Source organism: Pogoniulus pusillus, chromosome 9 (assembly GCF_015220805.1).
Source record: "Pogoniulus pusillus isolate bPogPus1 chromosome 9, bPogPus1.pri, whole genome shotgun sequence".
Taxonomy (NCBI): domain Eukaryota; kingdom Metazoa; phylum Chordata; class Aves; order Piciformes; family Lybiidae; genus Pogoniulus; species Pogoniulus pusillus.
The window spans coordinates 36,728,383-36,842,883 of NC_087272.1; the positions used below are offsets into that span (position 1 = coordinate 36,728,383).

At 47.2% G+C, this 114,501-nt stretch overlaps 1 protein-coding gene across 1 annotated transcript; it reads right to left on the reverse strand.

The window, feature by feature from the left end:
- Nucleotides 1-34,573: 34,573 nt before the first annotated feature.
- On the reverse strand, nucleotides 34,574-114,141 carry GABRG1 (gamma-aminobutyric acid type A receptor subunit gamma1). Its single transcript, XM_064149210.1, has 9 exons — nucleotides 113,831-114,141; nucleotides 91,823-91,971; nucleotides 75,973-76,040; nucleotides 61,681-61,901; nucleotides 58,565-58,647; nucleotides 52,555-52,692; nucleotides 52,262-52,414; nucleotides 48,008-48,219; nucleotides 34,574-38,486 (listed from the first exon to the last, which is right to left on the reverse strand). The coding sequence occupies exons 1-9, from the start codon at nucleotides 113,920-113,922 to the stop codon at nucleotides 38,208-38,210; spliced, it is 1,395 nt and encodes a 464-aa protein (XP_064005280.1). The 5' UTR covers nucleotides 113,923-114,141; the 3' UTR covers nucleotides 34,574-38,207.
- Nucleotides 114,142-114,501: the final 360 nt, after the last annotated feature.

A 114,501-nucleotide genomic window follows, 5' to 3' on the forward strand; every position in this document is an offset into this window, starting at 1 on the left:
TCAGGGCAGAGCTCATTGCTGTCTACAACTACCTGAAGGGAGGCTGTAGCCAGGTGGGGTTGGGCTCTTCTGCCAGGCAACCAGAAACAGAACAAGGGGACACAGTCTCAAGTTGTGCCAGGGCAGGTCTAGGCTGGATGTTAGGAGGAAGTTGTTGGCAGAGAGAGTGATTGGCATTGGAATGGGCTGCCCAGGGAGGTGCTGTAGTCACCGTCCCTGGAGATGTTATGAGCAGGGCTGTGCTCCAGGCCCCTCACCAGCTTTGTCGCCCTTCTCTGGACACCTTCCAGCACGTCAACATCTCTCTTGAATTGAGGAGCCCAGAACTGGACACAGCACTCAAGGTGTGGCCTGAGCAGTGCTGAGTACAGGGGCAGAATAACCTCCCTCATCCTGCTGGCCACACTGCTCCTGATCCAGGCCACGATGCCATTGGCTCTCTTGGCCACCTGGGCACACTGCTGCCTCATCTTCAGCCTACTATCCACCAGCACCCCCAGGCCCCTTTCTTCCTGGCTGCTCTCAGCCACTCTGTCCCCAGCAGAAGTTAAGCATCCCCTCAGACACAGAAAGAATGTCCCCAGCAGATGGGAACAGGTGCATGTTATCATAATGTTAAGAGCAATAAATCCAGAGTTAAGAATAAATACTAGGTTGATTTTTTTTCCCCAAGACATCTGATACTTGATTTTCTCCATTTTGACAGGTGACAGTGAGAATGTTTTTCCAGGCATCAGCAAAAGGAAGCTTAAACATACTGACATAAAAAATAAAACCACCAAACATTACTGTGCCTAGTTCTGGGCCCCTCAATTCAAGACAGATGCTGAGGTGCTGGAAGGTGTCCAGAGAAGGGCAGCAAGGCTGGGGAGGGGCCTGGAGCACAGCCCTGTGAGGAGAGGCTGAGGCAGCTGGGGGTGTGCAGCCTGCAGCAGAGGAGGCTCAGGGCAGAGCTCATTGCTGTCTGCAGCTACCTGAAGGGAGGCTGTAGCCAGGTGGGGTTGGGCTCTGCTGCCAGACAACCAGCAACAGAATAAAGGACACAGTCTCAAGTCATGCTGGGGAAAGTGTAGGCTGGATGTTAGGAGGAAGTTGTTGTCATAGAGAGTGATTGGCATTGGAATGGGCTGCCCAGGGAGGTGGTGGAGTTGCCATCTCTGGAGCTGCTCAAGAAAATCCTGGCTGAGGCACTTAGTGCCATGGTCTGGTTGATTGGCCAGGGCTGGGTGTTATGTTGGCCTGGATGAGGTTGGAGATCTTTCCAACCTGCTTGATTCTGTGATTCTATGATTCTACCACCTCTGGAACTCAGTATGAAGCAGTGGCTTCTGTGCAATAAACATTCAATAAGCATCATGAAGGAGTTGATAAACAAAATACAAATGGAAGCACACCCTTACCTTAAATAGGCAGAAGGTGTTTTTACAGGCCTCTCAATGGAAGACATAGCCTATTACTTTCTCCTTCTATGTGAGAATTGGTTTTATTGAGTGTGATATTAGTTGTCACTGTGATGTGCTTGGATTTCCTCATTGCATTCATTTTGAGTTAAATGATTTGCATTGGAATGGGCTGCCCAGGGAGGTGGTGGAGTCACTGTCCCTGGAGGTGTTCAAGCAAAGACTGGCTGAGGCACTTAGTGCCATGGATTAGATGACTGGACAGGGCTGGGTGCTAGGTTGGACTGGATGACCTTGCAGGTCTTTTCCAACCCATTTGATTCTATGATTCTATGACTATGGAATAAAAAACACTGTATGTTAATCTCCTTCTCCAGAACTCAGCTTTACTAAGGTTTTTAATTACTGTTAGATCCCACTGGCCAGGCTGATTTGTTTCATATAATGAACACTAATGAAGAAACTGTATGAACTTATTTGAAATGTTCTGGAACTGTCCCAGGATGAGTGTTGGGGTTTTTTACTTTCCTCCTATTGAGTTTTAGCAGTCAAAGCATACCACTGGGAGAGATTAAACTTAGAAGCAATAACTCTTCCTTGTTTTTATGTATCATAGAATCCTAGAATCAACCAGGTTGGAAGAGACCTCCAAGATCATCCAGTCCAACCTAGCACCCAACCCTAGCCAAACCAGCAGTGAAAAGCAGCACTGTTGGGTTTTTTTAACTCCACCTATGGTGCTCCTGAGTTGAGGATTCCTGCTTTACCCCACTGACAGTAGTGAATCATAGAATCATAGAATCAACCAGGTTGGAAGAGACCTCCAAGATCATCCAGTCCAACCTATCTACCTATCCCCCAGCCCTATCCAGTCAACCAGACCATGGCACTAAGTGTCTCATCCAGGTTTTGCTTCAACACCTCCAGGGATGCCGACTCCACCACCAACCTGAGCAGCCCATTCCAATGCCAATCACTCTCTCTGCCAGCAATTTCTTCTTAACATCCAACCCTTGCACAACTTGAGACTGTGTCCCCTTGTTCTGTTGCTGGTTGCCTGGCAGCAGAGCCCAACCCCACCTGGCTACAGCCTCCCTTCGGGTAGTTGTAGACAGCAATGAGGTCCCCCTCGAGCCTCCTCTTCTCCATGTAAAGTGCAACACTCCACCAAGACTCCACATAAACATTTATGAAGCTCAAGCTCTTTTTTGCTGTTTCCAGAGAATATATCACTAACTTCCAAGTTAGCAAGGAGGAAAAAAAAACCCTCCAAAGCCACTATCAATTTTGTAGATAAAACACCATGCATCTGTGGACTTGAAAAGAGAGACTGTAACTCATTAACATATCTCATCCTGAGCCTGCTTGCCAAGGCAGCATATGTGGGGGGAAAAAGATGAAGCTTCAAACAGTTTTCAGTTAAAAATGTGAGTTGATATACAACTGTTTTCATACTCTGAGCCTGGAATGTGCAGCCTTGGTTTGGGTTGCTTTGTTTAACTGCCACCTGATCTGTCTGGCTACAGAGGAAGCTCTTGGAGGCACCACAGGAAATGGGACTGGCACCAATTCAGGTATGGTGAGCCCAAAGGTTTGTATTTCATTGAAAAAGATCTAGCTCCTTCCAAAGGAAAATAAAGAAACAAAGAGAGAAGAACTAGAACTTCTGTGGTCATAATCCCACATCACAAAAAAATCCATTTTGGCAGGTGCCCAAGGCCCTAACAACTCACATTGCTTTCTGTAGAGCAAAGAAGAAAATTTGAGACAGATTGGGGGTTCTACAGGAGTAGGAGAAATGAGTCAAAATCAGCCACAGAAATGTGTTTCATTTGCAGAGCTGTAGTTGTTGGTATTATGGGGTGAGAGAGGGTTTTTCAAAATTAGTATCATAGAATCATAAAATAGAATCATAGAATCAAGCAGGTTGGAAGAGACCTCCAAGCTCAGCCAGTCCAACCTAGCACCCAGCCCTAGCCAGTCAACCAGACCATGGCACTAAGTGCCCCAGCCAGGCTTGGCTTCAACACCTTCAGGCACGGCACAGTAACTCCACCACCTCCCTGGGCAGCCCATTCCAATGCCAATCACTCTCTCTGCCAACAACTTCCTCCTAATATCCAGCCTAGACCTGCCCTGGCACAACTTGAGGCTGTGTCCCCTTCTTCTGTTGCTGCTTGCTGGCAGAAGAGACCAACCCCACCTGGCTACAGCCCAGGTGGGCAGCAGAGCCAATGGTATCCTGGGCTGGATCAGAAACAGTGTGGCCAGCAGGACAAGGGAGGTTATTCTGCCCCTGTGCTCAGCACTGCTCAGGCCACACCTTGAGTGCTGTGTCCAGTTCTGGGCTCCTCAATTCAAGAGAGATGTTGAGGTGCTGGAAGGTGTCCAGAGAAGGGCAGCAAGGCTGGTGAGGGGCCTGGAGCACAGCCCTGTGAGGAGAGGCTGAGGGAGCTGGGGGTGTGCAGCCTGCAGAGGAGGAGGCTCAGGGCAGAGCTCATTGCTGTCTCCAGCTCTCTGAAGGGAGACTGTAGCCAGGTGGGGTTGGTCTCTTCTGCCACGCAACCAGCAAGAGAACAAGGGGACACAGTCTCAAATTGTGCCAGAGGAGGTCTAAGCTGGATGTTAGGAGGAAGTTCCTGGCAGAGAGAGTGATTGGCATTGGAATGGGCTGCCCAGGTAGGTGGTGGAGTTGCTGTCCCTGGAGGTGTTAAGGAAAAGCCTGGCTGAGGCACTTAGTGCCATGGTTTAGTTGACTGGCTAGGGCTGGGTGCTAGGTTGGACTGGCTGATCTTGGAGGTCTCTTCCAACCCAGATGATTCTATGATTTTAAAGAAACTTAGGACTGCACTTTGGAAGCAAATCTTGTGCTTGCTACCACCTCCTTCACTTTGCTTGGTGTTGTGGACTTGCCTGCAAGTGCCTTCACCACGCTCCTTTTGCAAGAGAGAGCTCAGGAGCATTATCACTCTAGAGCTATTTCAGATCCCCTCTAAGGTGATTATAATATGTCTGACAGGTCCTCAGGGGCAACTCCTTTTCTGCACAGACCAATTCTATAAAACTACACTAGTTTTTAGTGGAGACTTACCCTTAGAGAACCTGTTCCTCCCCCCCATAAGTTATTTTATCCCAGGGAGAGATCTCTTACACTCATAACTCCCTCGAATTGTACTGTCACCTCTTCTGCCTGATATTAAGAGCTACAGATGCTCGTGAAGCACTTGTCAGGGCCAAGTAAAAGTGTTTCTGATATACTATGATAGCTTGTAAAAAAATCCACAGACAGAAATCTCACTGGCATGGGTACTTGGCTAGCAAACCTTGGCAACTCTTGGTGTGTTCTATTAATGAGGATAAAAGTAGGCAAAAACGTGCTTGCAAAATGGGTGTAAGCTGAATTCCAGTTTGTAAGTGAACTCATTGGCTTTTGGGGGGGCAAAATTGTTCTGTCCTGCTGTGGTGTTTCACCTCAAAAAGTATATTTTTTTTATTTCCCCCCCAACTTAATATGAAAATGATAAGTCAGGAATATGTAACTTCAGCAAGGGATATAGAATCATAGAATCAACCAGGATGGAAGAGACCTCCAAGCTCATCCAGTCCAACCTAGCACCCAGCCCTAGCCACTCAACCAGACCATGGCACTAAGTGCCTCATCCAGACTTCTTTTGAACACCTCCAGGCACAGTGACTCCACCACCTCCCTGGGCAGCCCATTCCAATGCCAATCACTCTCTCTGACAACAACTTCCTAACAACATCCAGCCTAGACCTCCCCTGCCACAGCTTGAGACTGTGTCCCCTTGTTCTGTTGCTGCTTGCCTGGCAGAAGAGCCCAACCCCACCTGGCTACAGCCTCCCTTCAGGTAGTTGTAGACAGCAATGAGCTCTGCCCTGAGCCTCCTCTTCTGCAGGCTGCACACCCCCAGCTCCCTCAGCCCCTCCTCACAGGGCTGTGCTTCAGGCCCCTCACCAGCTTTGTTGCCCTTCTGTGGACACCTTCCAGCACCTCAACATCTCTCTTGAATTGAGGAGCCCAGAACTGGACACAGCACTCAAGGTGTGGCCTGAGCAGTGCTGAGCACAGGGGCAGAAGATCCTCCCTTGTCCTACTGCCCACACTGCTCCTGAGCCAGCCCAGGATGCCATTGGCTCTCTTGGCCACCTGGGCACACTGCTGCCTCATCTTCAGCTCCTCTCTCCCAGCACCCCCAGGTCCCTCTCTGCCTGGCTTCTGTCAGCCACTCTGTCCCCAGCCTGTAGCGCTGCTTGGGGTTGTTGTGGCCAAAGTGCAGAACCCTGCACTTGGCCTTGTTCAACCTCATCCCATTGGCCTCTGCCCACCCATCCAGCCTGGCAAGGTCCCTCCCTCTGCAGGGCTCTCCTACCCTCCAACAGATCAACACCTGCTCCTAACTTGGTGTCATCTGCAAACTTAGTGATGCTGGACTCAATTCCCTGCTCCAGATCATCAAAAAAGATACTGAACAGGACTGGGCCCAGCACTGATCCTTGGAGCAAATATGTTTTCACTCAGCAAAAACTGAACAAATCCTAGAGGAAAAACTACCAATGCATTTCCTTGGATGAACACTGAGTTTAGCATTTTCTTTCCTGTAAGATTTCTTAACACAAATAGGGTTTTATTTAAATAAATAAATAAATAAATAAATGGTCCCTTGAGGTCTTCAAGCAAAGCCTGGATGAGGCACTTAGTGCCATGGTCTGGTTGAGTGGATAGGGCTGGGTGCCAGGTTGGACTGGATGAGCTTGGAGGTCTCTTCCAACCTGGTTGATTCTATGATTCTATGATTTTATCCCATTCTCTGCCCATTTAATTCTTAGAGTGTTCTGGACCATACATGATGCATATCTAATCAAATTCAAACACTGGATCTTTCATGATGAAATTAGAATCATAGGATCAGACAGGATTGGAAGGGGCCACAAGGCTCATCTAGTTCCAATCCCCCTGCCACGGGCAGGGACGCCCTACCCTAGAGCAGGATTAATGATTGCAGTCAGCATGGCTGCTTTTTACCTTCCAAGGGACAGCTATTTCTGTGGCAAAGCAATGTTATCTGCCTTTGGTTTTTTTTCCCTTCATAGCAAAGAGAACAAGACAGTACAAGCTTTTACCTAGAGGAACTCCTGTGGTGCTTGTTTGTGGGGAAAAAATACTGACTGTTTGAAAGGGATCCATATTTCTAGAGCAGAGTAAGTGGAAACTATTAAGTGACTGCTATAATTTATCTCCTTTTTTGCCAAGGAAAAGTGTACAGCTCCTACCTCAGAAGCAAAAAGTAAAGTATCACAGTATCATCAAGGTTGGAAGAGACCTCACAGATCATCAGGTCCAAGCCTTTACCACAGAGCTCAAGGCTAGACCATGGCACCAAGTGCCACGTCCAATCCTGCCTGGAACAGCTCCAGGGGCAGAATAACCTCCCTTGTCCTGCTGCCCACACTGCTCCTGATCCAGGCCAGGATGCCATTGGCTCTCAATGAATCTCTGGCTCCAGATTTAATTTTCAGATGCCTAACTATTTCACCTGTCTTCATATTTGTTCTTTGCTCCTTCATGTTGTAAAAGATCATCCAACAGTTTAATTTGCAGATCATGAAGACAGGTCTGCTTTTCCACCACGGTGGAGTGGAAAGGGTATAAAAAACCCCAACACTTCCCACTCCTATCAGCTTCTCAATGGCAAGAAACACAGAAAAGCTTTAGAACACCTTCTCCATACCTACAGCTTCCCAGAAATGACTGCAATCTGCTCACTGCCAAATATCCTACTTATCTTAATGAGATGCCACCTCGTTCCTGCCAAAGGCCATGAAAAAGGATGTTGTAATGTCATCCCTCATCAGCTTCAGGCAGTGAAACTGGAATGGAGCACGAGTTTTAGGGAAGCCACTTTTGCTGACTGCTGTTAGATCTATCTCCATTTCAATGACTGGTGTGTTGGAAAATTATTATTACTACACTAAAGGTGTCATGTTCTTTCCACAAACCACATAATATAGTTCAGTGTAATGAAGGAGTTTAAATGTACCTGGTTTAATTGTCCCTGCTTGTATTACATAACTGTTGCTGGGTAATCAATGGGATGTGCTCACTTAACAAAGGCAAATCATTTCACTCCGAGCTTTTCTTGCCTTACCAAACCAAAGTACAGCTCCAGACAGTGCTGTGAACTGTAATTGAAAGTGGAATACTGAAGCCTAAAACAAGAAGCACTTTCTGTCCTTAGTAAAATACAGACAGTAATACTTTGTCTCAACTTACCACTCACAGAAAATGTTCAAACTCAAAGGACTTTGTTGGCTTGGATGCATTGAGTGCTGATGCTGCTTTCTCAAGCATATTTCATGAGGTCATTATTGCCTTATGAGCACATAGATTGGACTACTGAGATCAACTGCCTTAAGTTCCCAGGTGACTTCAACATTGGATGTGGACAAGTAGGCTGGTCAGATCAACTAGCTTATGTTCTCAGATGAGTTCAATATTGGATGTAGCCAAGCACCCAAAAACACCTCCCTCAGCCTCAGATTGGACTGGCAAGATCAACTACTTTATGTTCTCAGATGACTTCAATATTGGATGTAGCCAAGTGGACTGGTGAGATTGACTACCTTAAGTTCTCAGATGACTTCAATACTGAATGTAGCCAAGCCCCCAAAAGCATTTCCATCAGCCTCAGATTGGACTGGTGAGATCAACTACTTTCCATTCTCAGATGACATAAATATTGGGTGCAGCCAAGCACCCAAAAGCACCTCCACCAGCCTCAGTTTGGATTGGTAAGATTAACTATTTTTTGCATTCTCAGATGAGTTCAATATTGGATGTAGCCAAGCACCCAAAAGTACCTCCATCACCCTAAGATCGGAAGAGACCTCCAAGATCATCCAGCCCAACCTAGCACCCAGCCCTAGCCAATCAACCAGACCATGGCACTAAGTGCCTCAGCCAGGCTTGGCTTGAACACCACCAGGCATGGTGACTCCACCACCTCCCTGGGCAGCCCATTCCAGTGCCAATCACTCTCTCTGACAACAACTTCCTCCTAACATCCAGCCTAGACCTCCCCTGCCACAACTCGAGACTGTGTCCCCTTCTTCTGTTGCTGGTTGCCTGGCAGAAGAACCCAACCCCACCTGGCTACAGCCTCCCTTCAGGGAGTTGTAGACAGCAATGAGCTCTGCCCTGAGCCTCCCCTTCTGCAGGCTGCACACCCCCAGCTCCCTCAGCCTCTCCTCACAGGGCTGTGCTCCAGGCCCCTCACCAGCTTCATCACCCTTGACTGGACACCTTCCAGAACCTCAACATCTCTCTTGAATTGAGGAGCCCAGAACTGGACACAGCACTCAAAGTACTGACCAGTGCTGAGTACGGGGGCAGAATAACTAGGTCTTGGCATGGTTCTGACTAGGTAACTGCCAGCAAGCTGACTGCAATCAGACTAATATTTATAGAGGAAACGTTAATTAGGCATTTCATGCAATGGGCAGCATGTAATTGGCATGAATATACCTTCTGTGGAGCAGGCTGATTAATCATACATAATCACTGCAGTGCTGCTGAAGGCAACAGAAGGATGCTGTGTTACACTGGTACCAAAGGCTTATAGACTTGAATGGATGGTGATGATAACATTGCTTTAATGAATTGGTGCTGCCAAGGCAAAGTAGAGGACAGCTTGTGGCACAAAGCTGTCACCTCACTGCCTTATAGAATGAGCACAAGATCATGGAATCATAGAACCAAGCAGCTTGGAAGAGACCTCCAAGCTCATCCAGTCCAACCTAGCACCCAGCCCTATTCAGTCAACCAGACCATGGCACTAAGTGCCTCATCCAGGCTTTGCTTCAACACCTCCAGGGACGGCGACTCCACCACCTCCCTGGGCAGCCCATTCCAATGCCAATCACTCTCTCTGCCAACAACTTCCTCCTAACATCCAGCCTAGACCTCCCCTGGCACAGCCTGAGACTGTGTCCCCTTGTTCTGTATTTCTGTGAACTTCAAGTAAATTTATGCAGCAGAATAAGAGCTTATTTAATTTCACAGCATAAGTACCTCATTGTAATATCTGCCATGTGCCAAAAGCATTTTTGCTCATTCTTTTCTGCTTTAAATCTTTCTTTTCCTCAGAAGAAAGTTATAAACACATTGAGAAGCTCTTCTCTTTTTTTGTAACTCCATTTCTTTGTGTCAAGTTGTTAAATCAGGTGATTCCAACTGTGATGAATTATTGGAGCTTATTACTAAGTCTACCAATTGCTCTTTGCAAATGTCATGGGGACAAAAAATATTAAAGTTCTGAGCTTAGAAATATTTTCAGGCAAAGAATTTGACTTACTAAAAAGCAAAAGATCTGGGTTGGGGTTTTTTTTGGTTGTTTTGAAGTAAATTTAGCAGAGACTTTTTCTTTTCCTTTTCCTTTTCCTTTTCCTTTTCCTTTTCCTTTTCCTTTTCCTTTTCCTTTTCCTTTTCCTTTTCCTTTTCCTTTTCCTTTTCCTTTTCCTTTTCCTTTTCCTTTCCTTTCCTTTCCTTTCCTTTCCTTTCCTTTCCTTTCCTTTCCTTTCCTTTCCTTTCTTTAATTTCCTTTTTCCTTTCCTTTCCTTTCCTTTCCTTTCCTTTCCTTTCCTTTCCTTTCCTTTCCTTTCCTTTCCTTTCCTTTCCTTTCTCTTTTTCTTTCCTTTCCCATTCTTTCCTTTCCTTTACTTTCATTCCTTTCTTTCCTTTCTGTTTTCTTTCTTTCTTTTCTTTCCTTTCTTTCCTTCCTCTCTTTTCTCTTTCACTTTCTTTCTTTCTTTCTTTCTTTCTTTCTTTCTTTCTTTCTTTCTTTCTTTCTTTCTTTCTTTCTTTCTTTCTCTTTCTTTCTTTCTTTCTTTCTTTCTTTCTTTCTTTCTTTCTTTCTTTCTTTCTTTCTTTCTTTCTTCCTTCCTTCCTTCCTTCCTTCCTTCCTTCCTTCCTTCCTTCCTTCCTTCCTCCTTTCCTTCCTTCCTTCCTCCTTTCCTTTCCTTTCCTTTCCTTTCCTTTCCTTTCCTTTCCTTTCCTTTCCTTTCCTTTCCTTTCCTTTCCTTTCCTTTCCTTTCCTTTCCTTTCCTTTCCTTTCCTTTCCTTCATTTAGAAGCATAGAACCAAACAGGTTGGAAGAGAGCTCCAAGATCATCCAGTCCAACCTAGCACCCAGCCCTGGCCAATCAACCAGACCATGGCACTAAGTGCTTCATACACAAAGAAATCCAAGCCACAGTGCAGAGCTCCATGTCTCTGGTGAAGACAGAATCACAGAATGTCAGGGGCTGGAAGGGACCTCAAAAGCTCTTCCAGTCCAAGCCCCCTGCCAGAGCAGCATCACCTAGAGCAGATCACACAGGAACATGACCAGGTGGGTCTTGAGTATCTCCAGAGAGGGAGACTCCACAGAGGGAGACCCTGCAACCCCCCTGGGCAGCCTGTTCCAGGGTTCTGGCACTCTCACAGTGAAAAAAAATCCTCCTTATGTTTAAGTGAACCTTCCTATGCCTCAGCTGCCACCCAGTGCCCCTTGTGCTGTCCCTGGGCATCACCCAGCAGAGCCTGGCCCCAGCCTCCTGCCACTCACCCTGCACATAGTGATAGTCATTGCTGAGGTCACCTCTCTGTCTCCATCCATTGCACCTTGTCCTATCCCAGGGATCAAGTGAGCAGAGCCTGCCCCCCTCCTCCTGACCCCCAGCCCTCAAATATTTATGAACATGTATTAAGCCCCCTCTCAGCCTTCTCTTCTCCAGACTAAACAGCCCCAGGTCCCTCAGCCTCTCCTCATAATTTGCACAGGGAATGAATTTCTTGGCAGGAAACAATCCACTGGAAAAAAATAAATCACATTAATTCATTTTCTTTGTTCTGAACTTCACTACAGGACATGCATCCTTGCTGCCTTCTCCACTATTTTAATGAATAGGGTGTTGAGAAAGCTTTCTTTAACACTTTGCCATTGCTAACTCCCAGAATGAACTGCTGGCAACAATATGCCAGGTGATTGGAAATCAAGGTCCAGGTTTTGGCTGCAGTTATGACAATGAATCATTTTCTTCTGCCATTTGTCAACCAAACATCATTTTTCCTCCTTCCTCAGGTTTTAGTTTGAGCCAACAGGGTCTTTTTCTTTTCACTTGCATCAAATATTCTCCTCCATTTTTTTTCTCCCTGGTAATTGGCACAGGAGGAATTTTACTGCCATGAGATCCCTGGGAGCGTTATTTATCATTACCACTGTCATTCCAGCAGTTATCATCTTCTAATCATTATTTTTCCAGTCATTGAAAACAAGCAGCCACACAGAAAGATGCATTTAAATATCATCTGTTCTCTTTCTCTGCCACTTGTCTTTATCTGTATGCTGGTGCATAGGCACTCATAAATGAGGCTGCGTGGAGGCAATTGGTCTTTGACTGATGCTCAGGTGCAGCAAAGATGCTCCTGCATAATCAGAGAGGGAGAGAGAGAGAGAATAGTTTTGCCCTCCTCAACTCATGACAGGCAAAGGGAATTCACAGCTGAGGGAAGCTAAACACTGCTCTTATCTCAGCCAGAAGCAGTCTCTTCTAAACTGCCTGACTGAGCTTCCCCATAGCAGTAGAGTCTCAGGTAATTCTATCCAAAAACAAAAGCTCAGCTACTGCAGCTGCAGTTTGAAGGCAAGCACTGCAGTCCCAGCTCAGCAATGGAGTGGGCATCATAAGAGAGGGGCAGAGGTAGCTGAAGAGCAAAAGAAAAATCTAGGACAAACAGACCAGGTTTAAGCCCTTGACCTGGGCCAAGGCATTTCAAAGGACCTGAAGATAGCACTTCCTTTCAGTGCTTCCCAGAGTCCTTCCTCTATTCTTGCCCTCTTTCATCCATGGCATGCTCACCAGCATTAATTAAACCTGGACAAGGGATGTAATTCTAGGAGCCAGCAATATCATCAGTTCCCCCTTGAGACTCCTCTCTCTACTAGGAGGGACCAGTACTATCTGATGGCATTTCATACACAGGTTACTGCAGTACCATCAATTCCCCTTTGAGACTCCTCTCTCTACTAGGAGGGACCAGTATTAGCTGATGGCATTTCATACACAGGTTACTGCAGTAACATCAATTCCCCCTTGAGACTCCTCTCTCTACTAGGAGGGACCAGTATTAGCTGATGGCATTTCATACACAGGTTACTGCAGTAACATCAATTCCCCCTTGAGACTCCTCTCTCAACTCAAGCAAAGCCTGGATGAGGCACTTAGTGCCATGGTCTGGTTGATTGGACAGGGCTGGGTGCTAGGTTGGACTGGATGATCCTGGAGGTCTCTTCCAACCTGGTTGATTCTATGATTCTATGATTCTAACTAGGAGGGACCAGTATTATCATAGAATCAACCAGGTTGGAAGAGACCTCCAAGCTCATCCAGTCCAACCTACCACCTAGCCCTATCCAGTCAACATAGAATCATAGAATCAAGCAGGTTGGAAGAGACCTCCAAGTTCCGATGGCATTTCATAAACAGGTTACTGCAGCACCATCAATTCCCCCTTGAGACTCCTCTCTCAACTAGGAGGGACTAAGTTATCTGATGGCATTTCATACACAGATTAGAGCAACAGAACCAGAGGTGAAAACCATACAAGGCACATTCCTGCTTTCTCTGCTGTAATGCTGCAGTCCTTTGGCAGTCTGGTAGCTGAAAATACACCTGGGAACAAGATTTGTGGAGCTATACACATACATCATCAGTCTAAGAATTGATTTTGTACTGACAGAAATTAAGGCTTGGTGATTTTAGACAGCTTCAAGTTTAAGGAGATACAATTTGAGACCACAGTTCTGGATTTCAACAGTGAAATTCTGCATGAATCCTGCTTCAGGTATCTCAATACTTTACAGTGTCTGGTCTCTGATCCTGTTAGCCTTGCCAAGACCTGGTAAATCCATGCCAGTGCAAGGATATTTGAACCAGATCTTTTTGCCAAGTTCCTAATAAGAAGAGTAAAGCATTTTTGCTAAAGAGAATTTGTCTCAGTCTAGTAGCCAAATAGTCAGCAAAATGCAAATGGAGAGAGAGAGAAAATAAATGTGGCTGGGGAAGGAAAAAGAGACACATGAGAGGAGAAAAGAAAGACTCCATGTTATGATTCTACACATTCAAATCTAGTGTAGTTAAGTTCAGCTATTGGAATCATAGAACCATAGAATCAACCAGCTTGGAAGAGACCTCCAAGATCATCCAGGCCAACCTAGCACCCAGTCCTATCCAGTCCAGGACCATGGCACTAGAATAATAGAATCAACCATGTTGGAAAAGACCTCCAAGATCATCCAGTCCAACCTAGCACCCAGCCCTAGCCAGTCAACCAGACCATGGCACTAAGTGCCTCATCCAGTCTTTGCTTCAACACCTCCAGGGATGGTGACTCCACCACCTCCCTGGGCAGCCCATTCTAATGCCAATCACTCTCTCTGCTAACAACTTCCTCCTAACATCCAGCCTAGACCTGCCCTGGCACAACTTGAGACTGTGTCCCCTTCTTCTGTTGCTGGTTGCTTGGGAAGAAGAGATCAAACCTACCTGGCTACAGCCTCCCTTCAGCAATGAGCTCTGCCCTGAGCCTCCTCTTCTGCAGGCTGCACACCCCCAATTCCCTCAGCCTCTCCTTCTCATCCAAGGCTCAGTGCCATGTTCTATTTGATTAGATAGGGCTGGGTGCTAGGTTGGACTGGATGAGCTTTGAGGTCTCTTCCAAGCTGCTTGATTCTATGATTCTATTCTATTGTGGAGGCTAATGGAAATCAGAATATGGAAGTCTGGTTGGAGGTCAATTGGGAGCAGCTGAGAAAAAGCCACAGTGAACTACAAAACATAAAAGATGCTGGTTCATTTGAGACCTTTCATCACAACTGCAGTTACAGGGAGTTTTAGGGGAAAACCATTTTGCATGCATGCAAAAAGCTCTCAGGCAGATTTAATCCACTTAAGCACCTCAAGAAGTAGCCATGGGCCCTGATGACACTGCTGAGACCACTTCTCTTTCTGAAGTGCTGGATTTCAGTCTTTACAGACCAAATTGCATCCAACCTTCCTGGCAGCAGCTGCACTAAAATCTCAAAGCCTTTTCTCAGCCATGTATCTCATTGGGAGCTCCTGTTTGATATTGTCTAATCTCCCTGCATAGCTCAGTACTCCTCCAAATCCTAACACTGCTTAATGCAATGCAATGCAGTGCAATGCAAATGTCAGCTCGAATCACTGCTAAACAACAAAGAACACTTTTGGGGGTGTTCAGCCTAGAATTAGCAATGGTAAACAAATGTTCTGCTGTCAGCATATCTCTGCATCAGGCTGATCAACAGCCTGGCCTCTCCCTGCCACTGTGCTCCCCTAAGCAGCAATTTTGCTTTCCCTGATTTAAAAGTGCTACCAAATATTGTCAAGGGGTCTAGAGTTTGGAAATGGTAAATAGTTGCATGAAGTTAGCCTTGGATAAAACAGGAAGACTATCATGTACCTATAGGGAGAAATCAAAACAGTGTTTTGTTTGAGAGAGGTCAAGAGAGGTTCTCCTGCCCCTCTGCTCTGCCCTGGTGAGGCCACATCTGAAGTAGTGTATCCAGTTCTGGGCTCTCCAGTTCAAGAGGGACATAGAACTGCTTGAGAGTCCAGCATAGAGCCACAAAGATGATTAAGAGAATGGAACATCTCTGTTATGAGGAGAGCCTGTGGAAGCTGGAGCTATGCTGCTTGGGGAAGAGGAGACAGAGAGGTGACCTCAGCAGTGGTTATCAATGTGTGCAGGGAGAGTGGCAGGAGGCTGGAGCCAGGCTCTGCTGGGTGATGCCCAAGGACAGGACAAGGGGCACAGGAAGCTACATGTAAACATGAGGAGGAGTTTTTACCCTGTGAGAGTGCCAGAACCCTGGGACAGGCTGTCCAGGGGGGCTGTGGAGTCTCCCTCTCTGGAGATATTCCAAACCCACCTGGATGTGTTCCTGTGTGATCTGCTCTAGGTGATGCTGCTCTGGCAGGGGGGTTGCACTGGATGAGCTTTGGAGGTCCCTTCCAGTGCCTGACATTCTGTGGTTCTATGATTCTATAAATGCTCAGGAGGCTGAGGGGAGGTGTTCAAGGCCAGGTTGGATGAGGCTTTGAGCAAACCTGTTCTAGTGGGAGGTGTCCCTGCCTATGGCAGGGGGTTGGAACTGGATGATCTTTGAGGTCCCTTCTAGCCTAAACCATGCAGTGACAAGAGCTGGCACTTCCCAAAGCAATATCCTCATGGCTTGACTCACTTGTGTAAATGTCACCCTGCCTAAACTTCTGTGCTTTGCTTTCTTTTCTTGCTTCAGCCTTATAAAACCTCCTAACAGAGAGAGGAGAGAGATTTGCTGATGTCAGATGTCTCCATAATAAGGATGCAGCCCATTCTTTAAAGTTCCAGTTTCCAGATATGCAGAACCTTCTTTCTACCTGAGGAAGAGCTTGCTACAGCAGCAGAGCCCAAAGAACAAGGTGACACACATACCAAATCCCCTCTGGATGGTACTCCTGCTTAGAGACATCCTTTACTGATCAGGAGGTAAACCATAGAATCACAGAATCAGTCAGGGTTGGAAGGGACCACAAGGAGCAGCCAGTTCCAACCCCCTGCCATGCCCAGGGACACCCTACCCTAGAGCAGGCTGCACACAGCCTCAGTCTAACCTTAAACACCTCCAGGCATGGGGCCTCAAACACCTCCCTGGGCAACTCCAGCTTTTTTGTAGGCCATCTTCAGATACAGAAAGGCCACAAGAAGGTCACCTGGGAGCCTCCTCTTCTCCAGACTCCACAGCCCCAACTCTTTCACAGCAGAGCTGCTGCAGCCCTCTCAGCATCCTCCTGGCCCTTCTCTGGACACACTCCAGCATCTCCACAGTCCTCTTCTCATAGTGGCTCCAGAACTGGACCCCCTCCCTCCAGGTGGGGTCTCAGCAGAGCACAGCAGAGGGGGAGAATCACCTCCCTCCACCAACTGACTACACTTCTCCTGCTGCAGCCCAGGCTCTGCTTGGCTTTCTGGGCTGCAAGTGCACACTGCTGGCTCCTGTGGAGCTTCTCCTCCAGCAGCACCCCCAAGTCCCTTTCTTCATGGCTGCTCTCCAGCCACTCACTGCCCAGCCTGTAGCTGTGTTTGGGATTGCCTCAACCCAGCTGCAGGACCTTGCACTGCATTTGGTTGTGGTGCTCAGGGATATAGTTGAAGGTGAATCTTGTAGAGCAAGGTTGTAGGTTGGACTTGTTGATTCTGAGGGGCTTTGCCAACCTGGATGTTCCTGTGACTCTGTAATCTGCAATAAGCTGCACTTTTAAAGTTGTCATTTTAAAGATGATTCAACCAAATGACTTCTACCTTATCTCTGCTGTAACTTCCACAAGATAATCCACACTTAAGAAATCACCCAGATGAGACTCAGCTGGCTGAGACAGACCTCTCCCACATTTTACCTTAATTTAGTGATGATTCAAACAAGAATCAAAATGGTTTATGGTTGATGTATTGTTAACAGTCTTGGACATTCTGCAAGGATACCAATTGGAGTCAAATTAGTTTCTTTCTTCCATGAGGTTGACCACAGGTACAGATATAGTAGTAGCCCATGCAAGGTAAAACACACACCACAGTGTTTGCACTTCATTTTAGAAGAGGAAAATGAAGAGTTCCATTTCAAAACCACAATAGAACAAGCCAAGAAAGCAGAATTGAACTCTGCTTTGTCTGTGGATGTTGTAGTAGCTCTCACATATTTGTCATTTACATTTTTTTTCTCTACTTCAGTGTTTTTAAGCAATTCTTAACTTCTTGCATCTGATTTTTTTCCCCCATTCATCATTAATCACTCCTCTTTCTGCATGATGCTAAGCAATTACTTGATTAGTTCCAGAGGTCTCTATTAACACATAATGAAGTGGTGGAGAAAAATAGACAGAAACAATCATCTTTGCACAGTGCTGCTGAAAATGATCTGCTTCATTTTCAGTCTGTTCTGTTCCATACAATCATAGAATTATAGAATGGTTTAGGTTGGAAGGGATCTGGAAGCTCATCCAGTTCCAACCTCCTGCCATAGACAGGGACACCTCCCACCAGAACAGCAACCAGCAACAGAACAAGGGGACACAGTCTCAAGTTGAGCCAGGGGAGGTCTAGGCTGGATGTTAGGAGGAAGTTGTTGGCAGAGAGAGTGATTGGCATTGGAATGGGCTGCCCAGGGAGGTGGTGGAGTCACCATCCCTGGAGGTGTTGAAGCAAAGCCTGGATGAGGCACTTAGTGCCATGGTCTGGTTGTTTGGACAGGGCTGGGTGCTAGGTTGGACTGGATGAGCTTGGAGGTCTCTTTCAACCTGCTTGATTCTGTGATTCTATGATTCTCATCCAACCTGGCCTTGAACACCTCTAGGGAGGGAGCATCCACAACCTCCCTGGGCAAGCTGTGCCAGTGTCTCATCACCCTCACTGAAAAGAACTTCTTCCTAACATCCAATTTCAATCTCCAGTTTAAACCTCAAAGAGAAGACTTCAAGGAGACCTTGGAGTGGCCTTCCAGTATCTGAAGGGGACCTGTAGGAAGGCTGGGACTATTGACAAGGTCTTGTAATACAGGACAAGGGGTAATGGGTTTAAACTGGCAGAGGGGAGAATCAAACTAGATGTTATGAAATGGTTCTTTGCAGTGAGGGTGGTGAGACACTGGCACAGGTTGCCCAGGGAGGTTGTGGCTGCTCCCTCCCTGGAGGTGTTCAAGGCCAGGTTGGATGAGGCCTTAAACAACCTGTTCTAGTGGGAGGTGTCCCTGCCTATAGCAGGGGGTTGGAACTGGATGAGCTGGATGAGCTTTGAGGTCACTTCCAACTTAAACCATTCTATGATTCCATAGCCCACAGCTTGCAGCTGAACTTACAAGAACAGCTAAAGGAAGCACAGGACCTTATTGCTGTCTACAACTACCTGAGGGGTGGTTGTGGCCAGGAGGAGGTTGCTCTCTTCTCTCAGGTGGCCAGCACCAGAACGAGAGGACACAGCCTCAGGCTGTGCCAGGGGAAATTTAGGCTGGAGGTGAGGAGAAAGTTCTTCCCTGAGAGAGTCATTGGACACTGGAATGGGCTGCCCGGGGAGGTGGTGGAGTCGCCGTCCCTGGAGCTGTTCAAGGCAGGACTGGACGTGGCACTTGGTGCCATGGTCTGGCCTTGAGCTCTGTGGTGACAGGTTGGACTTGATGATCTGTGAGGTCTCTTCCAACCCTGATGATGATACTGTAATACATCTTTGATTCAGGAAGGCATCTTGCAGCATGTGCAATTGGCAGATATTTTGGTACCATAAACCTTAGACCACCTCTTTGACAACATCTCCAGATGAGGGACTCCTTCCTTCCCCACCTCTAAGCTCTGCTAAGAGCTCCACTCAGATTTCAGCTGAACATGAAAGTGCAAAGGGAGCAGGAGTTTTACAAGTGTTGGGAGGCAATTCCCAGGTCCCACGTGAACACACCAAGGTTAATTAAAACCCTGGAGCTAGAGGCTTTCTCTCCACTAGCCCACTGATTAGGCTGATTGATTGAATACTCTGCTCATCCTCAGCACTGAAGAGCTCTCAGAGAGCACAAAGAGTTCCAAACATAATTCAAAGCCCAAACAAAGATGCCTCTGAAAAAAATAGAGAGCTTTTCCAGCTTATCATAGAGAGGATTACACTGTGTGCTGGGGTGCAAGCCAAGTTCCCTTCCAGGTAAAAGATACTGACTACTCACAGGGTAATTAGATACTTAGAAACTAACATTATGACTGCACTAACTAGTACTTGAAACCAACATTACAGCTGCACTAACTAGGACTTGAAACCACAGCATTCACAGAGAAAACAAGCAAAAATCACTGAATCACTGAACTTTAAAGGTTGGGACCTCCAAAGATCACTTAGACCAACCCCCTGCCCAAGGCAGGGTCAGCCAGGGTAGTCTGCACAGGAATGCATTCAGGCAGGTTTGGAAAGTCTCCAGAGAAGGAGACTCCACAACTTTTCTGGGCAGCCTGCTCCAGGGCTCTGGCACCCTCAATGGAAAGAAGAAATTGTGAGGAAAATGGAGCTTTCCTTGAATCACAGAATAGAATCAAGCAGGTTGGAAGAGACCTCGAGCTCATCCAGTCCAACCTAGCACCCAGCCCTGGCCAATCAACCAGACCATTGCACTAAGTGCCTCATCCAGGCTTTGCTTCAACACCTCCAGGGACGGTGACTCCACCACCTCCCTGGGCAGCCCATTCCAATGCCAATCACTCTCTCTGTGAAGAACTCCCTCCTAACATCCAGCCTAGACCTCCCCTGGCACAGCTTGAGACTGTGTCCCCTTCTTCTGTCTCTGCTTGCCTGGCAGAAGAGACCAACCCCACCTGGCTACAACCTCCCTTCAGGTAATTATAGACAGCAATGAGCTCTGTCCCTTGCATCATTCAGACCATGGCACCAAGTGCCTCATCCAGGCTTTGCTTGAACACCTCCAGGGACAGTGACTCCACCACATTTTGCTCCCTAACCCCCTGGCCAAACCTCTATTCTTCCTTGGGACTGGGGTAAGGTAGAGAGGGGTAGGGGAAGGTGAAGGGGCAGTTGAGAGTCCCTCCTGGGGACTCAGGTTTCTGGGAGGGCTGTTGTGTTTCTGTATTACCTTTTACCTTGTCTATAACTGTATACACTGTAAACATCTGCTTGTATATTGAGCTAAGCTGTAAATCATAGAATCATAGAATCATAGAATCAACCAGGTTGGAAGAGACCTCCAAGATCATCCAGTCCAACCTAGCACCCAGCCCTAACCAATCAACCAGACCATGGCACTAAGTGCCTCATCCAGGCTGAGTCTAGTCTGGGTGATTTCCAAAGTGGGGGGGTGGGAGGGGCAGGGAACACCCAAACCAGCACAATAATTTAGACTGAAAGTATAACCACTAGGTCACAATTCACAGTCCAGAAGAGAAATTGTAGTCTTCTGCGTGGAAAACCAAAGTTATAGTCTTTTATTTGCTCCTTTTAAAGGTGGCAATGCCTTAAAAGCAATCTAGTTCTTCTCACCAAAACCTTCTAGCTAGCTTCAAACTAGCACAATTATCAGCTAATTATTCTTTCTCAGGCAAGCAATAATCCCTTTCAGGAAGGAAAGCCTTCAAAGGGAGTATTTTCAATCGAGAAAACAAAGAGCTTGGAAATGGAAAGCAGAGAGAGGTTAATCCCAGCTTGCTGCAAGCTTTCTCCCTCCTCTAAACAGTCCAGAGCCTCAAGTAGTTGGAAAGGCCTCGAATCCAGAGATTTCCATTCACCCCTCTTTGCTAATCCATCTGAAATGCACACTTGTGACACTGCCTGATTGGTATTAGCAGGGCAGCTGCCTACAAGCGAAGTAGTTCTCCAGGTCCTTCCCCAGCTTCGTTGCCCTTCTCTGCACTCACTCCAACACCTCAGCATCCCTCTTGTAATGAGGTGCCCAACGGTGAACACAACACTCGAGGCATGGCCCCACTAGAGCTGAGTATAAGGGCACAGTCACCTCCTGACTCCTGCTGGCCACAGCATTTCTAATACAAACCAGGATGCCATTGGCTTTCTTGGCCATCTGGGCACACTGCTTGTTAATTACAACCCCCAGTTCCCTTCCAACTAGTCAGCTCTCCAGCCACACTTCCCCAAGCCTGTAGTGTTGCTTGGGACTGTTGTGATCCAAGTGCAAGACCTGGCATTTGGCCTTGTTGAAGCTCATGCCATTAACATTGGCTCATTGATCCAACCTATCCAAGTCCCTCTGTAGAGACTCCCTCCCTTCATGATGATCAACAGTTCCACCTAACTTGGTGTCATCTGCAAACTTACTGCTGACACACTCTAGGTCTTACTCAAAGTCATCAATAGAGATGTTAAACAGAAGTGGTCCAAACACTGAGCCCTGGAGGACAGTGACTGACTTGTGGCTGGCTGCCAACTGGATTTAACTCCATTGCCCACCACCCTTTGTGCCCTTTCATCAGGGTCAGACTGACAGGTCTATGGTGGGCAGACTGATCTAGGGTAGGGTGTCCCTGCCCATGGCAGGGGGGTTGGAATTAGATGATCCTTGTGGTCCCTTCCAACCCTGACTGATTCTATGATTCTATGATTCTTTGGTGGCAGGCAAGATAAAGCAGGAGGACAGAGAAAGAGCAACAGAGGTAGGATCATAAGGAAAAAGCAGAACTTGCTCAGGAGAGTAGTCCAACACAGGACTCTGCATTGGTTGAGGGCAGTGGCCAGGAGGCATTCTGCAGGATTAATTCTGCCAAAGAAGCTCCCCTGGTATTTTTCACCCAGTGGAAAGGATGCAGATATTCTCTCAGAGGTTCATTTCTGCTTTCATTCTGAAGTATTGCATCCATCAGCCCTGGAAAAAGTGCTGTGGGTTGGGTGCTGGAAGAGAAAGGTTAAAGTGTCCTCCTTCCCTGTGAGCCATTAGGCACTGCTGCCTTTCCCCCAGCAGGCAGGAGACTGGAGTGGTGAAAGCCTGCCCATTGGCTTTGAAAGCCTCCTCTTTCCCCACTCTGTGAAGCAGAGGCACTGGCAAGACTCATGCCCTGTAGAGCAGCTGATCACTCTCTGCAACAGAATCACAGAATCACAGAATCAACCAGGTTGGAAGAGACCTTCAAGCTCATCCAGTCCAACCTAGCACCCAGCCCTGGCCAATAAATTAGACCATGGCACTAAGTGCCCCAGCCAGGCTTTTCTTGAACACCTCCAGGCACAGCAACTCCACCACCTCCCTGGGCAGCCCAGTCCAGGCTCTCACCACTCTCCTGCTCAACAGCTTCCTCCTCACCTCCAGCCTGACTCTCCCCACCTCCAGCTTTGCTCCATTCCCCCCAGTCCTGTCACTCCCTGACAGCCTAAAAAGTCCCTCCCCAGCTTTTTTGTAGCCCACTTCAGACACTGGAAGACCACACCTGGGAGCCTCCTCTTCTCCAGCCTGCACAGCCCCAACTCTTTCAGTCTGTGCTCACAGCAGAGCTGCTGCACACCATTGTGAGTACTGAGTGGCTCTCAGCTCGTAATTCTCACCGATTCAATCACTTACTAGGTGGTCCAAATGAAAAGGAAAGAAACAACCAGAACAAAACCTACCCACACCAAAAGCAAACAGCTCAAACATGTCTTCCTATATCCCTTCACAACATCCAAGTTCTCACAAGCCTTTGCCTGCTGCCTGCTGCCTGCTTCACAAGGCACTCTCCCTGATAGCAAGTGCTGCCTGCACGCTTCTGCCTGCCCACTTATTGACCACAAATCCCCAGCAGTCTGGAGGACAAGGCAGGTTTGATGTATGACTCCCCTTTTTTTGGACCACTGTGACGATCTCACACACCCATTTATCTTCATTGTGGCTGCTGGGAAATGGGAAGGTTGTCTCTAACAAGATTTCCCCATTTCACTTAAACAATTACCTTAGGTTTTTAAAGCACTCTGCTATCCAATCTCTGACCCAACGTGGCATTTAAACAAAATGAGAGTTCAAAGCCCACTGCTGGAGAATTCCAAACAGAGGGAATCAAGCCCTGCTGGCTATTAAGTCACAAACAACAGGTAGTCAGTGCAGCTGAGTGCATGGATTGAGCAGCAGCTGGTGATGAGAGACGGTGCTGGGAGTTCATCGACAGGCTGAACAACACTGGTGTGCTCTCACTGTGCCTTTACTGTGTGCTGAGAGAGGCTGCAGTTCCAAACTCTAGCTATTTAGCTACCTGTTTATTTATTGGCTTTATTTATGTATGTATTTGTTTGTTTGTTTATGCATATATATTATTACATGAAAGGAGGTTGTAGCCACACGGGGATCAACCTCCCCTCCCAGGCGACCAGCAGCAGAACAAGGGGACACAGTCTCAGGTTGTACCAGGGGAGGTCTGGCCTGGAGGAGAGGCTGAGGGAGCTGGGGGTGTGCAGCCTGCAGAAGAGGAGGCTCAGGGCAGAGCTCATTGCTGTCTACAGCTACCTGAAGGGAGGCTGTAGCCAGGTGGGGTTGGGCTCTGCTGCCAGGCAACCAGCAACAGAAGAAGGGGACACAGTCTCGAGTTGTGGCAGGGGAGGTCTAGGCTGGATGTGAGGAGGAAGTTGTTGGCAGAGAGAGTGATTGGCATTGGAATGGGCTGCCCAGGGAGGTGGTGGAGTCACCATGCCTGGAGGTGTTGAAGCAAAGCCTGGACGAGGCACTTAGTGCCATGGTCTGGTTGATTGGCTAGGGCTGGGTGCTAGGTTGGACTAGATGAGCTTGAGGTCTCTTCCAACCTGCTTGATTCTATGAAAATGGAGAAATAATTGAGCCACAGATTGAGCACAGGGACAGGAGAGCCTTCAATGACCAAGCCTCAAGGCTTACCCTTGGATTCACACTCTGAGCTTAGGCACCAGCACTGATTTTAAGCTAGGTCTTCTCATAGTGGTCTCCATGGTTAGGAGCTGGGAAATAAGGTCAGTGTTGAGGTAGCAGTGTTCCTATTTGTTTATCAACTGGCAGCAGGAAGCTCAGTCAATGACCTGAACTTCTGCCAGGTTATCCATCATAACCAGGGCATAGGAAAAGTGCATTCAGGAGCCCAACCAGCCGTGCAGTCACTGCTGTGGGGAGCTCACTGACTTCTACAGCAGGGCCATGATATGAACATCTGCCTGCCCCCCTCCCCACCCCCCAAAAAAATCACTCTCAAGGGTGTTTTGTCCTTTATAACATCCTTAGAAGAGTGCTAGGAAAGATCTGCTGCTTATTTACCATTTCTTGCCAGAGGACTTCACACCAGCCAGAGGTCTCTGAGGGGTTCTTCAGACAGCAGGAGGCTGGCACACTGCATCACTGGACTGCTGGTGGTGTGCAGGGAGGAAATATCTCCTTCCTTAAGTCAGCATCACTTTCACAGCGGCCATCTCTCACCTTCCACAGCTCTCAGCTATGAATGTGTGAATTAACCCAGGACTAGACAGAAAATGAGAAAACAAAAGCATGGAAGCAGGTAGAAGGATGGAGAGAGCAGTGGCAGTTTAGGCAAAGAGATTTCGAAGGCAAGGAATAAAAACAGGTATTAGAGTTGCTGAGAACATGTCTGGGAAGATGGTAGCCAATGGCTCTCCTGGACAAGGAGAAGGAGTGAGGAAATCTGAGGTGGTGTTTGGCACAGGGAGAGAACAGAAGAGCAGCAGCTAACCTCACACAATCCATTAGGGTCTGCTAACTGCTTGTGAAAGATGTGACTTACCAGTAAACCCCCAAACTTTAGCCTCTGGGGTCTGAGTGCCATTACCATCTGCTGGCTGCTCACTGCCCTGCCAGAAATGACCTAGTTATGACCTTTCTATATCTTCAGGGGGCCTCAAGAAAGCTGGGGAGGGACTTTTTAGGATGTTAGGTAGTGATTGGATTGGGGGGAATGGAACAAAGCTAGAAATGGATAGCTTCAGCCTGGATGTTAGGAAGAAGTTCTTCATCATGACCACGAATTTGGATGGAATCAGTGGGAATCACAAAGTGCTCAGTGTATGATTGCCTCTAAGATTATGGAGCAAAGCTGGAGGTGGGGAGATCCAGGCTGGAGGTGAGGAGGAAGTTGTTGAGCAGGAGAGTGGTGAGAGGCTGGAATGGGTTGCCCAGGGAGGTGGTTGAGCCCCATGGCTGGAGGTGTTTAAGGCCAGGCTTGATGAAGCTGTGTACAGCCTGCTCTAGGGTAGGGTGTCCCTGGGCATGGCAGGGGGGTTGGAACTGGCTGCTCCTTGTGGTCCCTTCCAACCCTGACTGATTCTCTGACTCATTTGGTAGAAAATAATTCCCTTTTTGGCATGTCAAAGAGAAATGAATTCACTTTAGCTCCTTGCAGGCATCTATTGCTGAAATTTCACCCTATTGGCAGTAACAATAAAAAATGTTTGCCTTAAAAATATAGATGACAGATTTTACTCTGAAGTCTGTACATAAAGGCTTTGCCTAATTCCTTCATTTATCAGCTCTTTCAGTGCTGTGGAAGCTGCAGTTGTGATTATTTTTTGTGAGCTAAAAAGCCATTCAAAACATTATGCTTGAGAGGTTTGGTGCTATGAAACAGCACAGTTCATTGCACCCTTCCTACAACAGAGAGGACATCAACAATCTCCAAGAAAAACACAAATACAGCCTATTATACCTTAAACAACCTTAATCATTTAAGTAACATAATATCAGAGGGAGCTAGCAGGGGAAAAAAAGACCAAATGATACTAAAGGCAATGTAGGTACTGCTGGCATCTCTGATGTTAGTCTGAAAAGGAGAAATCTAGAGCATTTTCCAGAACACTTTGATCTATAAGGATGGAGCCAGGCTCTAGTCACAGAATCACAAAGTGAAACAGGTTGGAGAAGACCTTTAAGATCATCGAGTCTCTGTGGCAAAGGGTTGGACTTGATGATCTGTGAGGTCTCTTCCAATCCTAATAATACTGTGATACTGTGAGTCCAATCTGTCACCTAACCCTTCTAATTAACTAACCCATGGCACTAAGTGCCTCATCCAGCCTCCTTCTAAACACCTTCAGGGATGGTGACTCCACCACCTCCCTGGACAGCCCATTCCAATGCCAATCACTCTCTCTGACAACAACTTCCTCCTAACATCCAACCTGTACCTCCCCTGGCACAACTTGAGACTGTGTCTCCTTGTTCTGTTGCTGGTTGCCTGGCAGAAGAGCCCAACCCCACCTGGCTACAATCTCCCTTCAGGTAGTTGTAGACAGCAATGAGGTCTGCCCTGAGCCTCCTCTTCTCCAAGAACTTGGAGCCTCTTCTTCTTCTCTGCCTTGAGCCTCCTCTTCTCCAGGAACTTGCCTGGATGCATTCCTGTATGACTTGCTCTAAGTGTTCCTGCTGTGGCAGGGGTGTTGGACTGGATGATGTCTGGAGGTCCCTTCCAACACCTAACAATCTATCATTCTGTGGTTCTGTGACTCCTTTCCCTAAGTTCTTATTCTGACTGCACCTCCCTTTCATTACCTTTCCACACTTTGTCTAGAATCAATATTTTCTGGGACTGACCACACAAGGAGCCTGCTACTCCCAGGCAGATCCTCTGGTGAGCCAGCAGTGCAAAAGAACAAAACATATTTGAGGAAAATAATGAGGTCTGATTTTTGCCCTGGATATTTGCTTTCAGCATGAGCCCTGCTCTTTGCACTACACATCTAATGGAAAGTTACAACCTTTCCTTAGCTGACAAACAAGATGAAGAGGCAGGCATACATCATGGCTTTGAGGGATCCTGGAAGAGGAAGGAAAGCAGGATTAGCCAAGCAGCAGCAGTGGTAGAGGTGAAGGGGTTGGAGGGGAGAGCAGGACCACTCCTCTTGGCAGTATAAGCAAAACACTTTTCATTAGCTGCAGAACTGGTCACAGCCAAATTGGCAAAAGAAGTGGAATTTCAACTCCAGAGCTTTAGATCTGTGGGATGACTGATGTTCTACTGATGGAGTCATTTTGGGGAGGGGAGGGGAGGGGAGGGGAGGGGAGGGGAGGGGAGGGGAGGGGAGGGGAGGGGAGGAGAGGAGAGGAGAGGAGAGGAGAGGAGAGGAGAGGAGAGGAGAGGAGAGGAGAGGAGAGGAGAGGAGAGGAGAGGAGAGGAGAGGAGAGGAGAGGAGAGGAGAGGAGAGGAGAGGAGAGGAGAGGAGAGGAGAGGAGAGGAGAGGAGAGGAGAGGAGAGGAGAGGAGAGGAGAGGAGAGGAGAGGAGAGGAGAGGAGAGGAGAGGAGAGGAGAGGAGAGGAGAGGAGAGGAGAGGAGAGGAGAGGAGAGGAGAGGAGAGGAGAGGAGAGGAGAGGAGAGGAGAGGAGAGGAGAGGAGAGGAGAGGAGAGGAGAGGAGAGGAGAGGAGAGGAGAGGAGAGGAGAGGAGAGGAGAGGAGAGGAGAGGAGAGGAGAGGAGAGGAGAGGAGAGGAGAGGAGAGGAGAGGAGAGGAGAGGAGAGGAGAGGAGAGGAGAGGAGAGGAGAGGAGAGGAGAGGAGAGGAGAGGAGAGGAGAGGAGAGGAGAGGAGAGGAGAGGAGAGGAGAGGAGAGGAGAGGAGAGGAGAGGAGAGGAGAGGAGAGGAGAGGAGAGGAGAGGAGAGGAGAGGAGAGGAGAGGAGAGGAGAGGAGAGGAGAGGAGAGGAGAGGAGAGGAGAGGAGAAGGGAAGGGAGAGGAGAAGGGAAGGGAGAGGAGAAGGGAGAGGAAGGGAAGGGGATGAGGGGAAGAGATAAAAGGAGAGAGAGAGGAGAAGAGGGAGAGAGGAGAGAGAGAGAGAAGGGAGAGAGAGAGGTGTGCTAGTTTGAAGCCAGCTAGAATGCTTTGGTAAGAAGGACCAGATCACAGGCTGTGAGAGGGAAACACTGGTGATGTCAACTTCACTCCTAGGCTTGCTGAGGTGTATAACAAGAGTATAAACACAGATAAGGCATTTCAGCATTCGGGCACTGTCTGGGCTTTTGAGCTGCATTCCTCTCTAACCTCACCCTCCATCTCTCTGATTAATCCACCTGCTACCTAACCCCCCTGGCCAAACCTCCATTCTTCCTTGGGGCACAAGGCAACATCTAGGGTAAGGTAGGGTAGAGGGGTGGGAGAAGGTGGAAGGGCAGTTGGGAGCCCCTCCTGGGAACTCAGGTTTCTGGGAGGGCTGTTGTGTTTCTGTATTACCTTTTAGCTTGTCTATTTCTGTCTAGAGCTGTCTATACTGCAAGCATCTGCTTGTATATTGTGCTAGCTCTAAATATAAGCTTCATTCAATTTCCAGAGCTGCTGAGTCTAGTCTGGGTGATTTACAAAGTGTGGTAGGATGAGTAACACCCAAACCACGACAAGAGGGAAGGGGGGAGAGAGAGAGAGAAGAGGGAGAAATTTACATCACATTGGGTGATTCTGTGCTCCACAACCTCCCTGGAAGTGTTCAAGCCAGGCTGGATGAGGCCTTGAACAACCTGTTCTAGTGAGAGGTGTCCCTGCCTATGGCAGGAGGTTGGAACTAGATGATCTTTGAGGTCCCTTCCAATCTAAACCACTCTATGATTCTATAAGTCATGGCTTAATCTCATTAAAAGCCTGCATGGATACCTTGATGCTTCTAGGTAATTGAATGTAATAATGGATGAGTGCATACCCAGGCTGCTGGAAAAGTACCAAACCACTGAATAGAGCAATAAATATCAGCACACTTAGAATAATATTATTAGCCCAACTGAGGAGGCTTTGGGGAAGGAAAACTGAGATGGAAGAATACTTTTGTGTCAGGATCAGGTATTTTCTATAGAATCCTCAGGAGCAGCATAATGACTTAAAGAATTTATCTTAATGTTCCTTATTTTCATTTCCTTTCTCCCCAGGAAGTTATCCACAAGGGGCTTCAATAAATGGTATTTAAAAGGAACATTGATGCATAAGATAGAGACGTTTTCCACTGGTGCCAAAACACTACCAAATTAAATGCAGGGTAGGAATATTCACTTAGGTAGATATATCAGCAGGGTTTTGGTTTTTTTCCCCTTCAATAGGGGTGAAAAAAATTAATGCATGACTAAAGCCCAAATCATGAATCACTGAACCAGTAGATGAGATGAGATGCTGAGATGGAGACTTGCATTAACACTGTGTTTGAATAAAGGAACCTCAAAATAGTAAAGACTGAAACACAGAAGAAGGGAGGTGGTGGAGTCACTGTCCCTGGAGGTGTTCAAGAAAAGACTGGATAAGGCATTTAGTGCAATGACATCAAGCTAGGAGCATTACACCAAGCTAGGAGCAGGTGCTGATCTGATGGGAGGTAGGAGAACCCTGCAGAGGGACCTAGACAGGCTGGGTGGGTGGGCAGAGGCCAATGGGATGAGATTGAACAAGGCCAAGTGCAGGGTTCTACACTTTGGTCACAACAAACCCCAAGCAGCACTGCAGGCTGGGGACAGAGTGGCTGAGAGCAGCCAGGCAGAGAGGGAGCTGGGGATGCTGGTAGAGAGGAGCTGAAGATGAGGCAGCAGTGTGCCCAGGTGCCCAAGAGAGCCAATGGCATCCTGGCCTGCATCAGGAACAGTGTGGCCAGTAGGACAAGGGAGGTTATTCTGCCCCTGTGCTCAGCACTGGTCAGACCACACCCTGAGTGTTGTGTCCAGTTCTGGGCTCCTCAATTCAAGAGAGATGTTGAGATGCTGGAAGGTGTCCAGAGAAGGGCAGCAAGGCTGGGGAGGGGCCTGGAGCACAGCCCTATGAGGAGAGGCTGAGGGAGCTGGGGGTGTGCAGCCTGGAGGAGGCTCAGGGCAGAGCTCATTGCTGTCTGCACCTACCTGAAGGGAGGCTGTAGCCAGGTGGGGTTGGCCTCTTCTCCCAGGCAACCAGCAACAGAAGAAGGGGACACAGTCTCAAGCTGTGGCAAGGAAGGTCTAGGCTGGATGTGAGGAGGAAGCTCCTGGCAGAGAGAGTGATTGGCATTGGAATGGGCTGCCCAGGGAGGTGGTGGAGGCACCATCCCTGGAGGTCTTCAAGAAAAGCCTGGATGAGGCACTTAGTGCCATGGTCTGGTTGACTGGATAGGGCTGGGGGATAGGTTGGCCTGGCTGATCTTGGAGGTCTCTTCCAACCTGGTTGATTCTATGATTCTATGATTCTATGATTCATTCTAAATGGCCAGACAGAGGGACAAACAGGCTTTTAACCATTTTACATGGCTAGACAGAGGGACAAACAGGCTTTTAACCATTCTCAATGGCCAGACAGAGGGACAAACAGGCTTCTAACCATTTTAAATGGCCAGGCAGAGGGACAAACAGGCTTTTAACCATTTACAATGACTAGGTAGACGGGCAAACAGGCTTTTAACCACTTTAAATGGCCAGGCAAAGAGACAAACAGGCTTTTAACCATTTTAGCCAGGAGCTTTTTTTCTGCAGATTTCACAAGCCAAGGTTCCTATTTACTGTCTTCCAAAGGAGTAGGGGGAAAAATGAAGAGGAAATTGACATCTGCAGTGAAATAATGATTCATTCTCACCTCCCACCCACAGGAGCTGGGTTTGGGGTTTGTTTTTAAATATCCAATTGGCAAAAGCATTATATCCTCTGCAGGGGCAGTGCTGGTCACTGCTGTGCACAGCCTTCAGCCTTTGCAAGTGGAAGTGACAAAGCAACCCTAATGTCACCCTGCAGAGCCCCTCTGCCTCCTCAGTGGGACCAACTGAAAATCACTTTGCCAATGCAAGACATCTCCTACCTGCAATGCCTGGAGGGGGAAACTTCAAGAGGAAGCTTTTGAATTCAGCGAGGCTCAAACCTTGATGATAGAGATCACAGAATTAAGCAGGTTGGGAAAGACCTTTAGGATAATCCAGTCCAACCTATCACCTAACCCTTCTAACTAACTAACCCATGGCACCAAGTGCCTCATCCAGCCTCCTCTTAAACACCTCCAAGGATGGTGACTCCACTACCTCCCTGGGCAGCCTATTCCAATGCCAATCACTCTTGCTGTGAAGAGCTTCTTCTTAACACCCAGCCTGAACCTGCCCTGGCACAGCTCAAGACTGTGTCCTCTTGTTCTGTCCCTGAGTGCCTGGCAGAAGAGACCAACTCCACCTGGCTACAACCTCCCTCCAGGTAGTTGTAGAGAGCAATGAGGTCTGCCCTGAGCCCTCCTCTTCAGCCTGGGCTGAACACCCCCAGATCATTCTCTGAAGCCAGGAACACACAAAAGAATTGCTTCCAATCAAAAGTGGTTCAGGTCTCAGGCAGCCATGTAGCGGTGTGGGGAAAAGCAGCTACCACAAAGAATTACCAAAGAGAAGCTGCACTGCTGCCATCAGAAACCTTTCTCTTGATCCTGTCAGCTAGTGGGACTCTGGCCCTGTTGTCAGTAGCAAAGTTGTCCTCACTGACATGTACACCTACTCTTCTGAAACTCTTTTCTTGACTAAGAAAAGGAACCAAGAGTAAGAACAAGGTAGAATAGTTTATAGGTCTCCTGCCTTATGTCCCCCATGGCTCTCCTCACAAAGCTCAAGTCATGTTGATGGGCTATGAAAGATTTGTCACTGGGAAAGGGATTGAGATTGTCCAGGGATTTTATGGTTTGATTTTTGTTTTGTTTAAAATACTAAAAGGCTTTTAATACACTTTGAGAAACAAGATATTGCCAGCAAACAACAAGAGCCACCTACAGAAATGAGAGTGGCATCTCTTAGTCTGCCACAGCTTTAGCTCATTTCCTACATCCATAGGTGCTCTGATGTTTCCTCTAAAGCCTTCATTAACAACTCTGCTTTTCTCAGTGAGACTTACTAGTAAGTAAAATCAAAAGCTTACTATTTATTGCCTTGTCTCCAGCATCACAGAAGACAACTCAGAACCCACGACACTGAGCTCTGTGAAGATTCAGGCATCTTGGCCTCCTCCTCATTTAATCTGATTTCTCCTTTTCATGGAATCATAGAATCATCAGGTTGGAAGAGACTTCCAAGATCATCCAGTGCAACCTGTCACCTAGCCCTGTCCAGTCAACTAGACCATGGCACTAAATGCCCTATCCAGGCTGCCCAGGGAGGTGGTGGAGTCACTATCCCTGGAGGTGTTGAAGCAAAGCCTGGATGAGGCACTTAGTGCCATGGTCTGGTTGACTGGCTAGGGCTGGGTGCTAGGTTGGACTGGATGAACTTGGAGGTCTCTTCCAACCTGCTTGACTCTATGATTCTATGATTCCAGGGATGGTGACTCCACCACCTCCCTGGGCAGCCTGGATAGGGCATTTAGTGCCATGGTCTAGTTGACTGGCTAGGGCTGGGTGCTAGGTTGGACTGGATGATCTTGGAGGTCTCTTCCAACCTGCTTGATTCTATGATTCTATGATTCCAGGGATGGTGACTCCACCACCTCCCTGGGCAGCCCACACCAATGCCAATCACTCTCTCTGTCAAGAACATGTGGACATTCACTGAGCCTTTTCAGGACAGTAAAATTCTTTCCACTTCCTGGCCTTGTATTCCTTAACTGAGGAATTCTACAGTAGCTTCTGTTTTCTGTGCTTATATTATAGCCACTGAAAACCAGAGCAAACAAAAGCAGATCACACTGACTGTACAGCTGAGAGAAACTACAGCCAGTGAAAAACAACAAATAATTGTACCACGAAAGATTTCCCCAGGTTTCAATTTGTAATTCTCAGGTATTTGGAAACAGTACAGTGACATGAAGACATGATGCAATTAAACAAAGCCTTCACTTGCTTGAGGCAGGTTTATAAATCCCCAGACTCCTCCTCTGGGGTTGTCAATCAAAAGGTCAAAGGTGTCCACAAACACCAAGCACAGCTCATACATCAATTTCCATCACATCTTTTACTACTGCAGCAAACAAGCAACAGAAAATTACCACCACCATGTTGGGGGTGATTCTCCTTCAAAGTCTGACACAATCCTATGTCTCTGAAATGCCAGAAAATGGGAGAAGGTTGAAGCCTTTGAAGCACATCAACACTTGAATACAAAATACCTTCCCCAGAGCTCATGCTTTGGTTGCACTGCCGCTACATAAAACAGACTCTGTCAGACACAGGAGACATGCACTGAAGATCAGTGAGGTACAACTACAGACAGAACCTTACTAAATAACAGCACACTGACAGCTACTCACTACTAAGCAGACAAGTGGTGAACACTAATACAGAAAAGCATCTGTGTGTGAAAAATACCTTGCAGGAGATGCTTATAGATAGGTGCACTCCAAAACAGTCTCCACAGACTTTTTCATACTCCCACCTTTATGGCAATTTCTCCTCTCTTTCAGTGAGAAAAACTTAGTGAAAAGGCTCTGGCTCACATCATTAATGTTCAATCATCTGAGCTACTGAACACTCATTATTGAAATTAGTGCAAATTAAGCATGTGTTAATGGCATCCCTCTTTATGACAGTACATAAGCAGAGGCTTTTCTGCATCCTGCTCTAATTGCAGCACTGATTAGGAACAGGTTTAAGCATGTGCTTAAAGCAGTAATGGTCAGAAGAATAGGACTCCAAATGCTGTGATCCCAGCCATCAGTAAACCAACTTTTATCCAGGCAGGCTGGGAAAAGGAGGAGCCTAAGTAATTTATAGTAGGTTGGGAAAAGGAGCCTAAGTAATTTATAGCAAGTTGGGAAAAGGAGGAGTCTAAGTAATTTATAGTAGGTTGGGAAAAGGAGGAGTCTAAGTAATTTATAGGTTGTTGGGAAAAGGAGGAGTCTAAGTAACTTATAGCTAGTTGGGAAAAGGAGTCCAAGTAATTTATAGCAGGTTGGGAAAAGGAATCTAAGTAATTTATAGCAGATTGGGAAAAGGAGGAGTCTAAATAATTTATAGCAGGTTGGGGAAAGTAGTCTAAGTAATTTATAGCAGGTTGGGAAAAGGAGGAGTCTAAGTAACTCATAGGTTGTTGGGAAAAGGAGGAGTCCAAGTAATTTATAGCAGGTTGGGAAAAGGAGTCCAAGTAATTTATAGCAGGTTGGGAAAAGGAGGAGTCTAAGTAACTTATAGGTTGTTGGGAAAAGGAGTCCAAGTAATTTATAGCAGGTTGGGAAAAGGAATCTAAGTAATTTATAGCAGATTAGGAAAAGGAGGAGTCTAAATAATTTATAGGAGGTTGGGGAAAGTAGTCTAAGTAATTTATAGGAGGTTGGGAAAAGGAGGAGTCTAAGTAACTTATAGCAGGTTGGGAAAAGGAGGAGTCTAAGTAACTTATAGGAGGTTGGGGAACGTAGTCTAAGTAATTTATAGGAGGTTGGGAAAAGGAGGAGTCTAAGTAATTTATAGCAGGTTGGGGAAAGGAGGAGTCTAAGTAACTTATAGCAGGTTGGGAAAAGGAGGAGTCCAAGTAATCTATAGCAAGTTGGGAAAAGGAGTCCAAGTAATTTATAGCAGGTTGGGAAAAGGAGGAGTCCAAGTAATCTATAGCAAGTTGGGGAAAGGAGTCCAAGTAATTTATAGCAGGTTGGGAAAAGGAGGAGTCCAAGTAATTTATAGCCTCTGTTTCTTGCCATTCTTTTTTGGAGCACCACTCACATTTCCTGGAATCAGGCTAGAAAGAAAACACATCGGGCTAAAAGAAGACATTTATTACATGCCATGTTACAGTTCACTGCATTCCCATTTCTATTTGCACTCACAGCACTATGGGAAACTGAAATTATTCCATCAGAAACAAATGAAGTACACAGAAAAGTTTGTCAACAGAGAGAAGCGAGCGTATCCACAAGCCAAACAGCCACGAGATTCAATAGGTTTAATACTCCAGGACATTGTTTCATAGAAATTTGAGATGAAAGACTTCTTATCCATCCCTTGCCAATTCTGAATGTTTTTCCTGTTCTCCAATTCAGTCACTGGAGGCTGATTGGCAACTGACAACCCCATGAATAGGAAAAAAAAGCTCGCTGGATGTGCCAGAGGAGAGCAGGCTGTGAAATCCGTATTTCCTCTCGTGAAGTGCCAAGTGTTTGGATTTTGTGCTTGTTTGTTTGCTTTGCTTTCAAGTTCCTTTTGTTTAAAGGTGAATTAATGAAACTCAGGAGCTCACAAAACCTGGGCCTCGTGTTCCAAAAGGCAGCAAACTGCTTCTCGAGCGCACATCCAACACGCTGCTGCTGAAGCCGCCTTCGTTCCTCCTACAGAGCAATGTGCTCAGCGTGCTGTCGAGAAGCATCGAGCTGCACTCTGGGATTAAAACTGACACATCCCCACTGTGCTCAGCCTTTTCTGACAATCAGACTCTACAGAAAACAAGGAAGCTACGGAAGATCAGTGTTGTTAATGATGCCACGCTCCTATGCTCAGCCCAACAGACAGATCTGACCGCAGAGATTCAAGGTGAGGCTCAGACAGGGCTCTGAGCAACCCGATCTAGTTGAGGATGCCCCTGCTGACTGCAGAGGGTGACCTTTGGGGGTTCCTTCTAACCCAGACCATTCTGATTCTATAATTCTATGATTTCAAGATGTTGGTGCTCATAAAGGTCATGCAACAAATCATGTCAGCCAACCTCCACTGCAGGCTTTCAGATTCCCCCAATGGCTTTCCTTTTTCATAGCTAAATACTGCTACACTTTTGTACTAAAATGGGATCTCCTCTGCCACACTTTCAGTTCTCCCAATCACTTTCCTATTTCATCAGACAAATACTGCTACGCTTTTGTATTAAAATGGGATCTCCTCTGCCACACTTTCAGTTCTCCCAATCACTTTCCTATTTCATCAGATAAATACTGCTATGCATTTGCACTAAAATGGGATCTCCTCTGCCACACTTCCAGATTCTCCCAATCACTTCCCTGTTCCATCAGCTAAATACTGCTACACTTTTGTACTAAAATAGGATCTCCTCTGACACACTTCCAGATTCTCCCAATCACTTTCCTATTTCATCAGCTAAATACTGCTATGTTTGCACTAGAATGGAATCTCCTCTGACACACTTCCAGATTCTCCCAATCACTTCCCTGTTCCATCAGCTAAATACTGCTACACTTTTGTACTAAAATAGGATCTCCTCTGACACACTTCCAGATTCTCCCAATCACTTTCCTATTTCATCAGCTAAATACTGCTATGTTTGCACTAGAATGGAATCTCCTCTGACACACTTCCAGATTCTCCCAATCACTTCCCTGTTCCATCAGCTAAATACTGCTATGTTTGCACTAGAATGGAATCTCCTCTGCCACACTTTCAGTTCTCCCAATCACTTTCCTATTTCATCGGCTAAATACTGCTATACACTTGCACTAAAATGGGATCTCCTCTGCCACACTTCCAGATTCTCCCAATGGCTTTCCTGTTTCATCAGCTAAATACTGATATCAAGTTTGCATTCAAATGGGACCTCCTCTGCCACACTTGCTTCCAGAATCATTGCACCTAGGCTTGCATTCTCTGCTGAACTCTGGGGCTGAACACTGCAGTAATATTTCATCTGAAAAGTGTATTTGCACATCATATCTTAGTATGTCTGGTACCAACTGGACTATAAAAATGCATTAATCTTTTCTGAGACATCCAGAGGAAGGAGCACATCCAACAGAAATATTGGAGGGGTCCTTGTATCATTTTCTATTATTAGCCATTAATCATGTCTTTATCTTCAGCACTGAACAACCTTACCTACAGCCAAATGCTAATCTCATTAATCCTCTTTAAAGATCTGTAAAGGTCTTCTGTGTAATTCTGACTTTTACTTAATGCATTACCTTAATTTTACAGTGATTTTTGCAAACTCACTGGAGAGCAATTTCTTTTTTTTTTGAGGAAGGAGGAGCACTTCTCCCTAATGAAGACAATGGATTTAAAAATAGAAATGAGACTCCAAACGCCATCAGCCAGCAACAGTCAACACAGAGAAGTCAGATCAGAAAGGTTACTACTGAAGCATTGCTGCTAAAGTGAAGAGCAAGCTGTGACCACAGAAAGGTACTATGATTTTTGAAGGGATACATCCCACCTCGAAGAAGGATCTGGAACTCACAAGGATTGTTTTAAACCCACTCACCCTCATCACAGAAAACAAGCACGAATCCAACACAGCAATCCACGACATAGGTCCAGTGACTTCAAACCATTTGGCTTTGGCTCAGTGAGTAGCACTTGCAGTAACAGGCAGAGTCTACAAAACCAGACTCTGTGCAAAGTGGGGCAGGTCACACACTGCACTGTCAGGGCTGGAGATTCAGCAGAGTGGCTTTGAATATGAGGACTGTTAGAGGTTTTCCAAACTCGGATGGTACCAACTCCACTGACTGTAGAGGTATGACTGGTTCTCTGGCCCTGACTCTCAACCAAACACAGCAGAGGGGAATGGAGAGGATGTGCAGGTCATTAACATTTAATGGCCAAAATCTCAGCCTAGAGTAGTCTGCTTTGGATGAAATGAGCAAGCAATGGGAGCTGGGTGGAAGGTTTTGAAGGTTGTAGCCCTCTTGGAGAACTTCAGGGAACTGACAGCAGTGATGTAACAGCAGAAGGAACGCAAACATGAATGCAAATATCTAAGGTTGAAAGCCAGAAGCCTGGTCAGGGTAAGACAAGCTCAGAGTTACCCTTGGGTCTTTTTATGTGATTCCTCATTGCTCTAATCCCTGCATCCTGTACTTAATTTGCAGGTGATTAATTACAACTTCATCACTGAACAAATGGCAGGTTGAAAACAGAAATGTTCCAGTTCAACTTTTCGGTTTGTTTGTTTCTTCAAGCAGGGATTAATGAAATCCTCACCTTATGGATGAAATGGATGAGAAGAACCAATCCCATTTTCATTAAGGCTTTCTTTGCAAAGGTGTTAGAGATGCTACAGATTTCATCTGCGTTATCATTCAGGATTAAAAAGGAAAGGTGATGTGGAACCATCCACTTAATTAACGTAGCCTCTTAACTCTGCAAGGCAAAACTATGTGTGGGGGTTGTGTGTGTGTGTGTGTGCAGGCAAGTTCAATCTCAGGAACACCTATCTTTAAATGTCCTCCTCACACTACCACTATCAGTTCTATGCTTGATCACAAGAGGGAGACTACATCACCTTATTTCCACTCCTTGCCTCCAATTTTTCCAACCATCCAAACAGTTTGAGTCGTTTTGGACCAGTTCTAATCTTTGACCGCTCACCGAAAAGTACGAATTAGCAGGTTCAATTAGCAGGATTTTTGTCTTTTGGGGGTTTTGTTTCTGAGTTTGCCCAACCTCTGAAACTTATAGGTAGAGATAGCCAATCCAGTAAACAAGATTGAACAAGGCAAAGGCAGTTGGGAAGAAGATTCGTGAGTAAGAGTCAATTTTCGCAATGCGGATGTGTATCCTTCCTTCTCGCCACGACCCTGTGCGGCAGTCTTCAAAGCAACAGAAGAAGCTGGCACAGTCTTTCCCTTCTAGGCACTCATATCCATAATCATCATCACGTTCAGGGAGATGATTAATGTTATTAATTGGAATTAGGGTTGATCCAGGTCGAACAGCGAGCGCAGGTGGTCTCTTAAAAAACAAAGCAAACGAAGAAAGAAAACCAAAGCGACAACAGCGACGACAACAACAGAAATCAACCAAAGAAAACAACCCAAAACAAAAAAAAAAAGGAAGAAAAAAAAGAAGAGAAACAGGTTTGTAGGATTTTTTTTTTTAGTTCTCACATTAAAGAATTCCATAGGCATTCCATAGCAAAGGACAGTACAAGCACCTTTGGTAATAGAATCACCGAGCGTCAGAGGTAGGAATGGACCTGCAGAGATCATCCAGTCCAACCCCTCTGCCAAGGCAGGATCCCCTAGGTGAGTTCACACAGGGATGCATCCAGGTGGGTTTGGAAGGGGTTCAAAGAAGGAGACTCCACAAGCTCTCTGGGTAGCCTGTTCTAGGGCTCTGTCACCCTCACTCTAAACAAGTTTCTCCTCACGTTGAGCTGAAACCTTCTCTCTTCCAGTTTGTAGCTGTTGCTCCTTGGCCTATTGCTGCTGAGCACCAAATAGAGCTTGGCCTCAGCCACTTCATACACCTCAGATGTTTGTACATACTGATCAGATCTCCTCTCAGTCTAAACAGCCTCAGGGCTGCCAGTCTGTCTCCACAGGGGAGATGCTCAAGTCCCCCAGGTATCCTCCTAGCTCTCTGCTGGACTCTCTCCATCAGGTCCCTGTCTCTACTGAACTGGGGAGCCCAAAATTGGACACAGTATTGCAGATGTGGTCTGACTAGGGCAGAGCAGAGGGGGAGAGGAACCTCCCTAGGCCTGCTGGCCACACAGAAATGATAGACAGGAATTCTAATATTAAATAAAACAGTTTGGGGAGCTTCATGAATTCTGAACTGCTGTGTATAATTAGCTCATGAAGGCAAAAGATCAGGAATGATTTTCACCTGCCACAGTGAAAATTGGGCTGTGCTGGGATTTGGGAATAGTGGATAATTAGTTACACAGGCAGGGTTAGCTGATCCCATCTACACAACATGATGGAACACTCTGGAGTCAGCCACAGCTTGACAGCTGGGTCACAAGCAACTCCACAGGTAGGCCATAAGCATCCCTACCAAGGGAATGATGGTTCTTCCATCATTTAGCATCTTTGGGATGAGGCTGGATTTGTTTCTGGAAGATATATTTTCACACACACACAAAATAATCTAATGAGATGAGTACAGCATCACTGGTGAAGACACATAAAGCCAGGCTATGACATCTAATTCTGTGATGTTAAATGCCTAAATATGCCCTGCCTTTAGAAACCAAGATGTTGAGAATCCATGGGAGAGTATCATTCAAGTCAGGGAAACTGATTAATTCAGCTGTTAATTCTCACTTTTCATTTCCAAGGGCATAACTCAACTCTCTTCCAATCTGGTCAAACCTCACTGTAATGGATGCTAAGGTTCATTAATCATATTCATAGGAAAAAAGAAACAGGAATGCCTCATGACCTAGAACCTATGCTGCTTGCTCTTCAATTCCTTGCAGCTTCTGCCTTTTCACCTTCCTTTCACTTATGCTGCCTCAGTCCACCTTCCCCTCTTTTCTTAGAATCATAGAATCAAGCAGGTTGGAAGAGACCTCGAAGCTCAGCCAGACCAACCTAGCACCCAGCCCTGGCCAGTCAACCAGACCATGGCACTAAGTGCCTCATCCAGGCTTGGCTTCAACACCTCCAGGGATGGTGACTCCACCACCTCCCTGGGCAGCCCATTCCAATGCCAATCACTCTCTCTGACAACAACTTCCTCCTAACATCCAGCCTAGACCTCCCCTGGCACAGCTTGAGACTGTGTCCCCTTCTTCTGTTGCTGGTTGTCTGGGAAGAAGAGCCCAACCCCACCTGGCTACAGCCTCTCTTCAGGCAGCTGCAGACAGCAATGAGCTCTGCCCTGAGCCTCCTCTGCTGCAGGCTGCACACCCCCAGCTCCCTCAGCCTCTCCTCACAGGGCTCTGCTCCAGGCCCCTCACCAGCTTCATCGCCCTTCTCTGGACACCTTCCAGCACCTCAACATCTCTCTTGAATTGAGGAGCCCAGAACTGGACACAGCACTCAAGGTGTGGCCTGAGCAGTGCTGAGTACAGGGGCAGAATAACCTCCCTTGTCCTGCTGCCCACACTGCTCCTGAGCCAGCCCAGGATGCCATTGGCTCTGCTGCCCACCTGGGCACTGCTGCCTCAGCTTCAGCTACTCTCTACCAGTACTCCCAGCTCCCTCTCTGCCTGGCTGCTCTCAGCCACTCTGGCCCCAGCCTGTAGTGCTGCTTGGGGTTGTTGTGGCCAAAGTGTAGAACCCTGCACTTGGCCTTGTTCAATCTCATCCCATTGCCCCCTTCCCACCCATCCAGCCTTCTTGTTTCCATGCACTTCTTCACTCTTCACCTTTATTTTCTGAATCCCTCAACAGACATTCTCTGTCCTTTTTTTTCTCCTTCTAAACCTCATAGCCTTTAAAAATTACTCCATAATCCTCTTTCTTTCAACACTCCACAGACCCCCCACACACTCCCCACCTCTGGTACCCATTCTAAAATCTTCAGAGTGAAGACAAGGGTTACAGAAATGCTCCTCTTACACTGCCTTCACTTTTTCCCCTACCATCCCATAGGAAAGAATGGTGCCAGATCTAACTGGGTATTGAAGTGCACAGAAGAATCTCCCTTCAGTGCTTATACATAATGATTAGGGGGCTGCAGCTCCTCCTCTATGCAGACAGACTGAAGGAGTTGGGGCTGTTCAGTCTGGAGAAGAGAAGGCTCCAAGGAGACCTTATTGTGGCCTTCCAGTGTCTGAATTGGGATACAAGGAAGCTGGGGAGGGAATTTGTAGGGTGTCAGGTTGTGATAGAACTAGGGGGAATTCAGCAAAACTAGAACTGAGTAGACTCAGACTGGATGTTGGGAAGAAGTTCTTCACCATGAGGGTGGTGAGAGCCTGCAACAGGTTGCCCAGGGAGGTGATGGAAGCCTCATCCCTGGAGGTTTTTAAGGCCAGGCTGGATGAGGCTCTGAGCAACCTGACCTAGTGTGAGGTGTCCCTGCCCATGGCAGGGCATTTGGAGCTGCATGATCCTTGAGGTCCCTTCCAGTTCTGTGATTCCATGATAACAGCCAATGAAAAAATATTTAGGACACAAAACCAGAAAGTCACATCACTTTGATTCTTCTTGTGTTTTACAGCCCTGTTATCCCACTGCCAGGGCATTATTTTGGCCACTACACTCATCTCTATATCTTCTCAAGGAGGAATTCTGCTGCTGTAGAATCATAGAATCATAGAATCAACCAAGTTGGAAGAGACCTCCAAGATCATCCAGTCCAACCTAGCACCCAGCCCTAACCAATCAACCAGACCATGGCACTAAGTACCTCATCCAGTCTTTTCTTGAAGACCCCCAGGGACGGTGCCTCCACCACCTCCCTGGGCAGAGTAGGGAACAGCTGGATATAGGCAGGTTCAGAATGGTTGTGAGGAGGAAGTTATTGAGCATGAGAGTGGTGAGAGCCTGGAATGGGTTGCCCAGGAAGGTGGCTGAGGCTCCATCCCTGGAGGAATTTAAGGCCAGGCTGGCTGAGGCTGTGTGCAGCCTGCTCTAGGGTAGGGTGTCCCTGCCCATGGCAGGGGGGTTGGAACTGGCTGCTCCTTGTGGTCCCTTTCAACCCTGGCTGATTCTATGATTTTACTCAGTATCTCAAGGGGCGATGGTTAAAGCAGTGCAGTTTCCACCACGTTTTCAAATAGCTTTATTTAATCACTGTCTTTACCAGAGGAAGTTTCACACAGACTGCTGGTTCAACACTTTTTTTTTGTCTGAGACATGATGACCTAGGGAGTTAATTATCATCTTAAAAGGACCTCATTATTCTTTTCAGTTATGATAAAACACTGCCAATACTAAGGAACAGCAGTTACATGCTTCTGGATTCACTGGAGGCTTTACAAGGAGGGCTTATTGGTATTAAATAAAAAGTAACTTCAAATTATCTTTCTCTAACTTGCAAACATCATTACTTTTGTTGAAGATACACAGGGAAAGACACTGACTTCTGTTTCTCACCTACTCTGCCTTCACAAGCATTCTTCTGACTTGTTTCTGCCAATGTTAAGGTTCATGGCATGATTTAACAAGGCCAAGTGCAGGGTTCTGAACTTTGGCCACAACAACCCCAAGCAGCACTACAGGTTGGGGCCAGAGTGACTGAGAGCAGCCAGGAAGAAAGGGACCTGGGAGTACTGGTGGATAGTAGGCTGAAGACCAGCCAGCAGTGTGCCCAGGTGGGCAGCAGAGCCAATGGCATCCTGGGCTGGCTCAGGAGCAGTGTGGGCAGCAGGACAAGGGAGGTTATTCTGCCCCTGTGCTCAGCACTGCTCAGGCCACCCCTGGAGTGTTGTGTCCAGTTCTGGGCTCCTCAATTCAAGAGAGATGTTGAGGTGCTGGAAGGTGCCCAGAGAAGGGCAAAGAAGCTGGTGAGGGGCCTGGAGCACAGCCCTGTGAGGAGAGGCTGAGGGAGCTGGGGGTGTGCAGCCTGCAGCAGAGGAGGCTCAGGGCAGAGCTCATTGCTGTCTACAACTACCTGAAGAGAGGTTGTAGCCAGGTGGGGTTGGGCTCTTCTGCCAGGCAACCAGCAACAGAAGAAGGGGACACAGTCTCAAGCTGTGCCAGGTGAGGTCTAGGCTGGATGTTAGGGGTAAGCTCTTGCCAGAGAGAGTGATTGGCACTGGAATGGGCTGCCCAGGGAGGTGGTGGAGTCACCATCCCTGTTGGTGTTGAAGCAAAGTCTGGATGAGGCACTTAGTGCCATGGTCTGGTTGACTGGATAGGGCTGGGGGACAGGTGGATAGGTTGGACTGGATGATCTTGGAGGTCTCTTCCAACCTGGTTGATTCTATGATTCTATGATTCACTACTGTCAGTGGGGTAAAGCAGGAATCCTCAACTCAGGAGCACCATAGGTGGAGTTAAAAAAACCCAACAGTGCTGCTTTTCACTGCTGGTTTCACCAGCACAGACTGAAGCTGGCTGCTGAATTAGAGGTTTGAAGAGCTGGCTTGAAAGAAGAAGAAAGGCAGTGGCCATCTTATAGACCTGACTGTCTCTTAACACACATTTTACATGTTCCCTGCAGCTGATGAGAAGAAAAAAGGCATAAAAGACCAACCCCTCTGAATAAAATGACTTTACATCAATGGGCAGAGGCTTACAAAACCCATGTAACACACAGCTACAGCAGCACATGCCAACTGATGCTGTAGATAGAACTCCACACACACTGAGAAGCATTTAAAATACACTCTGATAGGATCAAACCCAAATTATTCTGCACCAGCACTAAGGCAGGTACAAAAGGTGATGCATTCACTGCAGGTGATCAGCACAAGATCCACAGCTAATTAAGTCTAATCTTTCCTACCCAAACTCATTATCCTTACTAATGTGGATTTACATAGGACAGTTCACACCACCTTACTCCAAAGATGCCAGCACAGATTTTGTAAGATAAAACTCCTGTAATCACTTGCTAAATTGTAGCATTTCTTCACAGGATCATTTCTTTCACCTCACTGCCATCAATTCCTGGCAATAATAAGCTTTCATTGTATTTTTTTCAGTACAAAAATACAATGGGAAGACCTCCATATGCAAAATACTGAGCCAGCAGTGTGCCCAGGTGGCCAAGAGAGCCAATGGCATCCTGGCTTGTATCAAGAGCAGTGTGGCCAGCAGGACAAGGGAGGTTCTTCTGCCTCTGTGCTCAGCACTGCTCAGGCCACACCTTGAGTGCTGTGTCCAGTTCTGGGCCCCTCAATTCAAGAGAGATGTTGAGGTGCTGGAAGGTGTCCAGAGAAGGGCAGCAAGGCTGGGGAGGGGCCTGGAGCAGAGCCCTGTGAGGAGAGGCTGAAGGAGCTGGGGGTGTGCAGCCTGCAGCAGAGAAGGCTCAGGGCAGAGCTCATTGCTGTCTGCAGCTGCCTGCAGGGAGGCTGTAGCCAGGTGGGGTTGGGCTCTGCTGCCAGGCACCCAGTGACAGAACAAGGGGACACAGTCTCAAGCTGTGCTGGGGGAGGTCTGGGCTGGATGTTAGGAGGAAGTTGTTGTCAGAGAGAGTGATTGGCATTGGAATGGGCTGCCCAGGGAGGTGGTGGAGTTGCTGTCCCTGGAGATATTCAAGCAAAGCCTGGCTGAGGCACTTAGTGCCATGGTCTGGTTCATTGTCTAGGGGTGGATGCTAGGTTGGTCTGGCTGAGCTTGGAGGTCTCTTCCAACCTGTTTGGTTGATTCTATGATTCTATGATTGTCTAGGTTGGACTGGCTGAGCTTGGAGGTCTCTTCCAACCTGGTTGGTTGATTCTATGATTCTATGATTGTCTAGGTTGGACTGGCTGAGCTTGGAGGTCTCTTCCAACCTGGTTGATTCTATGATTCTATGAAATAGAAGATGCATGCAAGGCAAGTTGTCCAAGGAAAAAAAAACATCTGTCAGTGAGAACTCTTCAGAAGGATTTCAAGTGACTTTTTGAATTAAACTGGGTTGGGTTTGGGTTTTTTTTTAGTTACATATCTATAACTACCAGAGAAGACAGACAATAAAAAGAATGAACAGAAGTCTTTCACAAAGATAAAGGGAAATAAAAGGAATTAGAAAAGGATTTGTAATTGTATGGCTTCTCATTAATCAGATAGCTTCTTTAATTGTTCTATTTGGAGCAAGAAACTTTACAGCTTTCTATTAACCATCAAAACCTATTTATCAACTTAGAATCTTTGCATTTAAGTACATTAAATTTAATCTCCTCCTTTTGTTTTTTGTTTTTTTGTTAGAGTAATCTCTTATTTAATGTGGTCTTAAAGCCATGTGCTGAAACAAGCTCAAAGGAGTCTCTGTGAAAAGATGATTAGCTTTTGACTGCCTAGAAACAAAAAAGCAAGCTTTAAGAGCACAGCAAAATGCAACTGAAGAGTGTGTTGAGCATTAGATTGGTGATTTTGATGTCAGCCCAAACTCCAGCTATTTCTTCAGTGTCATGGCTTCAATCCCACCACCCTTCTGCAGCTTAAATTGACACAAGGCATGGAAAATCTCCAATCATTTGGTAGATTATTGCACAAATGGCTGAGATGGGAATAGAGTCTCTAAAGTCTTGTTGCTTGTTTGCAGTTGCAAACCACTTCAGTGACTTTTGATCTGCCAGCAGCTGATCTTCAGTATTTCCCTGTTATGCAGAAACAGCATCTCCTCCACTCTCCCTTCTTTCCTTCTTGTGCATGCTGAGACGAGATCATAGAATCATAGAATCAGTCAGGGTTGGAAGGGACCACAAGGACCAGCCAGTTCCAAACCCCCTGCCATGGGCAAGGACACCTTATTCTAGATCAGACTGGCCACAGACTCAGCCAGCCTGGCCTCAAACATCTCCAGCCATGGGGCCTCAACCACCTCCCTGGGCAACCCCTGCCAGCCTCTCACCACTCTCATGATCAACAACTTCCTCCTCACCTCCAGCCTCACTCTCCCCACCTCCAGCTCTGCTCCATTCCCCCCAGTCCTGACACTCCCTCACAGCCTAAAAAGTCCCTCCCCAGCTTTTTTGCAGCCCCTTTCAGATCCTGGAAGGCCACAAGAAGGTCACCTGGGAGCCTTCTCTCATCCACACTGCACAGCCCCAACTCTTTCAGTCTGTGCTCACAGTAGAGCTGCTGCAGCCTCTGAGCATCCTCCTGGCCCTGCTCTGGACACTCTCCAGCATCTCCACAGCCCTCTTGGAACAGAGGCTCCAAAACTCGGGGGTCTCAGCAGAGCACAGTAGAGGGGGAGAATCACCTCACTCACCTCCCTGGCCCTGCTGGCCACACTTCTGCTGCTGCAGTCCAGGCTCTGCTTGGCTTTCTGGGCTGCCAGTGCACACTGCTGGCTCATGTTGACATTCTTGTCCACCAGCACCCCAAGTCCCTCTCCTGAGGGCTACTCTCTAGCCAGTAGATTCGTTTCAGCTCCCTGCTCCCCAAGCATTGCTGAGATCTCACTGAAACAACCTGAATCTGAATTTGCTATGCAAGCACTGGGAAGACCTCCAAATTCTGCAGCCTCTCTTACCTTTCATCCTCTCTGCTCAGCTGTGGCCCTTGTCAAAGCCTGTTTTCCATCCTGTCCTTTGTGCCCACATTGGTTTCCACCACTAATAGGAAAGAGGTTTGAGGTTTACATTTTCCAGTCCTCTTGGCAATGGTGGATTCCCTTAGGATCACAGCCCTGTCCAACCAAGGCATCACAGGGCAGTGAGGTGTTCAAGCAAAGCCTGGATGAGGCACTTAGTGCCATGGTCTAGATGACTGGATAGGGCTGGGTGCTAGGTTGGACTGGATGAGCTTGGAGGTCTCTTCCAACCTGCTTGATTCTATGATTCTAGGATTAACCCCCACCCTTCTTGTCTTCCATGCACAGCTGATCAACTCAGATCAGTTCATCAGATGAAAATCAGTTCAGCACTAGGCCATAGCCTCAAGCTCCAGAGCCACTCTCCTTTTAAACACCTCCAGGGATGGTGACTCCACCACCTCCCTGGGCAGCCTGTGCCAGTGCCTGACCACCTGCTCCGGAAAGAACTTCCTCCCAACACCCAACCTAAACCTCCCCTGATGCAACTTGAGGCCATTTCCTCTCATCCTATCATTAGTAACTGGGGAGAAGAGACCAGCTCCAGCCTCACTGCAACCTCCTTTTAGGTAGCTGTAGAGAGCAATAAGGTCCCCTCTCAGCCTCCTCTTTTCCAGACTAACCAAGCCCAGCTCCCTCAGCCACTCCTCACAGGCCATGTTTGCCAGACCTCTCCCCAGCCTCGTTGCCTTTCTCTGCCCCTGCTCCAGCACCTCAATGTCCCTCCTGTACTGTGGTGACCAAAACTGGACACAGTACTCAAGGTGTGGTCTCACGAGTGCTGAGTGCAGGGGCATGAGCACCTCCCTACTCCTGCTGCTCACACCATTGCTGATCCAGGCCAGGATGCTATTTGCCTTCTTGGCCACCTGGGCACACTGCTGGCTCACATTCAGCTGCCTGGCCACCAACACCCCCAGGTCCTGTGATCCAGGTGTTTTGGATCCAAAATAATCCTCCTACCTTCTGTCCATTTACCTTATCTCTACTGCCACAGTCTTATCTCTAGTTTCTGTTTTCAAAGGCACTGTGATGAGGCAGATCACTCTGCATGGGCACACACTCCACAGGCAGCTCTAGAACAACCCAAGGGCTTGGACACAGCATGGAAGCTTGCAATATTCTCTCCACCCACCCCCTAGCTTAGACTTAGGTGTTCTTATTAACTGGAATGACCTCAAACCTGTGCTCACTAGTAGTATTCACAGAAAATCAATGCAAGCAGCACACTGCAAAACACAAACTGTGACAATAACTATTATTGCCAATTAGATTTCAACACTAACCCTTCTACTTTGAGAAGCAGCCTCTCAAAATCAGATGCTACAAGGAAGAGCAGGACATTTTATACCCTTTTTTTTTGCTTCTTGTGTTGCTAAACTTACCGATGGCTTAGATTTTGACCTTTTTTCTTTGCCTTTATCCCCTTTTCTGTTGCTGGTAAAATAATGTAAGGTGCCATATTCCATCAAGGCAGCAAAGACAAAAATGAAGCAAACTGAAACAAAAAGGTCCATTGCTGTCACATAGGAAACCTTTGGGAGTGACTTCCTAGCAATTGTACTCAACGTTGTCATGGTCAGCACTGTTGTGATGCCTGTTGGAAAAAGACAGGGAAAAGGGAGGAAAGGCATTAATTATCCAACTGTATTGCCAGCAGAAAGACCCTCAAGTTAGCCTTTAATTCATTCCTGAGGCGTACAAGAGCAGAGCCCCAGCACTGTTCATCCTGGAAACTGATGGAGCAGGAGCAGGGAGGTCATTCTGCCCCTGTACTCTGCACTGGTTAGACCACACCTTGAGTGCTGTGTTCAGTTCTGGGCCCCCCAGTTTAGGAGGGACATTGAGATGCTTGAGCGTGTCCAGAGAAGGGCAACGAGGCTGGGGAGGGGCCTGGAGCACAAATCCTATGAGGAGAGGTTGAGGGAGCTGGGATTGGTTAGCCTGGAGAAGAGGAGGCTCAGGGGGGATCTTATTACTGTCTACAACTACCTGAAGAGACATTGTAGCCAGGTGGGGGGTGGCCTCTTCTCCCAGGTAACCAGCAATAGAACAAGGGGACACAGTCTCCAGTTGTGCCAGGGTAGGTATAGGCTGGATGTTAGGAAGAAGTTCTTCACAGAGAGAGTGATTGGCATTGGAATGGGCTGCCCAGGGAGGTGGTGGAGGCACCGTCCCTGGGGGTCTTCAAGAAAAGCCTGGATGAGGCACTTAGTGCCATGGTCTGGTTGATTGGTTAGGGCTGGGTGCTAGGTTGGACTGGATGATCTTGGAGGTCTCTTCCAACCTGGTTGATTCTATGATTCTATGATTCTATGAGGGAGCTGGGATTGGTTAGCCTGGAGAAGAGGAGGCTCAGGGGTGACCTTATTGCTGTCTGCAGCTACCTGAGGGGTGGTTGTGGCCAGGAGGAGGTTGCTCTCTTCTCTCAGGTGGACAGCACCAGAACAAGAGGACACAGCCTCAGGCTGTGCCAGGGGAAATTTAGGCTGGAGGTGAGGAGAAAGTTCTTCCCTGAGAGAGTCATTGGACACTGGAATGGGCTGCCCGGGGAGGTGGTGGAGTCGCCGTCCCTGGAGCTGTTCCAGGCAGGACTGGACGTGGCACTTGGTGCCATGGTCTGGCCTTGAGCTCTGTGGTAAAGGGTTGGACTTGATGATCTGTGAGGTCTCTTCCAACCTTGGTGATACTGTGAGACTGTGATACAGAAGCAGCAGTGTATTAAAACAAGTTTTTCCTGTTACAGCTTGCATCTTTCCAGAGGGTACTCACAACGATGTCCAATGATTAGCTGCTCAATAAAACCCTGAAAATTCATTTCAAAATCAAGATTTGAAACTACTCAGAGACAGTTTAATTTATTCATTGAAGGTTTTAGGCTCACTTCATTAAACGCTGCAGCACTTTTATAGACCATCAAGGCAGAGCCAAGACTCAGATTTCCTTTCCTTACCTTTTCATTAGGTTACTGAGTCATGCTCATTTCTGCTGACTTTGTTTCTAGGCTTATTAATCTTATAGGCTTGACTGGACAGTGGTCCAGTTTCAGTGGAAAAGGCAGGGAGTCAAAGCCTGGACTTGTATTAGACATGTGTCTGGCAGGAGCAGGGAGGAGATTGTCCCCTGGGAATCAAGCAGGTTGGAAGAGACTTCCAAGATCATCCAGTCCAACCTAGCACCCAGCCCTGGCCAATCAACCAGACCATGGCACTAAGTGCCCCATCCAGGCTTTGCTTCAACTCCTCCTGGGACAGCAACTCCACCACCTCCCTGGGCAGCCCATTCCAATGCCAATCACTCTCTCTGCCAACAACTTCCTCCTCACATCCAGCCTAGACCTGCCCCGGTACAACTTGAGGCTGTGTCCCCTTGTTCTGTTGCTGGGTGCCTGGCAGAAGAGACCAACCCCACCTGGCTACAAGCTTGACTTGGCTCTGGTGAGGCCACACCTCAAGCACTGTGTTCAGTTTTGGGCACCTCAATACAAGAGAGATGTGGAGATGCTGGAGCCACTGCAGAAGAGGGCAACAAAGCCAAGGAAGGACCTGGAGAATAAATATTATGAGGAGTGACAGAGGGAGCTGGGGATGGTTAGAGTGAAAAAGAGGAGGCTGAGGGGAGACCTCATCACTGTCTACAGCTACCTGAAGGGATCTTGTGGAGAGGTTGATGCTGGTCTCTTCTCACAGATAATCAGTGATAGACCAAGGGGGAAGGGCCTCAAGCTGTGACTGGGTAGGTTTAGGCTGGACATTAGGAGAAAAGTTTTCCCAGCAAGAGTGGTAGGTATAGGCTGGATATTAGGAAGAAGTTCTTCACAGAGAGAGTGATTGGCATTGGAATGGGCTGCCCAGGGAGGTGGTGGAGGCACCGTCCCTGGGGGTCTTCAAGAAAAGCCTGGATGAGGCACTTAGTGCCATGGTCTAGTCGATTGGTTAGGGCTGAGTGCTAGGTTGGACTGGATGATCTTGGAGGTCTCTTCCAACCTGGTTGATTCTATGATTCTATGATTCTATGGTCAGGCACTGGGATGAGCTGCCCAGGGATGTGGTGGAGTCACCAGCCCTGGGTGTTTTTCAAGGTCGTTTTGATGTGATTCTTGGGGATATGGTTTAGGGTGAAACTTGTAGAGTAGGGCTCTGGGTTGGACTTGGTGATCCTGAGAGGCTTTTCCAACCTGAATGTTTCTGTGATTCTGTGTCTCCCTTCTGGTAGGAAAGACTCCTACAATGTAGGAATAACGTGTTCACACTCCTGTAGCCTCATGAAGAAAATCAACTCATCTCTCACTTCCTAAGATACACTCTCAGCCTTTGGCCTTTCCCTCAGAAGAGGTCATAGTGCTGTCACCAGCTTTACTAAGAGCATCTTTCGCTGCTAAGCCCAAAGTTGTTAGTGGGTGTCCTGTGCACTCCACACATCCCTGTCTACCACCCTTCATGTGGGGACAACTCTACTCCAAGAAAGCACATAAACTAAACAGGAAAGTGTAAGAGACTGACACCTCAGGTCAGCCAAGATGACACTAACACAGAGTTCTCCCTGTAGCAGAGCTTGCACCACAATGCAGTAGTCAGTAGTAAGTGCAGGAGGGTGAGTCAGGTTTTAGTGAGTTAAATGCTTAGCTGTTTGAAGTGCAACTTTGGCTACAAAGTTTTCATCCTGTTATGGGTTTAAAAGAACAGCTAAATCAGTTCTATTATCAAAAACAAAAATAAGCATCATCACTACAGCCATAAAGCAGAAAGCAGACAGAACCCCCAAGAATGGAGATCTTCCTGGATTTAGCCTGTGGAGTAATGACACCTCTTGTTCCATGATGCTAAGTGAAATGATTGTCAGACTTTTGACTGTTGTTTTGCTGTCCCTGAAGATGGCAAAAAAAGACTACAAAGGAGGAGGGGGGAAAGTATTTATATGAAGAACAGCAGATCCTCAAGGCCTGGATTTCCATTCTCAACACTCCCACCTCAAGCCCTGCTGTGCATTCACAGCAGGATCCTCCTACTCTTAATCACAGATTCATAGAATCAAGCAGGTTGGAAGAGACCTCCAAGATCATCCAGTCCAACCTAGCACCCAGATCCATCTAATCAACTAGACCATGGCACTAAGTGCCTCATCCAGGCTTTGATTCAACACCTCCAGGCATGGTGACTCCACCACCTCCCTGGGCAGCCCATTCCAATGCCAAACACTCTCTCTGACAACAACTTCCTCCTAACATCCAGCCTAGACCTCCCCTGGCACAACTTGAGACTGTGTCTCCTTCTTCTGTTGCTGCTTGCCTGGCAGAAGAGCCCAACCCCACCTGGCTACAGCCTCCCTGCAGGTAGCTGCAGACAGCAATGAGCTCTGCCCTGAGCCTCCTCTTCTGCAGGCTGCACACCCCCAGCTCCCTCAGCCTCTCCTCATAGGGTTTGTGTTCCAGGCCTCTCACCAGCTTCATTGCCCTTCTGTGGACACCTTCCAGCACCTCAACATCTCTCTTGAATTGAGGAGCCCAGAACTGGTGCTCACAATCTGGAGGGGGAATAACCTGCATTTAACCCTCTCCCTGCTGCAGATTTGTATTCCTGGGCAGTAGCAGACCTTTCAAGGTTGAAAAAAAAAAACCCAACCAAAAAAGCCACTCTTACCCAGAGAAGTCCTTGCAGGAACTGCATCCTTATTGATCCAAAATGACACCCATGAAAGCACCACTGTGAGGATACAAGGAATGTATGTCTGAATAGTGAAATATCCCATACGTCTGCTGAGATCAAAGAAGATTGTCATAATAATATAATCACCTACAAATTAAAAGATAAAAGACATGAATACTCACATGGGCACTGAAAGCTGTTTTCAGTTGTGCCTTCCATTTTGTTTTTTTCAGCCCTGATCTACACAGACATCAGATGAAAGGAAAACTTAACACACTTTGCCTTACCGGATAAGGTGTGAGAGATTTCAGTGGTATTTCGTAACCCTACAAATGCAAACTGATACAATCTCCAGTACTTTGGATCTGCCACTTCAACAGAGGTTTTCTTCCATTTGTATTCAATTTCATTCCTGGGATAACCATCTAGAGCAAAGCAGAGCAAACCAAGCAGTCAGGCACTGTGTGTGCCAAGCATGTTTTGTGTTCTCTGAAGTTGTCTATAAGCTAAACCAGTTTATCTATGGGAGAATCATAGAATCAAGCAGGTTGGAAGAGACCTCCAAGATCATTCAGTCCAACCTAGCACCCAGCCCTGTCCAATCAACTAGACCATGACACAAATGAGGTGCATCAGACAGAAGGCCAATCTGTAGCCTACCTTTACACTTAAAATGTAACCCCTAAATAGCTAGCCTCACTCTTAAGCCTAGCTGAATGTATGATCAACCAACACTACCTCAATACAAATGCTTAGCCACACAATATTTTGGAACTCAGAGGTGAAAAAATGGCTCAGAATTACTCACTATGAATTCATACTTATTTAATAGATACTACCCATGCATATCTAATAGATAGTATTTATACATATCTAATAGATGTTATTCATACATATCTAGTAGATATTATATTATTCATATACATCTGATATCATAGAATCATAGACTCAACCAGGTTGGAAGAGACTTCCAAGCTCATCCAGTCCAACCCAGCTCCCAGCCCTAGCCAGTCAACTAGACCATGGCACCCAGTGCCTCATCCAGGCTTTGCTTGAACACCTCCAGGGATATCATTCATACACATCTAATAGACATCATTCAAACACATCTAATAGACATCATTCAAACACATCTAATAGATATCATTCATACACATCTAATAGACATCATTCATACACATCTAATAGACATCATTCAAACACATCTAATAGACATCATTCATACACATCTAATAGATATCATTCATACACATCTAATAGACATCATTCATACACATCTAATAGATATCATTCATACACATCTAATAGATATCATTCATACACATCTAATAGACATCATTCATACACATCTAATAGATATCATTCATACACATCTAAGATATCATACATACACATCTAAAATATATTGTTCATGTATAGCGAAGAGATATCCTCGAGGTGAGGAGAAAGATCTTCAGTGAGAGAGTCATTGGACACTGGAATGGGCTGCCCGGGGAGGTGGTGGAGTCGCTGTCCCTGGAGCTGTTCAAGGCAGGATTGGATGTGGCACTTGGTGCCATGGTCTGGCCTTGAGCTCTGTGCTAAAGGGTTGGACTTGATGATCTGTGAGGTCTCTTCCAACCTTGGTGATACTGTGATACATATCTAATAGATATTATTCATACACATCTAATAGACATTATTTATATCTAATAGATATTATATTATTCATACACATCTAATAGGCATTATTTATGCATATCTAATATTCATACACATCTAATAGGTATCATTCATATCTAATAGATATATCATTTATACACATCTGCTAGATATCATTCAAACACATCTATTAGATGTTATTTATACACATCTAATAGATACATCATTCATACACATCTAATAGACATTATTTATACACATCTAATAGATATTATTCATGCACATCTAATAGATACTCTTTATACATATCTGATAGATATTATTTATACACCTCTAATAGATATTATTTATATATCTAATAGATATTATATTATTAATATATAACTAAGAGATCTTGTATTATTCATACACATCTAATAGACATTATTTATACATATAACTATTCATACACATCTAATAGATGTCATTCATATCTAATAGATATTTTATCACTTATATACATTTAATAGATATCATTCATACATATCTAATAGATATTATTTATACACACCTAATAGGTATCATTCAAAAACATCTAAGAGATATTATTTATGCACATCTAATAGATAGCATTCATACACATCTAAAATATCATGGTATCATAGAATCAACAAGGTTGGAAGAGACCTTCAAGATCATCCAGTCCAACCTAGCACCCAGCCCTATCCAGTCATCTAGACTATACACATCTAATAGATATTATTTATACACATCTCATAGATACACATCTAAAATATGTCATTCATGCACATCTCAGAGATATTATATTGTTCATACATAGCTATTATTTATACATATCTAATAGATATTATTCATACACATCTAATAGACATTATTTGTATATATAGAATAGAATTTAGCATAGAATCAGTCAGGGTTGGAAGGGACCACAAGGATCATCTAGTTCCAACCCCCCCTGCCATGGGCAGGGACACATCTTACATCAATTTAACATCTCACCCCAAAATTTAGCATCTCACCTCAATTTACATCTTATCTCCATTTGATATCTTACCCCAAAATTTAGCATCCTACTTCAATTGACATCTTATCTCCATTTGATATCTCACCCCAAAATTTAGCATCTTATCTCCATTTTGTATCTTACCCCAAAATTTAGCATCTTACCCCAAAAATTAGCACTCCACCCCAACATTTAGCATCTTATCTTCGTTTTGTGTCTCACCCCAACATTTAGCATCTTATCTCCATTTTATATCTAATAGATATTATATTATTCATACATATCTAATAGATATTATTCATGCACATCTAATAGATATCATTCATGCACATTTAGTAGATATCATTTATACATATCTAATAGATACCATTCATGCACATCTAACAGACACTCTTTATACATATCTAATGCATGTTATTATTATTCATACACATCTAATAGACATTATTTATATATACCTAATAGATATTATATTACACATATCTAATAGATATTATTCATGCACATCTAATAGATATCATTTATGCACATCTAATACATATTATACATGCATATCTAATAGATATTATTCATGCACATCTAATAGATATCATTTAGGCACATCTAATAGATATCATTTATGCACATCTAATACATATTATTCATGCATGTCTAATAGATATTATTCATACATACCTAATAGATATCATTTATGCACATCTAATATATATTATTTATGCCTATCTAATAGATATTATTCATACATACCTAATAGATATAATTTATGCACATATAATATATATTATTTATGCCTATCTAATAGATATTATTCATACATACCTAACAGATATAATTTATGCACATCTAATAGGTATTATTCATACATGCCTAATAGATATTATCATACACAACTAATAGATATCACTGAACTTGGTGCCATGGTCTGGTTGACTGGATAAGGCTGGGTGCTAGGTTGGACTGGATGATCTTGGAGGTCTCTTCCAACCTGCTTGATTCTATGCTTTTATGATTCTATGATTCTAAAAGACACATCTAATAGATATTATTCATACATACCTCATAGGTATTACTCATACACAACTAATAGATATCACTGAACCATCAGAAAGAGCTTGAAAGACACATCTAATAGATATTATTCCTACATGCCTAATAGATATTATCATACACAACTAATAGACATCACTGAACCATCAGAAAGAGCTTGAAAGACACATCTAATAGATGTTATTCATACATGCATAATAGATATTACTCATACACAACTAATAGATATCACTGAACCATCAGAAAGAGTTTGAAAGACACATCTAATAGATATTATTCCTACATGCCTAATAGATATTATTCATACACAACTAATAGATATCACTGAACCATCAGAAAGAGTTTGAAAGACACATCTAATAGATATTATTCCTACATGCCTAATAGATATTATTCATACACAACTAATAGATATCACTGAACCATCAGAAAGAGCTTGAAAGACACATCTAATAGATATTATTCCTACATGCCTAATAGATATTATTCATACACAACTAATAGATATCATTGAACCATCAGAAAGAGTTTGAAAGACACATCTAATAGATATTATTCCTACATGCCTAATAGATATTATTCATACACAACTAATAGACATCACTGAACCATCAGAAAGAGCTTGAAAGACACATCTAATAGATGTTATTCATACATGCATAATAGATATTATTCATACACAACTAATAGATATCATTGAACCATCAGAAAGAGTTTGAAAGACACATCTAATAGATATTATTCCTACATGCCTAATAGATATTACTCATACACAACTAATAGATATCACTGAACCATCAGAAAGAGTTTGAAAGACACATCTAATAGATATTATTCCTACATGCCTAATAGATATTATTCATACACAGCTAATAGATATCACTGAACCATCAGAAAGGGCCTAAAAGACACTTGCATCTGCTATTAGGTTTCATCTTCAGGGGTAAGTCATTTAGCAGTGCTCAGGTGGTTTGGGATTCAGTTGCTGGGTTTAATTCTTTTAGGAATTCATTAATTATTGTGGTTTTTAACATATATAATTTGAGTCAGAAAGTTGTGCTTCTTGTTCACATAAATAAGTCCCACTGAAAGGAGCAGGACTTCTTATTCTGATGAATATTTATGGGAGCAGGTTGAAGAAGACAGATCTGATTTTTGCTTTTAAGTATATCACATGGAATTAATTCCAATCTGGCTGGTGTATAAAAACCAACAAAGTTCTTGCAGGGCAATAGATTCCCATTAATTGGAAGGGACATTGTATCAGCCTCTTAAGGAATAAGATCATTTTAAAAGTTGCACCTAAATTAAATGAAAGCAAATCAACTCATCCATTGCTGCACTAAATAATGCATTAAATCACAGAATCATATAGAATCAGAGAATCAAGCAGGTTGGAAGAGACCTCCAAGATCAGCCAGCCCAACCTAGCACCCAACCCTAGACAATCAACCAGACCACAGCATTAAGTGCCTCATCCAGGCTTTTCTTCAACACCTCCAGGGATGGTGACTCCACCACCTCCCTGGGCAGCCCATTCCAATGCCAATCACTCTCTCTGACAACAACTTCCTCCTAACATCCAGCTTAGACCACCTCTGGCACAACTTAAAACTGTGTCCCCTTGTTCTATTGTTGGTTGCCTGGCAGAAGAGACCAACCCCACCTGGCTACAGCCTCCCTTCAGGTAGCTGTAGACAGCAATGAGCTCTGCCCTGAGCCTTCTCTTCTCCAGGCTGCACACCCCCAGCTCCCTCAGCCTCTCCTCATAGAGTTTGTGCTCCAGGTCCCTCACCAGCTTCTTTGCCCTTCTCTGGACACCTTCCAGCACCTCAACCGCTCTCTTGAATGGAGGAGCCCAGAACTGGACACAGCACTCCAGGGGTGGCCTGAGCAGTGCTGAGCACAGGGGCAGAAGAACCTCCCTTGTCCTGCTGCCCACACTGTTCCTGAGCCAGCCCAGGATGCCATTGGCTCTGCTGCCCACCTGGGCACTGCTGCCTCATCTTCAGCTCCTTTCTCCCAGCACCCCCAGGCCCCTTTCTTCCTGGCTGCTCTCAGCCACTCTGTCCCCAGCCTGTAGTGCTGCTTGGGGTTGTTGTGGCCAAAGTGCAGAACCCTGCACTTGGCCTTGTTCAATCTCATCCCATTGGCCTCTGCCTACCCATCCAGCCTGGCAAGGTCCCTCTGCAGGGCTCTCCTGCCCTCCAACAGCTCCACACCTGCTCCTAGCTTGCTGTCATCTGCAAATTTACTAATACTGGACTCAATCTCATTGTCCAGATCACTAATAAAGATGTTGAACAGGACTGTACCCAGCACTGATCCCAGGGGCACACCACAAGTGACAGCTGCCAACTGGATGTGGCACCACTCACCACCACTCTCTGGGCCCAGCCTAAAAACATAACCAAAACATAAACAACTCAGATCTATCCTTCACTATGAGGCTTTAAAAGCAAACAGGAGCTCTCTTGCTGCCAGAATGTAAGGAAATTTAAAGCCTGAATGTACAGAGAGTTAAAAAAAGAACAAACAACAACAACAACAACAATAATAATAAATAATAATAATAATAATAATAATAATAATAATTTACCACCTACAGCTTGAAAATTCCAGTGGACAGGAGTGTTCATCCATAGGAAAGTTGTGAAGCTGAAGATAGCATTCAGCATTAATTGTCAGCCTGTGTAGAAAAGGGAAAAGAAAAGAAGCAGAGACAAAGATGATCTTGAAGAGTGCAGACACTTCAGACTAGACAGTAAAGAACATGCACAGAAATAATTTGTGCCAATTACTGAATGTTCTGCATGGCCAACTGCTTATCTCCAAGAACATCCAGCACCACTGGGTGAACAAAACCTGTTACCATCTGCAACCTGAGGGCCTCTGATGTTTTCAGCTGGATCCTCACAGCAGAGCTGCTGCAGCCCTCTGAGCATCCTTGTGGCCCTTCTCTGAACATGCTCCAGCATCTCCACATCCTTCTTGTAATGTAGGCTCCAGAACTGGATGCAGTACTCCAGATGGGGGTCTCAGCAGGGCAGGTTAGAGGGGGAGAATCACCTTCCTCCACTTGCTGGCCTCACTTTTGATTCAGCCCAGGCTCTGGTTGGCTTTCTGGGCTGCAAGTGCACACTGCTGGCTCGTGTTGAGCTTCTCATCCCCCAGCACCCCCAAGTGCCTCTCCTCAGGCTTGCCCTCCAGCCAGTCACTGCCCAGCCTGTAGTTGTGCTTGGCATTGCCTTGACCCAGACGCAGGTTCTTGCACTTGGATCAGTACAGACAGGCCGAGATGCTAAGCTTAAAACCAGCCCAAGCATCCCCCCTTTGCTAAGAAGAATTATTACCAACATGTTTGCTTATGCCTAATTTGAATGAACAGATTTGTTGACTTTAATAGCTTGCAAGGGCAAACATGTTAGAAGCACACACACAGGACTGAAGCTTTAGCTTTAATCAGGTTAAGGATTTTTATGATCTGAAGCATTCCATGTTTTACTTACAGAATAACTGCTGGAAATGAACTGTTTTAGAACAGAAAGCCTGCAGAACAATTCATGACCACTTATTTATGTGACAAACCAAGACAGTGCTACTTGCTGTGTGGCATCTTCTTTAAATCTTGCCTGTACCTAAAGCAGAGCTAACTTTGCTATCTGCTTCCATTGTCTTTATCCCATTCTTTAGGCAATAGATCTCAGTATTACTGTGATAAATAATAGCCTTATTTTTATCTCCTTTAGCACATTCCTTGCAAACCCCTGCTGTCCACAACAAAGGAGACTTGATTTGTGTTCATTATTTAGATACTCCTGGCCATAACAGTTCCCTTGTGTATTGTTCTACCCAGTAAATAACTACCTCAGAGTGTGCAATACTCTTCCATCACTCCAGATTCAAAGCTAAGCACCCACCTCAGAGTGTGCAATACTCTTCCAGCACTCCAGATTCAAAGCTAAGCACCCACCTCAGAGTGTGCAATACTCTTCCAGCACTCCAGATTCAAAGCTAAGCACCCACCTCAGAGTGTGCAATACTCTTCCAGCACTCCAGATTCAAAGCTAAGCACCCACCTCAGAGTGTGCAATACTCTTCTATCACTCCAGATTCAAAGCTAAGCACCCACCTCAGAGTGTGCAATACTCTTCCAGCACTCCAGATTCAAAGTTAAGCACCCACCTCAGAGTGTGCAATACTCTTCTATCACTCCAGATTCAAAGCTAAGCACCCACCTCAGAGTGTGCAATACTCTTCCAGCACTCCAGATTCAAAGCTAAGCACCCACCTCAGAGTGTGCAATACTCTTCCAGCACTCCAGATTCAAAGCTAAGCACCCACCTCAGAGTGTGCAATACTCTTCCAGCACTCCAGATTCAAAGCTAAGCACCCACATCAGAGTGTGCAATACTCTTCTATCACTCCAGATTCAAAGCTAAGCACCCACCTCAGAGTGTGCAATACTCTTCCAGCACTCCAGATTCAAAGTTAAGCACCCACCTCAGAGTGTGCAATACTCTTCCAGCACTCCAGATTCAAAGCTAAGCACCCACCTCAGAGTGTACAATACTCTTCCAGCACTCCAGATTCAAAGCTAAGCACCCACCTCAGAGTGTGCAATACTCTTCCAGCACTCCAGATTCAAAGCTGAGCACCCACCTCAGAGTGTACAATACTCTTCCAGCACTCCAGATTCAAAGCTAAGCACCCACCTCAGAGTGTGCAATACTCTTCCAGCACTCCAGATTCAAAGCTAAGCACCCACCTCAGAGTGTGCAATACTCTTCCAGCACTCCAGATTCAAAGCTAAGCACCCACCTCAGAGTGTGCAATACTCTTCCAGCACTCCAGATTCAAAGCTAAGCACCCACCTCAGAGTGTGCAATACTCTTCCCTCACTCCAGATTCAAAGCTAAGCACCCACCTCAGAGTGTGCAATACTCTTCCAGCACTCCAGATTCAAAGCTAAGCACCCACCTCAGAGTGTGCAATACTCTTGCAGCACTCCAGATTCAAAGCTAAGCACCCACCTCAGAGTGTGCAATACTCTTCCAGCACTCCAGATTCAAAGCTAAGCACCCACCTCAGAGTGTACAATACTCTTCCAGCACTCCAGATTCAAAGCTAAGCACCCACCTCAGAGTGTACAATACTCTTCCAGCACTCCAGATTCAAAGCTAAGCACCCACCTCAGAGTGTACAATACTCTTCCAGCACTCCAGATTCAAAGCTATGCACCCACCTCAGAGTGTACAATACTCTTCCAGCACTCCAGATTCAAAGTTAAGCACCCACCTCAGAGTGTGCAATACTCTTCCAGCACTCCAGATTCAAAGCTAAGCACCCACCTCAGAGTGTACAATACTCTTCCAGCACTCCAGATTCAAAGCTAAGCACCCACCTCAGAGTGTGCAATACTCTTCCAGCACTCCAGATTCAAAGCTGAGCACCCACCTCAGAGTGTACAATACTCTTCCAGCACTCCAGATTCAAAGCTAAGCACCCACCTCAGAGTGTGCAATACTCTTCCAGCACTCCAGATTCAAAGCTAAGCACCCACCTCAGAGTGTGCAATACTCTTCCAGCACTCCAGATTCAAAGCTAAGCACCCACCTCAGAGTGTGCAATACTCTTCCAGCACTCCAGATTCAAAGCTAAGCACCCACCTCAGAGTGTGCAATACTCTTCCAGCACTCCAGATTCAAAGCTAAGCACCCACCTCAGAGTGTACAATACTCTTCCATCACTCCAGATTCGAAGCAGACGATTGGGAGTTGTGATCCAGTGAGCATCAGATTTCCTTGAGTTCCGGAAGAAAGTGTCTGGGATCCAAATCTTTCCAACCATGTTGCTGTTAAGCATCAGCACCTTCATGGTGCTGTTGAATTTTAGGCGGCTGTCATACCAAGTCTGGGCAAAAATGATGTCTATGGTGTATTCCTGAAGACAGAGAAACAATCACAGCTGGGCATAGCTTTGCCAAGTTCAGCAGTTTTTAACTCATATATAAATCTGAGGCTACTTCTTCTACTTGCTTTTAACTCTATTTGCACAGCACTCAGCAGCCTGCAACTCCAAACTGAGGAATAAGAGGCTGACAAAAGTTGCACACAGCCTTCTGGGGCAGTCCAACCTCCTCTCCCCTGACACATATTGCTTAGTTAAGAGGAGATGTGGTAGGAGCTTGCTGTCATTTGGAGGTGCCTGCATAGTGCAACCACCTCTGGAAGGACCTGCTGGAGAGGGGCCAGTGGAGGGCTACGAGGATGATGAGGGGACTGGAGGATATGACTTATGAGGAGAGGCTGAGGGACCTGGGGCTTTTTAGTCTGGAGAAGAGAAGACTTAGAGAGGATTTGATAAACGTTTATAAACATCTGAGAACTGGCCAGGAGTGGGGGGACAGGTTCTGCTCACTGCTCCCTGGGATGGGACAAGGAGCAATGGGTACAAATCGCAGCACAAGCTCAACACAACAGGGAACTTCTTTACTGTAAGGGTCCCAGAGCACTGGCACAGGCTGCCCAGAGAGGTTGTGAAGTCTCCTTCTCTGGAGCCTTTCAAGGTCTGTCTTGCTGTGTTCCTCTGTGATCTGTGTTAGATAGGATTGTCCTGCTGTGGTGGAGGTTGGACTTGATCCTGTGATCCTGTGATTAGACAGAAAATTAAGGGCAACTTTAATGCCTCAAGGCTGGATTGTGTTTGCTAAGGTACTCTGCATCTCTTTAGAAACAAACCAAATACACTGCTCATTTTTTTTCCTCCCCTAAACAAGACACAATTTAAGGTCCTTCAAGAAATCTCAGGTTTTGAAACATTCATGAATATGCAGGAAGCAAAACTGACAGCTTGCAGAGCTATCTCCTACACCATCTGCCTCAGATACCTACCTATAGGCAGACAAAAGGGTACCTAACCACCAGCAGGAAGGACATTCCCTTAAAGCAATTACACTTTACTTATTAAAGCCTCAAGAAAGCTTTTTGGTTGGATTGGTTTGGTTCTTTTGGTGATAGAGTCTCAAATTCCTCAGGGCCAGAAAAAAAGGTGAGAAAAGAGATGAAAGAAATACCTGAAAGCAAAACCCAAAACCCTTTAATGAGACAATTCTTGACACAGTAAAACTTAAGGGGGACAAAGAGGTGCAATTAGATGCTGTTCCTCAAGGAGTTGAGCTGCACTTTAGACAAAGGAGGAGAGCAGCAGCTTCTCTGTTGCACCTGTCACAGCTCCAGACCACAACTCTGACCTCAAGGGCAACAGTTTGCTCTGCTTAACAGCAGATGTGACCTTTCCTGCACAGATGCCCAGGAGGGTTCCAATGAGTTCAGCAGTTCCTCTGCAGCATAAAGAGAGCTGGAGACCAGCCTTAAGTCTTGGTGTTAGTTTCTCACCTCTCAGTTACAGCATGAGAGGGCAGGGAGAGAAGACAGGAGGAGGCAGCAGTCCAAACTTTGCTTGAGCCACAGGGGTCACTACTTGTTTGCCTGGTCAATAAGAATGTGTGGTGCAGAGAGGTAATTCTGGGTTTAAATAAGAGTAGAATCATAGAGTCATAGAATCAAGCAGGTTGGAAGAGACCTCCAAGCTCAGCCAGCCCAACCTAGCACCCAGCCCTATCCAGTCATCTAGACCATGACACTAAGTGACTCATCCAGGCTTTGCTTGAACACCTCCAGGGATGGAGACTCCACCACCTCCCTGGGCAGCCCATTCCAATGCCAATCACTCTCTCTCAAAGGCTTTGCTGGATGGAGTGAGAGGGTTTTGCTTCTTTTACCTTTAAATAACCCCAGCAGCCACTCACTGCTGCAGCTGATGCCACCTATCTCCCAGGAAAACTTGGGAGATAGGGAAACTGCCCTGGGAAATTGGGCATTTCATCCTCAAGAAATCCCAAGGCAGATATTCCAGAGCTCCCTACCTAAATCTCTCTCAATTCTCCCACCTCTCCAGAGGGATCAAGAAAAGGACCAGGAAAATGGTATGCAAAAGGGAGGTTTGCCCTTGCTCTGTGATGCATCGCAGGTGAATCACCACTTGGATTGTGGTAACCTGGGGACTTTGAAAGGCTCTGAACTAGAGAATGGGGCAAACAGCAGAGGGAACAAAAGAAGGTGACCTGGGGACTCTCAAAGGCTCTGAACTGCTGAATGGGGCAAACAGCAGAGGGAACAAAAGAAGGTGACCTGGGGACTCTCAAAGGCTCTGAACTGCTGAATGGGGCAAACAGCAGAGGGAACAAAAGAAGGTGACCTGGGGACTCTCAAAGGTTCTGAACTAGAGAATGGGGTAAACAGCAGAGGGAACAAGAGAAGGTGACCTGGGGACTCTCAAAGGTTCTGAACTAGAGAATGGGGCAAACAGCAGAGGGAACAAAAGAAGGTGACCTGGGGACTCTCAAAGGTTCTGAACTAGAGAATGGGGTAAACAGCAGAGGGAACAAGAGAAGGTGACCTGGGGACTCTCAAAGGTTCTGAACTAGAGAATGGGGCAAACAGCAGAGGGAACAAAAGAAGGTGACCTGGGGACTCTCAAAGGTTCTGAACTAGAGAATGGGGTAAACAGCACAGGGAACAAAAGAAGGTGACCTGGGGACTCTCAAAGGCTCTGAACTAGAGAATGGGGCAAACAGCAGAGGGAACAAAAGAAGGTGACCTGAGGACTCTCAAAGGTTCTGAACTGGTGAATGGGGCAAACAGCAGAGGGAACAAAAGAAGGTGACCTGAGGACTCTCAAAGGTTCTGAACTGGTGAATGGGGCAAACAGCAGAGGGAACAAAAGAAGGTGACCTGAGGACTCTCAGAGGTTCTGAACTAGAGAATGGGGCAAACAGCACAGGGAACAAAAGAAGGTGACCTGGGGACTCTCAAAGGTTCTGAACTGCTGAATGGGGCAAACGGCAGAGGGAACAAAAGGTGACCTGGGGACTCTCAAAGGCTCTGAACTAGAGAATGGGGCAAACAGCAGAGGGAACAAAAGAAGGTGACCTGGGGACTCTCAAAGGTTCTGAACTAGAAAATGGGGCAAACAGCAGAGGGAACAAAAGAAGGTGACCTGGGGACTCTCAAAGGTTCTGAACTGGTGAATGGGGCAAACAGCAGAGGGAACAAAAGAAGGTGACCTGAGGACTCTCAAAGGTTCTGAACTGGTGAATGGGGCAAACAGCAGAGGGAACAAAAGAAGGTGACCTGGGGACTCTCAAAGGTTCTGAACTGGTGAATAGGGCAAACAGCAGAGGGAACAAAAGAAGGTGACCTGGGGACTCTCAAAGGTTCTGAACTAGAAAATGGGGCAAACAGCAGAGGGAACAAAAGAAGGTGACCTGGGGACTCTCAAAGGTTCTGAACTGGTGAATGGGGCAAACAGCAGAGGGAACAAAAGAAGGTGACCTGGGGACTCTCAAAGGTTCTGAACTGCTGAATGGGGCAAACAGCAGAGGGAACAAAAGAAGGTGACCTGGGGACTCTCAAAGGTTCTGAACTGGTGAATGGGGCAAACAGCAGAGGGAACAAAAGAAGGTGACCTGGGGACTCTCAAAGGTTCTGAACTAGAGAATGGGGCAAACAACAGAGGGGCAGAGGGAACAAAAGAACTAATGAAAAAAATGCATTTTAGAGCTAACTTAGCTCTAAACCTCTGCTTGCCGTCATCAAAGGAAGATTCTGCAGGTCAAAGCAAATCCTTGATGGGTTTATTTCTGTAAACAAACCTCAAGACACCTGTGAAAAACCCAGAGCCTGTTTAACCTTAAAATTCATCTCTCTGTGCTTGCTCCTCCGTAGTGGCTACAAGTGGACACCTGCTTTGCTGTAGCCTATGTGAGAGCCTGAGGCAGTGCACCAAAGCTGGGGGGGGGGGGGGGGTGGCTTAAAATGGATCAGAAGGAGCAAAGTGTTACCTATCACTTTCACAGTACAAACAGGAGGGGAAAAAAATTGGGGAATGAAATCAAGACACAGCCAAATGGATGAACACAGCAGCCTCTGAGTTCGAAGGTGCTGTTCTAAGCAGCCTCTGCATGGGCTGAGGAGAAATTTATCAGTGTCATTACAGGCAAATGCACTGGGAGCAAGGAAACTTAGCTTGTCACAGAACACCAACCACCCTGACACATGAAGAGAGAAAAAGAAAGGTGAGCTCAGAGAATATTTTGGGCAGAGGAAGCAGAGGGAACAGCCTCAGTAGATGCAGGTGTCTATTCTCTTTCCTCCCAGTATTAAATGTGCATCTCCTGAAAAGTACTTCCAATTTCCTTTGTTAAGAAGGGGGAAATCTAAGGGTGGAAAATCTGTCGTAAAGGAAGTGGGAAAATGGCTGCATTGTAATGTCTGAGGGAGCTGGGGGTGTGCAGCCTGCAGCAGAGGAGGCTCAGGGCAGAGCTCATTGCTGTCTGCAACTGCCTGCAGGGAGGCTGTAGCCAGGTGGGGTTGGGCTCTGCTGCCAGGCAGCCAGCAACAGAACAAGGGGACACAGCCTCAAGTTGTGGCAAGGGAGGTCCAGGCTGGATGTTAGGAGGAAGTTGTTGTCAGAGAGAGTGATTGGCATTGGAATGGGCTGTGTGGGGAGGTGGTGGAGTCACCATCCCTGGAGGTGTTCAAGACTGGATGAAGCACTTGGTGCCATGGTCTAGTTGATTGGACAGGGCTGGGCAATAGGTTGGAATGGGTGAGCTTGGAGGTCTCTTCCAACCTGGTTGATTCTATGATTCTGAGAGCATTTCTGAGGAGGAAGTTGTTGAGCATGAGAGTGGTGAGAGGCTGGCAGGGGTTGCCCAGGGAGGTGGTTGAGGCCCCATGCCTGGAGGTGTTTAAGGCCAGGCTGGCTGAGGCTGTGGTCAGGCTGCTCTAGGGTAGGGTGTCCCTGGCCATGGCAGGGGGGTTGGAACTGGAATATCCTTGTGGTCCTTTCCAACCCTGACTGATTCTATGATTTTGTTTCCAAAACTAGAGGACTGAAACCCCTGTCTCTGTTTAGACACTCTTTGAGCGAGCACAACAGCAGCCAGATCTACAAAATACTCTTTTAGTGCAACGAATGCTTCTGAGCAACTATTTTGTTCTCCTTGTATTCTCGCAAAAATGAGTGCAAAGGAACACTTTTATCACTGCTTCTATTGGAATCATAGAATCATAGAATCAACCAGGTTGGAAGAGACCTCCAAGATTAGGTTTTCATAAACCCCAGCATCCAATGGTACTGTGTAACCAAAGAAAAAATGGGTTGCTACTCATAGAATTAAGCAGGTTGGAAGAGACCTCCAAGCTCAGCCAGTCCAACCTAGCACCCAGCCCTAGACAATCAACCAGACCATGGCACTAAGTGCCTCATCCAGGCTTTGCTTCAACACCTCCAGGGACAGTGACTCCACCACCTCCCTGGGCAGCCCATTCCAATGCCAATCACTCTCTCTGACAACAACTTCCTCCTAACATCCAGCCTAGACCTCCCCTGCCACAGCTTGAGACTGTGTCCCCTTGTTCTGTTGCTGCTTGCCTGGGAGAAAAGACCAATCCTCCACCTGGCTACAGCCTCCCTTCAGGTAGTTGTAGACAGCAACCACCTGACACTAATGACAAAATAGCCACAGAGAATAAAATGGAACCAACCTATGGCTGTGTGAAGTCACATCCACAGCTAAATGGATGCTTCTTCAAATCTACCCTCACGGGCTTCAACAACCACAGCACAACTTAGCTCATGTTTGGCATCTGCTTAGATCACTGAACTCTTTTTGTTACACAGCTGGCACAAGGAGCCCACCTGCCTAATTATTTACAGAGAGCTGCAATCCTCCTCCCTCTCTTTCCTCTCTAAAAGATCATAACAAACTCCCAAGGTTGGGAACACAAAGACTAATCAGAGATTGCCATCAAAGGCCCAGGCAGTGAACAAACTGAATACAGACAAGCAGGTGTCTAGCCCGAGAGAAATTCAGTTAATAAATAAAGGCAACTACTTCAAATACAGCAGAAGCAGCTTCTGGATGGGAGTAAACAGAGCCTTCAACATGGGTTTCACTGTCTTCCACGGCTCAGGTACAGTCAGACATCACAATGAGTCAGGGCATTGGGCTTTTTATTGGAAAGCTGGGAGAAAAGGGAAGCAGAACTCATTCTACCACAGGGCAATCTGCATCACAGTCCAAACTGCATCACCATCTAAACTGCATCACAATATCCCACCACAGTGCAAATTGCATCACAGTGCAAACTGCATCACAGCGTCCCACCACAGTTCAAACTGCATCACAGTGCAAACTGCATCACAATCCAAACTGCATCACAACATCCCACCACAGTGCAAACTGTATCACAATCCAAATTGCATCACAACATCCCACCACAGTGCAAACTGCATCACAGTCCAAACTGCATCACAGTGCAAACTGCATCACAATCCAAACTGCATCACAACATCCCACCACAGTGCAAACTGCATCACAGTGCAAACTGCATCACCATCTAAACTGCATCACAACATCCCACCACAGTGCAAACTGCATCACAGTGCAAACTGCATCACAATCCAAACTGCATCACAACATCCCACCACAGTGCAAACTGTATCACAATCCAAATTGCATCACAACATCCCACCACAGTGCAAACTGCATCACAGTCCAAACTGCATCACAGTGCAAACTGCATCACAATCCAAACTGCATCACAACATCCCACCACAGTGCAAACTGCATCACAGTGCAAACTGCATCACCATCTAAACTGCATCACAACATCCCACCACAGTGCAAACTGCATCACAGTGCAAACTGCATCACAATCCAAACTGCATCACAACATCCCACCACAGTGCAAACTGCATCACAGTGCAAACTGCATCACAATCCTACCACAGTGCAAATTGTATCACAGTCCAAACTGTATCACCATCTAAACTGCATCACATCATCCCACCACAGTGCAAATTGCATCAGTCCAAACTGTATCACCATCTAAACTGCATCACATCATCCCACCACAGTGCAAATTGTATCACAGTGCAAACTGCATCACCATCTAAACTGCATCACAGTCCAAACTGCATCACAACATCCTAATACATCACAACATCCCACCACAGTGCAAACTGCATCACAGTGCAAACTGCATCACAATCCAAACTGCATCACAACATCCTGCCACAGTGCAAATTGCATCACAGTCCAAACTGCATCACCATCTAAACTGCATCACATCATCCCACCACAGTGCAAATTGCATCACAGTCCAAACTGCATCACAGTGCAAACTGCATCACAATCCAAACTGCATCACAACATCCTACCACAGTGCAAATTGCATCACAGTGCAAACTGCATCACAACATCCCACCACAGTGCAAACTGCATCACAGTCCAAACTGCATCACAACATCCTACCACAGTCGGTAGGATGGGGAAGAATGGGAGGAAGAAGAGGGAGAAGAAGAGAGGAAGAAGAGGTGTAAAAGGGGGAAATAAAAGGAAAAAAAAAGGGGGGGGGAGGGAATAAAAGGGGAAAGGAGAGAGGAAGAAGGGTGGGAAGAAAGGGGGGAAGAAGGGGGAAAGAAGAGGGGGGAGAACAGGGGAAGAATGGGAGGAAGAAGAGGGAGAAGAAGAGGGGGAAGCAGGGGTGTAAAGGGGAGAAATAAAAGGGGAAAAAAGGAGGGAAGGGAATAAAAGGGGAAAGGAGAGGGGAAGAAGGGTGAGAAGAAAGGGGGGAGGAAGAGGCGAAGATGGGGGAAAGAAGAGGAGGAAGAAGGGAGGGGAAGAAGAGTGGAAAGAAACGGGGGAAGAAGAGAGGGAAGAAGGGGGGGAAGAAGAGGATGAAGAAAGGGAGAAGAAGGGGGGAAAAAAGTAGGAGTAAAGCAGTTTGGGTTAGCTTCAGCCCTAGTTAATACCTTTACCTTCTCCATGAAGTGCTATGTGGTTTAGATAACATGATCCTTGGTCCAGATGAGCTCAGATCACGACTGAGCTGTGCAGGCACCCAATACTGCTTATACAGGATGCACATCCTCTGCAAGGAGCTTACAGTTTGGATTTCAGGGGGAAAGAAATGCAATTTGGAAAGACAGCAGGGTCAGGAGTGCCATGAAACAAAAGCACCCAGTGCCAGTCAGAATTACGGGTAGTGATTTTAGCACAACAAAAGCTTGATTGTGCTATTCTGTAGCCTCCCTGGAAAAGAAAAAAAGGGAAAAGTGGAGGGGAAAAAAGGAGGGGAAAAAAAGGAGGAATGGGGAGAGAGGAAAAAAGGAAATAAAAGGGGAGGAGGGAATTAAAGGGCAAAAGAAAGGGAGAGAAGAGAGGGAAGAGGGAAGAAGGGGGGAAGAAAGAGGGGAAGAAAAGATGAAAGAAGGGGGAGAAGAGGGGGAGAAAGAAGGAGGGGAAGAAGGGGGAGAGAAAGAGGGGAAAGAAAGGAGGAAAGAAGGGGAGAAGAAGGGGGAAGAAGGGTGGAGAAGGTGGGAGAAAGGGGGAAGGAAGGAGGGAAGAAAGGGGGAGAAGGGGGGAAAGAAGATGGAAGAAGGGGGGAATAAAGGGGTAAGAAGGGGGAGAAGAGGAGAAAGAAGGAGGGAAGAAGGGGGGATAAGGGGGGAAAGAAGAGGGGGGAACAAGAGGGAGAAGAAAGGGGTAAGAAGGGGGAGAAGAGGGGAAAGAAGAGGGAGTAAGAAGGGGGGAAAGAAAGGAGTGAGAAGGGGGGAAGAAAGGAGTAAGAAGGGGGGGAAGAAAGGAGTAAGAAGGGGGGAAAGGGGTGAGAAGAGGGGAAAGAAGAGGGGGAAAGAAGGAAGGAAGAAGAAGGCAGAAGGGGGGAAGAGGAGGAAGAAGGAGGGGAGAAGAGGGAAAAGGAGAGGGGGAAAGAAGGGAGGAAGAAGAAGGCAGAAGTGGGGAAGAAGAGGAGGAAGAAGGGGTGAAAGAAGGGGAAACAAGGGGTGAAAGAAGGGGAGAAGAAAGGGAGGAAGATAGAGGGAAGAAGGAGTAAAGGGGGAAAAGATGGAAAATGGAAGAAATAGGAAAACAAAAGGAAAAAATAAAAAAGAAAAAAGGGCAAAAGGAGAAAAAGGGAAAAAAGAGAAAAAAAGGGGAATGGGGGGAAGGAAAAGAGGAATAAAAAGGGGGGAAAAAGGGGGGGAAGGGGAGAAAAGGCAAAGAAAGGGGGAAAAAAGGAAGAAGGTCTAAACAGAAACATGATGAGAAACAATGAAGAGCCTTTGCAGACATCTATAAAAGATTCTTTCAAGCATAAAGGGCAGCTTGGGAGAAAGTGGTATGAGAAGTTGAAAGGAAAGGAGCAGAGACTAGTGAGACCTGAGACAGAAAATGGCCTCTTGAGGGAAAAACAAAAACCCAAAGCAAAAATGGATGGGAAAAGTCTTTGAAGTGCCTTGAAAGTGAAGGAAAACTGTTTGTACTTGAGGTTCAGGGAAAGAGAAGACAGAGGAATAACCTGAGCCAGAAACAGCCCAGCAGAACCAAGGGAAGATTCTCTCCCTTAGGACATCTCTAGATGGTGTCAAAGGAGCAAAGCTGTGACTGGAAAGGTGACAAACATACATTGGTGTAACAATGAGAGGCTCTTCATCTGGACTTTGAGTCGTTGAGCATCACCCTCTGGATGTGACCATCCAGACAATTCCTTATCCACTGAACAGTGTACCCCCCAGCAAATCCACCTATCTCCAATTTGGTGAGCAGGATCACAGAAGCACAGGATGTCAGGGGCTGGAAGGGACCTCCAAAGCTCAGCCAGTCCAACCCCCCTGCCAGAGCAGCATCACCCAGAGCAGATCACAGAGGAACACATCCAGGTGGGTTTGGAATGTCTCCAGAGAGGGAGACTCCACAGCCCCCCTGGGCAGCCTGTGCCAGGGTTCTGTAACTCTCAGAGGGAAAAAAATTCCTCCTCATGTTTGAATGAAACTTCCTCTGCCTCAGCTGCCACCCAGTGCCCCTTGTGCTGTCCCTGGGCATCACCCAGCAGAGCCTGGCTCCAGCCTCCTGCCACTCACCCTGCACACATTGATAACCACTGCTGAGGTCACCCCTCAGACTCCTCCTCTCCCAGCAGCACAGCCCCAGCTCCCTCAGGCTCTCCTTCTAACAGAGCTGTTCCATTCCCTTCAGCACCTTTGTGGCTCTGTGCTGGACTCTCTCAAGCAGTTCTATGTCCCTGTTGAACTGGGGGGCCCAGACCTGGACACAGTAATCCAGATGTGGCCTCAGCAGGGCAGAGAAGAGGGGCAAGAAAACTTCACTTGACCTATTAGTCACAGCCCAGGATGTTGTGGTGGGACAAATATTAGGATACACATCACACTGATACCTAAAGAAGGAACACTTGAAAGATGGCTACAGGGATGGTTAGAGGACTGGAGGGCACTGCCTTATGTGGAGAGGCTGAGAGACTTGGGACTTTTTAGTCTGGAGAAGAGAAGGCTTAGAGAGGATTTGATGTATGTTTATAAGTATCTGAAGGCTGCCAGGAGTGGGGGGACAGGCTCTGCTCACTGCTCCCTGGGATAGGACAAGCAGCAGTGGGTGTAAGTTGCAGCACAAGAGGTTCTGCCTCAGTATAAGGGGGAACTTCTTTGCTGTAAGGGTCCCAGAGCACTGGCACAGGCTGCCCAAAGGGGCTGTGGAGTCTCCTCTGGAGATTTTCAAGGCCTGTCTGGATGTGTTCCTCTGTGACCTGTGTTAGCATTGTCCTGCTGTGGCAGGGAGGTTGCACTTGATGATCTCTGTGGGTCCCTTCCAACCCCTAACATTCTGTGAGCCTGGGATCTGCTGTCAGTTGCTGCAGCTTGAGAATGAAGTGGAACTTGGAAGTCAAAGGCTAATTAAAATTCACCATCAGTACATTCTACACCGAGTCATAAATGATACAACTGAACAAGAAAAATTGTATCTTAACAGCATCCAGGCCATGCAGCAGCTGTATCTTAACAGCATCCCTACCACAGCAGCAGCACATTGTGTATGCAGGGACTGTCTGATGTGCTCCATGGTTTTACTCTCTTGTTAAAAAATAAGAAGAAGGCTTCAAAGTATGGCCTTCAGCTTGCAGTCATAGTAGCCTTCCATGCAGCAAAACCTAAATCATACACAGAAGAGACAGAAAAACCTAAATCATACACAGAAGAGACAGAAATCCTGTCTAGGAGAACCAAACTGCCTCGTGAAGTTTAGTCCTAAAACTATATCCTGGGCCTTCTACCACCAAGTTGGTTGGGGTTGGGCTCTTCTGCCAGGCAAGGAGCAGCAGAACAAAGGGACACAGCCTCAAGTTGTGCCAGGGGAGGTCTAGGATGGATATTAGGAGGAAGTTGTTGGCAGAGAGAGTGATTGGCATTGGAATGGGCTGCCCAGGGAGGTGGTGGAGTTGCTGTCCCTGGAGGTGTTCAAGCAAAGCCTGGATGAGGCACTTAGTGCCATGGTCTGGTTGACTGGCTAGGGCTGGGTGCTAGGTTGGACTGGATGATGTTGGAGGTCTCTTCCAACCTGCTTGATTCTATGATTGGCCAGGGCTGGGTGCTAGGTTGGACTGGATGATCTTGGAGGTCTCTTCCAACCTGCTTGATCCTATGATTGGACAGGGCTGGGTGCTAGGTTGGACTGGATGATCTTGGAGGTCTCTTCCAACCTGCTTGATTCTATGATTCTAGGATTCTAAGTGCCATTAACAAAAACTCACCAGAGAGCATCATCTGCATCCACAACCATGGAAGAAACAAAATATCATCATGTAGCCATCCAGAGTAGTAAAATCACTATGACACCATAGAAGGTCAAGCCATGATTTAGGAACACATGAAAAAGCAGGAGGAGTCACCATCCCTGGAGGTGTTGAAGCAAAGCCTGGATGAGGCACTTGGTGCCATGGTCTAGTTGACTGGACAGGGCTGGGTGCTAGGCTGGACTGGATGAGGTTGGAAGTCTCTTCCAACCTGCTTGATTCTATGATTCTATATTGAATTCCTGTAGTTTGAAGATCCTTTATCTGTAGTCATGCTTACTTTTACAGGTATATATTGGCACAGAGATAGAGACAAAGCATTCTCTCTGGCTTGGTTTTCATCTCTCAGTTGTGCTATCTATGCAGAAATGATCTGCCTCTTTCTAACCTCTCCTCCCTTTTTGTTACTCAATTCTTGCTGCACTCTTTACTACGTGAAAATTGATTAAACAGACATTAAGGACAGGGAAACTCTTCACTTTTGACACAAGTATGCAACCCTGTTTCTTAAGGAGCTGATTCCTGTATTTCTTCCCCAAAAATTCTCTCATCTGGGGTAGCAGTCTCTTATTGTCCCAAGAGTTTGAGTCCACCAGAAAGGATAAGGTGAGCTATTCTCTCAGCTCATGGAAGGTAAAAAACATCTTGGAGGGCTGCAATGCCCCTCTTAACTCACTGGAACTGCACTCTTGCATGGTCTTGTAGCTATGGCATTGGCTTGGCTCTCCCCTAGACCCCCCCTGGGGCACCAGAAGGGCCATAGGGTTTGGGGGAAGAACAGGGGGCAGGGAAAACTAACGAGGCACACAGGCAGCATGGATCAGCACAGCAGCCATACATCAGCCTCTGCTACCTATTCCACCAAGCAGTGGCCCTTTGTTTTTTACCTTGGCCCTGGTTTGGAAGGAAAAGAGAAAGGTAGTAAGAGCCTAGTCACTTGATGTGATGGTTTGGGTGTTACACACCCCCCAGCATTTAAGAAAATCACCCAGACTAGACTCAGCCAAACTGGAAATTAAAGAATGAAGCTTTATGTTCACAGCTTAGCACATCATACAAGCAGGTAGTTACAATCTATACAGCTAGAGACAGAAATGGACAAGTTAAAAAGTAATACAGAAACACAACAGCCCATCCCAGAAACCAGAGTCCCCAGGAGGGGCTCCCAACCACCCTTCCACCTCCTTTCCACCCCTCTACCTTACCCCAGAGTTTGCCTTATGAACAAGGTGAGTTTGGAGAATCAGCCAGAGGTGTTAGGAAGCAGAAGGATTAGTTAGACAGCAAGTTAGGGAGAGAGGGAGGCAGGGAGAAGTCAGAGAGCAACTTTGTTATCTATATTTCTGTTCACAGGATCACAGGATGTTAGGGGTTGGAAGGGGGGACCTGAGGAGATCACCAAGTCAACCCCCCACTGCCAGAGCAGGACAATACTATCTTACACAGATGTTCTTGTTATACATCTCAGCAAGCCTATGAGTGCAGTAGCCATCACCAATGTTTCCTTTTCACTGCTTATCATCTAATTCCTCTGACTAGAATATCCCAGCTAGGCTCACACTAGCATACTTGATCTGAAAACTAGTCCCAGCCTTAATGCTAGGCAGCAGTCCCCAGAAGTGGCCCATCCAAGAGGGTCTTTCTAAAGCCTCCAACAGCTTCATGCACTTCATGCAATGCAGATGGGAGCAGAAAAACTATGCAGGTGCCAGACTTAGCTTCCTCCTAAGTGCTGTGAGTGCAGTGTGGGTTACCAGATAGTTCAGCCCTCAACAGCTCTACCAGAAGCCAAATGAGATGCACTGCTGAACTTCTGAAGTCTGTGTCCATACACACACAGAGGCACACACACTGAAGAGGATCCATAAGACTAAACAGCATATGGGGAAAGGTGTGGGGGGGAGAAGATTATTTCCCTTTGCTCTTTCTATGAATTTAGAAATCAAGAATCAATTCTCTGCACTGAGAATCATTTGTTTGTTTGCTGGCTTAATTGTTACTTCTTCTCAACCCCTGAAGGAGCAGCTCCAGGAATTTATGCTGGGCCAGAGATCAACCAGGTGCTAGCAAACAGGATGAAAACGTTCAACACAGACCAAATTTGGACCTGATGAAATGTGTGGAGAGAAGAAATATCTATTTTCAAACCCAGATAGAGCCTAAACCTCTTTCTTTCATATCCAGCAGCACAAGAACACACTAAAAAGAGATATATCTGAATGAGCTTAGAAGTATTCCATGACATTAACCCACAGCACACTGAGGAAAATGTTTTTCTGCCAATAACTGGAACTTACCATATTGATTGGGTCAACTGGGCCAATGCTGTTAACATAGACATCTGTTTCAATTACTGTGGTTCTCACTAAACAAAACAGCAATCATAACAGTTACACATTTAATTCATTAATTGTGGACATCCTGAGTGCAGTTTAAGCTATTGACCAAAAGCCAGCCACAAATTTGATACCCTGTTATAAGATCCAGAATCATTTCATCCCTTGTTTGCTCCTCCTGTGAAGGATCAGACATGACTTGGCTCCCTTATTCCATGTTGGAATTGTCAACGTGAGGGGTTTGGGGTTTATTTTCAGCTTCACAATGCAATCTCCACCTGTGCTTTGTGAACAGATGAATGAGAGACAGAATAGAATCATGGAATGGTTTAGGTTGGAAGGGATCTCAAAGATCATCCAGTTCCAACCCCCTGCCATAGGCAGGGACACCTCCCAATTGCACATTTCACCCAAGGCTTCATCCAGCCTGGCCTTGAACACCCCCAGGGAGGGAGCAGCCACAACCTCTGGGCAACCTGTGCTCGTCCTGTGAAGGATCAGACATGACTTGGCTCCCTAATTCCACGTTGGAATTGTCAACTTGAGGGGTTTGGGGTTTATTTTCAGCTTCACAATGCAATCTCCACCTGTGCTTTGTGAACATATGAATGACAGATAGAATAGAATCATGGAATGGTTTAGGATGGAAGGGACCTCAAAGATCAGCCAGTTCCAACCCCCTGCCATAGGCAGGGACACCTCCCACTAGAACAGGTTGCTCAAAGCCTCATCCAACCTGGCCTTGAACACCTCCAGGGAGGTTGTGGATCACAGAAGCACAGAATGTGATCACACTAACCAACCCCAGTTCCCTCAGTTCTCCAGGCCTTTCACCAACTTCCTTGCCCTCCTCTGGACCTGCTCCAGCACACCTCCACACCTCTCTTGTTCTATCACTAATGACCTGTGAGAAGAGACCAGCACCAATCTCTCCACAAGGTCCTTTCAGGTAGCTGTAGACAGCAATGAGGTCTCCCTCAGCCTCCTCTTTTTTCACACTAACCACCCTCAGCTCCCTCAGTTATCAGATTTACTCTCCAGGCCCTTCCCCAGCTTCCTTGCCCTCCTCTGGACCTTCTCTGGCACCTCCACATCTCCCTTGTATTGCAGTGCCCAAAACTGAACACAACACTTAAGGTCTGGCCTCATCAGCGCTGAGTCCAAGGGGACAATCACCTCCCTGCTCCTGCTGGCCACAGCATTGCTAATCCCAGCCAGGATGCCATTGGCCACTTGGGCACACTGCTGGCTCACATTCAGCTCCTGTCTATTACAGCCCCCAGGTCCCTTTCTGCCAGGCAGCTCTCCAGCCACACTGCCCCAAGCCTGTAGCATTGCTTGGGGTTGCTGTGACCCAAATGTAGGACCTGGCATTTGGCCTTGTTACAACCCATCCCATTAGTGTTGGCCCATTGATCTAAGCCTATCCAAGTCTTTCTGAAGAGCCTCTGTACCCTCATTCAAATCAACACTGCCACCTAACTTGGTGTCATCTGCAACCTTACTGCTGACACTCTCTGTGCCTGAATCAAGGTCATCGATAAACATGTTAAAAAGAAGTGGTCCCAGCACAGATCCCTGAGGAACACAATCAGTGATCAGCTCAAAGCTCCTTAAATGAAACTCACTGAATATTAAAAACACAGGGAAACTACTCTCAGTGGGATATAAAGGATAGAAACAAAAATAAACTGCCTCAACAAGCAGTTTTAGAAGTACCCTTATAGAATATACCCTCTTACTTGGTGTCCTTACAGAAGGGCACAAAGTATAAATGACTTCCCATGAGAGTCCCATTTGAAGTCCAGGTGGCAATGCTAATTCAGGTTTTCTCTGCCTAGCTGGTTTACAGGGGGAAAAGGTACAAACAGAAGAGGTCAAGATGCATTTTAACTTCATTTATTCGCCCAGGATTTTCTTCTAGAGGTTCTGGGAAGCCAGGATGAGGACACACATCCTAGTCCATAGTGGAGTAAAGATAATAACAAAGCTTTCCTGGCCTTTCTGGGCTGATCTGGCAGGTTAAAATAAAGCATCTCTGTCCATCTGCAGATGGCAAGGGAGTAAGCTACAAACAAAGCAGCACTTTGATTGCAAAGGGGAGGGACTCTAGGTCCCTCTGCTCTTGCAACTCAGAAAGCAAACCAGATCCTGGGCTGCAGCAAGAGAAGTGTGGGCAGCAGGGCAAGGGAAGTGTTCCTCCCACCGTACTTCATGCTGGTGAGACCACACCTGGACTACTGTGTCCTGTTCTGGAGCCATTATTACAAGAGGGCTATGGATGTGCTGGAAGGGGTCCAGAGAAGAGAAACAAGAATGATCAGAGGGTTGGAGCACCTCTCCTAATGAGGAGAGACTGATGGAGTTGGGGCTGTTCAGTCTGGAGAGCAGAAAGCTCTGAGGTGACTTTCTTATGGCTTTTCAGTATTGAAGGGGGCTTACAAGAAAGCTGGGGAGAGACTTTTTAGGCTGTCAGGAAGTGATAGGACTGGGGGGGAATGGAACCAAGCTAGAAATAGGGAGATTCAGACTGGATGTTAGGAAGAAGTTGTTCAGCATGAGAGTGGTGAGAGCCTGGAAGAGGTTATGCAGGGAGGTGGTGGAAGCCTCATCCCTGGAGGTGTTTAAGGCCAGGCTGGATGAGGCTCTGCACAGCCTGATCTAGTGTGAGGTGTCCCTGCCCATGGCAGGACAGCTGGAACTAGATGATCCTTGTGGTCCCTTCCAATCTTGACTGATTCTATGATTTTATGATTCTATGGAGATGTTCAAGCAAAGCCTGGATGAGGCACTTAGTGCCATGGTCTAGCTGACTGGATAGAGCTGGGTGCTAGATTGGACTGGATGATCGGGAAGGTCTCTTCCAACCTGGTTGATTCTATGATTCAATGTTTCACTGGATTTGACTTCCTTAATGCTATAAAGCACCAGAGATTGCCCAAATGCCCTACAATGAACCTAAAATCCAAAGAGGATTTTTTCAGATCTCAAAAAACAAAGACTCAAACACAAGGCACCATTAACATCCTTGCCAGCTCCAGCAACAGGCCAGATATATTCCTTAAACATCCTGAGGTATCTTGTAGCTGCCAATCTCACTTAGGAGGAACTTCTCCCCAGTCCCAAATCCGATTACTCCTGTGACCCTGAGCCTGACAGTAATGCACACCAGCGAGGCTGCACAAAGCATTTGCTGTACAGCCACAGAGCACAGAGTCACTTGGTCACCATCCTATCCCCAGCATGCTTCACAGAAGGTTTAAATGGGCTCTGCAAACCAATTTATTTCCTGGGGAGAAAAAAAAGGAAAAAGAAAAAGTATTTCTTGGGAAGAAAATGATTTCTGTATCTGCTGGACTCATAAAAGATGGGCAAGAGATGGATTTGTATCTGCAGTAAGGAAAAAACAACCCCTAACTAAAAAGGGACATACTATGTGTGTGTGTGTGAGTACACACCTGCACAACATGACACCATTTACATGTGCCACATGTCACAAACACATATCTTCTTCCTCTAGTTTTGCAGCTCTGCTGGTTTATAGCAGTCTCACTACTAGACCAGAACACCAAAAGGTGAATATCCTCTTGCTTTATTGCTTAATCAATGCCATTATCTTTAACCCATGCTAATTTCATCTGGTTGATGAAAAGCTCAATAGGAGCCTGCAGTGTGCATGCACAGCCCAGGCAGCAACCCTGTGCTGGGCTGCAGCAAGAGCAGTGTGGGCACAGGGCAAGGGAGGGGATTCTGCCCCTTGGCTCTGCTCTCCTCGGACCCCACCTGGAGTACTCTGTGCAGTTCTGGAGCCCCCAACACAAGCAGGACATGGAAGTGTTTGAGCCAGTCCAGAGGAGACCACCAAGATGCTGAGAGGGCTGCAGCAGCTCTGCTGTGAGGACAGGCTAAGAGAGTTGGGGCTGTGCAGCCTGGAGAAGAGAAGGCTTGGAGGAGACCTTGGAGTGGCCTTCCAGTATCTGAAGGGGGCTACAGGAAGACTGGGGAGGGACTATTGACAAGGTCTTGTGATGACAGGATGAGGAGGAATGGGTTTAAAGTGGCAGAGGGGAGGTTCAAATTAGATGTTAGGAAGAAGCTGTTTGCAGTGAGGGTGGTGAGACACTGGCACAGGTTGTCCAGAATCACATTGGGTGATTCTGTGATCCACAACCTCCCTGCAGGTGTTCAAGGCCAGGTTGGATGAGGCCTTGAGTGACCTCTTCTAGTGGGAGGTGTCCCTGTCTATGGCAGGGAGTTGGAACTGGATGATCCTTGAGGTCCCTTCCAACCTAAACCATTCTATGATGCTAGCAGAAAACCTTTCACTCAGAGACAGGAAATGTTTTGGGCTGAGCTTCAGATCTCTGACTTTGACTGATCTGGACAGCCTGATCTAGTTTGTGGTTCTATGGTCTGTGGTGCATTGGAACTCAGAATAGAATCATAGAATCAACCAGTTTGGAAGAGACCTCCAAGCTCAGCCAGCCCAACCTAGCACCCAGCCCTATCCAGTTATCTAGACCATGGCACCAAGTGTCTCATCCAGGCTCTTCTTTAACACCTCCAGGGACAGTGACTCCACCACCTCCCTGGGAAGCCCATTCCAATGCCAATCACTCTCTCTGTGAAGAACTTCCTTCTAACATCCAGCCTAGACTTCCCTCAGCACAACTTGAGTCTGTGTCAGGGGTGTTTGCAGAGAGCTCTGGAGCTTTGGTCCCCTTCAGAAGCCTGCCACAGAGTAGGATGGAGACAATATTTTTTCTCTTCCTCTTTGGATGCATTCCTGTAGTTTCATCCCAAGCATTCCCTATGAAGTTCAAACTAAACCACCAAAGTGATGCTCTTCTCAACACCAGATCAGTCTGCACCAACTCTTGCTCTAGGGTAGGGTGTCCCTGCCCATGTCAGAGAAGTTGGAACTAGATGTTTGTGGTGCCTTCCAGCCCTGACTGATTCTATGACTCTGTGACTTTCCCACTGGAGCCAAACACACCCCTGGCATGTCCCTACTGGCACTGAACCATTGAGCCCTGTCAGGCAGCCAGTTCTTAATGGGGGCTCTGTCAATTTTAGCAAATCCCAGCTTGCAGTGAGCACTACTTGATCTGCCAGAAGGGCTCTCCTCTGATGTGCCACGGAGTTCAATTTGCATTTTCCATACTGCTCTGAGTAAGATTGTCAGAGCTATTAAGTGCCACTGAAGAGGCTGAAAATCCACCTCTGCTGAAATTACCCTAATTGACCCGAAAGATCCAGAGGAAAAGATACAATTCGAGAGGACTGAGAGAAGTTGTTTTGTTACCTTAGCTCCTCTGCATGGTTCACAGCAAAGTACTTTTGTGAATTAGAAGAAAGTCATAGAATCATAGAATCATAGAATCATAGAACCAAGCAGGTTGGAAGAGACCTCCAAGATCATCCAGTCCAACCTAGCACCCAGCCCCATCCAATCAACCAGACCATGGCACTAAGTGCCTCATCCAGGCTTTGCTTGAAGACCCCCAGGGACGGTGCCTCCACCACCTCCCTGGGCAGCCCATTCCAATGCCAATCACTCTCTCTGTGAAGAACTTCTTCCTAACATCCAGCCTATACCTACCCTGGCACAACTTGAGACTGTGTCCCCTTGTTCTGTTGCTGGTTGCCTGGCAGAAGAGGCCACCCCCCACCTGGCTACAATGCCCCTTCAGGTAGTTGTAGACAGTAATAAGATCACCCCTGAGCCTCCTCTTCTCCAGGCTAAACAGGCCCAGCTCCCTCAACCTCTCCTCATAGGATTTGTGTTCCAGGCCCCTCACCAGCTTTGTTGCCCTTCTCTGGACATGTTCCAGCACCTCAACATCTTTCTTGAATTGAGGGGCCCAGAACTGGACACAGCACTCAAGGTGTTCTTGAACTAGGACTGATTGGAGTCCACGAAAATGACAAACACTGGAGGAAAATAAACATCCTTACTACTAATTTGACATCCATGGGATTGCTATTGTGCATTTCTCTCTGCAAGGAGCGAAAGATGGCTTGAGAAGATTTTTTTTTGCCACTGTGAATGCTTTTTGTTTCCCTCTAGGGATTTGGTATCAGCCTTGAAAGCGCTACAAGCAAGCAGAAGGGTATGAAAGTTGTCCTGCATGAAGTGCAAAACAGCACAGGAGCGTCAAAGGAAGGGGAGGAAGGGCTTGTGCACTTGAAATGTTTGCTCTGAAAGACAATATGAGCCAGGGTAAAGTAAAGCAAGAAGCTGAGAGGATAGCAGATTGCATACTTAACAAAGAGAGAGAGAAAAGAGCGTCCAGGGCTGGAGCTGCTCTGCTGGGAGGATAGATTGAGGGACTTGAGGCTGTTCAGAGGCTTCCATCTCCATCTACCAGATAATCATGAAAAGGAACCCTAGTGGAGACAGTTTATGCCCTCATATTTCCCTCCTGCTGGAGAGAGTCCAGAGGAGAGCCATGAAGATGGTCAGAAAATTGAAGCACCTCTTTCTTGAAGACAGCTTGAGAGAGATGGACTTGTTTAGCCTGGACAAGAGAAGGGTCCAGGATGATCAGAGGGCTGGAGCACCTCTCCTGTGAGAACAGACTGAGGGAGCTGGAGCTGTTCAGTCTGGAGAAGAGAAGGCTCCCAGGTGACCTTCTTGTGGCTTTTCAGAACCTAAAAGGGGCTACAAGAAAGCTGGGGAGGGACTTTCTAGAATGTCAGGTAGTGATAGGACTGGGGGGAATGGAGCAAAGCTGGAGGTGAGGAGATTCAGCCTGGAGGTGAGAAGGAAGCTGTTGAGCATGAGAGTGGTGAGAGGCTGGAATGGGTTGCCCAGGGAGGTGGTTGAGGCCCCATGGCTGGAGGTGTTTGAGGCCAGGCTGGCTGAGGCCATGGGCAGCCTGCTCTAGGGTAGGGTGTCCCTGGGCATGGCAGGGGAGTTGGAGCTAGATGATCACTGCTTAATATTGTTTCATTTTCAGTACTCCCTTTTCAGATCTTAGATGTCTCTTCCAACCTGGATGATTCTATTATTCTATGATAATTTATTGTAAGAGCACAGAAGATTCTACTTTTTACTGCTTACTACTGTGCCATTTTCAGCACTTCAAGCCTCAGCATCACTCAATACATTGTCTGTTCACCTAAATTCACTGGTCAGTTCCTTTAGTTCCCCACAAGTCCTTATTTTACAAGGAACCTTTTGCTATCATTCCTTACTATGGTATTGAATTTAAACTAAGGCCACCTTTGATCATTTCACAGTCTCACAGTACCATCAGGGTTGGAAGAGACCTCACAGACCATCAAGTCCAACCCTTTAGCACAGGGCTCAAGGCCAGACCATGGCACCAAGTGCCACGTCCAATCCTGCCTTGAACAGCCCCAGGGACGGCGACTCCACCACCTCCCCGGGCAGCCCATTCCAGTGTCCAATGACTCTCTCAGGGAAGAACTTTCTCCTCACCTCCAGCCTAAATCTCCCCTGGCACAGCCTGAGGCTGTGTCCTCTTGTTCTGGTGTTGGCCACCTGAGAGAAGAGAGCAACCTCCCCCTGGCCACAACCACCCCTCAGGTAGCTGTAGACAGCAATAAGGTCACCCCTGAGCCTCCTCTTCTCCAGGCTAACCAATCCCAGCTCCCTCAGCCTCTCCTCGTAGGGCTGTGCTCAAGGCCTCTCCCCAGCCTCGTCGCCCTTCTCTGGACACGCTCAAGCATCTCAATGTCCCTCCTAAACTGGGGGCCCAGAACTGTCTTCTCTGTGACTCCTCATTGACTCCCCATTAATTGCTTATCTCTTCTTGTTGATAAAGCCAAAGGAAAATAAATCAGGCAACTGCCCCATTCAGAAGCAAGAGAGGCCTTCAAGCTGTAACAGTGTGTCCTGGAATAACACAGTTCTCAGCTCCAGTTATCCCAGAGTCTATTACTTTAGCAGCTATCGAAAAGTCAGCCTCGAGTGCCTACAGTAGGCTCTCAGCTCCAGCTCTGAAGAATGTTTTCCAAGTGATTTTGATGAAAGCTGAGCCCTGCTCTCCATACCCCTCCTTTCACCTTTTTCATTTGAAAGAAAGCCATCTCCAGCAAGCACTCCTAACCCCACCACTTCCATTGTTTCCCTCCTTTCCCATGCAGCGCACGCATGCGGCGCTTTTAGCATGCACTGCGTAAGCCTCCTGGCTCTTATGTTTCAATTTCCTTCAGGCTCTCACAAAATACTCCTCACACCTCAGAATTCATACCTCTCTGCTTTTACTTGATATTTTCCTGCTTATTTGGGCTTATTACTTCCCTGCCTGTATCATCCTTTCATCAATGCTACGCTAAGAGCAGCTGTCCAACAGAATATGCCTCTAATATCCTTATCTTTCCACAAGGAGGGCTTCTATAAGGTTCTTCAAAGGCCACTTTTTGTTTGTGCATCCTTTATGTCCCTGAGTACACGAATTGGAGCATCACAGAACTTTAGAGGTAGGAAGGGACCTCCAGAGGTCATCCAGTCCAACCCTTCTGCCAAAGCAGGATCCCCTAGGGTAGTTCACACAGGAATGCATCCAGGTGGGTTTGGAAAGTCTCCAGAGAAGGAAACTCCACAACCTCTCTGGGCAGCCTGCTCCAGGGCTCTGTCACTCCCACTGGAAAGAAGTTTCTCCTCACGTTGAGCTGAAACCTTCTCTCTTCCAGTTTGTAGCTTTTGGTCCTTGGCTTAGTGCTGCTGACCACCAAAAAGTGATCTGCCCCAGCCTCTTAGAATAGAATAGAATAGAATAGAATTGAATTGAATTGAATTGAATTGAATTGAATTGAATTGAATTGAATCAACCAGATTGGAAGAGACCTCTAAGATCATCCAGTCCAACCCAGCACCCAGCCCTATCCAATCAACCAGACCATGGCACTAAGTGTCTCATCCAGGCTTTGCTTGAACACCTCCAGGGACAGTGACTCCATCACCTCCCTGGGCAGCCCATTCCAATGCCAATCACTCTCTTTACCAACAGCTTCCTCCTAACATCCAGCCTAGACCTCCCCTGGCACAGCTTGAGACTGTGCCCCTTTGTTCTGTTGCTGCTCTGGACACATTCCAGTACCTCAACATCTTTCTTGTATTGACACCCACCTCTCAGATATTTGTGCACATTGCTCAGACCTCCTCTCAGCCTTCTCTTCTCCAGAATAAACAGCCCCAGGGCTTTCAGTCTCTCTCCATAGGAGAGATGCTCAAGTTCCCTAACCATCCTCGTGGCTCTCTGCTGAACTCTCTCCAGCAGGTCCCTGTCTCTCTTGAACGGGGGAGCCCAAAACTGAACACAGTATTCCAGGTGTGGTCTCATCAGGGCAGAGTAGAGGGGGAGAAGAACCTCCCTAGCCCTGCTAGCCACTTTTCCTGATGCACCCCAGGCTGACATTGGCTCTATTGGCCACAAGGGCACATTGCTGGCCCATGCAAAACTTGCTGTCCACCAGGACAGATTAGAATGCTAAAACACAATTACTTACCCATGCCTTGCTTACAGAGCAACTATAACCACCCAAATTTCCCTAGGTATCCAGTCTCTATATATCCATGATCAATCATCTTCTCCATTCTTAACAATTCTAGCAAGGATGACTTTCCTCAAACTGCTGATTGAAACCCTCTGTTACAGATGTAGATATGTAATGATTATTCCCTACTCAATTAAATTTTCTTATTGATCTGTTGTGCTTCACCCATACAATAAAAAATATTGGACACAAAATATAGCTGGGAAAAAAACCAAAATGATAAAGTAATAATAGATCAGTGCCTCCTAAGATGGGAGAGGTGAAAAAGTGTGCAGCCAGATTTCTGTCCCTTAAAAAAGACAGCTGAAGAGATAGTTTGATGTAGGACTGAAGCAAAACCTGGGTGGTTATAAAGTCAGGTATTCAAAAGGTATCATTACAGTGAGAATAATGCAGCTTTGTTAATGGCCAGTGGCATCCTGGCCTGGCTCAGGAAGAGTGTGGCCAGTAGGACAAGGGAGGGTATTCATCCCTTGTACTCAGCACTGCTCAGGCCACACCTTGAGTGCTGTGTCCAGTTCTGGGCTCCTCAATTCAAGAGAGATGTTGAGGTGCTGGAACCTGTCTAGAGAGGGGCAACGAAGCTGGAGAGGGGCCTGGAGCAGAGCCCTGTGAGGAGAGGCTGAGGCAGCTGGGGGTGTGCAGCCTGCAGCAGAGGAGGCTCAGGGCAGAGCTCATTGCTGTCTACAACCACCTGCAGGGAGGTTGTAGCCAGGTGGGGTTGGGCTCTTCTGCCAGGCAAGCAGCAACAGAATAAGGAGACACAGTCTCAAGTTGTGGTGGGGGAGGTCTAGGCTGGATGTGAGGAGGAAGTTGTTGTCAGAGAGAGTGATTGGCATTGGAATGGGCTGCCCAGGGAGGTGGTGGAGTCACCGTCACTGAAGGTGCTAAAGCAAAGCCTGGATGAGGCACTTAGTGCCATGGTCTGGTTGATTGTCTAGGGCTGGGTGCTAGGTTGGACTGGATGAACTTGGAGCTCTCTTCCAACCTGCTTCATTCTCTGATTCTCTGATTCCATGAAAATCAACCCCCAAAAAACCCCCATTGCTACTGTAACTAAGCTTTGTAATCCAATAGCAAAAACCTTCAGTGGGTTATTATTGCTTTGAAAGTGAATCAGAACTCCAGTTCAATACCCTTGTAGTGCAAGGTCTGACACATACTCTGAAGATGTGGAATCTGACACCCAATGTTATCTGCATAATTGAAGTGGACTGAAGTGAATGCACTGCAGCCTGATTCTGGTGTTCTGACTGGTACATGTCTGCAGCTGGGCAGGATGATCTGTTGCTTTCACTCAAAGCTGGACATTTCAACTGATGTTGTCCATGTTTCTGCCTTGTGGCAGAAGTCTGTAGCTTCCTGTCCATCCAGGAGTCAGTCAGTCAGAAAATCACAGAATTAACCAGGTTGGAAAAGACCTCTAGGATCATCAAGCCCAACCTGTCACCTGACTCTTCTAATTAACTAACCCATGGCACTAAGTGTCTCATCCAACCTCCTTTCATAGAATCATAGAATCATAGAATCAAGCAGGTTGGAAGAAACCTCCAAGCTCATCCAGTCCAACCTAGCACCCAGCCCTAGCCAATCAACCAGACCATGGCACCAAGTGCCTCAGCCAGGCTTGGCTTCAACACCTCCAGGGACAGTGACTCCATCACCTCCCTGGGCAGCCCATTCCAATGCCAATCACTCTCTCTGCCAACAACTTCCTCCTCACATCCAGCCTAGACCTCCCCTGGCACAGCTTGAGGCTGTGCCCCCTTCCTCTGTTGCTGGTTGTCTGAGAGAAGAGACCAACCCCACCTAGCTACAACCTCCCTTCAGGTAATTGTACATTTGTTCTACTGGCAGCAAAGTGAACACACCCCAAATGTCTCCTGCTCTTCACACTCTGGATTATTATTCATGGCTCTTTATTATTCATGTTTTAACACACTGGATGGAGGCAGGGCCCAAGCAGCAAAGGTCAGATTGCTACAGACATTGCACCCAGAGAGCAAAGGAGAACAGAAAGGCAGCATTTATGTGAGAGAAGCTAGAACCAAGAGGCTTTAAAGAAGCTGATATCTGAAATCTGAAAAGCTCTACAGTGAGTCACTAACTAAAAGGTAGAATTCTTGCCCTATCAAGATGCAGTACATAAGTGAAGGCAAGGATTACAGCAAAATTCCTCTGTGCCCATCTAAATCCAATTGATTTGTCAGAATAAACTCCTCTTCCTCTACTTTATCTCCACTTTTTCTAACTGTTATGAGGAGAAGGGACAAAGAGAGATCTTTTATCCTTTCATCTCCATCTACCAGATAATCATGAAAAGGAACCCTAGTGGAGACAGTTTATGCCCTCATATTTCCCTTGTCCTGGAGAGAGTCCAGAGGAGAACCATGAAGATGGTCAGAAAACTGAAGCACCTCTTTCTTGAAGACAGGCTGAGAGGGATGGACTTGTTTAGCCTGGACAAGAGAAGGATCCAGGATGGGCAGAGGGCTGGACCTGCTCTACTATGAGAAGAGACTGAGGGAGTTGGGGCTGTTCAGTCTGGAGAAGAGAAGGCTCCCAAGTGACCTTATTGAAGCTTTTCAGTATCTTCAGAGGGCTACAGGATAACTGGGGAGGGACTTTCTAGGCTGTCAGGTAGTGATAGGACTGGGAGGAATGGAACAAAGCTGGAAATGGGTAGATTCAGACTGGATATTAGGAGGAAGTTCTTCCCCGTGAATGTGGTGGGAGCCTGGAACAGGTTGCCCAGAGAGGTGGTGGAAGCCTCATCCCTGAAGGTGTTTAAGGCCAGGCTGGATGAGGCTGTAGACAGCCTGATCTTCTGTGAGGTGTCCCTGGCCATGGCAGGGCAGCTGGAACTAAATGACCCTTGTGGTCTCATCCAGCCCTGACTGATTCTGTGATTCTCATTGGATTTGATTTCTAACCCTGACTGATTTTATGATCTTATACCTACAGGAGGTCTACAGAAAAGCTGGAGAGGGACCTTTTTTACAACATACAGTGATAGGACAAGGAGTAATTACTTTAAATTGAAAGAAGGCAGCTTTAGATTACACATAAGGAATAATTTCTTCACTGTGAGAGTGGTGAGGCACAGGAACAGGTTGCCCAGAGAAGTTATGTACACCATATCCACAGAGATCATAGAATCATAGAATCAAGTAGGTTGGAAGAGACCTCCAAGCTCATCCAGTTCAACCTAGCACCCAGCCCTGGCCAACCAACCAGACCATGGCACTCAGTGCCTCAGCCAGGCTTGGCTTCAACACCTCCAGGGACGGTGCCTCCACCACCTCCCTGGGCAGCCCATTCCAATGCCAATCACTCTCTCTGACAACAACTTCCTCCTAACATCCAGCCTAGACCTCCCCCAGCACAACTTCAGACTGTGTCCCCTTCTTCTGTTGCTGCTTGCCCGAGGTAAAGAGCCCAACCCCACCTGGCTACAGCCTCCCTTCAGGTAGCTGCAGACAGCAATGAGCTCTGCCCTGAGCCTCCTCTGCTGCAGGCTGCACACCCCCAGCTCCCTCAGCCTCTCCTCACAGGGCTCTGCTCCAGGCCCCTCACCAGCTTTGTCACCCTTCTCTGGACACCTTCCAGCACCTCAACATCTCTCTTGAATTGAGGGGCCCAGAACTGGACACAGCACTCAAGGTGTGTCCTACCTCCCTTGTCCTACTGGCCACACTGTTCAAGGCCAGGCTGGATGGGACTTTGAGTAATTTGATCTAGTGGGAAGTGTCCCTTGCCCATCACAGAGTCATTGGAACTAAGTGATCTTTATCAGCCCTTCCAACCCCAACCATTCTAAGATCCTTTGCCCTTTGTTGCATCCCCTGTCAAGGGGAAGGCAAAGCAACTCTCTTCATCCATCACACACTGAGGCTTTGGTAAGAACTATGCTGCAAGATCTTTCTTGTCATCTAAATACTTGCTAATTCAATTAAATGAACAGGAAGGCAAAGACAACAAACTTCACGGGACTCACATGTGACTGTATTATGACAGTGAGAGAAACAAATGTCATTCAGCATCTCCAGGGTACCAGTCAACAACATAACAGAACTGGGGAAGAAAGCAATTTGTCAGCAGCTTTCAAAAGCAGGCACTTAGGCTGAGATTGCATCTGCCTGCTCTCCCACATCAATGAAGCAAGCCCAGATTGTTGCATTGTTTATCACATAAGCAGCTTACAGACTTCCACCACATCCCTTTGATAGGGAAAGCCAAGTAGTCAACAAATAATTAAGTCCTCCACCTCTGACTTCACAGTAGAGCAAACAAACTCAAGAGACAATGAATCATTCTTCCTCAGTCTGATCCAGCATGCATCTGGTAGGCAAGAGCTGGTGAGATTTGATGCATTCCATGGTTTCAACACAGCAGCCTTCCAGATGTTTACACTTATTAGTTATAGGCAAATTGATGCTTTGGCTACTGAAAGGCAAAACTGCTTCCCTGCTAGCTGCAGAGTTTGGTTTCTAGCAGTGCAGCTTTCCTTCCTGTTGCAGTTTAGAGCTAGTGCCCCAGCCTAGTGTTTTAACTCTAAATTAAGTGTTCCCAGAGAGAATTCCAGGCTAAAGAATAAACAATTTTAGGACAGGACACAGAATAATAATAAGATAAGCTTCTCTAATTCCATTGGTCTGCTGACTACCTTGTATTTTGCTGGAATATCTGGTGTTTTATTGTACTGTTTTGTTCTTTCCTCTCTCTCTGGCTACCTTATGCTTGGTTTTTCACTTCTCCATCTCTGTCTCCTGACTCTGCATGCAGGCAGATCTCATGCTGTTCTGACTTTGCAAGGTATAGGGAGTGGGCAGAGAGAGCCAGCAGGCTGGCTGTGGACAGGCTCTCTGGGCTCTCCAGAGGGATGGAGGGAGCTGAAACAGGGTACATGGAGATATTTGTCAGTGATATGGACAGAGGCACTGAGTGCAGCTTCAGTAAGTTTGCTGCCCACACCAAGCTGTGTGGTGCAGCAGCCAGGCTGGAGGGCAGGGATCCATCCAGAGGGACCTGGACAGGCTGCAGAGGTGGGCACAAGCCAAGCTCAGGAGGTTCAACAAGACCAAGTGCAAGGTCCTGCAACTGGGTCGAGGCAATGCCAAGCACAACTCCAGGCTGGGCAGTGAGTGGCTGCAGGGCAGCCCTGAGGAGAGGGACTTGGGGGTGCTGCTGGAGGAGAAGCTGCACAGGAGCCAGCAGTGTGCACTTGCAGCCCAGAAAGCCAAGCAGAGCCTGGGCTGCAGCAGCAGCAGTGTGGCCAGCAGGGCCAGGGAGGGGATTCTCCCCCTCTGCTCTGCTCTGCTCTGCTCTGCTCTGCTCTGCTGAGACTCCACCTGGAGTCCTGCATCCAGTTCTGGAGCTGCTATGACAAGAAGGATATGGAGATGCTGGAGAGTGTCCAGAGCAGGGCCAGGAGGATGCTCAGAGGGCTGCAGCAGCTCTGCTGTGAGCACAGCCTTCCAGGATCTGAAGGGAGCTACGAAAGAGCTGGGGAGGGACTTTTCAGGATATCAGGGAGTGACAGGAGTAGGGGGAATGGAGCAAAGCTGGAGGTGGGGAGATTCAGATTGGCCATGAGGAGGAAGCTGTTGAGCATGAGAGTGGTGAAACACGTCCAGCCTCCAGCCATGGGGCCTCAACCACCTCCCTGGGCAACCCAGTCCAGCCTCTCACCACTCTCATGCTCAACAACTTCCTCCTCACTCCCAGCCTCACTCTCCCCACCTCCAGATTTGCTCCATTCCCCCCACTCCTGACACTCCCTCACAACCTAAAAAGTCCCTCCCCAGCATTTTTGTAGCCCACTTCAGATCCTGGAAGGCCACAAGAAGGTCCCCTGGGAGCCTCCTCTGCTCCAGCCTACACAGCCCCAACTCTTTCAGGCTGTGCTCACAGCAGAGCTGCTGCAGCCCTCTCAGCATCCTCCTGGCCCTGCTCTGGACACTCTCCAGCATCTCCACAGCCCTCCTGTCCCAGGGGCTCCAGAACTGGATGCAGGACTCCAGGTGGGGTCTCAGCAGAGCAGAGCAGAGGGGGAGAATCCCCTCCCTGGCCCTGCTGGCCACACTGCTGCTGCTGCAGCCCAGGCTCTGCTTGGCTTTCTGGGCTGCACTTGTGAACCAGTTGCAGAAATCCATTGCATTTTATTGCTGCTTGTTAAATTAAGATGGAACCTTTGCATCAAGGAGGTTTTTGCCATCTCTGACAAAACAGACACCACTTCTGCTTCCCACCTTCTGTTTACTGAAGGATTGCACAGGCTTACCCCCAATATCTGGCCGAAGCTTATTATCATATCCTTGAAGCAAGGAGTCCAGTATGTGAGTTACATCCCCACCGTGAATCTTTGGTGCAAGGACCCATGTTTTGTTCACAGTTAGGTCTTCATCATCCTCATCATCTGCTTTATCAGCTCTATGGTGAGTGAATAAGAGAAAAAAAAAGAAAGAAAGAAGAAAAAAGAAGGTTAGGTTAAAAAAAAAACCCCACCTGAACAGTGAAACTAAATACACAAGAGGTGAAGGAGGAAAAAAAAGCTGCTAAAATATTGAACATTATTTAGAGTACTGCATTAAAGTCCAAATGCACTCTGGTGCCAAGAGAAAGAGGCAGGGCTTTATTTAAAGAAGCAACGTTTTGGTTTATGGCAGCAGAGAGTGTAAGCTAATAAAGGTGTCAAGAGAGGCATTAACACATCACCCATGCAGGAAGAACTCAAGCCAGGAGTCAAAGCCATAAAGGCAGCTGTAGACATCCCTTTTTCTGTCAGCCTTTCCCTGGTTTAAAACACAAAATGTTATTCCCAAGCTTTTCCCTACATGTATTTCATCTCAGTTCCTGGTACTGATGTTTCTAAGGGATGCTTAATCATGGGGAAAGATATATCTTGGTGCCAGGAACACTAACAGTATCGCTTCCTAGCAGGACATGAAACATGAGAACATTAAAAAGTAAGACTTGGATACTTAATTCACTTGCACTCAAATGTCAAGAAAGCAAACCAACATGACATCTGTGTGCCTTGACTCATAGAACCATAGAGCACTTCATGCTTAAAGACCATCCAGTTCCAACCCCCTTGCCACTGGCAGGGACACCTTCCCATAGATTGGGTTGCTCAAGGCCTCATCTAACCTGGCATTGAATACCTCCAGGGAAGGGCAATCCACAAACTCCCTGAGCAACCTGCTCCAGAGTCTCACCATCCTTAATGCAACAATCTTCCTAATCTCAAGTCTAAACTCACCATCCCTAGAGGTGTTCAAACAAAGCCTGGATGAGGCACTTAGTGCCATGGTCTGGTTGATTGGCCAGGGCTGGGTGCTAGGTTGGACTGGATGAGCTTGGAGCTCTCTTCCAACCTGCTTGATTCTGTGATTCTTTGATTCTAAGCTTTCATCAATCAAGTACAGACAGAGGTCTGCACCCCCCTGGACAGGGTGCAGACAGGAACAACAGAACAAGGGGACACAGTCTCAAGTTGTGCCAGGGGAGGTCTAGGCTGGATGTTAGGAGGAAGCTCTTCACACAGGGAGTGATTGGCATTGGAATGGGCTGCCCAGGGAGGTGGTGGAGTTGCCATCCCTGGAAGTGTTCAAGCAAAGCGTGGCTGAGGCACTTAGTGCCATGGTTGATTCTATGATTCTAAACCTGCCCTCCCCAAGCTTCAATCCATTCCCTCATCCTATCACTGCAAGTCCTTTTAAAAAGTCCCTCCTAAGCTTTCTCATAGTCCCTTCAGCTACTGGAAGGTCACTCTAAGGTCTCCCTGGAGCCTTCTCCAGGCTGAACAGCCCCAACTACCTCACCCTGTCCCCATAGGGAACATTCTCCAGCTCTCCTACCATCTTCATGGCTTCCTCTGGACCCTCTCCAGCAGCTCTGCATTCACACAAGCTACAGCCCAATTGCTGTACCATTCCTTTGAGTTAACCTTTGTTAGCTACCTGTTTTATCAAGATGAAACAAACATGCAGGGAAAAGCCTTCCACCTTCATTTATTGCCTATCTTTTAATGAGACAAGCTGCAACACACAGTTAATCACTAAGTCATCAGGAAGAAACTGCAATACCTTGATTGCATCTGCAGATTCACTCAGATAGCATCAAAAGGTCAGAGGATGCCTGGATGCAGTTTTCTTTCCATTTGAGTTAAAAGAATGTGGACTGAAGCATTCCTCCAGCACTGAAGTTTGCAATCCATATCACTCAGCCAGCTTACTGCAGGGAACTGCTATGGGCTTCAATTCAAGCAGGGTGGATCAGAGTGATAGCAGCAGCTCTGACAGTTACACACAACGTGGCTTCAACAAGTGGACACTGGCTGGCAGCTACTGGCTGGATGTATGCAACCCACACAAACCAGTTGCAAGGGGAACATGAGCCCAGGCCCTCCAGTGAAAGATAGCAATTGACTGACTGCCCCTGTACCAATTGGTATTGCACACCAACCACAGAACCACAGAATCAGCCAGCTTGGAAAAGACCTCTAGGATCATCGAGTCCAACCTAGCACCCAGCCCTTCTAACTAACTAAACCATGGCACTAAGTGCCTCATTCAGCCTCCTCTTAAACACTTCCAGGGATGATGACTCTACCACCTCCCTGGGCAGCCCATTCCAATGCCAATCACTCTCTCTGCCAACAATTTTGTACTAACATTCAGCCTAAAACTGCCCTGGTGCAGCTTGAGGCTGTGTTCCCTGGTTCTGTCACTGGGTGCCTAGAAGAAGAGACCAACCCCACCTGGCTACAACCTCCCTGCAGGTAGTTGTAGACAGCAATGAGCTCTGCCCTGAGCCTCCTCTTCTCCAGGCTGCACACCCCCAGCTCCCTCAGCCTCTCCTCACAGGGCTGTGCTCCAGGCCCCTCACCAACTTCTTTGCCCTTCTCTGGACACCTTTCAGCACCTCAACATCTTTCTTGAATTGAGGAGCCCAGAACTGGACACAGCACTCAAGGTGTGGCCTGAGCAGTGCTGAGCACAGAGGTAGAATAACCTCCCTTGTCCTACTGGCCACACTGCTCCTGAGCCAGCCCAGGATGCCATTGGCTCTCTTGGCCACCTGGGCACACTGCTGCCTCATCTTCACCTACTGTCAACCAGCAGCCAGATCAGGTCTCTCACACCTGCAAGCAAGTTGCAAGAGTCTGTTACAGCTGAAAGTAATATGCACTTTAAAGGCAAGATTCCCTGACAGCTTCCCCTCTAACAGCCTGCAAAGTGCTTGTTTTCTTTCAAGTTGAAATGCACCACAAAACACTTGGTCTTTACTTCACTACAGAGACATTATAGAAATGTCAGATATGAAATATTTAACATTTCCCATTAGCAGGATCCCACTAACAGGAGCACTAAAAAGAAGCAGGAAACTAAGTTTTGTGACTGCACACTCTTCTTTTTCCCCTCAAAGCTACCTTCTGCCAGATCTTTCATGTTTCATTACCATGCAGCCATATTTTTTGGGCTGCTTGCACTTTAGATCATCTAATTACTACCTAAATGAGCTTATGGTTGCTAAGAGTGCAGAGGCTATCCTTGGCCTTCCTCAGCACCAGCATTAAGATGATGAGGAGGAAAACTTAATTTATAAGCAGCTCTCTAAGAGGCATCCCCACTACAAAACTGACCTTTACTTTTGTGCCCACTACAAAACTGACTTTTCCTTCTTCTTTCTGTCCTCCACCCCACAAACAGGAGAAAGTATGGTGAAGCTGTCAGAGTTCACAGAACCATTCAAGATGGAAGAGACAGTCTCCATCCCTGGGGCTGTTCAAGGCAAGGTTGGATGTGGCACTTGGTGCCATGGTCTAGCCTTGAGCTCTGTGCTAAAGGGTTGGACTTGATGATCTCTGAGGTCTCTTCCAACCCTGATGATACTGTGATACTGTGACCCCTGGGGTCAAGTCCAACCACTGACCCTGCTCTAGAAAGTTCACCACCAAACCATCACAGGCTCACAGGCTGTTAGGGGTTGGAAGGGAGCCAAGGAGATCTACAACTACCTGAGGGGTGCTTGTGGCCAGGAGGAGGTTGCTCTCTTCTCTCAGGTGGCCAGCACCAGAACAAGAGGACACAGCCTCAAGCTGTGCCAGGGGAGATTTAGGCTGGAGGTGAGGAGAAAGTTCTTCCCTGAGAGAGTCATTGGACACTGGAATGGGCTGCCCGGGGAGGTGGTGGAGTCGCCGTCCCTGGAGCTGTTCAAGGCAGGACTGGACGTGGCACTTGGTGCCATGGTCTGGCCTTGAGCTCTGTGGTAAAGGGTTGGACTTGATGATCTGTGAGGTCTCTTCCAACCTTGATGATACTGTGAGACTGTGAGATCACTGAGTCCACACATTTCCCACTATTTACACACAACTATCTCACTTTAGCTAGAAAATAAGATACACTGGGAAAGGTGTCAGCTGCAATAAGAGAAATCCACTACACTTCCATACCAGCACAGAAGGTTAACAAGAGCTTATGGCTCACTAATCCATTAGCTAAACCAGCACACTCAGGAAGTCATAGAATCAGTCAGAGCTGGAAGGGACCACAAGGAGCAGCCAGTTCCAACCCCCCTGCCATGCCCAGGGACACCCTACCCTAGAGCAGGCTGCACACAGCCTCAGCCAGCCTGGCCTCAAACACCTCCAACCATGGGGCCTCAGCCACCTCCCTGGGCAACCCATTCCAGCCTCTCACCACTCTCATGCTCATCAGCTTCCTCCTCACCTCCAGGCTGAATCTCCTCACCTCCAGCTTTGCTCCATAGCAAAACCTGGAGCACTAGAGTATCCTTGTTCCATACAGAGACAGGATATATTCTGACTCTTTCTGTTGCTATCTTACTGACCTTTTCAGAGATCAGAATCACAGAAACATCCAGGTTGGAAAAGTCCCTCAGGATCACCTATTGCAACTTAGGACCCTATTGTACAAGATTCACCTTAAACCATAGCCCCAAACACCACATCCAAACGACCCTTAAACACATCCAGGGTGGGTGACTCCACCACCTCCCTGGGCAGCTCATTCCAGTCCATAACCACTCTCTCCAAGGAAAACTTTTTCCTAATGTCTAATCTAAACCTCCCTAGTCTCAACTTGAGGCCATTCCTCCTTGTTCTGGCTCATTACCTGTGAGAAGAATCCAGCAGCAGCCTCTCCTTAATGTTCCTTTGAGTAGTTGCAGAGAGCAATGAAATCTCCCTGCAGCCTCCTCTTCCTCAAACCAAACAGCCCCAGCTCTCTCAGTCAGATGATTGGTTGTGATTAACACATCTTGCTACCAGCATCCTATCTTTTAAACACTTCTTTAAAGTATGCTCAAGAGCAGTGAGCATGCAATAAAGGCTATAATGTCCCTGAAGTGTTGATGGCTCCCAGTTCCACACTTTGGATTCCTGAGCCGTAGCCACTGACGCACAGCCACAGGAAGGAGATAAGAAAGAAATGATGCTGGCTGGAAAAAGGAAGTGACTGGAATACATAGAAAAGTCTTCTGTACTCCCTCCAGTGAAGCAGAGTAGACAGCACTTGCCAACTTGAGTTCTCCATCTAGATATTTCTGGCAGAGTAGCACACAGCTCCCCCAGAAGAGCACCAAGGCTCAGGAAGACACCAGGACAGACACCCAGGGCAGATTAATTTAGAGTCATAGAATAGAATCATAGAATGGTTTAGGTTGGAAGAGACCTCAAGGGTCATCCAGTTCCAACCTCCTGCCATAGGCAGGGACACCTCCCACTAGAACAGGTCACTCAAGGCCTCATCCAACCTGGCCTTGAACAAACTCCAGGGAGGGTGTGGAGCACAGAATCACCCAATGTGATTCACACTCAGTGATTCTGTGCTCCACAACCTCCCTGGGCAAGCTGTGCCAGTGTCCCACCACCCTCACTGCAAACAGCTTCTTCCTAACATCTAAACTGAATCTCCCCTCTGCCATTTTAAACCCATTCCTCCTCATCCTGTCATTACAAGACCTTGTCAATAGTCCCTCCTCAGCCCTCCTGTAGCCCCCTTCAGATACTGGAAGGCAACTCCAAGGTCTCCTCCAAGCCTTCTCCTCTCCAGGCTGCACAGCCCCAACTCTCTCAGCCTGTACTCACAGCAGAGCTGCTGCAGCCCTCTCAGCATCTTGGTGGCCTCCTCTGCACTGGGTCCAACACTTCCATGTCCTTTTTGTGTTGGGGGCTCCAGAACTGCACCCAGGACTGCAGGTGGGGTGTGAGGAGAGCAGAGCCAAGGGGCAGAATCCCCTCCCTTGCCCTGCTGCCCACACTGCTCTTGCTGCAGCCAGCACAGGGTTTTGTCTGGGCTGCACTCACACTGCAGCCTCATGTTGAGCTTTTCATTACCCCAGACCCCCAGGTCCTTTTCCTCAGGGCTGCTCTCACCCACTCCCCACCCATCCTGGAGTTGTACTCCAGGTGGGATCTCAGGAGAGCAGAATAATGGGGAAGAATCCCCTCCCTTGCCCTGCTGGCCTCACTTTAGGGGTGTGGATTACTGATCTTTGTCTTACTAAATAGATTTGAACTACTGTGTTTCAAAGATAGAAATCTCCTCTGATTTACAGCCAGGAAGATAAGCTGAGATGATTTACCAGGATCTAACCTAAGTTCTTGGACAATGTTCTTTAAAGAATTACAGACTTTAGAAAACAAGGTGGTTCAAAACCCTTGGCTCTACTTGCATCTCACTTTGTAAAGTCTCATACTCTTTTTTTTTCATCCAGGATTTAGAATGTGGTAGAAGGTAAGACAGAAGACAGCAAAGATCACTCCAAACCAGAGAACAGAATGTCAAATGCAGGTACAGAGGTAGTTCAAACATTAGCAACAGTTAATCTCTGCTGAGCACTTTTTTAACTTCATGCAGGCAGAATAAATCTAACAAACAGCTCAAGGTTAATGTCAATTAGCTCCACTCTCACTTTACCAGTAGCACTTTCTCCCATCTCAAATATCTCTGGGAAAAAGAGCATACTTGGAGAGAAGTTATTTTGCTTTCTAAGTTCACTGAAAGGTTATTTTGCTACACATAGACTATAATACTTGATCCTCTCTCCATTTGCTGGAGAGCACTTTTTTTGTTCCCAACAAAGTTCACTCTGTGGCTTTCAGAATGTCTGGAGAGTCAAAGACTGTGAATAAAAGCATGAAACCAGACAAAACCACTTCTGTTCTGTGGCATGAAGCACTTTTACATCTACTACTGAAGGGGTTAATCCCAATTTGAATGATTTTTGCAAACAAGAAAGAGAATCATAGATTCATAGAATCAAGCAGGTTGGAAAAGACCTGCAAGATCATCCAGTCCAACCTAGCACCCAGCCCTGGCCAACCAACCAGACCATGGCACTAAGTGCCCCAGCCAGGCTTGGCTTCAACACCTCCACAGATGGTGACTCCACCACCTCCCTGGGCAGCCCATTCCAATGCCAATCACTCTCTCTGACAATAACTTCCTCCTAACATCCAGCCTAGACCTCCCCTGCCACAACTTCAGGCTGTGTCCCCTTCTTCTGTTGCTGGTTGCCTGGCAGAAGAGACCAACCCCACCTGGCTACAGCCTCCCTGCAGGCAGCTGCAGACAGCAATGAGCTCTGCCCTGAGCCTCCTCTGCTGCAGGCTGCACACCCCCAGCTCCCTCAGCCTCTCCTCACAGGGCTGTGCTCCAGGCCCCTCACCAGCTTTGTTGCCCTTCTCTGGACACCTTCCAGCACCTCAACATCTCTCTTGAATTGAGGAGCTCAGAACTGGACACAGCACTCAAGGTGTGGCCTGACCAGTGGTGAGTACAGGGGCAGAATACCCTCCCTTGTCCTACTGGCCACACTGTTCCTGGCTCTCTTGGCCACCTGGGCACACCACTGGCTCATGTTCAGCTACTATCTGCCAGAACCCCCAGGTTCCTTTCTGCCTGTCTGCTCAGAGCTCACATCTAAACACGCTTTTTGTTCTAACCCTTCAGCTAGCCCCATAAACACAACAGCAAACTGCATGTATACAGTTAACAGTAATTAGGCAAAAAGAGCCCTAATTATGCTCTCTGTCCTTCAACTAATTGGAGACATAGCCATGACTAATAAATCCCTGAGCACATGAGACTAATGACTAAATAAAGTCTTTTTCAACATCAGGCAATGCACTAATCTTCAGACATTAATATCACAGGTCTTTGTTCTCCTTTAAAGATGAGGAAAAAACAATCAGATCAGCTTTAAGTTGCAATTAACTTCTGTCAGGCTGTGTAATGAACTGGGGAAAAAACAGAGTTGATACCATCAGAGTGCTCCTCCTGGTCTTTGCGTCATGTGCAGCAAAGTATTACCTGCAAAAGTACCTGTATAGCCTAGGTGGGAGCATTTAAACACATCTAAACCCCAGGCACTTACTCCCACTCAACATGCCCAAGGGTATCCAGTCCCCCAAGCAGGGTTGATTTCACAGTATCACAGTATCAACAAGGTTGGAAGGGACCTCATAGATCTTCAAGTCCAAGCCTTTACCACAATTCTCAAGGCTAGACCATGGCACCAAGTGCCACGTCCAATCTTGCACTTTAGCAAAGAGCAGAGCCTCCTGTGAGCTTGTGGTGAGGATAGAAGGACTCTGCTTTGCTCCTAGCTCACCCTCTGATTCCCAGGTTAGTATTTTGCTGCTCCTCACCAAGGTTTCCCTTCTGTGAGAGGTGTAGTGCCCAGCCAGGTCCATTGCCCAGACCTCTGAGATGTTCATCTGCAGACAATGAGCTTCAGCAGGAGCAGGAAGAAATTGCATAGGGCAAATTCTGCTCCTCCTTACACTTGCCCAGACATGAGGATGTTCTTAGAATCACAGGATCAAGCAGGCTGGAAGAGAGCTCCAAGCTCAGCCAGCCCAACCTAGCACCCAGCTCTGGCCAACCAACCAGACCATGGCACTAAGTGCCCCAGCCAGGCTTGGCTGCAACACCTCCAGCCACGGCCACTCCACCACCTCCCTGGGCAGCCCATTCCAATGCCAATCACTCTCTCTAGCAGGAACTTCCTCCTAACATCCAACCTGAACCTGCCCTGGCACAGCTTCAGGCTGTGTCCCCTTGTTCTGTCTCTGGCTGCCTGGCAGCAGAGCCCAACCCCACCTGGCTACAGCCTCCCTGCAGCTTCAGGCTGCAGACAGCAATGAGCTCTGCCCTGAGCCTCCTCTTCTGCAGGCTGCACACCCCCAGCTCCCTCAGCCTCTCCTCACAGGGCTGTGCCCCAGGCCCCTCACCAGCCTTGCTGCCCTGCTCCAAACACCTTCCAGCACCTCAACATCTCTCTTCAATTCAGAAGCCCAGAGCTGGACACAGTTCTTGCAGCACTTGCTCCATGTACTGTGCTCTGGAAAGCCAAAAGCAGGGACAGACGACAGGAATCCAAGCCCCAAGGTGTGTGTGTGTGCTCCTCTGCCCTGCCCTGTGTGCCTATGCTCACCTGCAGGAGAAATGCCTTCCCCCCTCCCCCTTTCTTCTTAATTCACAGAACTGTTCTTTGTTTCCTTCATCTCACCCTAGATGTTTCCTCCTTGCATGCCCATTCAGTAATTCCCCCCAGTAGACATCTGTCAGGAGTACAGACAAAAACCAGCACAGCTTTGATGCAACATCATCATAGGGAAGCTGTAAGACTTCTGGAGAAGCAGCAGAGTCTGGGCAGGGAACATTAATTATCTCCACCACCATTTCATGGTTACACACAAGCAACTCAAGTATCAAGAATAGTGTGGCCAGTAGGACAAGGAACTGGATGACCTTTGAGGTCCCTTCCAACCTAAACCATTCTTTGATTCTGTGATTTCCTTGGTTCTGCCTAAGACAACACAAGAACCTTCAGAAGCTAAAAATAAGGGACTGAGACTCCTGCACAAACACAGCTATTAACTCCTTTCAGCAGCAGCAATAGCAGCAGGACCACATAGTCATGATTGCTACAACAGGACACAATCACAGTTTCCTTCAATAGATTATCTTGAAAGCTGCCTTGCATTGTTAGCTGTCAGCAGTGGAAGCTTTCAACCATCCACTCACAAACCATCTCGCAAGATTTAGCTTCCAAGCTTGGTGGCTGACTTCACCCTCATCAGCCCTGCTACATTTCTGCAGACATGAACTCTCTTTTGCATTTTCATCATCAGCTTCTTCACTGAGAGGCTCTATTCATCACACTGCATTTCTGAGGAAATCAGCCTAACTGCAAGCAAAAAAAAATGCAGGCACTGAAAAAAAAACCCCAAGTCTCCAGCATGCATTACTTGCTCTTCTTAATCCTGAGGGATATGGAGTCACTGATGGATTTCTTCATCTTCACCCAGCCTAAACTCATTTAGACACTTTCTTACCATAATTCTCTTTTCTATTCCCCCTACCCATTCCATTGTCAAACTGTTTCTCCCCTGTGTATTCAATACAACATCTATCTTTTACAGCAAGAGTATTCTGCTCCTTGTCATGTGGTCACTAAAATGTGTGACTATCACAGCTGTCCTCCAATGGATGCAACCTGCAGGCCACCAGCTGGCTGGCCATGGTTGGCAAAGCAGTGTCAGTGCTACAGATCCTTGGTTCATGTCCATCAGATGTGATACAATCCAGTCCTGCATCCAGGTCCAATGCCCTCAACACAAGAAGGACATGGATCTGATGGAGACAGCCCAGAGGAGGGCCACAAAAATGATCAGGGCACTGGAACACCTATGCTATGAGGACAGGCTGAGGGAGCTAGGGGTGTTCAGCCTGGAGGAAAGACACCAGGGAGAACTACTAATGGCCCTCCCATACCTGAAGGGATCCTATAAGAAGGTTGCAGAATTTGTCTACAATGGCCAGTAGTGATAGAACCAGGGCTAATGGTTTGATGTTAGAGAAGAGCAGATTTAGATTGCATGTTAGGATCAAGTTCTTTACTATAAGAGTAGTACAACACTGGAACAGGTTGCCCAGGGAGCTGTTCTGGCCCCATCCCTGGAAGATATTCAAAGTGAAGCTCAACAGGGCTCTGGGCAACCCTCTACTTGAGGATGTCTCTGCTGGCTGCAGTGGGATTGGACTGGATGACCTTTGGAGGTCCCTTCCAACCCAGAGCTTTCTATGATTCTATATTTGATGGCTGGATGCTAGTAAGATCAAAGACCTCTCTCCCCCAGAGGAAACACTGAGGGTAATTCATTTTGTAAAGCATCTCCAAAATTAATTCTGCCATGTAAAAATGTATCCTGATTTCCCCTAGGGTGGTGCCAATTTTCTTTTCCTAAGAGCTGGTGCAGTTATATGTTCTGGATTTAGCAAATAATAGAATAACAGGAGCCAGCAGGGTGAACACACAGCCCAGACACAACCCTGTGCTGGCTGCAGCAAGAGCAGTGTGGGCAGCAGGGCAAGGGAGGGGATTCTGCCCCTTGGCTCTGCTCTCCTCACACCCCACCTGCAGTCCTGGGTGAAGCTCTGCAGCCCCCAACACAAGCAGGACATGGAAGTGTTGGAGCCAGTCCAGAGGCCACCAAGATGCTGAGAGGGCTGCAGCAGCTCTGTTATGAAGACAGGCTGAGAGAGTTGGAGTTCTGCAGCCTGGAGAAGAGAAGGCTTGGAGGAGACCTTGGAATGGCCTTCCAGTATCTGAAGGGGGCTACAGGAAGACTGAGGAGGAACTATTGACAAGGTCTGGTAATGACAGGATGAGGAGGAATGGGTTTGAAGTGGCAGAGGGGAAACTGAAAGTGGATGTTAGGAAGAAGTTCTTTAGAGTCAGGGTGATGGAACACTGGCACAGGTTGCCCAGGGAGTTTTGGCTGCTCCCTACCTGGAGGTGTTCAAGGCCAGGTTGGATGAAGCCTTGAGTCACCTGTTCAATTGGGAGGTGTCCCTGCCTATGGCAGGGGATTGTAACTGGATGATCCTTGAGGTCCCTTCCAACCTAAACCATTCTATGATTCTATAATCTAGAAAATAATGTTACTAATACACTGATGGATTTAGTTGTTGCTCTGTAGCACTTATCCTAAGACAGGGAATTTTCAGCCTCTCATGCCCTGCCAACAAGAATGCTGGAGGGGCACAAGAAGTTGGCAGGGGACACAGCCAGGACAGTGTAGCCAGGTGGGGGGTGGCCTCTTCTCCCAGGCAAGCAGCAACTGAACAAGGGGACACAGTCTCAAGCTGTGCCAGGGTAGGTCTAGGCTGGATGTTAGGAGGAAGTTGTTGTCAGAGAGAGTGATTGGCATTGGAATGGGCTGCACAGGGAGGTGGTGGAGTCACCATACCTGGAGGTGTTGAAGCAAAGCCTGGATGAGGCACTTAGTGCCATGGTCTGGTTGACTGGATAGGGCTGGGTGCTAGGTTGGACCGGCTGAGCTTGGAGGTCTCTTCCAACCTGGTTGATTCTATGATTCTATGATTCTATGATTCTAGACAGCTGATTCAAGCTGGCTGAAGGAATATTCCATACCACATTCAAGCAATGCCTGAATGAGGCACTTAGTGCCATGGTCTGGTTGACTGAACACAGCTGAGTGCTAGGTTGGACTGGCTGAGCTTGGAGGTCTCTTCCAACCTGCTTGATTCTATGATAAGCTGGGGAGGTAGAATGAGCAAGGAGCTGGGTGGTGCCTATTTGCTGGCTGGGCTTAAACCACGACATTATATCAGACAATTAATCTGAAAATGAAGTTGTTATGCATTACAGTGACAGAGTTAGCTACCTAAATTAATACATAATACCTTTTTTTTTCCCTGATATAAATTTCACCCAGCTGTAATTCAGTCTGAAAGATAAATTGGGCCATTAAAATGCATTAATAATAACAAGATGTAATAAGAATAAAACTTAATCCTTCATGATACAATGCCTCAAATAACAGGAAAAGCATGTTAATTGACAGGACTAACAAGCTATTTAACACCTCAAACAATTTCATCCAAAGGGGACATCTCTTGTTACCTCAGATCTCTATTCCCTCTGTCTGCCTTCCTGAAAATGAGAAAAATAACTGCATTACACATTCTGAAATACAGAATTAGTCACTCACACCTTACCAGATATTGATGTGTTGACAAGGATAAGGATTTAGGGATCAAGGCAGAAAGCAAAACAAACATGACACAGTCTCAAGCTGTGCCAGGGGAGGTCTAGGCTGGATGTTAGGAGGAAGTTGTTGCCAGAGACAGTGATTGGCATTGGAATGGGCTGCCCAGGGAGGTGGTGGACTCACTATGCCTGGAGGTGTTCAAGCAAAGCCTGGATGAGGCACTTAGTGCCATGGTCTGGTTGACTGGATAGGGCTGGGTGCTACGTTGGACTGGCTGAGCTTGGAGGTCTCGTTCAACCTGCCTGATTCTGTGGTTCTATGATTAAAAGCCTGGATGAGGCACTTAGTGCCATGGTCTAGTTGACTGGATAGGGCTGGGTGCTAGGTTGAACTGGATGATCTTGGAGGTCTCTTCCAACCTGCTTGATTCTGTGGTTCTATGATTAAAAGCCTGGATGAGGCACTTAGTGCCATGGTCTGGTTGATTGGATAGGGCTGGGTGCTAGGTTGGACTGGATGAGCTTGGAGGTCTCTTCCAACCTGCTTGATTCTGTGATTCTGTGATCTCTGACAGATGAAGAGGCTCCTCCAAGCTAATCATCTACAACATATCATGAAATGCTAGGCTGGAAAGAGAAAGGCAGAAGGATGTTTTCTGACCAAAACTGCTGATTCCTTTGAGAATTAGGTGCTCTGAGTTCTCGTCAATGCAAAAGCTGGCAGAGGAATACAAGGGAATGAAGAGTTTTGATGACTAAAGGCCATATTCCAGTCCTAAAGGGCAGCTGCAGCCATGGGTCTGTACAGAATCACAGAAACATCCAGGTTGGAAAAACCCCTCAGGATCACCAACCATTAACCCTACTCTACGAGATCCACCTTAAACCATATCCCCTAAGCACAACATCCAAATGACCCTGAAACACATCCAGAGTTGGTGACTCCACCACCTCCCTGGGCAGCTCATTCCAGTGCCTGACCACTCCCCCCATGAAAAACATTTTCCTAATGTCCCATCTAAATCTCCCCAGTCTCAGCTCGAGGCCATTCTCCCTTGTTCTGTCTCCAATTACCTGTGACAAGAGACCAGCAGCAGCCCCTCCATGATGTCTCTTCAGGTAGCTGTAGACAGCAATGAGGTCTCCCCTCAGCCTCCTCTTTTTCACACTAACCATCCCCAGCTCTCTCAGTCACTCCTCATAGGATTTACTCCCTAGGCCCTTCCCCAGCTTCACTGCTCTTTTCTGGACCTGCTCCAGCACCTCCACATCTCTCTTGTATTGAGATGCCCAAAACTGAACACAATACTCAAGGCACCCTGAAGACACCCTGAAGAACCAGAGGTACGAACCAAAATCTGCATCCCTCACAAAGAGATGGATGTGGCTGAGCCAGCTGTAGCAGGTAGCACTGGGAGACAAAGATCAGCCTTTTCAGCTAGCAGAAGGCAGCAGGAGATCCTTTGGCTGGAAGCCAGAGAAAATTCAGACTAGAAACACTGTACAACACTTCATTGATTCCTCCTCATCAAATCTTTATGCAGAGACTTAAAGCAGTTATACTGAAGCAACAAACCCGACGCAGAAGCCAAGATGCATGCTGCAGTTTTGTACACTCTGCTATCAGTCTGGATTATCACAACAGGTTCTACTGACTGGAACAGTGATGAAAGCATGGTTTAGAAACGATTTCTTTCCATCTTTGCCATACCACTGAGATTTCATAGAATCACAGAATGTCAGGGGCTGGAAGGGACCTCAAAAGATCATCTGGTCCAGCCCCCCTGCCAGAACAGGATCACCTAGCGCAGATTGCACAGGAACACAGTCAGATGGTTCTTGAATGTTGCCAGAGAGGGAGACTCCACAACCCCCTTGGGCTGCCTGTTCCAGTGCTTTGTCACATTCACAGTGAATAAATTCTTACTCAGCTTCAGAGGGAACCTCCTATGCCTCAGCTTCCACCCATTGTCCCTTGTCTTGTCACTGGGCATCACCCAGCAGAGCCTGGCTCCAGCCTCCTGGCACTCACCCTGCACATATTGATAAACATGAATGAGGTCACCTCTTAGTCCCCTCCTCTCCAAGCCAACAAGCCCCAGCTCCCTCAGGCTCTCCTCATAAGGAAGATGTTCAACTTCCTTAACCATGTTTGTGGCTCTGTGCTGGACTCTCTCCAGCAGCTCCCTGTCCTTCTTGAGCTGGGGGGCTCAGAAGTGGACACAATACTCCAGGTGTGGCCTCACCAGGGCAGAGCAGAGGGGAAGGAGAACCTCCCTCAACCTACTAACCACAGCCTTTCTAAAACACTCCAGAATGGCATTGGCCTTCCTGGCCACAAGAGCACACTGCTGGCTCATGGCCATCCTTCCAACCACCAGAACTCCCAGGTCCTTCTCCCCTTCACTCCTCTCCTCCTTTGAAACGATTCTGTCCTGGTGAACTCCCAATGACCTTTTCAGTCTCGCCTGTTACTTTTATTAGTTTAGTGCTGTTGCATGACTGAACCATTTAAAGTTTAGTGAGGTAGACTCAAGTTCTTAGATAGGTTGATAGGCCACTGAACTCATCAGACTACTTTCAGCCTTGTTAAAAGTGTTTGCATGTGTGAAAATGCAAAATTAGGACTTCTGTGCCACCTCCAGGTTAATTTGATTGCCTTTGAATTACTCCTTACAAATTATTAGCACTCAGAGAAACTGTTAAGAAATGAAAGTTATGTGTCACTGTCATCCACCACCCATTGAAAGGTTCCTGTCAGCGTGCTGCATACTCCCATTCATCATCACCACTTCCCTCTGCTGCTCTTCACCTAATAAGTTATGATATTGTTACTTCACACAAGCACATGCTCAGCTCAGTATGCAGTGCAAGAAAGTGTTAGGGAGGTGATTAAAAAAGCCCCAGCACTCCTTCTTTCACTAATGGTACCATGAAAGTGTCTCTGCCCATCTTGGGGAAGCTCATCTTTGCTTCTGTGTGAGCCCCACACACATCATAGGATCATAGAATCAAGCAGGTTGGAAGAGACCTCCAAGATCATCCAGGCTAACCTAGCACCCAGCCCTATCCAGTCAACCAGACCATGGCACTAAGTGCCTCACTTTTTAATGCATGCATCTGTGATAGCTCAAAACAAAGTGATTCACTTTCAAACAGTGGATATGCTAAGTCCATTTCAGTAGCCACAGAATCATAGAATCAGCTGGGTTGGAAGACACCCCCAAGCTCATCCAGTCTAACCTAGCACCCAGCCCTGGCCAATCAACCAGACCATGGCACTAAGTGCCTCATCCAGGCTTTGCTTCAACACCACCAAGGATGGTGACTCCACCACCTCCGTGGGCAGCCCATTCCAATCACTCTCTCTGACAACAACTTCCTCCTAACATCCAGCCTAGACCTCCCCTGCCACAACTTGAACTATATCCCTTTGTTCTGTTGCTGGCTGCCTGGCAGAAGAGCCCAACCCCACCTGGCTACAGCCTCCCTTCAGGTAGTTGTAGAGAGCAATGAGATCACCCCTGAGCATCCTCTTCTCCTACTGGCCATAGAAACTATGATGCTGCATGAGACCCAGATAGTTACTACTCCTCTGCAGCTTCAAAGGCAAAGCCCAGACTCTCCAACCTCCTTGCAAATGGACTTCTGTACCCAGCAAAAAGTTGACAAAAGTCATCAAATGCTTAACTACAACTCTTTTTGCCCACCTCAGGAAGTCTTGCACTGGTAACAAGGCTGCTCTTATTTAACATCCAGCATGCTTAACAAAGAGCAAGTCAATTGAAAATGAAGTTCAGTTTCCCATTTCTTATTGTGGATTGCCACAGGCTGAAGGTTTCCTTTAAATTCATAGTAAGAAAACTGTGTGCAAAGGCTGGAGGTATTTCTGGGTCTTTATGTCTCATTAAACTTTATGCTACCCAAAGAAAACATTAATAAACTTTTAATAAATCCTCTCTTCAACCACCAGGACTGCTAAATAACTGTGGGTGTAGTCTACCTGGAATTCAGCAAAGCCTTTGACACTGTGTGCCACAAAAAGCTCCTGGCCAAGCTGGCAGCTCCTGGCTTGGACAGATTCACTCTGATGTGGGTCAAGAAATGGCTGGAAGGCTGGGCCTAGAGAGTGGTGGTGAATGGTGCCACATCCAGTTGGCAGCTGTCACTAGTGGTGTGCCCCAGGGATCAGTGCTGGGCACAGTCCTGTTCAACATCTTTATTGATGACCTGGATGAAGGGATTGAGTCCAGCATCAGTAAGTTTGCAGATGACACCAAACTAGGAGCAGGTGTGGATCAGTTGGAGGGTAGGAGAGCCCTGCAGAGGGACCTGGCCAGGCTGGATGGGTGGGCAGAGGCCAATGGGATGAGATTTAACAAGGTCAGGTGCAGGGTTCTGCACTTTGGCTACAACCCCAAGCAGGACTACAGGGTGGGGACAGAGTGGCTGAAGAGAGGTCTGGCAGAAAGGAATAATAGAATCATAGAACAGAATCATAGAATCAGTCAGGGTTGGAAGGGACCACAAGGATCATCTAGTTCCAACCCCCCTACCATGGGCAGGGACCCCCTACCCTAGAGCAGGCTGCACACAGCCTCAGCCAGCCTGGCCGTAAACATCTCCAGAGATGGGGCTTCAATCACCTCCCTGGGCAACTCCTTCCAGGCTCTCACCACCCTCATGATCAACAACCTCATATCCACTCTGAATCTCGGGGTACTAGTAGATAGTAGCTGAAGATGAGGCAGCAGTGTGCCCAGGTGGCCAAGATAGCCAATGGCATCCTGGGCTGGCTCAGGAGCAGTGTGGGCAGCAGGACAAGGTAGGTTCTTCTGCCCCTGTACTCAGCACTGGTCAGGCCACACCTTGAGTGCTGTGTCCAGTTCTGGGCTCCTCAATTCAAGAGAGATGTTGAGGTGCTGGAAGCTGTCCAGAGAAGGACAGCAAGGTTGATGAGGGGCCTGGAGCACAGCCCTGTGAGGAGAGGCTGAGGGAGCTGGGGGTGTGCAGCCTGCAGCAGAGAAGGCTCAGGGCAGAGCTCATTGCTGTCTGCAGCTGCCTGAAGGGAGGCTGTAGCCAGGTGGAGTTGGGCTCTTCTGCCAGGCAAGCAGCAAGAGAACAAGGAGACACTGTATCAGGTTGTGCAAGGGAAGGTCTAGGCTGGATGTTAGGAGGAAGTTGCTGTCAGAGAGAGTGATTGGCATTGGAATGGGCTGCCCAGGGAGGTGGTGGAGTCGTCATGCCTGGAGGTGTTCAAGCAAAGCCTGGCTGGGGCACTTAGTGCCATGGTCTGGTTGACTGGCTAGGGCTGGGTACTAGGTTGGACTGGCTGAGCTTGGAGGTCTCTTCCAACCTGCTTGATTCTATGACTTATTTTCTATGATTTTGCTCCTCCACCACACCACGAACAAAGCTCCTAAGAGTGAGGATGCTAATGAATAAATACCAGAGACGCTCGAACGAAACAGCAAATCACTGTTATCAAGCCTTAAGAAACCCATGGTGTTATGACAAGCTTAACACTGATCCAGGAATTTCTATGAGAAGAAAAACGTAGGCCCTGTTATGTAAGCCTTTTCCTAAGAGAGCCTCTGGAATGGAAAAGCAAACATTAGTTGACACTTGTGCCTGCTGACGGTTACGTCGCAATGGAGCGTTCAGAGCTGCTTTTTACAGCATCAGGTTACAAAAGCAAAGGGAAGATATGGCCAACCTTTAAGTACAGGCTGTTAGGAATGCTGACCAGGATGTGCCATTTAGAGCAGCATAAATTAGAAGAAATTACAGCTCTGCTCCACCTGTATGGTTAGAAGCAAGGAAATAATATTAATTATATTGTCAGCTCTTGTGCTCTCCCCATGAATTATCTATTTATTGGAGTTCAGCAGGAAATGGTGGGTTTGCTGACAGCTGGGGAACTACTCTTACTTTGCACATACCTTACAGGAGGGCTCACAGCCCAGTACCTGCTGTCAGCTATTGACAAAAATACTGACTCACCTTCAGAAAACTGACTCACAAAGTTCCATCGAGTGCATTGGCTATTCTGGCCTGCTTGTGCTACATGTAGACAGCTGGAGGAGTGGGGGGGAATTAGTTTATGAGACAGAGTTTAACTACAATGAATCCCTCTGGTGACTGAGGTCTAACATCCTGGTACAGCTTTTGGGGCAGTGCACTGAAAAGATAAACTCTTGGTTGGACTCAGCTCCCAAAGTTCTTGCCTAGGCTTCAGCTCCACTTGTTACACCTTTACTCACACTCAGCACAAAGTGTTGTGTCTATGAATGCACAATGGAAGTGATACCCAAAGTAACTCACACTCAGCACAAAGTGCTGCATCTATAAATGCACAATGGCAGTGATACCCAAAGTAACTCACACTCAGCACAAAGTGCTGCGTCTATAAATGCACAATGGAAGTGATACCCAAAGTAACTCACACTCAGCACAAAGTGCTGCATCTATAAATGCACAATGGCAGTGATACCCAAAGTAACTCACACTCAGCACAAAGTGCTGCATCTATAAATGCACAATGGAAATGATACTCAAAGTAACTCACACTCAGCACAAAGTGCTGTGTCTATAAATGCACAATGGCAGTGATACCCAAAGTAACTCACACTCAGCACAAAGTGCTGCATCTAGGAATGCACAATGGCAGTGATACCCAAAGTAACTCACAGTCAGCACAAAGTGCTGCATCTATAAATGCACAATGGAAATGATACTCAAAGTAACTCACACTCAGCACAAAGTGCTGCATCTATAAATGCACAATGGCAGTGATACCCAAAGTAACTCACACTCAGCACAAAGTGCTGCATCTAGGAATGCACAATGGAAGTGATGCTCAAAATAACTTACACTCAGCACAAAGTGCTACATCTATAAATGCACAATGGAAGTGATACCCAAAGGAACTTTACTCACACTCAGCACAAAGTACTGCTTCTATAAATGCACGTTGGAAGTGATGCAGTTTTCAACCTTGCAAAAGTCTGCATTGAAAAGGTAGGCTGGCTGCTGCAAGGTGTTTTTTGAAAGGCAGACAGAGTTCATAGAACCAGAATCATAGAACCATAGAATCGGTCAAGGTTGGAAGGCACCACAAAGATCGTCTAGTTCCAACCTCCCTGCCATGGATAGGGACACCCTACCCTAGAGCAGGAGTTGGTGCAAGCTGATCTGTTGTTGAGAAAAGCATCGCTTGGTTGGTTTAGTTTGAACTTCATAGGAAAAGGTTGGGATGAAACTAGAGAAACACATCCAAAGAAGAGAAAAAACAGTATTTCCCTCCTGCTTTGTGGCAGGCTTCTGAAGAGTACTGGAGCTCCAGAGCTCTCTGCAAACACCCCTGAGTTCCAATGCACTACAGACCATAGAGCCACAAACTGCAAAAAAAACATGTCCATTTGTGGCCACTTAAAAACAGAAATTAAGTTAAAAAAATAAAGGAATATCTCATCTCTCCCACGCACTACTCCACCATTTCCCCTTGTAACCTCCAAACAAATGCAAGCCTGAAGCCAGTTCAGACACACGAATACCTATACCAAAGGTTCCATTTTATCTGAGGTGCTCTGAAACACAAAACACTGCATGCAAGTTAGGTTTGAGGGTTGGGGGGTTTTTTCCCTTCACTGAAGACTTCTTAGAATCATAGAATCAGTCAGGTTTGGCAGGAACCACAAGGATCATCCAATCCCAACCCCTCTGCCATGGGCAGGGACACCTTACCCTAGATCTTACCAAACCTATTCATGAAAGCTAACCTTAATGAGATGTATCCATAACAATCTACACCTAATCCTGTAACCACGGCCACACTTCAACAGACAACAAATAAACTACATACATAGGTCCTTCTTTGTAACTAAGTCTTTGAGCTGATCAATTAGCATGCATATTCTTTCCTCTCTCCAACCACTTGATAATTTCTCTCATACCTGGGGTACAATACGCTCATTAAGCAGCATTCTGAAGATGCACAGCTGCACTGCCACGATTTCCATCAATGCTTTTGGAAAAAAAAATAATATTTCCATAACACAGCAAGGCTTTAGAAGACACAGATTAAGTAAAGTATCATCAGGGAGTGGTGGTGTTTCTGCCTCGGATAACACACTGAGATGAGTTGAGACAAACACTTCCCAAAGATGGATGCACCATTCGGGATGGGGAAGGGGGTCAGAGCTTGACATACTTAAACAAAAAGATGTTCCCTAGGCTTTTCACTTCATTTTTTAGCCATTCTTTACACTACACATTTGGTATACCCCCTTCAAATACTCATTTGGTCTATCATCACAAAGGCACACCGAGCCACAGTCAAATAGCCTTTCAGCAGCGCTTCGTGGGCTTTGTGAGAGTATAACCTGTGGAATGGTTCGCATTAGCTCTGAATTATTAATGGAGCTGGGTGATTAGATTGCTTTTCGTTGTTATGGGTACTAATACATCTACACAGCAACGCCAAACTGTTGTTGCTTCCCAGCTCTGCGGATCGATGTCACAAAACGCACATTTCCAACTTCTGGGACTTGGAGCAGCTGCCCGGCACCACCCCGCTCTCGGGCCGGATTCCCTTCCCGCTGGCGGCGGCACAAGCTGGTGCCGCGCTGGATTCCCCGCTGCACGGGCAAAACGCGGCGAGAAAGTGCCGGCACCACGGGCACTGCCCTCTCCTTACCACCCAGCCTGAACCTCGCTTCCCTCACAGCAGCCGCCAGCCGCCGCTCGCCAGCCCAGCTCCAGCTCCGCGCCCAGCTGCGGAGCAGCCGCGCGGGCACCGCGGCCGGAGGTGGTTGCGTGGGTGCAGCCCGCACCGACGGCCCCCCGAGGGACTGAAGGCTTCTCTGCCAGCCCCTGTCCTCCGGCCCGGCCCGGCGGGCGTGGGGGACGTCTGCGTTTTGGCAGCAGCGAGCTGAGCCCGGACTGCCCAACTCGCTCAGCGAACAAGTGGGATACAGCTGAAGTTTTACTTTGCCGGTGCCGGCTTCCCCCGCAGCCTCCCGCGGCAGCCGCCATAGGCGCACCGGCACCTTTCAAGTTTCGCGGCGCGCAGCACGCCCCCTTCCCCTCTTCCTCTCCCCAAGCCCGTTCCGATCCCCCATACCCCTCGACCCCCGAGCTTAGCCCAGGGCGCTAATGCGCAGACAGCCGAGAAGCCGGCGACAGGGTGCGGGCGGCCGGCGCCGGTGGCAGAGCGGGGGTTGCCCGCGGTACTCACCCGCTCCCCAGCCGCACGGTCAGCAGCAACAGCAGCAGCCGGGCCCCGCGACGGCGGCTCCAGAGGGGAGCGGGGCCCCCCCACGTATCCATGAGGCTGAAGGCTCTCTCCTTCCCCCGAGTTTTCTCCGGAGAGGATGGGGGAGGTAGCGACCTCGCCAATCCCACCGTGTCCCCCCCTCCACCGGCACACGGCAGGCAGAGGGAGGGGTAGGAGAGGGAAAAGAAAAGAAAAAAAAGAAAAGAAAAGAAAATCAAGCAAACCACCCAAACAGGTAGGAACCTACTCTACGAGCAGCGAGCAACTCGCCCAATAGGCTCATCAGGTTGCTCCATAAATTATCCTAAAAACTGCTGGGCGAATCAGTCCCCAGCAGAGGTGGAGCCTCCGTTACTAGAAGGGAAACATGCTTGGGAGAGGGTGGCATTGGTTTGCCGTTTCCTCCGACGGGGGCAGATAATTCCCTCTCAGCAGCACAGAAATGCGCCGCTACAGAAAGTGATGATGAGGCTGTAGTTAACGCTACCTCTATGGTGATATGTAAATCTTTCTTTGGCTGTAAAGCCACTCAGAGATCTGCTCGCAATCCGAGCAGCAACCCTCGGACCTGCCAAGCGGAGACCCGCAGGCGGCGGGAGAAGCGCCGGGATACGTGCGCGGACAGCCGCGGA

Excerpts from the sequence above, each read along its gene's own strand:
- GABRG1 (XM_064149210.1), bottom strand. The coding sequence starts at position 113,922 with ATGGATACGTGGGGGGGCCCCGCTCCCCTCTGGAGCCGCCGTCGCGGG. Across the intron at positions 52,415-52,554 it reads AATCTCTCACACCTTATCCG|GTGATTATATTATTATGACA; the intron begins GTAAGGCAAAGT and ends TTTAATTTGTAG. Across the intron at positions 38,487-48,007 it reads GGTCAAAATCTAAGCCATCG|AGACCACCTGCGCTCGCTGT; the intron begins GTAAGTTTAGCA and ends TTGTTTTTTAAG.